Source organism: Clytia hemisphaerica, unplaced genomic scaffold (genome assembly GCF_902728285.1).
Source record: "Clytia hemisphaerica strain Z4C2 unplaced genomic scaffold, Clytia hemisphaerica genome assembly, whole genome shotgun sequence".
Taxonomy (NCBI): domain Eukaryota; kingdom Metazoa; phylum Cnidaria; class Hydrozoa; order Leptothecata; family Clytiidae; genus Clytia; species Clytia hemisphaerica.
In genome coordinates, this window is record NW_027103596.1 from 33,830 (window position 1) to 155,486 (window position 121,657).

The 121,657-nt window shown below is 35.1% G+C and overlaps 5 protein-coding genes, 1 long non-coding RNA gene and 1 pseudogene across 7 annotated transcripts; 4 read left to right on the forward strand and 3 right to left on the reverse strand.

Annotated features, from left to right (window-relative positions):
• The first annotated feature begins 648 nt into the window (after positions 1-648).
• Positions 649-2,164, forward strand: LOC136801829 (uncharacterized). Its single transcript, XR_010845918.1, has 2 exons — positions 649-989; positions 1,211-2,164. It is a non-coding gene; the product is annotated as an uncharacterized lncRNA (long non-coding RNA).
• A 3,272-nt stretch (positions 2,165-5,436) lies between these two features.
• Positions 5,437-10,059, reverse strand: LOC136801831 (oligosaccharyltransferase complex subunit ostc-like). Its single transcript, XM_067058496.1, has 4 exons — positions 9,861-10,059; positions 6,895-6,968; positions 6,072-6,289; positions 5,437-5,573 (listed from the first exon to the last, which is right to left on the reverse strand). Exons 1-4 carry the CDS (start codon positions 9,997-9,999, stop codon positions 5,552-5,554), a joined length of 453 nt encoding a protein of 150 aa, XP_066914597.1. The 5' UTR covers positions 10,000-10,059; the 3' UTR covers positions 5,437-5,551.
• Positions 10,060-10,773: 714 nt separating this feature from the next.
• Positions 10,774-22,206, forward strand: LOC136801830 (cyclin-dependent kinase 1-like). The gene is made up of 8 exons (XM_067058495.1): positions 10,774-10,811; positions 19,170-19,298; positions 19,588-19,747; positions 20,073-20,190; positions 20,702-20,872; positions 21,142-21,305; positions 21,536-21,677; positions 21,953-22,206. The coding sequence occupies exons 2-8, from the start codon at positions 19,235-19,237 to the stop codon at positions 22,067-22,069; spliced, it is 936 nt and encodes a 311-aa protein (XP_066914596.1). The 5' UTR covers positions 10,774-10,811; positions 19,170-19,234; the 3' UTR covers positions 22,070-22,206.
• Positions 22,207-26,309: 4,103 nt separating this feature from the next.
• Positions 26,310-27,083, forward strand: LOC136801818 (tropomyosin-like). Its single transcript, XM_067058486.1, has one exon. The coding sequence runs from the start codon at positions 26,310-26,312 to the stop codon at positions 27,081-27,083; it is 774 nt and encodes a 257-aa protein (XP_066914587.1).
• An 11,839-nt stretch (positions 27,084-38,922) lies between these two features.
• LOC136801832 (CYFIP-related Rac1 interactor B-like) lies at positions 38,923-63,352 on the forward strand. The gene is made up of 11 exons (XM_067058497.1): positions 38,923-39,069; positions 39,763-39,884; positions 40,092-40,197; positions 40,683-40,819; positions 41,140-41,214; positions 41,576-41,710; positions 44,742-44,821; positions 50,229-50,286; positions 59,655-59,723; positions 60,790-60,860; positions 62,378-63,352. The coding sequence occupies exons 1-11, from the start codon at positions 38,997-38,999 to the stop codon at positions 62,439-62,441; spliced, it is 990 nt and encodes a 329-aa protein (XP_066914598.1). The 5' UTR covers positions 38,923-38,996; the 3' UTR covers positions 62,442-63,352.
• Positions 63,353-65,209: 1,857 nt separating this feature from the next.
• Positions 65,210-67,631, reverse strand: LOC136801834 (transcriptional regulator Myc-A-like). Its single transcript, XM_067058498.1, has 2 exons — positions 67,035-67,631; positions 65,210-66,791 (listed from the first exon to the last, which is right to left on the reverse strand). The coding sequence occupies exons 1-2, from the start codon at positions 67,606-67,608 to the stop codon at positions 66,298-66,300; spliced, it is 1,068 nt and encodes a 355-aa protein (XP_066914599.1). The 5' UTR covers positions 67,609-67,631; the 3' UTR covers positions 65,210-66,297.
• Positions 67,632-68,836: 1,205 nt separating this feature from the next.
• On the reverse strand, positions 68,837-121,432 carry LOC136801835 (multifunctional protein CAD-like; annotated as a pseudogene). The gene is made up of 41 exons (XR_010845919.1): positions 121,284-121,432; positions 115,629-115,719; positions 115,156-115,425; positions 114,643-114,701; positions 114,243-114,326; positions 113,767-113,920; positions 112,539-112,710; positions 112,003-112,358; positions 111,549-111,763; positions 110,891-111,124; positions 110,423-110,644; positions 108,138-108,326; positions 107,553-107,787; positions 107,268-107,438; positions 106,670-106,837; positions 106,334-106,428; positions 105,778-106,030; positions 105,446-105,544; positions 105,144-105,245; positions 104,762-104,884; positions 103,923-104,105; positions 103,356-103,574; positions 102,884-103,054; positions 102,325-102,507; positions 101,933-102,037; positions 101,294-101,527; positions 100,605-100,853; positions 99,933-100,229; positions 99,487-99,688; positions 97,654-97,830; positions 95,481-95,635; positions 94,117-94,336; positions 93,868-93,980; positions 93,424-93,498; positions 92,862-93,003; positions 83,094-83,164; positions 81,616-81,741; positions 80,654-80,809; positions 72,400-72,501; positions 70,059-70,153; positions 68,837-69,746 (listed from the first exon to the last, which is right to left on the reverse strand). The product of XR_010845919.1 is annotated as a multifunctional protein CAD-like (transcript).
• Positions 121,433-121,657: the final 225 nt, after the last annotated feature.

Genomic DNA, 121,657 nt, shown 5'->3' on the forward strand with positions numbered 1-121,657 from the left:
AACAATTTTAGTCGTCTAGAAACCTTTGTGCACTAACTCCAAACAAAAGAAAAGTGTCAATATTGCAATTATAATTTTTTCCTGCTCAAAATAATTCTTGAGAAAAAAAATATGTGTGGATTTGTGTATTGAAAGTTTTTCATTTGAGTTGATTTCGTTTTGAGAGTTTGTTGTTGCTTGATAAATTGTTTTCTCGCTACGCAAGTTTCTGCGTAGCTAGCCCCTGTATCTATAAAGCTGGAACACCGGATTCTTCCAGTCGTTTATACAAACTAAATCCCGTATTATTTTTATTGCCCCCGCAGGAGCGCAGCGACGAGGAGGCACTTATAGTTTCACGCATAGATATTGGACTGGAATCTCGAATTTTTGCGTTTTTTGTTTTGTTTTGTTTTGTTTTGTCGCGCAAGCCTACCCGTAGTTAGTCTCTTCCGTAAATGTTCGGTTTTTTTTCAGGGACGGCAGTTGCTAGCCTAAAAACTTTTTCTTTATAATAGCAGGCGCCGCGGGCATTTTACTCAGCTTTCGACAGTAGATTCTATTCCGCTTGTAGAGTTTTGCCCGATTGGTCAACATGCAGGAAATGGAATGGAGAAGTTTCTGGAAGTTTTTTTAAATTCAAGCTCTCTCTTCCTGCAGTCAACTTGTATGCATTTACTTTTGACTTTCGGATTAAACAAGATGTATACATATACCAATCAGTGAATTTGCTGACAGTCAAATTACAATCTGTCTCCTGTCTTAGACATTCAGGAGATTGATTCATTTTTCGATCCAAACAGTTTGTCCCCAATAGCAATAATAATGAACAATGATTAAAATGATAATAATAGAACAATGATTGAATATGGACAAAAGTGATTATTGTTGGTGGTTTAATTGGCAACGAAATTCCACTGTAACTAAATTTATTCGACAATCGCCATTCAACATACTCTACTCTCAACAAGAATGCTTAAAAATCCTGTGTTATGGTATACTTCTCGACAGTAAGTATAAATATTTTTTTCTTTCTGTACTTTTATAAGACTTGGTTTTATTAATCTTTTATGTTTAACACAGGTCTGTGTTCTTGTTGATACTTACCAGGCACTATTTGGGAAATTATTATCAAAGATTGAAAGAAACTTTTGGTGAACTATTTTTGAGGAAATTTCAGTTTCACCATATCAATATCATCTAATTTCATGTTTCTTATTTTCCCTTTAAGCTTTTTATGAATGAGGATTCGTTTACCTTGACAACGCAATATTACCTCGTTACTGCTACTATTACCACGTTACGTCATGATTTTCCATCCTTCTACACGATGTTGCTGTTACAACAGCAAGATAACTGGCATATCTTTTTAATGTAAACAATTTTGTCCGTGAGATCCCTTATCATGCCGTTGGAAAAAGTCCTGAATGTACGCTATTTCCTGTTAATACCTGCTTCCTGCTCATCAATATTGCCTCGTTACTGATACTATTACCACGTTACGTCCTATCATCTTCCATCCTTTACACAACGCTGTTACAGCTTCTAGATTACTGGTAAATCCATTTATTGTAAACAATTTTGGATCACGATATCCTTTGTTAAACAGTTGGAAAAACTCCTAAGTACCGTGAGATTGGGTAACTTGCATCAGTGGAGGCTAACTTGCATAGCCCTCAAATGAATGACCTGGCTGGTCATTAAAATACAAAGTTAAATCAAAACAAAAATGGTAGAGTAGACTTGCGAGCAGAGCTGTGTAGTTGTATTTTAATGACCAGCCAGGTCATTCATTCGAGGGCTATGCATGTTAGCCTCCACTGATGCAAGTTACCCAATTTCACGGTACGTTGTTACCTGTCAATTTTTGGTTCCTGCTCGTTATGTTTCTGGCTCATAGCATTTCTTATGCTGTTTGGTTCTACTATGTTTCATTTATACCTATTTCAAATTGGTTGAAATAAATATAGTTGCATGTCTTTTGTCTGGTAGTATACACAAAAACACAAAAACAAAAAACAAATCTGTAACTGTCTGTAATTGATTCTACCTGGACACTTTTCCTAATGAATGTTTTAAGATTCGTATTTTATTCTTTGTAAAAAGTAATTCATATTTTTAGAAAAAAAATGTCTCATTTATGTTAGCTTATTCATTGATATCTCAAAGAAAATGCTGAGAAGAATCATTCTAACTATTCCAAATCATTTCCAAACTTTTGCTATAAAGCATTAAAAAGCCTTAATTAGCATTAATTAGTTTTACAAGCATTTGTATTAATTAGCGGGTGGCAGTTAGTGAAAGCTATGGCTAGTTAGTATTGCTATTGGTATTATTAGTATTAAACGCATTATAAACGACTCCAGTCTAAATGTTTGGTGATTTAGCTCTACTTTCTGCCCAGACTTTTCTAATGGAAAGTACCTTAAAGGAAGAAATTTTGGCGGATTTGGCCAGAATCCGCCAAATTAAGTTCCCGCCAAAATTTCTTTTTTCCGGCATCTGCCCAATTAAACTTTGTGAAAAGATGATCTCTTTTAACCCTATTCGGCCTGTGGGGGGGGGGGCTGTTTCTGTTCGGAGGTGAAATTATTGGTAATAGCTCCTGAAATAATAGAGCTTTTGCCATGAAATTTTCTGTAAATTCCTAACTTTTATTTAGCTTCAAAATGAATAAAAAATTTGACACCTAAAAATTTACACACCTTGAGCATGATGACATTTCTGACAGTAAGGTGTCACAAAAATTGACTGTTTTCCAATACAAATTTATTCTTAATGTCAAATATATCGTTTAAACCGTAATTTATTGAATATTTAGGATAAAATAAGCATTTTAAACTCAGGCAACTTTTTTCTAAAGCCTTTGTTAGAATACAATAAGAACAAAGGAAATTTTCGGTTTTTGCTCAGTTTGGGCATGATGAGAGACGTCATCAAAAATTTTTTTAGTCAAAAGTTACTTTATGTGACCAGGATCTTGTGTGCCAAATTTCATCCAAAAAGACCCACTAAAGCCTTTGTTAGAATACAATAAGAAATTTTCGGTTTTGGCTCACTTTGGGCATGATGAGAGACGTCATCAAAAAAATTTTTTGTCAAAAGTTACTTTATGTGACCAGGATCTTGTGTGCCAAATTTCATCCAAAAAGACCCACTAAATCGAAAGTTAATGGGTGGTACAGGAAAAGCCCCCCCCCCCCCCCTAGTTCTGAACCCCTAAAAGCCTACAATCTTTCAAGAAATTATTGAGAATTCCGGTTATTTTGACGTTTTTCGAGATTTAAAGTTCGGGCGAAAAAGCCAATTTTGGGCTATCTCTTTAATTTAATCGAATATTTCAATTTGAGACGGGTAGGCAGACTTCCAGGCTATATTCGGAGCCTTACCGGACCATTTTTGAACTTTTGGATCCTCAGATCCTAAGGTTAAGTCTTAAGTCTAGCGTTAAAACTCAGAGTTAAAACTCTACCCTTCGAAACTACTTTAGAGCACTCACAAATCGACTCACAAAACTTCCTGGGGAATTTCCCATTTGTCTCAAATATTTCTTGAAGGATTGTAGGTTGAATAGGGTTAAGGTGTTTTTGCATTTTTTTTCTGTTTTTACGCCCTTTTAACCCTTTGAGTGCCAGGGTCCTTTTTTCTAAGTTTTTTTTAAAAAATCGCTAGTTCAAACTTTAAGGGCTTATATCTCCTGATCTAGAAGGAATTAGAAGCTCGTATATAGCTCGTTGGATAGCTTAGAGTCTCTTCTTTCTTTTGGGCGCCTTCGGCGCCGCCCGATTTAGGAAGGGCGTGGTGGGCGGCGGCCAAGGGGGGGGGGTAGGTTAGGGAATTAAAGCAGTCAGGCCCGCTGCGCGGACCTGACTGAACTGATGAAAAGGTGCCCAGTGGTAAAATTTCAAATCAATTCACTAGAAGACAGACTAAAGTAAAACAGGGCCAAATTTGGAGGTTCTTGGATCACTCGTTGACCAAAAATAGTCAAAAAACGGTCAGAATCTCAAAAAAGTGAATTTTTGTCAATTTTTTGCATTTTTTTGACTTTTTTGCTTAAAATTTCGCTGGAAAGACTCACTTTTGAATTTTTTTTTGCTTGACCATAAAGGACAATCTAATTCCTACGAGTTCGACCAAAAATAACGATTTCTAACTCAAACTGGGCATTACAGGAGGGCTTCGCCCTCCTTTATAGCCCATGTCGTATATATACGACATCGGCACTTAAAGGGTTAAAGATAAAATTTTCAGCAAACGCCAAATTAAATTCCCGCCAAATTTAGTTTTTTCGTCCATCCGTCAAATTAAATTCCCTCTTAAAAACTTTTTCGGCCATTTGCCGAATTAAATTCCCGCCAAAATTCCTTCCTTTAAGGTAAAAAATGGGCGGTAAGATGGCAGTTAAAATCTCATTGCTTGAAAAAAATTAAAAAAGAAGTCATTATATTGACTATAAACAGCCTATTGTCTTCCCAATTTAGTGCAAGGGTATTTCTACTACTGAAAGTGAAAGTTAATCATTCTAGCTACTCTTTGATGTCTAGTTTTTCCAAGATTAAATAAGATAAAATTGGAAACTGGAAATGTACGTTTGGCTAGAAACATAATCTTTTTATATCTCTCAGCCAATCAGAGTTTGTTTTGCTTTTTATGCAACGGTACACGAGTCGAGAAAATATAACACTTCTACTTAAAACAATAAAGAAATTGAACATGTGAGGAGTTCTCACTACAAATCCTGAAAAAGAATGGATGAAATCAAATAATGAAGTAATAACCGTCTTACAAGAGTGATACTTACCTTTGCAACGTCGGTGGCCAAATGAATCAAAAGAATATTGTAATCAAGAAGATTACATTTTCTCAGTTGTAGACAGACACACTGGAAGCTACAAAATATCTATGGAATTTAGTTGAAAAGAATTAGGTTAAGAATTACAACATTTTGGGTAGAGACATTATCATTTAGTGACGTTGGCATGTGGTGGTTGGGTAGGTAATACAATTATGTTGGAAAATTAGTCCCTATTATTTCGCAACAGCTTCAAATTGAGATCCAAAATGTTTGTGACATCAGTAGAAAATTTTCCGGTTCCAAAAAATCCTACGTCTATCTGACCTTGGAACACGTTTATGGATTAGTTTTCTTGTTGTTTCACAACCTGATTATAACATTACATTGCGTTAAAGAGTCGAAAGGTTGAACAGAAAAAAGCAAACTTCAGTTGAAATTCCGAAATTGAGATTCTAAGAATACTAAAAATGCAATTTATTTTTTGAGTTATCACAATACAAAATTAGATTTTGTCGATCTAAAGTTTTAATATGAAAAACAATTTTCTCAAAAAAGTGACTTTTTCACGAACTCGAAATGATTGACACCGTTTTCAGGGAGCTTTGGACATAAATCGAAAAGTGTTAGGGATTATAGTATCTAAAATTGACGCAGGAAAGTTAATCAAATGAAAAGTGTGTTTCGAATCAAGTGTAAACATTTTCATACAAAAAGGTATTCCCTAAAAATTACAATGAAAAAAAGTTAATTACAACTGCTAATTGATCGATGACTTTAATGTGCGCTCAGGTATCCACTAAAAAAAGGAAGAGAAATAAAAAAATTGAATAGGTTTTTAACAATGATGCATACTATTAGCATCCATCGCACTGTTAATAATGGGTACGAGAATTCAATTCATATTTTCTTTAAAACTACACTTTTTATGAAAACAAACTAAATAACAATATTAAGAAAAAAAAATAGTAGGGCTTGTCAAGCTTCATTTTTCAGGTAATTGCACAAAAAGAATCACATAATAAAAATAAGAAAAGGCTAAGAATATTCTTAAGATCAAAACCCAGAAATTTAAGAACATCCTAAAGCTCAGATAACTTCACTATGAGCCCTATAACATTCAAGTTATCATGGTTGGTTGGTATTAAACAGAATAAATGCGCAAAAGAATTCTAACTTTCATATACTGTTCGAGAGCCAGGTCAATTAAAAAACTTTCGTCTGCGCAAATAAGGTAAAAAAAATGCAAGCTCTAAGAGAGTTATGCAGATAATAATGAAAATTGCCGAAAACTTACGGTAATTTCATTCTCATGAATAGCCTACACATGAAGAAAGGAACGACAACGCATAAGAATCCAAAGAACAAGAGAAGGAATCTGTTCAACTTTGGTAATCCTGGACCATTTGCTTTATCAATGATGATGTAACCTAATCCACCCACAGTGAACAGGAAGCTAGCTGCTAATCCCTCCATAATGTATTGTCCATTCACTCTGTACGGCATGAAAGCAACCTGTTACAAATAAAAGCCAATCAATAATTTTCAAAAATCTTTTTATTAAAGTGTTATGAGAAATCTCTGGAATTCTAATTGAATTCAAGCCATTTATTATAGCTAACGACATTTTAAAAGTGATTTTCCATTTGGGTAATTTCTACTCGTAAACCATAGATAAAGTTTACAGTTTACGAAAACCCTAGGTATACATGATCTCTTATGAAATTAAATCAAAATCAATCTTTTTTTAGTGACATAAAGAATATTTTATGGTGAAAATATTTTCTTGTAGACAGCTCGATTTTAAGTCAGAACAAAAAGTGAACAACTGATGAGTCAGTTCAAGAGTGGAATACATGTACTCTGGGAAACTGTTAAAATCTTCAACTCAGAACTAAGAACTTGCGTTTTTTTTAACCAATCCTTTTGGTCATGTTAAGCATATCTCTGAAATTCTTTGACATAAAAACAATAAAAAAATCCCTGGCCCAGAAAAGACTTGGTTCCAATTTACTAGGAAGAGAATCTCTGAAGGTATTGCATTGAAATGCTTAATGACGCAGAATTTTGACGTCATTTCGACACCAGTTGTTAAAAGGGTTAATAGGTGTATTATTTACCGGTTTACTATTTCCATGTTCATCTGTAGTTGAGCCAATACTTGGTGGTTCCACAATAACATCATAAATAATACCTAAACAAGAAGCAAAACAAGGTTAAATTTGACTGATTTCACTGACTTCAGCAATTGACATTCTATTGAGCTAAAACTATACCACCTAAACTTTTCTAGTACTATTGGTACTATTGTGATGTCTGAGATTTTTGAACAGACCCTTCAATGTATTGTGATAAATAGACCTTTCCCTAGACGTGGTGTCATGTTGGATAATTAAAAACTCCAGCACAAAAAACAATGTCATATTAATGTATAATTATTATAAGTGAGCACAAGTTTTTAATTACCCATCATGAATTCCATCTACCTTATTAAAGGAATATTTTCAGATTTATTCACCCTTATTTTGTTATACCGGGTGAGCCAAAAAAGTATACGTATGAATCTTGTTTTTTAATTTGATTTAATATATTTGGGGGCAATGATTTTTGACTTCCCCAGCTGTATTAATGAACTTTAAGATAGATTGAGTTAATTTTCTAAAAAGGCTGGAGAAAGTAATTTAATTAGGGTCAAAATGCCTTTAAATCGAATCTTTGAAGGTTTTCTCTTTGCTCGACTGAGGTTAGGCAGCAGGTATGTTACTTATTGGATACAATATAAACCCCCTCCATTAGATGAGGGATGTCGACATAGTTCTGGTGCAGAGACCAATCACCAAAAATTGTGCTCCGGAAAAACAGCACTTTTTGCTCCAGACGTTTCCGGAGCGCTCGGAGGGTCCTGGTGCTGTAATCCCCCCAAACAGGTCTAGGGGCCTTGTGGGGGTTCAGCCCTGAGATATTTGATCTTCTCATGCCTAAAAGTTGCTCAAAATTTGTAGAAAAAGAGCTTGAATTGCTGGTACTTCTATGAAAGAAATGTGTAAAGTTAAATGAATCATGACCATTAGCCATATTTTAGAAATTAATGGGATTACCCTAACTTGGTTTAATGTCAACATCCCTCCTCTAATTTTGACACCCTTTTTATCAGCTGAAATTGATAGAAAGGTTTAAACTGTTTTTCTTTGCTTAGTGGTCAGAGAGGAGTATTATTATTGTCTGTCTCTAAAGAAGGGTGTCAGAATTAGATGAGGGATGTTGATATTAGACCAGACGGTACTGAACGATAAATTTGATTGTCGAAGTAATCAATAATGATGGAAGTAATCAAACAACCACTTATCGATTAACAATCGAATGTCAAGTACCAAAATTTCAGAAAAATTGTGAGTATTCGATCACTTTCTTAACAACCCTTCAAAGACTCCATAACCGTCCGAGTACTTTGATTGTTATTGATTACCTTCGATAACTTTGACAACTTTGCTAACCAATTGATTACTTCGACGATAACCAATTACCGTCAACTGCTCTAACTTGGGACTATCTGACAAAAAATGGGACGGCAATCCGGCCACCATTTCACCGAACCTCCAAAGTCATTTGATTTGAGTTAATAAATGGCATATATATAAAAAAATAAAAGATTTCTCTTTTGCACCGAGTAGGCTTTTAAATCGAAATATGAAAAAATCCATAGTGGAACACACGCAAATGTCTGGAACGAAGAAGACCATATTAGTGGCAAAACGATGGAGCGTTTGACGTCACTCCCGCTGCAAGTTACACACTCGTTATTTGTTAACCCCATCAGGCACTAGACGGTTAGGCGTTCTGTAATTCTCCAAACGACGTCCCGTCATTTGGAATGAAAACAAAAAGTTACAAAGGACACACTATCAGTGAAAGTTAGTATGGTGACATGTTAATAAACTTGGTAGAATTATCAAAACGAATTTGTTGTCAAAGACATTTAACAGTAAGTGAAAATACAGGCCAGATATCAAACAGTCCCACCATGTTTCGACCAATCATCCCAAGTTAGAGCAGTTGATGGTATTATGATATATCTTTAAGAAAAACTAAAAAAACTGATCTAAAACCAAAGCACAAAAAGAAGCCCCTCCATAAAGATTGACCCCCTTATTTCCCAGCCATTTTCCCTTGCCATTTTGTGTGGCCTTCGCCCTGGGTTTCCTCAAGTGCTACTGGAAACATATTTGATAAAATTGAAGGCTGGAAATTACTGAGTACAATCGAAGGTATTCAATATGATTGAAGGTAATCGAAATGATTGAACAAATCGAAAATGGTCGAAGAAAATGCCATAATCTGGAGTCGAGTGAGGCCAAGCCCAATTGATAGTTTGGTTCGTGTCCTCCGACCGACTCTAAATTTTTGAGAAAAAGTGTTTCACTTTGAGTTGGAAAAATCAAAACAAATTTACCTCCTTTTCACATGATAACTACTATCTCTGCAGTTCTTTTCTAACTGACTGCTTTGATTCTTCTATAAACAACATCCAATTTGCGCACAGAAAATGTCCCGGTGTAGCAGAAACTCACAGCTGTATTCCTTTAAGCACACGCCGCAAACGCCTTTATTTCCAACTAGAACCTATCTTGCGATCGCGTCGAGTGCCGTTGTGGATCCGGGCTTTTGACTATTTTTTTACACTCGCGTTTGGATTCCAGGATTGCACGATTGTTTGAGGAATTTCAAAAATAGAGGTTTTTGGTGGGAAAATGAAAAAAAGGTTCCAATTTTAGCTACCGACCGACCGACCCATTTTTCAGAGCTTCTAGGACACGAACAAAACAATCAATTGGGCCTGGCCTGAGTATTCAATCACCGATAAAATTGGATAGGGGGTGTCACTGACCACCTTCGTATTCGATTATTATCGATCATTATTGATTACTTCCTTCACAATCGAACGTTCAATTAGTACCGTAAGTTGGTCTAATATCAACCCAATAGAGACGACCCTAGGTATAGCACCAACTTTTTCAGGCCACTCGCATGTTTTGAAATTGTTTTTATCCCAAAAAAAAAGAATTAAAAAAAGGTTACAAAACTTTACCTCCTGTAACTAAGAAATACGACAACAAAACGCATGAAAAAACAAACATTGCAGATGGAGCTTTGATCCATGTTGGCTTCTTAATCTTCAAATTTGGTGGCTCCAAAAATTGGAAAGGTAATGTGAAAAAGAATTCCATTTTTGTGAACCTTCCACCAAACTTTTGCCTTCGGATTGACGGATGCTCTTATATCGGATGGCCAATAGTCACCTTCATTTTTTAATTTTATTTTTTTATCCACGGATCGCTGATAGTCACTTTTCCGGGGGTTAGGTAGGGTCAGGGTTGCTAGTAACGGCTTGTCACTGTGCCGGGTGCATACTCGACGCCTTGGACCCCGCAGGGTTGCTAGTAACGGCTCGAATTTCAGTCAGGTTTAAAAAAGGGGTACTGTTACCCATATTATAATAATATTACCCCCGTCTTTTGCCAGTTCGGTATAATATGTTATGAATTGCGTGGTTTTGCTGTGCGGCGATGGCTCAACGGATAGAGCGCTGGCTTCCGAATCTGAAGGTCTTTCTTTGGTGGTGGTTCGAATCCCACTCGGGGCGAAAATTAGACTGGTCGAAATTGATGGACAAATGATTGACAGGTATGAAAACTCAGTCAGAAATGAGAAACTAAGTCTCAGAAACTCAGACAGTCAGAAAAGAGAAAAATAGGATAAGAGATAGGAAAGAAAAGAAAAGAAGGTGAGGTGACTTTTGGCCATCCGATATAACATTTTCCCGGATTGACGTGTTGACGTGATTGAGTCCCTGTAGCTACTGCACGAATTTGGTTCGAAAACGAGGCTTGTTATCTAACTTCTGATTGGCTTAGACTTCGGCCGCTTCAAATTGATTGGTCAAAGGTCTCAAAAGCGGCGAATCTGAACTTCTTGAATATCGAAAGGCCATCATTTTGAAAAGAGACTCAAAGTGTGAACATCTCCAAACCGTCAAATGGTATGAGTGTTTTCTGTAGACAGTTCATGTTTGTTTGTCGATAAAGTCTGTTTGATTCGCCCCTCTGCTCATGTATATCCACAGTGACCCAATACTATGCATAATCTGCTTCTTCTGAGTTTAAATCTCGTAGAGTTTATTCACTAAAAAAGTCCATCTGCCTGAACAGGAAAGGACTTCGGTGTTTGTTTGTAAACTCTGGCAATTCCAACATCAGTCTAAATCTTTCTGTGTTCAGGGATTTCAATTAATACCTTTTCTTGAAGCCTACATATGACCCAGTTTGCAAAGTGTGGCACATTTGCTTTAGATATTGAGTGCACAACTTGTAAAAAATCGAGTGCAGGTGCAAAATATATCTAAGGTTTTCAGGTGTAGTGTTCAGCTATCTTTTCCTCTAGTGCAGCCAATTTGAGCAATTTTTTGCCTTTTTGGGCAAATTTCCGAGCTATAGATGCACCTTGTCCGGACCAAAATTTATCAGGTGCGTTCTTCGAGTGCGGAACGAATTTTTCTTCGAGTGCAGCCTTCTTGCCATACTCTGCAAACTGGCATATGACTGATAACTAAAAGAATGTTTTTATTTGCATGCGACACAGACTCTACTCTTTTTAAAACCTTACCTAAATTAAGCAGTAGTGATAATTGACACACTTTTCAAGAAGGGAAGGGAGGTCTGTTTTTAAAGATTTCCTAGGGGCTACCATGCTATATTTATTAGACAGCGTGGTATAGTGTGGTCATTGAGCTTGGTTGCTGCACAGACGACTGAGGTTTGATTCCCACTCGCAGCGGTTCACTTGACAAGTGAATGAACCTTCGCCCAGGTCAACCCATGCCTACTCTGTACCAGAGTGTATCTCACGATTATCGTAGCGTAGTCCGAGCGTAGTTCACTCTGTGCGCATTGTCTGTTTAATAAAAGTTTTTCCTTACGGAGACCTCTGCGATGAAGTATAATTTTGAAATAAAATGGCTGCCAAAGTACGACAATTGTAAACAAAGGGATGGGGTCCATTGAGGGTCACTTTCAAAGCATGTTTTGGCTGCTTTTTTAATGTTTTTGAGCCAAACTAAAAGCTGAAAAGTAACGAAGACATATTCAACATTGTCTAACAGAAAATTACTTTCCAATTACCCTATTTTTCCATGTAGTCCGCCAAAGAAAAGTACAACATTTTAATTACAAAAGCTATGCCAACAAAACAAGCTATAGCCACTCTACATAGATCGAATACCGTAAAAGTAATACTGAATTTGAACATAAAAACATGCAGAGATACTCTGAGTATATTCCTTTGCAAAGAACTGAAGTTAAAACCACTTTAAAAACAAGATTCCAATCAAACAACATCTCTCTCATGTTCGTGAACTCCAAAATGTAAACAAAAAACATTCGATTTGTGCAAAAAGAGTTTCTATTTCTATTTCTATTTCTATTCAATAATTCAGAGGGTACATACGTACAATTTCCTGAATGTAAAATAAAATGGTAATAAGTAAAATCTATCTAAATATAATAAAATCTAAGGCAACCACTTTGGATTAAGAGGTAATTGAATTTTGCAGAAAAAAAGAACTTACATGGCTGTATTGACATTGAAAACAAACTAAAGGCTAAAATGTGAACGATAAAAATATGTGAAGGATAAAAACAATTCTGAGTAAAAACATTTTATTAACTAATATATAAAACATAAGATAAATTGAAATAAATTAGATTGCAAGGTTGAATTGAGGAGAAAAACTACAGAAGAAGTTATATGACCTCACGCATCACTGAAAGAATTTTGAAAACTTGATAAGACAAGACAAGATTAATTAACACTGAGATTTGAAGCAAACTTAAGAAAATAATCTATTTGAGGAAGGCCACTAATTTATCATTAAATATATCTAACGACTCAGCATTAACCAGACCAGCTGAAAGCATATTCCATTCTTTGATTGTGTATGGGTAGAAGGAGTAGGTATACCGTTGAATTGCACCTTGGATTGGCTGAAATCGAAGATCATTGCATCTCTGAGGTTTAATGGTATTAGGAGGCATGAACTTGATTCCATTGTGAAACTGGTAGAGAGACGTTAAACGCTTGACTGTACGCCTCTGCTCCAATGTTTGCAGGTCAAGGTTCTTAATCATACTAGTTGGAGAGGCTTCTCGTTGCCATTGATTAGAAATCCATCTAGCTGATTTTCGTTGTACAGACTCTATGTGTCGATTGAGTTTTAGATTTCCTACTGGGTCCCACACTATTGATGCATATTCGATTATGGGTCGTACAAAGGTTTTGTAGCATTGGAGTTTAACTTCCTTGTCACACATTCGAAGATTTCGTTGCAAAAAATGTCGACAGTTATGAGCCTTTGCAGACGTTGTTGTGATATGTTTGTTGAATGTTAATTTGCTATCCAAGATCACTCCTAGATATTTAGCAGATTTTACCAATTCGAGATTGTAGCCATGGATTGAATATGTTTCTTCAGTTTTTTTGTGTTTATTTGTAAATCGCAGGACTTTACATTTGTCAGCATTAAACTCCATGGACCAGTCCTTTTCCCATTGGGTAAGGTGGTTCATGTCATTTTGCAGATCTCTGGCATCTTTGATTGATTTGATGGATTTGTAAAGTAGAGCGTCATCAGCAAAAAGACTTATCTCTGAGGATGTGACTGCTAATGATATGTCATTTATATATACTAAAAACAGCAGGGGTCCCAGTACCGATCCTTGTGGGACTCCGGATGTTACTTTTCCCTCTGGTGATTCTACGCCTCTAACGAGTACTTTTTGGGTTCGGTTACTGAGAAAATCCTCTATCCAAAACAACAAGTTGTTTTTGATTCCATAGAAGCTTAGCTTTAAAAGTAACTTGCGGTGACAAACTTTGTCAAAGGCTTTACTGAAGTCCAAAAGTATAGCATCAGTTTGCCCTTTTTCATTCAATATCTTGACTAGATCATTAACAGTTTTTACTAGTTGTGTCTCACAGGATCGTTTCTTTCTAAATCCATGTTGTCGGTCAGTGAGGATGTTTTGCTGCTCTAAATGGTTGATTATGTGACTGTGAATTATGTGTTCGAGTGTTTTACATAGTACAGATGTTAGGCTCACAGGGCGGTAGCTTTCAGGGTTTGATCTGCTTTTGTTGTTGCCTTTATATAGCGGAGTAATGGTTGCTTTGCGCCAGTCATCTGGAATTTTTGATTGCTTCAGCGAAGCTTGAAAGATGAGAGTAAGGGGTTTACTTATTATATCAGCACACTCCTTCAAAATTCTGGTGGAAATTTGATCTGGTCCATTAGCTTTGCTGGGGTGAGCTCTGAAAGTAATTTTTGAACACCATTTTGTGTTATTTCTAATTCACTGATGGGTGGACAGGTATTTCCTTTTATATCTGGTGTTCGGCCGTCATCTTCTGAAAAAACACTCAGAAATTGATTATTGAGGATTTTTGCAATTTGAGTGTCATCAGTAAAAGTATTTCCATTTGAGAGCAAAGAAGTGATTCCGATATTATCCTGCTTTTTCGATTTGATGTAACTGTAGAACTTTTTCGGATTTGATTTGTGTTCTGATAAAAAATTGTCGTTGATAAATTTATCACAAGTTTGTTTACAAGTCAATCTTGCTTTCTTTGCAGCTTTTATGTATTTGTTCCAGTCAACTGATTGCTTTGTGCGTTTGTATCTATTATATACTCTTTGCTTTTTTCGAACAGCACGTCTACATGATTGATTAAACCACCGTTGGTTGTATCGTTTAGTTGAATTTTTGCACGGTACATTGCTTTCTTGAGCAGTGGTAATGATATTTTTGAATTTTAACCACAAGTTATTGATCGGTGTATCGGCTGTTTCGTTTTCCAAGAATTGGTCTGACGCTTGTCTTACATCTTGTTTCATCTGGTCGAAGTTAGCACGGTTCCAGAGGTAGATTTTTCGTTGTACAGGTCGCTGTCTTTTAGGGTGGCAATAAACGTCAGCAAGAACAGCTGTCTGGTGATCTCCAAAACCTGGTGTTGGTCTGCAGCTTTCGATGAAGGACGGTCTGTTGGTAATGAGTAGGTCTAAGATAGATTTTTTGTCTGGTTGGAAAATTGACAGCTTGGGAAAGACTGTTTATGTCAAATGCCTCAAGATATTGTTCATTCAGTGCCCGAGGATATTGAGATCCAGTAATTGTGTATGACTCCCAATCAACATCTGGTAGATTGAAATCTCCTCCGATAAACTGAGGGTTTGATTTGAATTTTTTGGACAGGTTGTTTATTGATTGGACAAGGTCATTGTTTTCCTGAATTGAGCTGTTTGGTGATCGATAGCAAGATGAGATGATTATGGGCTTCTGGAATGTCTCCACTTTTACAGCGATTATTTGATGACTGTTAGAAGCCTTTATGGGTTCAGTGATCAAGGATTCCTTTGCGATGATGATAACGCCTCCGTACCCATCATTACGGTCACACCGATGAACAATTTGATAGCCTGTTTTTGGGATAAGCTCAGAGTTAAGAATGTTACAAGATAGGTGTGTTTCAGTCCCAATCAAAATGTCTATATCATTTGTAATGAGATAATTTGAAAGTTCTTCATTTTTGTTGTAAATACTTTGAAAGTTACAGATAACAATTCGAAGCTTCGAGTTATTTTGCAATGGAATGTCTTCATTTAGAGCTCTCTTTTATTCCAATTATTAAAAAATAAAGAAGTCAGTTTTGTTATGAAAACACTTTTTTTCGACAAACTTCTATACTTTCTGACAACTCTGATATGACGGCCATTTTGTCTTATCGCCTCCGATTTCTCGCCAAACTCCAACAGCACTCCATCGTAGCGGTTGGTTTGAGAAATCTCAAACCAGAAAAGACAATGACAACAGACCCTCTACGGCAATGAATTTTGAAATTTATAGCCGTAGATATTGGGTTTGTGTACAGACAAACCCATGCCATGCTATGTGCCAGACCCCCGCGCTCGATAGGATCGATCATCGGAACGGCTCGATGACGGATCGATATGTGATCGATGGATTACTTATCGATCCGGATAGGAGATCGATAGAGGATCGATACTCAAGATTTTTTTAAGCTTATGATTATTTATCGATCTATCATCGATCTTTTATCGATCTTATCGACCCTAACAACTCTATCGAGTATATCGATTCGTCATCGATCGTTAATCGATTCGTCATCAATGCATAATCGATTTATAATCGATGCATAATCGATTAACGATCGATGACGAATCGATTAACGATTGATGACGAATCGATTAACGATTGATGACGAATCGATTAACGATTGATGACGAATCGATTAACGATTGATGACGAATCGATTAACGCATGATGACGAATCGATTAACGATCGATGACGAATCGATTAACGATCGATGACGAATCGATTAACGATCGATGACGAATCGATTAACGATCGATGATGAATCGATTAACGATCGATGACAAATCGATTAACGATCGATGACAAATCGATTAACGATCGATGACGAATCGATTAACGATCGATGACGAATCGATATACTCGATTGAAATACTAGCTCTATAATGGATCAACGAAGGATCGATACTCAAGACTTTTTAATGGCTGAATCTTCCATCGATCTCCTATCCGGATCGATAAGTAATCCATCGATCCGTCATCGAGCCGTTCCGATGATCGATCCTATCGAGCGCGGGGGTCTGGTATGTGAGAGGAATTGGGTAGTCGGACGGCGCGCTCATTGAAAGTGTCTATATTTGCAAAAATAGGCCTCAAAGCCTCCTGCAACTCAACCAAATAGAAATAGAAATATTCTAGAAAGGCCAACGTCAAAAAAGGCCATTTTTCTGTCCATAAAATCAGCTATTCCAAACCAAAGTTTCATTGATTCAAATCGGCACAAGAAGAGACAGCATCTCTGATAAACCAACTTAGCAGGATGCCCTTCTTTAAGAGGTAGTATTCAACTTTATAAGAAAGGCTTTTTATGACATTAAACATGATCATTTCTGCTATTTTGGTATTCTCCAAATGGTAATGGTTTTTGAAATAGCCCATTTTTCTAAGAAAATAGCAGAAAGAATATGTTTTAGTAACACCTTGCTTAGCTCCAAAGCTTTTTGTGTTCCTGTTTGAACCTGCGCATAATTTCCTGTTTGTTTTCATTTCATGGATGAAAATCATTCAGCCTTGCTTAATTTACACACTTTTGTTTTGACACATCTCAGTCTGGGATGGGAAATCCTCTTAATTGCGGCTTAACTTAGATTATTATTAGCTATCATAGAATTTAGAAAATAGCTAGAATTTTTTAAGGGTGCAATTACATGCTTATCACTATTTGAATGGGTGTTAAAGCATGTAATTTCATCCTGAACTAGTTTATCATTTAAAAAGACTTGATTAGCTCCCGACCGCTTCATTGAAATCAGAAAGCCTTGGACTATCTTACTAAAAAATTTTGAGGCCCGCAATCTTCGAGTTAGCAATTTCAATTTTGACTCTGGTTGAGTTCTTAGCTGACTGGTTTTATGTAAAAAATCAAATTCAAGTTAATTCTAGCTCGAAAATCCATTTTTGAAAATTAAAAATCAAGTTAGATTCACGTGACGTCATAATTTGCACTTTTATGACGTCATAATTTAGCTGACTCGAAGATTCCAGGCCTGAAAATTTATCCTACAAAACAATCATGTTAAAGCTTTAGCTCATTTGACCATGTATTAACCCAATTTTTTAAATCGGAACCCTCTAATCTGTTCAAGCAATTTCAACCGGGGCAGGATCATAAGCGTGCAATTGCACATGGGCATAAATTTTAACTGTGTAATTGCGGGCTTACAGCCTTGGGAGTCAAGTGTGTAATTAAGAGGTTTACAACAATACAACATATCTAAATTCTTTACAGCTCACTAAGTCAGTTTTATCACAAAACATTTCTAAGAGGCTTCTTGTCTTGTTGAGCCTCCAAGCAAATATTTGGCTTATGTCTATAGAGTGGAAAATACATCGTGTATTTATAAAAACACATTGTGAAAACTAAAAGATTGTCTATTCGATCCCTAGGCCTTCACAAAAGAAAGTTTTCTGTTACAGTAGTCATGCCAAGAATGAGATCAGACCCCTTTCCGCACTATTCCCTGCCTCTGAAAATTACCTTGCTCCATCTAAGCATAAAAAGTTGTAATTTGACGAATTTTTAACGATTATCATTTTCCCTAAGGTAGTTCTAATTCAAGAATAAATGGAAGGGATTTAAGTAAACTGTATGTAATATTGCTGGTTGAAATAAATGAAAGAAAAACTAAGCATATCTATACACCCAAAATGACATTGTGATATTTGCGATGTTAGCTTTTTTAGGCTTATGCAAATTAATGGATAGAAATAGACATGGAATACACCTCCCTGAGCTTAGGGGGGCTAAACCATTTGCATTTTTCCATTTATTTTTCAAAAAATACTGGGGGTCAGCTTGCTAGGGGGGCTGAGTGTGTGTAATAGAATTGGGGGCAGAGCTGATAGGTTCAAGATATTTTAAATTATGTTAAAAATCTATGCTGCGGGGAAGGTTTTATCCCTCTTGAAAAAAAATTTCTTTGATATTTTGTTTTGTGAAGGTGGGGGGGTATGTTTCTAGAATTCAGCTTGGGCTATTTTCCTTTGCCCTCTGAAAAATGCTGGGGGCTGGACCCCTCTGCACACTATGTTAAATGGTGAATACCACTAAAATAATAACCATATTCTTGATCCATCACAACATCTCATAAAACCAGTTTTTTTCAATGTTGATATGGTTTTGGTGAGTCCCCCAATGTCTACAATCAAATTATTCCATCCCGCTCGTTTTTCCCCACCCTGGCTTCAAAAAACTCCCCCTCCCCCCTCGTAAGTCCCTTTGGTCTCAAAACCCATTCCCTGGAATCCAGGGGGAGAACGTTATAATGTCTGGTAAAAATTTGGTCCTTTGCTCATAACTTGCAAGATAATTACCAATCATGCCTACAATGGTTTTTCATCCACTCCTACAAAAATGTGTTTTTGAAGTATGAAAAGTGACTTTAAATGCAATATTTGCACAGGCGATAGAATCAGATAGAATAACAGCTTAAAAATTTCCCAAATTTCTTGATTCTGGAAAATATTTATTTGATTTCTGTTGCTTTTTATTATTCTGGAAACTGAGTCAAATACTCAAAAATAGATACTTTACTCTCTGATTTTTGTTTAATTATTTTTAACACTTCTAATGTTTTCATGTCTTGCTAAAAATGGGCCTAGTAATTTTAAACATTAGGACTAAGCTAGAGAACTTCTGTTATTGTCAAAAAATTACTTTACTTTCATTTTCTAGACTCAAATAAAGTATCATTCACCCACCTTCCATTTTCACTAACCTTCCACATACATTTTTTCACAATGAGTACCAAAGAAGATAGTCAACGTTTAAATGAATACAAAAGAATAGAAAAAATTGGTGAAGGTAAGCTCTCCTTGACAGAACTATATATTCAAAGCAATTCACTAGTCTCTTAAACTTAAATCCCTTAAAAAAATTTGAACAAATAAATTTATTGGTTTTGCTTTATTTTTTAATGAACCTTTCCACCTCAAATTTTACTCATAAGGTTTTCTTGCTCCTTAACAGAATATCAATGCAGTAACTGGAATTCTCCTTAGTCTTAGATAGAACAATTCATTTTAATCATCCTCAAGTGATGAAACCTGATTGTTAACATTTGACTTATATAAATATAAATATTATTTTATAGGCACCTACGGTATTGTTTACAAAGCTAAACACACCCCAACTGGGGAATTGGTTGCTTTAAAGAAGATTCGTCTGGAAACTGATGACGAAGGGTGCCCATCCACCGCTATTAGGGAAATTTCGATTCTCAAAGAATTAAGGAAATATCCTTTTATTGTCCAGTAAGTTATTACTGACTACATTAGTATTTACTAGTCTATATCTATGGACTATATTTTACACTTTTGAAAAGAAGTGACCAAGCCTTCCCAAAAAATGTATGATGGGCAGCAGAGAAGGAAATACAATTAAAAAACAAGCATCTTTTAGAAGTAGAGTTACTGCACACTGATTAAGGTGTCCATTTCTCCTGTAATAAGCTTTGCCATATTTTAAATTTATGCAAACCGCTTTGAAGTGTTTTCGTGCTAATTCAATTACAGGTCTCTGTTAATTAATCATTGAGGTAGGTTTTGATTGTCAGATTGGTCTCTTTTTTTGTAATAGACTCCAAGATGTTATTCACAGTGAATCAAAGTTGTATTTGGTTTTCGAATTCTTGTTGATGGACTTGAAGAAATACATTGATACAGTCCAAGGACCCATTGACCAAGCCTTAATCAAAGTAAGTCAATGCTCAAGTTAAGTCAGACCAACCTTTGAAACCTTGACAAGGAATGTTTTCCGACCCCAACAAAAAACTCCAGAAATTTACTTTCCTAATTCAGCTTTTCCTTGAACAGAAAAAACCTTGTATTTTAGCAACTGAGATACATAACTTCCACCAAATGATGGGGTCAACTATGAAGTCCCTGAGGTCAAACATTTACATGGCATTGAATAGACCATATCGGCTTTCCAAATTCTCCCCGAATGATTTCCCATGATGCATTGCGCAAAAAATTCACGGAAAGTCAATATCGTCCGTGAATTTTTTTGCGCAATGCATCATGGATAATCATTCGGGGAGAATTCGGAAAGCCGATATCGTCTATTGTAATAAGAAATACAGTCATCTCTATGAAAGTTTTAGCCATGTTAATGAAGAGGAAACCAGGCTTATTTTATGCTGCCTATCAATAACTTCTTTTGAGCTAGAATAAATCCAATTGATTTACTAATACATTGTATTTTAGAGTTACACATATCAAATTTGTGCTGCTCTGGAATTTTGTCATGCAAGGAGGATCATCCATCGTGATTTGAAGCCACAGAATCTTCTCATTGATTCCAAAGGATTGATCAAGATTGCTGATTTTGGTCTTGGGAGATCTTTTGGTGTTCCTATCAGGGCATTTACTCACGAGGTTTGTCCCTCTGAGTAGACATAATATACTTTAAGTACTAATCTTTTAGAGCCTTTTAAAAGGGTCACACTTAAAAACTGAAAGAAAACATCTATGCTTGAGGAAACATATAGTTATGATAAAGTTTAAGTTAAAGCATTGATAGATTGCCTCACTCGTTTCCCCTATTAAATACTTGATTAGTTATATAGGTGTAAGAAGTTAGCTTGATTGAGAGATATAGAAATCATTACATTGAAATTTATTGATTTTCTTGTCTTTCTCCTCAGGTTGTAACGTTATGGTACAGATGTCCTGAAGTTTTGCTGGGCATGAAGAGATATTCATGCGGTATTGACACTTGGAGTATTGGATGTATTTTCGCTGAAATGGTCACCAAAAAACCCATCTTCCAAGGAGATTCTGAAATTGATGAAATCTTCAAGATATTCCAGTAAGCAAGCAATATAAATGCTAAAAACATCTTTTGATTCCAATTTCAAAAACCCAAAATCATTTGTTTTGTCCTGTAAATAAAATTTATAGTTCAATATCTCCATGTTGGCTCAAAAACATTTTATGATAATCTAACCTGAGCACTTTGCTCCAACACCTACACAAATACACAAGTAACAAGTAACTAATCAATACTCAAAACCGGTGTTTTATCTTTTATCTCCACAGAATTTTGGGTACACCAAGTAATGCTGAGTGGGAAGGTGTTGAGGAATTACCCGATTACAAGAATGCATTCCCCAAATGGAAACCAAAGAATTTAAAAGACCTTCTACCTGATATGGAGCCTGCAGGAATCGACCTACTTCAGGTAAGAAGTTGGAGCAGCATGGTTGCTTATGTTTGAAAAAATTTTCACAAAATAAATTCTACAATTTGAACCCATTCTCAATCTCTGTGAGGTCAAACGTATGCAAAAAACGTGCCAACAAACCTCTTCGGCTCTTTCATAACAATCAAAGTTGAAACTGTTAACGTTTCTTGAGAAATTGATAAATGTTTTGAAGAATGACGGAAAGAAAAAAAATTTCTTCCCTCCTCCTTTCTTGCATTAACGTAATAACTCAAAGTTCTTTCTTCTTTTAGAAATTCCTGATTTACCAGCCAGCATCGAGAATGTCAGCAAGGAAAGCATTAAAGCACCCATACTTTTTCGACTTTGATCCTTCCACATTGCCACAGCCTCCAGAAGATATCCTGTAAGCGGTGTAATACATCAGAATACTTTAAAATGGTGTCAATCGCACAACCAAAATGTATCTTTTCAAATAGTTTTACACGAGGTGATGGTAATGTAGTCATGTCGAGGTGACGACCCAATCTTATTACCGTTCTACAGGGTGTCCCTAATTAAAGTATCGAGTCGAAACACAACTATGAGTAGAAAGTTTTATGTGCGTGTTCACAAAATTGTATTTTAAGCTCTCCCTCTTTTTTCTTTGTCATTACGATTAATTTATACGTTGTAACTACCTTTTGTAATAAGCCTGTGTGATGGAGAACGTTCTTATATTTTAGCGATAACACACACAAACTTTTCTACTCAATCGCATGTTCAAACTCGATACTTTAATTAGGGACACCCTGTATGAGAGAAAGAGAAGGAAGGGAGATCAGGCATCAATAAAAACACTGTATATATGAAATAAATTAAATTTGACAAGCAATATTACACTTGCATGTATCATAAATGTAAACATTTTCTTGTTTTATTTTTCATGGAAATTGATGCGAAAATTATTACTATAATTACTAATGACATTTATATTAAGTGCTCTATTTTTGTTCCGAATTATTATATTTTGGATTTTTTTTAAATTGAGATAATGAAATTGAGATCCTATGATGATATTGAATAAGATTTAATAATTCTTCAACCTCTTGCCCTTCTTTTTGCGATGAACAAAAAGTTAATTTTGGTAATGGTAACCTTTTTAACGGGCCGACTTTTATCACAGATTTTTTATGAAATTTTAAATTCATACTTATATTCTCACGGTACTAAATGTAATTAGCTGACTTTATTTTTTATAATAGGATATAAAGAAAGTACTTAAAACGTAATTTGTCCGACGAAAAAAAATTCATTTATAATTGTTTTTGCAAATGTAACTTACTTTGATCACATAAAATTTCGCGGGTGTTAAATTTTGAGTCCCAATGGAAATTTGGAGAGGCCTTATTATTATTATTACATCACAATTTTGGAGTCTTGTGCGGGAATGGGAATCTAGACTTTTTTCTTAATGCAAAACGACTGTATCAATTAACTCTTTTCTTATGAGCAATGGTTAACTCAATACACTCTTCTCGAGATGCATAAATTTATTGTTGTCCTCGTTTTCAAACAGATTTCATTGCTATAAAATTACATATTCACAATGATAATTGTGTTGTTTACACCTCATGTACTTTTGTTTTAGAGTTAATGTTTGACTTTTGGGAATTTAAATTGGTTTAAATGTATAATTTCATAGCAATGAAATCTGTTTGAAAACGAGGACAACAATAAATTTATGCATCTCGAGAAGAGCGTATTTAATTACATCACAATTTTGAGATTGAACTAGTGAAAAGTTAGATTGATTAGAATGTTAAGCGAAAATTTCGAATTTGGAAAGAAAGTCCTAGGCAGGTACAAGCATGCATTTAGACTAGTAAACTAGTCGGTTATTACTTATAACCTTATAATAAAACTGTCAATCAAATAATGTAAACACTAATTAAATACTTTAACCGGATTAATTTTCGCGAGATTAAATTTCGCGAGCTCAAAAATTCGCGAAACTTTTTGGATTTATTTTCGCGAATGAGCCCTTTGAAAAATTTCGCGTGGATTTAATTTCGCGAATCAGCCTTTTCAAAAATTTCGCGTGGATTTAATTTTGCGAAGGGAAGAAATTAAAAAAAAAATTACTTCGGTCATCTTTACGATTTTCTTGAAACTTGACAATTTTGCTAAAAACAACTATGGTACAAAAATTACAATTCTTTCTCATCATCAAAATTTTCAAAAATGTCAAATGCAGAGCGTTGCTTCTCTGGCAAAACCCACGCGTCCTCGTCGTCATCTTCGCCGTTATCTTCTCAAGAGAAAAAGTCCCAAAATGTGGAAAATGAGGAAAGTGATGTAGTCACAATAGATTATATATTGTCAATTTTAAAGATATATTATTCATATCATTGTGTCATAAAAGGAAAAAAAAGTGAACTAAGAAAAGCAAAATTAAAAATAAACCTAGGTGGATTTAATTTCGCGAATGACTCCTTTGAAAAATTTCGCGCGGGTTTAATTTCGCGAACGAGCTATCCCAAACGATTTCGCGAGTTTTATTTTCGCGAAAATGGCGAAAATTCGCGAAACCGCGAAATTTAATCTCGCGAAAATTAATCCGGTTAAAGTATTCAGCGCGCGTGAGAGAAAAGGAAAATAACCGACTAGAAGCTACTTCCAACGCCTTTTTTTCTTCACCTAAAATCGTAAGGAGAGACATACAGATTTCTGTATGTCTGATTCGTGCGGGATTGCATTTATTTTTCTTTCTGTTTATTGCGTTTTTAGAAATGCTCATTTATTTATATGTTCCCATGTTCAATGTTACTATGAAATATCATTTAGTCAAAAAAGTTAGATGGATTCTCAAAAACCTAAAAAAATTTGTAAAATTAAACAACGTTTTTTGAGGGAAGTAGCTTCTAGTCGTTGAAATTCAGAAAAGAGACGCAACTTCACCTCTTTGATTCTTTTTATTTGGAGCATGATTTTTTGTATATGGGTCTGTTTTCAACGACTAGTTTGCTAGTCTAGCATGCATTGAGTTTCAAGCCCGAATGGCTTTATTTCCCATTCAAAACGCGCACAGGACGCCCCGTAATCACGACGACGGATTGTATCTAGTGGTTCCTTCGGAGCACTACATTTTATGAAAATCTATTTTAGTTTCAATCCAGCGTTTGTGTAAAAACTAAGCGCGGGTGTTCCCTGGATGGGAAATAAGTGGCTTCATTTTCCATCCAGGAGTCTCGCCTCTAGCCCTATGGTTATCTGATATTCCGATGGTGTATTGGCGGCCGCTCACGCTAAAGCTCTGAAGGAGCGGGCCAATATCATTAAAATTTTCCCGACCTTCAGAGCTTTAGCGTGTCGGAAGAAAATTTCTACATCGAGTACCAGATAAGCCCAAGATGAGCTTGAAACTCAATCGGCATGTGCCGCCCTTAAGGTTTTTTTCGATCTTCAAAATCCCAATAAGGGTGATCAAATCACAAAATCTAATTCCACCAGTCCCCCTAAGCCCTTATAAGGGTTTTAAAGCTGCAAACTTGGCACCCCGGGCGTCAAACGTTATGGAAATTCTGGGACCTTCACTCTGATACCTTCCAGAAATCGATGTATTACGACATTTTAAAGTATATATATATCGGACGGAGGATCGAGACAAAAATACCATTAGATGCTAGAAATTTCCAACATGTTTCGGCCAGGGCCGTTTTCAAAGTATATTTCTAGCTAAAAAAAATCAGTTTTTTTAACAAAAAAAAAAATTTGACGTCAAATAAACGCTTTTTTGTGACGTATATTTATGAGCCGTCTGTAAGTGATCTGGAAAAAATGGACGTGTAAACACAGACTTAAGGCGCTATCAAATTGAGTTCTTGGTTTAAACCCTTGGGTTTTAAGGTTTTTAGTTTGTTGATCCAAAAGTTCTCTCTTGATAGAATGGTGTTTTTCAGCTGGCTTTCATTTCCTTCGATATTTCTAGCTGTTCAATGATCGTAAATTTAGCATCTCTTTTGAAATTATGTCCTTCCTTGTTGAAGTGCATTGCTTCTGTGGTTGTATAAACGGACGTTGAAGGGTGTTTTTACCGACGTATTGGATCTTGTAGATTTGACATTCTAGTAGGTAGATGACATTTTAAAGTAAATATCCCTCGCCAGAGCTTACTCTTCGATTGAGATTCGTAGGGTAAAGTCATTTCTTTAAATTGAACAAAACTTTGATCTTTTATGATGTAATTTACATTTAAAAAATATTCCAAATTTTTCTATCACATATAAATGTTGACCTTATTTGTGTTGTTTGCTTCTGAGAGATTCTACAGTATTATAACAAATTTTAAGAACATGTAAGAAGGTTGGAAGAATTGGAATTAGCATCAATGGAAGAAGCGGTGAAGTGCTTACACCATATCATATGGGGACGGCGTAGTGATTTCTTTTTTTCTGTGCCTTCATGGAAGTTCCCTGATGATGGTGTTAAGTTTGTCTTTGTCTGGAAATCAATTCTTTTGACACGGAACTGGACGGTCATGCCAATGTAGCGTGTTTGATTTGAGGGGCGTTTGAAATTTTTGGCTTGTTTTTTGCTTATCTTTGATTGAAATATTGTTTTTTTTGCTGATTATTTGGTTGTTTTACTTGCTATTTGTTTGGAAATATCATGAGTCAAGGTAGAGTCCTAAGAAACTCTTCTGATGCTGCCAAGCATGAAGACATTTTAGAGCAGAAACTACTTGAGTTTGGGAAGAAATTGGCTACTAAAGAAGATATTGCTGACATTAAAAATCTATTTACCAAGTTGTACAATCGTCTTGACGAACAAGAAAAAAGGATTCTTTCTCTTGAGGAAGATAGCATTCATCATGAAGATAGAATTGAACTTCTAGAAAAGTCAGTTTCTGAACTCAAAAACAAAGTCAATATTTTATGTGATAAGAATGCTGTACTTTCAAGCTCTGTAGATTTTTTGACCAAACAAAATGACCATCAAGAGCAATATTCAAGGAGATATTGCTTAAGAATCAACGGCATGGAAAAGTCGGCTGACGAGTCCGCTGATAAATGTGTAAAAAAGGTTGTGGATATTTGCAATCACTTGAACTTAAACATTTCTGCTGCTGATATTGATAGGGCTCATCGTGTTGGTCGAGAAAAGCAATCCATGATTGTCAAATTTCATTCGTTTGGGAAACGCACAGCTTTGTATAAAGCTAGAAAAAGTAATGCTTTAGACCAAAACATAAAAATACGTCTCGACATCACCAAAGCAAGGCTTGACCTTTTAGACAGAGCTAAGGCATTAATCATTGACGATGGGCCAGTGGATTTTGTGTTTGCAGACATAAACTGCAACTGTGTTGCACGCTTAAAATCTAAAGAATTCAAGTTTTTCAATGATATCGAGTCCTTCAAACATAATATTTTAAACAAGTAGTTTTTTTTTCCTTTTCTTACATCTGAAAGTTTTTTTGTGTTTATCAAACTTTTTTGCAACTTTCTTTCTTTTTTTGCGAAAATCAATCATTTTATGATGCCCTTTCATCTAAGTAATTACTTATAATTACCTCTCACTAACCACGATGGAATCTTTTTACGAAATGATTCTTTATGCATTAAGCATTTCTTTTCTCTTTTTACAACTTTTTTCGGAATTATATTTTTCTTTTTTTGTTTTATTTTTTGGCTTGGAGAGCATTATGAGCAAATTTCTTATGTCATGTTGTTTGATGGTTGTTGATCGGAGAATCCGTTGATCGGAGTTTGTCATGGGGGTAAGTCTTAGTCAGTACAAAGCATGCATCGGATTTTTCAATATTTTACGCCTTAAATATCATAAGCTTAATCCCTCCTGTAGTTTTTTCATCTTACAAAATTTCCTTTTTACACTCATATTTTTATGCCTTATTTTGTCCGGAGATATTGAGGTTAACCCTGGGCCGGAGAGGGAAACGACGCTAAGCATTTGTCATTGGAACCTGAATAGCGTCTGGGTTGAAGATTCTATGGGAGATTTTATTAAGATTCATTAAACAACTTTCTGCATTTCTAAACATTCATAAATTCGACATTGTCTGTTTGGGTGAAACTTTTCTGAATTCTGAGATAAAAGATAATGATCCTAGGCTGGTTATTGATAATTATGAGATCAAAAGATGCGACCATCCCTCTAATAATAAGAGAGGTGGTGTTTGTATATATTATCGAGATCATCTAGTCTCGATGTGAAACCACAACTCACTACTTTGGACGAATGTCTTGTAGCTGAGATGAAAACCGGTGCGAACCGGTTTTTTCTTTGCGTCTGTTACCGTTCCCCCAGTCAGACTTCTGATGAATTCGATGTTTTTTCTCGCAAATGGGAGGAGACTATAATAAATATCCAAAATTTTTCTCCTACTGCTACAATCTTTCTTGGGGATTTCAATGTCAAGAATTCTGACTGGTGGAGCGGTGATGTCACCAATCCTGGAGGTAGAGAAATTCAAAATCTAGCTACCCAGCATGGTCTGAAACAATTAATTGATGGGCCTACTCATCTCCTTGATAATTCAACTTCTTGCATTGATCTAATTTTTTCATCAGCAGATCATTTGATTCTGGATACTGGTATCCTCCCCGCTTTGCACCCTAAGTGCCATCACCAGATAACCTTTTGCAAGCTAAACTTTAAAATCCCCTTCGCTCCATCTTATGAACGAAAGGTTTGGGACTTCTCCAGAGTAGATCCCGTTCTTATACGAAGGGCGGTAGATATGGTTGCTTGGGATAGGTGTTTTGAGGGTACTGATATGGATGGCCGGGTCTCCCTCTTGACTGAAACCATCATCAACATTATGTCAAACTTTGTGCCTAATAAAGTCATAACGATCAGGAATAAGGATGCGGTATGGATGACGGCTGAGATAAAGAGAGCCCTACTTGTAAAATCGAAAGTTTATGAGCGGTATGTAAAAAATGGGAGGAGGAGAGAAGACCTCAAAAACCTTCAAGAACATCAATCTAGGTGTAGAAGGGCTGTCAGGGATGCTAAAGATTCTTATTTTTCCCGCTTAGCAAATAACCTTAATGACCCAAACTTAGGTTCAAAGAAATACTGGTCTATTCTAAATCAATTTCTTCATAGGAGGAAGTCGCCAAGGATTCCACCTGTTCGAGATTCCAGCAATAATCTTATTGCTGACGTCGCTACAAAAACAAATATATTTAATCAGTTCTTTGCTAATCAGTGCTCTCTCATAGACACTGATAGTGTTTTACCGCAACAAAAATATGTAACTAATTTTAGAATAAACAATATCGCTCTTGATGAAGCCAAAATCTTAGCCCTCATTCGCGCACTTACGACTAACAAAGCGCATGGTTGGGATGACATCTCCATACAGATGATTAAAATCTGTGATGAATCCTTGGTTAAACCTCTTATGAAGATCCATCAATATTCTTTAGATTTTTGCATTTTTCCATCAAACTGGAAAAGAGCAAATGTTGTTCCTGTGTACAAAAACAAAGGGGACAAGAGCGTGGTAAAAAATTATAGACCAGTGTCTCTTCTGCCTATTTTTGGAAAAATCTTTGAAAAATGCATCTTTGACTCCGTCTACACCTATTTCGAAAACAACAATCTTTTCACAAATTCCCAGTCTGGTTTCCGCAAGGGTGACTCTTGTGTGTCTCAGCTGTTATCCATAACACATAACATCCTGAATGGTTTTGATGTTGATCCACCCCTAGATACTCGTGGAGTGTTCCTTGATATTTCCAAAGCCTTTGACAGAGTTTGGCACGATGGTTTAATTTCCAAACTTAAGTCATATGGTGTTTCTGGCTCCCTTCTTTTATTAATCCAGAATTTTCTACACGGGAGACGGCAGCGGGTTGTTCTTGATGGTCAAGCTTCTGATTGGACGGAAGTCTTGGCAGGTGTACCTCAGGGATCTATTCTCGGACCCCTCTTTTTTTTTATTTACATTAATGACCTCCCTGAAGGAATCATTTCCATGATCAAAATTTTTGCTGATGACTCATCCTTGTTTTGGCTTATCCTAGACCATATTCGCTGTTCTCAAGAACTGAACAGTGACATGCAGAAGATAAGTGAGTGGGCTCATCAATGGAAAATGTCCTTCAACCCTGATCCTTCTAAACAGGCAGTTGAAGTGTACTTTACCCGGAGGTTAAATCCAGCTGACCCCCCAGAAATTATTTTCAATAATGCAGCCATTGCAATTCAGGATCATCAAAAACATCTTGGTCTCATACTTGATCAAAAGCTGGCCTTTGACCGTCACCTTGATGAAAAAATAAAAAAAGCTAATCAAGGTATTGGTCTTATTCGCAGACTTCGTAAGTTTCTACCCAGGGAATCTCTTGTCACTATATACAAAACCTATGTTAGACCACACCTAGATTATGGAGATATCGTATATGATCGTCCTGGTAATTCTACATTTTCTGAAAAACTCGAGTCTGTTCAATATGATGCCTGTCTTGCAATTACTGGATGCTTCAGAGGAACATCCAGAGAAAAAATATACCTTGAGCTAGGCTTTGAAAGCCTGGCAGACAGACGGTTAATTAGAAGACTCGTATTTTTTTATAAAATAATCAATGGCTTTGCTCCTGCTTATCTTACGAATATTCTTCCTCCCCAGAGAGGAGAGGAAGAACGCAATGCAGGGCGAAGGATAAAACCACCACTCGAGGCACCTTTCTGTAGAACCGAGCGTTATCGTGCCTCTTTCTTTCCTTTTTGCATAAATGAATGGAATAACCTCGGAGATCATATACGAAATCTTCCCACTATTAAGTCTTTCAAGCAAGCAATTCTCCGATTTCTCAGACCCAGTGCTAACTCAATTTTCAGAGCTAGTGACAACGATGGTGTTGTTCTCCTTAACCGATTAAGGGTTGGTTTCAGTCATCTTCGTGAGCATAAGTTCAGGCATAATTTTGCAGACACAGTTGACCCCTTCTGCAACTGTCGACAAAATTCAGTAGAAACAACACAGCATTTTTTGATGCATTGCTCTGATTACTCTAATGACAGACTTGTGATGTTTGACAGCCTTCTTCAACTTGACATAACCTTGTTTCCATTTAATCCCAAAACATTGTGTAGAATACTTCTTTATGGCGACCCCAATTTTAGCATTGTCCAAAATCACGATATATTGAGTATAACAATAAAATTTATCCGTGATACAAGCCGTTTTGGGGGACTGTTATTTTAGTCTTTTTACTCTAACTGCTCTCCAAGCTCTTTTTGTTTTTGTTTTTTATTTTTTGTTAGTATTTATCCTCTGTAGTAAGTTTTTTTTTCTCCATGCATTTATCAATTGATTTATTAATTTATTGTTAGCTTAGTTTGGGTTCCTTCCTCCTGGCGGTATGATCTGGTGGTCCTTTTGCGGGAGGTTAGGAACCCTTAGTTTTGTACAATTTCGTCGCATCAAAATAAGAAAGCCTTAAGTCCATTTTTTCAAAAATTGAGTTATGACCATACCGATGCTTTACACCCCATTTTTTATCGAATTTTTGGCTTAAATCCATCAAAAACCAACCTAAAGTGGCCTAATTTTAAGTTTTTTGAAAAATAAGAATTTTTATTTTTGAAATTTTCTCAAGTTAAGAAAGTCTTAAGTCCATTGTCATTTTAGTTGGACTTTAGGACCTTTTAGATTAAGGTTTTAGTTAAAGAGTTCAAAAAAGTTAAGAAAGTTTAAAGCAAGAAAGTCTTAAGTCCATTTTGGAGTTAAGACACTTTTTCACTGGAAATTTTTCAAATTTTCAGTTTTAATCAAGGAAATTTACATAGAAAAAAAGGTTTAAGTCCATTCTCGAAAAACATGCTATGAAGAAGCATTCATATCTCCGCAATGGTATAAGTGACAATGTTGATACTTTAGAACTTGAAAGATCTTTCTTCATTTATATTCATATCAAAAAAGCAGCTAGCTAGCCCAACATGGTCAAAAATGGCAGCCATTTCAAACCTTTAAACTTGATTTTCTCAAAACTACAAAAATGGACTTAAGGCTTTCTTATTTTGATGCGACGATTTGTTCGTGTTTCATATACTATAGATAAAAAAAAAAAAAAAAAAGTTTGTCTTGTATGAGTGAGATGAAAAATTTATCTTTCAATACAGTTTTCGAAAGGCCATGGTCTGAACCAATACATCATAGACATACCATAAATGGGTATTTTATTTATGCATCATTTCATTATCATCATTTGAAGCATTATTTTTCCCGCCCAAAAAAAGTCTGAAAGAGAAATTAATCCGGTCTCCCGGTGGGGGTCCGGATTTTCAACTTTTTCGAAAACGGGGAGGTGTGTTTGTTTTTATTTTCGAGTTCCATCCAGGCTAAATCATCAAAAATATACTAACGTACTAGCTTAAAACTAAGTCTTTTTAAACTCGGTCATCAAAGAGCACATGTGACCATGCATCGAATGTTTGCATTTAGGTTCAGGCAGCGCAGCGCAGTAGGAAAAAAATGGCGAATCTCCAATGCAGAAGAAGTATAATGGGAAGGTATTATTCTGAAATTTTAACTTATTAACTCGTTGTTCTATGCAGTTTCTGCTACGATTCTCTACAGGAAAGGTTGAAAAAGGCTTCTGATTGTCAGGAAAGAAATTTCAGTCCCATATCTTTTGTTTCTAGTGCATGAAAGAAAACCTAATGGGCCTGCCTAAAGCTAAAGCTACTAAACTTTATTTTGAGTCTAAAAAAAGACAAATCATTGTTATCCTAGTCAGATTGTGAAAACGGAACTTTTTTTATAGCTTAAGGATGTTTTGCCTGGCCTCAATACACCTTATCGGAAATTCCACCTCCTCGCGTTGCTGCTACGCAACACTAGCATTTTTGGGAGGTAAACAAAGCTCGATATTGCGGTTTTCAGGCAAAAAGCCTTTCAAAACACCCAAAATGTTTATGCCAAAGGAGCCTCCAAATCAACTGAAGAACCACCGAAGTTGTTGTTTTTCTCTTTCTAATAGCTTCTGCTAGGTAGGATCTTGAAAGTTTTGTTTTGTTTGTTTTTTTCAAATTTAGTGTATTTTTATAGGAACATAAACAAGCCAGATATAAGCAAACGAGTTCTTGTTTTACGCGGGAACTTTTATACAGTCATAGAATTCATGTAGTATATTTACGTGACGGAAATGTAGTGTTGAAGGTTGGCGTACTCCATGGATTGCTGGCCATACCGCCACTACTTGCGCTACCATTTATGTTTACCTCCCAATTTCAACGGATCCATTTAGCGCAATTGTTTTTGTGGAATTTCCGATAAGGTGTATTGAAGTTTAGTTAGGGAAAGAAAGATATCTTTTTTCAGTGGATGGAAAAGAATGATTGAGCTGGTTGGCAGACGATATCAATCATACTCCAGGATGCATGTGAAATTTTTCAATCCGCGGACCTAGACGGGGGTTCGGTTATTATCAGTTACCAGGCGATCTCAATCGAACAGAATCAACGATCAAACCAGTCGAACCAAATCGAACGCAATCGACCGATTGAAATTCGATTGTCGTCCGAATATTACCGCAATTTTCAGATTCAATTGATATTCGATTGCGCTCGATTGGGATTCGATTGTGTTCGATTGCGTTCGATTGCATTCGATCGTCGATTCATTGACCCCTGGATTGTTCATCACATAATTTCTACGGGAAATCAAAAGTAATTTCATTCGGCTTGTGATGTTTGAGAGCTTGGATTTTGGGAAGCTGCAAGAATAAAGCCAGACGATCTCAATCGAATGGAATCGACGATTGAACCAGTCGAATAGCAATCGAACCAATCGAATATTACCCAGAATTTTGACGTTCGATTGAGATTTGATTGCGTTTGACAATCGAATTTCAATCGGTCGAATGTGTTCGATTTGGTTTGACTGGTTCGATCGTCAATTCCGTTCGATTGAGATCGTCTGGCAGTTAGGGTTAGGGTTGGAGCTCGAGAGTCACAATATAAGGTCAAAGGCCTTCTTAGGGGCATTCGTACCCTGTGACTTAACTTAGGATCCCGTAGGGATCCTTGAAGGGGCACCGGTAGGGTTGGGAGCTTTCTTACTCAAGGTCTGTAGATTACACCCTATAACTATTTGTCAATGACAGTACTCTGCCGTGTCTCGTTGGGGCAAGCAGTTAGGCAATGGGTTTGTAAACCAAGGTTGCTTGCATTTGGTGGTTCGAGCCGGGGTCAGACAGTCAAGAACAAGTGCAAATTAGGATACTTTCGGCAATCTCTCTTACTTAGGAGACTATCTTAAATTGGATACAAAAAAGTATCCAAAATAGCAATCAACATCCTAATTAGTATACATAGTGTCCTTCAGGGTCTCTTCCCCCCCATGCCTAGAATGAAAATTTTCCATCCCCCCCTCATTTTTTCCCACCCTGCCTCAAAAATTTTCTGCCCCCCCCCCCCCCTCAAGCATAAAATTAAAAAGCTGTAATTTGATGAACTTAACGCTTATTGTTTTCCCTAAGGTAGTTCTAATTCAAGAATAAATGGAAAGGATGTTTGTTTTTAAACCATAATATTAATAAAACTATATCATCTCATAAAACCAGATGTTTTTCAATTTTGAATTGATTTTGGTGAGTTCCCCCCCATGCCTAGAATGAAAATTTTCCATTCCCCCCCCTCGTTTTCCCCCACCCTGGCTTCAAAAAAAATTCTTCCCCCCTATACGTCCTTTTGACCTCAAAACCCATTCCTCCCCTGAATTCAGGGGGGGAGGACACTATGGGATACTAAAAACCAAAAAACCTGTATTTTTCACCAACCAGAGACATCCGCGCCATCTTACCACTTCTAAGATGTAAATAATAAGCAAGTGAGATTGTGTACTGAATTTCATCAAGTTTGGCTGGCGGAATGCAAAACTATAGCCCAAAACCACTCAAAATGTGCTAACTAGCATACGCAAAAGCTTTTTTCGCGTGAAAATCACCAGGCCCCCTCCTTCTATACGGCTACCGTTCCGTAAAAAGAAAAACAAATCTTTAGCTCGTGTTTGCAAAATTTTAGGCTCTGAACGGCAGATTATTAGGGATTTTAATTTTCGAGGAATCCGCCAGAGAAATTACTTGAAATTTTGGTCAGTGGTGCAAATCTCGATGAAGAAAAGGTTTGCATAGTTTTCCAAACGCGGATCGAAGCAGTAGCCTCATAAATTCAGGTCAAAGTGTCTGCTCTCCTATTTAGGATACCTAAATCTCCAAATTAGGATACAACTCTCCTAAGTTGGAGAGATTGCCGACAGGTATCCTAATTTGCACTTGTTCCTGACTGTCAGAGACCTGTTTCACTGGTACGGGCAAATTTCAGACAAGAGATCCATACTCTCTATTCAAACTTACACCACATAAGCAAAAATCCCATCAGAAGCTACTCATTGATACCAGACGTTAGAAAATTCCGAATGTTGGTTCTAGGAAATAGGAATCTTCCTGTAGAAAATAGCATTGGAAATGTTAGGATAAATTCAACGGATTCTGTTGAGCTACTAGGCATAACTATTGATAACAATCTTTCTTTTGCGACCCATATCAATTCACTTTGCTCTAAAACAAGGTCCAGAATCTGGAGTTTGAACAGAACACTTTAAATGCAAAAAAATCCACTTGAGTTAAAAAGTAACTTAGAAAGCCATATTGGCAACCTCAGCAAGTGGTTTTTCCAAAACAAAGGTTGTAAATTCAATGTTTGGGGAAGGTAAATCTATAAAAGTTATTTGTTTTTGTGGAAAAAAGAGCTTAAAAAGCATTTTTTGTCTTAAATCTTAAAAATGAGCTATGACTTATAAAAAGGACCTTTAGAAACCTATATGGCCAGTGTTATTTAAAAAAAGGCAATTGCACATCTGCATTTAGAGATCAGAAGGCTCTTGAAATAAATCTAATTACAAACACAAAAGAGGTGAACAAAAGAAGAACAAATAAGGCTCTCCTTAAATTGTTCAAATAAAGAATCCAAACAAGTTATATCGTTTCATTATGAAATAGAGCACGTGGGGACATCTGCCCGATGGTGTGTCAACGACCTTTCTTACATCATAGAGGTATAAAGAAAACAGGAGTTGAATGTGTCGGTAATTGGTCGTTAAAGTCTTTTGATTTCTTTTATAAAATGTATCAAAAGAAATTCTAAGCTCGCCCGATGAAATAAGACTTTTTAGTAGAACTCAAGTTTGCTCTGAACATTCTAATAATCAGTATTGAAGATTCTAGCCTTTTAATATACGAAAATTAGATAAAACTTCGTCCACGAAACAAATTTATGTTCCATTTCGCTATCCGTTCAATTTTGTTTTGAAAAGATATTTTCTCAAGCCAGAAAATGAAAGTTCTTTATAAGCACACACAATTTCAGACTCAATTTGTAGACATAAAGTCGCTGGAGAATTTGGAGGAAAGTATCAAGCAATAGAGTTCACCTGAAAGAAAACATTGATCGAAAAATCTTATCATTTGATGAAGGATTGCCAAGTTTACAGGCCTTTTTTTAGTCCAAATATTTTCTTACACTGATGTCAGAAACAATGAATCTCGTCTCATCTAATTTCTAAAGCTTAAATGAGCCAATAAGATTTAACCTATGGATAAAAGAGCTCATTAAAAATGCACGATATATGAGATTATGAGCATGCATACATCGTAACTTTTTTAATCGTAGGGCGAGCTTGGTTACAATAGCATACTTCTCCTGTCTTTCTTTATACCTCCATGCTTACATCCCTTGCTCTTTGACATGGGTAAAAAAAATCCTTCTTGTCAATGCTTCTTCAAACCAGCTTTCTCATCACCTGCAAAGTATAGTGCTGCAATTTTTCCACAGTTTCCTGACAAGCTACATGTTGTGGTAAACACCTTTCAATGACAGCGCGCTTTACCAAGTTGCCGTTTGAGTTGGCCTCCATTTTTGAAGTGTAACCCAACAACACATAAAAGCCCTCTACAATGGCTTCACATCTACTGGCACCAAGTGCAACATCGATAGATACCTGATTTATTGGTATTTTACCCAGACCAGAATCCATTAAAGAACTATGGCAAAATCAAACTCTCAACCTATTTTAGATGATATATCATAAAAAACTTGTTTAGTTTATCTTCTTACTATTGTTGCCATTTCTTCTATTTTCTTATTACATTAGCCTTCAGATTTGAGATATTTTCCTGCTGAATGGCATCCGTATTCAGAGTATATGATTTTTGAGAAAAATCATGAATTTATGGAAAAATGAAAATGAAAAATGAGGAAGAAAAAATTGAATTGTTTGTCCTTTTGTGCTAAAAATTCCATTTTTGTTACATAGATACTTTTCATTTCCCAATTCTTTCAGATAAACAATTATTTTTCAAATGAAATTATTGTTAAAGTTGTACTTTTCAGAACGTTGCCATTTGGAGTGAAAAAATATTTTAAAGGGAACCAAAAAGGGAACCAAAAAGTGCATCTGGGAGCTGAAAATTTTTTTTCAGTTAACATTTTCAAATTTATATGTATCATTTCTCATAGTATCTGAAACTCGTTTGCAGTTGTTATAGAGCTACAGCACTTCCGAAACATGAATTTGCCATTTTTTAGGCTAAAAAGCCTTGAAATTAAAGCATGAAACATTTTTAGAGTAAAATATTTGGCAAGTTTCTACCTCTTGCTGAGTACTTTCAAACCAGGCATAAATTAATTGCCATTGGGGGAAGACTGGTTTTTAATTGAGAAATCATTTTTGGTTACGGAATGAGGGAAAATGATCTTACTTAACTGAAATAAAAATTATGAAATTTTCCCTCAAACATTTTTTAAGCTGATACAGTAATCTTGAAAACCTTTCCATTAACCCTATATAGGGTTCTAAAGTTAAATAAAATTTTTACAGCCGATTCTGTTTCATATCATGTGTACCGCATTCATGATAAATTTAAAAAATTGGTTGAGTGTTACCAAAAATCTTTTTGATTTTCTTAAAGTGTTATAGTTGCTATGGCTAAAAATCATGACTTTGATAGCATGATCATCAGTCAGTGTCAATTTATTAACCACTTTAACAATGCAAATTTTTGGGTGACACTCTGTTTCATGGAAAAAATGGGCAGTTTTTGAGCTTTAAAATGCCATAACTTTAGTTTCGCTTGTGCTACAGACTCGTATGAGCTCTCATTTTTCAGCATTTTTTATTGTGCATCCTCTGAAATTAAAATCATTCAATGACAATCTCCACTTTATGCACAGTATCCTTTTGAAATCAAGGTGGTCTCTGGTTCCCTTTGAAATAATTTTGCCCAAGAATCTTAAGGGAAAATAACTTTTTAGATCAAATCAGGAGATGAAATCACCTCACAAAGCTCTAAAGTTATAGAGCTTGGTGCAGAATGTTATAAACAGTCTGTGTGTGAACCCTTGTTGACAGACTTTCTGAACTTTGGAAACCCAGGCAAACATACATAATCAACTTACCATAAAAACTCTTTCACAAGCTCTGAAGACTTTCAAAACGACTAAAAACCACATCAAAACATTAGGCACATGTATTTAGACTTCCAGCGAACAGCCATTTTGTTTCTAAATGAATCTGTTTTCATTTTCATTTTGTCAACTTTTCCATAAAATATGTGCGTGCATCGAAATCATCAAAATGCACGTGAAAGTACTGCTAAGTAATACCCACAAAATCTGACCAATCAGCCTGAACCTGCATTGCAGGGAAAAATCTCCCTGCAGGCGTGTTACCTACGCCAAGCGTTGAACAAGCAGCAAAAATATCATAAGTTAGAGCTGACTAGAGTGTGGAAAAAGTTTGACGCTTGGATTCCCAGGCTAGAGGCTTCAAAGAACCCATGCGCCAAAAATGAAGTTTCCAACACTAAAGTATAAAATTTTCATTTGTTTCTTCATTTTTCATCTTTTCCCCAAAATTGTAGTGCTCTGAATCTTTTCAACGATATATCTGTATAAATTTGGAGAACTGATTGGAAAATGGCAAAACAAACTTTAGTGCACACTTAAAGTGAATGGACTATTTTTATATTCTAGCCAAGATATTCTATTCGAATAAACATAACATCTTTATTGTTGAATCGCTTAAACGGCAAGATAAAATAAAAAATCCTGCCAATTATTTTTCGCCTTTGATCTTATCATATTATTGCCCCGTGTAACTGGCCCTTCAGTTAGTCTTGATTGGTTGGAATTGTCATGATTCAAATATTCATCGATCAGTAACAACATAATTTCTGTACTTTTTTCTCTTCTAGATAACTTATTTTAAAATCAGTAATATTTATAATAAATGAATTTAAAGTAAATGGTTGATTGAGTAACATGGGTAATTTATTGCGCCTTATCACTGGCGAGAGCAAAGAAGATTCACAACAAATTTTTCTCGATTTTGAAAGTAAGTAGATCAAGTTGATAATTTCCAAGTTATTAAGATGTGGATTATTCTTTCTGTTTAATAGCCTTAATCAACCATACCGAAAACTTATAGTGCGAAAAGTATTATCACTGCTGTCTTAGGAAACCCCTGGTTATTTCAAATCCAGCATTTACACTTTTACCCTACCCTTACTGTTACCCAAATGTTTATTTTCAAATAGCCCTTTTTGTTTAAATGTGCTGTGCTTCATTGGGCTCTTCCAGAAAAAATTGAATATGGGGGGTGGAGGATGTAACATTTTTTTCAATTTTACCCCCCGGACATAGTGAATTTCACCCCCTCCCAGAGAACAGATCTCATCCCCCGGACAAACATCAGTTGACCCTCTCTGACATTCAAAATTACCCCTAAACAGCAAATTTGCCCCAAAAACAAGGCAAAGTTTTCAGATTTTTCACTGCCCCCAGACAATATATCCAATATATTCTCCACCCCCCCCTCCATCAACAAAAAATTTCTGGAAGAGCCCATTGTCGTTCAGAATATTTTTGATCCATAATTATTCTTGAATATACTCTTTTGCAAATCACCAGTCCCTGCTCCTAATACTATCCCAAGGTAAGATATTTTGTATATCAAGCTCAGATTTTTCAGTCGTTAAGAAATAACTGATGAGCTTGGAGTATGTACTTATAAAAAATTTATTTCTAGATGCAAGGCCCACACCAGAGGAACAGGAAGTCTGGGAAGTTGTAAATACTGTATTAGAAAATTCTTCAAAGGTCTTAGATGAACTAAAAAATTATAGGGGTGCTAGCGATGAAATTCGTCAGGTATATTAATTATTTTTTTTCTATTTATATTTTAACTTTGAGCCACTTTTTTGTCAAGACTGGGAACCACCTCAATTTTAAAATATCTCAGTTTCCTAATTTTGAGAATGGACATTTTGCCTCGATATCAAGAAAGTCTCATCTCACTATTCAAAGGAATGATTTCTTGACACTTCTATACATTTTTTCCTTTTCCTTTTCCTTTAGGCTATTAGCAATTCCAGAGATGATGCACTGCAAGAGGTTGCTTGGCAACAAGTTTTGCCTTTGGTTGCAAAGCTAAAGCATTTTTACGAATTTTCAATGGAATTAGGTATTTTTTGTGTTCTATGGACTATAATTATATCAAGACAGTTTAAAATCCGAAATGGATCATTCCATCACCAGGAAATCTCTCAGCGATCTACTTTCTCTCTCAGTTTTAACCACTGGTGATTTAAAAACAGAGTTTTTTCTAACTAGCCATGCACAGTGTTGATTATCTCACATAAGCATACCTTATTACATGAATATTACTAGGCAAGTATTTAAAGGCCTTGAAATTTATGCGATCTGAAATTAACACAAATTTTTTCTGCTTTTTCAAGGAAACAGCGGCTGGTTTTAATTAAGGGGGGTTTTTATTAACACAACATAAAATAATAAAATTACTAATAATATTCGTGTAATAAGGTAGATACTGGGCTGGGTAGAAATGATATAAATTTTTACATAATGTGTTAGAAATTGCTTTTTTACTTCCTTCTGAGTTGTAGGACTGCGAGATTCAAACTATGACTTTATTTTATTTTATTACAGAAACAATTGTACCACAATTACTTCATGCATTGTGTGTATCTGGCACAAGTGCTGATCAACGATTAACTAACAAACAAGCATTGGCAAAACAGTTTGCTGAAGTTTTACATTTTACACTCAAATTTGACGATTTAAAGGTAATGTCGATTTTTGGATCAGGTTCTTCAAAAGATATAAAGGTTTTTTATCAATTTTGGTCAATCATTAGTTACCAGTTTTGCGTCTATGATTTAGAATTCGACGTCAATATTAACCTATTTCATCCCAATACGGTGTTAAGGAAAAAGCCATAGTCGTGGTACAGGCAATTCGAAAGACCTATTTGAAGTTTTTCCAATCTTTTAGAGCACAGTTGCCAAGGAATGGGGTTTTAATTAAAAGACCCTGGAAGTTAATTTCCAATTGATACTTTTTAATTTGGCTTAATGTCTTTATCATAAATCTTTTTTCTTTTTAGTTAACCAACCCAAATATTCAAAATGATTTTAGTTATTACAGAAGAACTCTCAGCAGAAAAAGGATAGCAAATGAGGTTTGTCTAATACTCTGCTGGATCTTAAGAGCTTTGAAAATAATACATGATGAAATACCAAATAAATTAGCTACTAGGATGGTTGATCACAAGATATATATTATATTATTGTATATTTCTACAATAAACAGCAAAAGAAATTTGTGAGCAAGTACTACGCTTTGGTCTTTGTTGGACCCACCCAGAATTACTGTAAATTGATCTGTTTTTGTTCCTCTATTCGTGCCTTCGTTCGTTACCAGCTATTCTCAGGATTAAAGAGTCCAAATTAGAACAAAATTGTTTTGGCTTTGTTGATTAATCTGGTAGGCACATAAAGTATCACTTGTTGATTATGATATTTCATTTCTTTTTCCTGTAGGATTCGGGCGTGTCTGCAGCTGACGATCAAGCTCAAGTGACGACAGAAATGGCAAACAGAATGTCACTTTTCTATGCATACCCAACACCTATGTTAAAGACTCTTAGTGATGCTACATCCAAGTTTGTGTCTGAGGTATGCTACCTATATCGTCACCGACTGCATTTTTGTAAAATAAAAGTGGTAGAGCTAAGCAACAAGTTTACTAAGGCTCGAACCTCTGGGATAAGTCAAATATTCTGTTTACTATCTCCTAAAGTAGAAGTATTTTTTGTATTATATGATTATATAAAAAATAACGATGGCCCTTGAACAAACAACCATAAGTATGGTATAATATTAGGGGTGGTCGTGGGAGGTTTTTTTCCGAAATTGAGAGAAAATAAAGAATTGGATATATTTCATGCAAAAGTGCAAAATTGCCTTGAATAAAACTTATTCAGGCTAATATATTCTACACTTTTCTCCTAATCATCGCCGTTGAAAATAAAATTTCAAAAGAAGCTTGGTTGATGTGTTTCAAAAAATGGTTTAAAAAATGAACTTTTCATAGTGTGCAAAGGGGTTTCAGGTCCCACCTAACTTTAAAGTAAAATTCCCACCCTCAATCCAGATTCCCAGATCCCAGCTAAAATGCAATCCCTACGAAAAATTATACTAATTCGAGGAATGAAACAAAAATTCTTACAGTATGAGTATAGTCAGGGGGTACAGAGGCAGGGTACTAATCCATAGGGTACTAATCCATAGGGTACTAACTTGATTTTTCACTCAATTTCTTTTTAGTACCACCCACCCATATTTAGTACCGGGTATTACTTCATTTTTACTGTAAAAAATAGAGACACCACCCCCTAAAATCTTATATTTTACAGATTAGACCAAAAGAGAGGGTACAATGTTAGTTTTTCTGACTGAGATGGACAAATAATTCAAACTATCATTGATTAAGTCAGAGGCTTTTGTCCTTTGATTTTAATAACACACTTATTGACCATTTCGGAAGTTTTGTCTTCACAAAAATCAAAAAGTTTCTCAATTAAAAAGAATTTCAAATCAAAAAAATAATATTTGAAAAAGTCAAAATATTACAAAAGACTACTTTTTTATTAAAAAAGGAGCTAAACTCTGTGAAAAGTACCCAAATAGTACCCTGTACTTGCTAGAAGAGTGAAAAATACACACCCCCACCCCTAAAGTAGTACCGGGTACTAACTTTTTTGAGATGCAAAAATAGACAAAAATAGACAAAAAAGAGAAAAGTATAGTATAGTAAAAGAATTACTTATAGAATATTAAATTTAGAAAAAATTATAATTAAATTGGAAATAAGAAAAACTAACGTAATAACTTTTACCAAAACACAAAAAATCCCACCTAAAGAAATTAATCGCCACCTTGTTTCTCCCACCTAAAACCTAAAAATTTCCAAATCCCACCTGAAAATTTTTGACCCAGAACACCAAACCCCCCTCTATTCTGGGGGGGGGGTGCACACTATGCTATTGACCAGTACTACCAGATTACTATTACACCATGGTATAAATATTCTCTGTGGAAACCCCCGCTACTTAAACTTCTTCTATTTAGCCTGATATATCTTTTCCAAAAAAGAATGAATCATTTTATTACATCAAAATCTTGTAATATTAGATTTACCTTGGGTGGGTCACCCGTATAAGTCATTTTAAAAGCAAATTTATATCTTTATCAGGGGTTTTATTGAGTCGAAAAATGATAAGAATCAGCTGCTCAATCAAATAGTGTCATATTAACGGTGGGTTTTATTGGGCTTTCTCACATATTTTTTATGAGGAATTTCTTACGTTATGCAATCTGGAATTACAACACTATTTTTTTCTTTTCGACTTTAAATAAGTTTATATCAATTTATTACCATGTCTTAAAGACACAAAGCCCAATTGTTGCACATCTTGTTAAATCATTTTTCTAAAGTGAAAATATTTTAATCCTTTTTTTTAGCCTTTTAAAACCAACCAAACCAATAGACTTGAAATTTTTGACTTTATATATGATACCTATTGGCCAATAAAGCTTTGTTTTTATAAAGGAAAAAAGTAATATATATTTTTTGAACAATGATAACTTTTTTGCCATTTCCAAATTTAAGTCGTATATCTTCAAGATTGTGAAATCATAATTTCCAAAAGCGAAAATGTTTATGAGATTTTTGAGGTAAAATTGGATGATAACTATCTCATAGTAAATTTCCTTTCATCTCACTTTCTTTAGAAGGGATGTCTGGGTGTTATTATTAAAATCAGATAGGGGGCACTTTGAACACATCAAAAGATACCGAATTGTGGTATCATTTCTTTTGATAAAAAAATCTTTCTTGTATTACTGCAGTTACTGAAACAAATTGACAGGCTTTATGGGGTGGGAAAGAAAAAAATGTATAATCTTTTGTAAGAAACTTTTATAAGAAATCTTTAAAACTTACGTTCTCAATTTTTGGGTTTTAACAAACATTTCGTGGCTTTTTGCTGTAATTTCTTGAGAAATGACATGTTATAGAGTTTTCAAAGACTTTTTGGCCTCGAAGTCATGTTCTTATGTAATCTCGTTCTTATTAAAGAAACGTATATATGAAGGCCAAAAACCTAAAATAATATTTCTTCCGAAATTTTATTGACTGTTAATATCGTAATGAAAAGACCTATAGGTCTAAATTTAGAAAACTTTTAGGAAGTATGATGTTTTTTTAACTCGTTAAGTGCCACTGGTATCATACCAAAGATAAGGAGTTCCCTTTTTTAGACAAGGAAAGGGTTAAACCGAGGAGTTATTATTTGAAAGGCTTGCTCTCTGACCATTTGAATTATAATTCATAATACCTAATCACAAGATTGTATTAGTCAAAACTAAAATCAAATAGCATTATGATGCAATTTTGTGTTTAAATAATAATGAAAAAAAAATTCGTCAAAATAATACCATCAAATTGTTTTGGTTTCAGGTAAATGGTACTTACATATTTTGACAGATTAATCTTGAACCAACCGCAAAAGCTGATTAAGACAAAATATAAGCCCCTCCAATGCCTCTCTCTATTGTGTAAGAAAAAGTCTGAGCTTTATTATTTTTAATATGATGAAATTTTACAGTATTATAATTCTCTTCTTTTATTGTTGTTAATTTTCAGAACAAAAACCTGCCGATTGAAAACACGACAGATATGTTGAGCACCCTTTGTACCTTATGCCGTGTCATGGTCGAAAATGAGTAAGTCTTCACTGGGCTTTCTTCCAGAAAAAATAATTTTCACCAATCGAAAAAGATATCGGTGTCTAGGCAATTCCAATATTGACAGACAGGCGGGGTGTAAAAAAATCATTAAGAAATTGGATATCCTAGAGGGGACTCTTTATTCCAAAAAATGATATCTAAGAACTTCTAAGTAAATTAATATCCTTAATATAAAGGCGAATCCTTTTTTCTGGGAAAGCCCAATATTTTAATGTATATGGTAAAGTCACCCATAGCATTTATCACATGCCTAAATTTCCACCACAACTACTAATTCATCTGATATCTAAGCCCCGTGTTCCTAAAATGAAACAATATGTCTTATTTGTGTGATAGTTGAATTTCTTTTTGCTACATAAATTCTAAAATGTATCAATTTCCGAAAAAAACTGTTGATGAAAAAATTCCCAAAGCTGACAAATTCTTAAGAATCAAAATGAGAAGTTTGTTTTGAGAATGTTATATCTTCTTAAAATCTTTGTTTCTGGTCTTACTTAATTTTTTGCTTAATCACTGGTATATTTTCTAAACAAAAAACCCCGTCTCGGTTTTTTATTATACCCTACTGTAGTCATAGACCCGTCATAACATAAAACATATCGTTTCGGCCAAGTGTCAATTTCTCTTAATTCGGCTTTTTATATTTCTTTCTTACTTTCTTAGTTTGTCCTAACTTAAAACTATTACAGTAATCATTTAAATGCAAAAGGGAAACCCCTGATTTTATTAAACGGATTTTCATGGGGTACAATTGGATTATTCAGGGCGAATGTATAACTGTCTAAATCTGAAGGGTCCAAGTGCAAAGACCAATTACCATCCTTTCCTTCACACCAGAATTTGGTGTAATTTGGTAAAGATGAATCTCTCTAATTCGATCTTCAAGGGGCCAAAAGTTTTCTTCGAATTTGAGAAAGATTCGAATGATAAAAGTTCGAATTAAGGAGAGTTGGCTGTATTAAGAATCGCTCTTTAAACTCTTATCGTGAAAAGCCTAGCTGTTGTGTTTTGACAATATCCATGGGAAGAAATGCTGAGAATCTTGTAATAAGTTCAGTATTTCTAGACTTTGATCCTAGCGCAAGGTCCTATATAGAACTTCGATGATTTATTGATTGGTGATATACACGCTTTTTTTTGAATGGTGTAAATCCATTTCATCATGGATATTCTTAACTTTTTTCATAGTGTCCTCCCCCCCCTTTATAAAGGGGGGGGATTCTGATTTTGACCCTTTTTTTAAAGTATGGGGGAAAATGAAAAATTTGAAATTTGCTGGGGGAAAATAAAGAGGGGGGAAAACCATAAATTTAGGAGATTTTGACTGGGGGAACTTCACTGATCTCAAGGTGATCTTGTTGCAAAACCTATTTAAGCAATAAAATCAGCAAATCTTTTGGGATGAACCAACTTTTAATACAATTTCATTTTTCCAGCACTTTCAAGGCTATTTTTTCAAGCTTTCCAAAATTTCAAACTTGATTTAAGGCATTTTTATGTTAACCATATGGGGGAACCGCAAAATCTTCAAATAGCTGGGGGAATTCAAAAAAGAGGGGGGAACCGAAAAATTTTGAAATATGGTGGGGGAAATAAAAGAGGGGGGAATGGAGAAAAATTTTGATTTTTAGTGGGGGGAACCAACCCAGGAGGACACTATGTTTTTGGGAAAATTATTCTAAAATATTTTTACAGCATTCTTTGGTTAGGATCCTAATTCAGACTAGATTTAACATTTAGTACATACGTCTCAAGGATAAAATGGCATTTTTGTGAAAGGAGTGAGCCCTGAGCCCTACTTGGGGGTAATTAACAATTTATAATTGAACATGCTCTAAAAATGGCATTCTTAGGTTTAGCTGCCAAATTCCATGATGGTGATATTCTTAGCATATTCTTAATTTTTTGGCCATTTTCATCATGAACATTCTTATAAAGTGTATCCTTATAAAAAAAGGTTTCGTCAGCTCTGAACGATAACGCCGATGAGTTATATATTAGTAGTGTAATGTAATTCTTATGAATGTTATAATTTTCAGTTTTCAATTGGTTTACATTACCAGGCTGTAGGATCTTAACCTGGTCTAGTCATTTGTGTGCAGTATTTTTAACTTGAAAAATACGATGTAGTAGGAATCTTACATACTAAACACACTGACTGTAAGAAAAAATGATTACATAGGATTAGTGACATGCAAAAACTTGTAATGTCAATTCCAAAAATATTCCTGTCAATTTTGTCTGAGCTGATGTTACAAAATTCTCTTTCTATCTAACTCCCTTTATCTTTTTGCTTTTCCTGCCTCGTCTTTCTCTCTGCGATAATTTCAACATTTTGATAATTGCGGCTTTATGTCCTAATCTTTTTTGGAATGTTGTATAGAGTTTTTTTGGTTTCTCAACATTTTCTACCATGTTCTCCTTTGAGCGATACTCGTGAGAAACGTGTTATCACCGCAACTTCCACTTTTCATAACCAAAAAATAATGTACGAGACGTGTTATAGCCTATAGCGGCTTTTGTGATGGGCTGTCGGGTGGAATAAGTTGAAGGGTCCTTGCTTGATGGTGTATATAAAGATCTCGTACATTTTAACACATTCAATGTATTGATTATAATGAATGTCTTTAGGTCCGGCGAGTGAAATTTTTAAACTGGCAAGTCCCAATTTGTTTGTGTCTGTCTCGGGCTAGAAAACATTACTGTCAGCCATACAAAATGAGACCCTTGTGCTTGACGAAGAAAAAAATTATAGCGGTTTTCAAGTTACACTTTTCATTTACGAATTAAAATACGACCAGATAATTTAATAAACTCTATCATCGCGGTAGATAGCTTTTGAAATCTCTCAGGGAAACTTTATGGGTTGAGAGAGTATATGATTATTAAGGGGCTTTTCTTTTTATGTGACACGATGATGAGAATTCCAGGGATGAGTGGAATTTCTTACTCACTTTTTTATGTCCTGTACTCTTATCTCGTTTTTAACAACACTATATCTTTATTACGTGGTCTGAAGATTTCGATATAAGAACAATTTGACTACCTTAACCCTTTTCATATCATAAACTTACGTAATAGTCTTTAATGGCTTGCTTGGATAGTGTCATTATGATATCATTCTCAGCCTATACTTTGATCGAACGATCTTCATATTCTTTGCTTACATGGAGAGAATAGTTTAAGACTTCTGAAATATTTTTTTAATTCTCAACACTTTTTGGAAACCTCAGACTAGGGTGTCAAAACCACTTTAACCGAACATCACCTAAACTTAGAGCACGTAGGATGTAAAGTTATATGAGCTCGCATAAATAAATGCTGTGGTGATTACTTCCCTATAACCGGCTATATAAATCTTTCTAAAGGAAATTAAGGCCCAGAATATCTTTAAGGTCCCCTAAAAAAACGAAATTTTGCCACAATTTGCTGAATACAATATAAATAACCATAAAAGACTAATAGCTTTAATATGTCCATCCTAGGGTGTAAATGAAGTAGATCTGCACGTTGAAATCCCACAATGCAAAGCAATTAGATCTACAGTAGACTTTAGGGCGGGCTGAATTTGATGCAAAAAGTATTCTAATAAAAAACGTTTAATATAATACCAACTTTTATTTTGATAAAGTGTCTACAATTTCTATTTTTAATGACCTACCACTGACTTAAAACCCTTAACATTTTCAAGTTGTAACTGTAGGTTTGATATATGGCCTCTTACTTTCACCAAAGATATTTCTTTTTTTACTAGTTACACATTGATAAGATTGTTATACTACTATTATCATATGTGGGACCATTGCTGAGACGGTTTAAATTACAAGACCATATAATGTTATGCATTCTATAGTTTGCAAATGAGATAAAGTAAGCTTAAAAAGGAAAAAAATCTGAATTTCCTTATGAAAACGTACTTTCAAAACCCTTGTATTTTCTAACACCCTTTTCCTGGCTACTCCTTTTATCCCATACATCCTTCGGAGATCGCTGTCTTGTGCCATTTCACCCTACCTCTAAGGAAGTATAACGTCCGGTCCTCAATACCCCTCTTCCTAACCCTTGTTTTGAAGAGTTAGACGTCAAATGCCTTTCTTTCTGAGTGCGTCAATGCCTTTCGAAATTTAACATCATTCATAGATTCGGACCAGTCCTCTTTTGCTAAGCTTTTGGTTGATAGATTTCTAAAACCCCTACAAGGTCTGTAAAATTTCGCCTGATTAAAATAAGTGATTTCGTCCTTGGATGATGTTCTGAGAAGCGATTTCGTTTAACTGTTTGTTTACAACGACAGTTTGTCTATCAAAATGCATGTTCGGGCAGAATACTATGTGTTGACTTTAAAGATTTTATTAGTTTGTAATAGTAGAATGTTTGGGTCCGTTTAAATAAAATAAATCGCGATTAAGAAAGAAAAAAAAAGGTAATTTTAGCAAACAAAAATTTTTCATGTAACGAACATGTTTTTTATATTACGTTGCGTTACTATTTGGATTGAATAAGATGAATGACAAGTTGTAAACCCATTAAAGAATGTTTTTTCATACTCTTGAAATTTAAAACCATACTTTCAAGCACTACCCCCTGCTTTGATAGAGTAATTTTTTTCTTTTTGCCTCGTAATAGTTTTTGCCTGTGCTTTCGATCGAGCACGTAACACGGTTTCACGTTTTTATTATGCCATGTGAAGTAAATTCCATCTACCTAAACATCAGATTTATATCGATTGAATGGGCGTGCTATACCACTGGCTCCGGAAAAATGGAGCTGCCTACCCGCCACCCCAAGAAGCAGATACTAAGGAAAATTCAACTGTTAGGAATATGTAAAAAAGCCGTTTGTCTATTGTTTCCTATATACAACTATGAATTTCATTTCATGAAGCTGTTCATTTTGTAACACGTAACTTGTAACCAGATTCCGTTTGATAATCCTGTTTTATGGTGCTTGGACAGCAGCTTTTCATCTAATATTTCTCTTTGTATAAGTCTTTTTGATACATTTTACAATTTTTATATCCCTCAACCGTACCTCCCCCTCCTAAATCTTTCCTTAAAGAACAAGAAATGCAAAAAGCAAATTTAGGCACCGTACGTTTATTCTGTTACTTCAGGTTCCAATTGAAACTTTTGATATTTTGATTAACCCTTGATAAACAAATAAAATTTCCTTTAATGTCATATTAACATCTTTCTAACGTCCATAAACGCCACAAAGCGTTAAAATAAACTGTCGTGTGCCCTGCCTGGCACTGCAAATATGTCTACTCGAGAGTACTTTACGCTATATTCTACTAGACTGACTTCAAAATTCAAAACTGGGTGTGCTGTGCTTACCCGAAAATTGCTGAAAAAATAAATATGATTACTTTTTCCGTTTTCAGGGAGATCGCACAAAAATTCGAGAATGAAGAAACGAAGTTATTTGTACTTAGCGTCATGGTGAGACTTTTTTTTACATTTTTGAAGATGTTTGAGGTAAAGTTCTCATAGCGGACAACACGCTTATTCGAACTTCTATTATCCGAATCTTTCTATAATCTAGACTTATTCCCAGTTCTCTGTAATTCGAACAAATAAGATTCCCTGTTCGAGTTCGAATTAGCGAGAGTGAACTGTAGTATTATTCCGGTATCGGACTGTTTTTCTTGCAAAATATCCTAATAAGAATTAAGAACTAAGAAATATGAACAATTTACACATTTAAGTGGTTACGTCGCCCGCGGCTTAACTGGGTCATTGATGTTCTAATCTCTTTCTGATAGAGCTATCATGAATACCGTAAACATGATGAAAACTGAGGACTCAAACCCAACGGTCAAAAGCTTTCTTCTCAAAATATTTCAATCTTTTGATTGATGATGTGACGGGAGTGATTTTTTTTCTCCTGTCTAACGCTTCAGTATATTTGTCCACGAATGGAAAAGAAAGATTGGTTCATCTTTTCAATACCTCAAAAGGGTGCGGTTTGTCAAGTGCTTCTTATTTTTGTTGATTTGTGGACTGTGTTGTGTGGCTGAGTGATTTTTGGTTCCTCACTTCATTAAATTACTCTGTTTACAACTCTGTGTTTTGTTGGGCTTGTTTTCGCTCCAAAAAATATGAAGTGTAAAAAATCATTTTTGACATTCGTCCATTGAGATGTCAGGTCATAAAAAGGCTGTATCGTCAAATCCTCATTTTGATAGTCTACCAGTTCCTCTACTCCTGGATTTCCTGTTTAGAGCGGTCCGCCAAAACCTTTGAAAATAAATGGTGTGGAATTAGCTTCGTCCCCGTGTATTCTAGGCTTTTTTTATGGTATGTTATTATCTGGTGCTATCAGTAACATGAAAAAGCCGAGAATTCGTAGGGAACAAGGTTTGTGTAGTCCTAGACTTTAATGTCTTTCCAATTATCATTGCAATTCTATCAGGTATTTTGTTGCCAAGAACAAATTCCTTGGTTCATTTCTTCTACGCAAGTTTCTACTACTCCCCCCTTATCCGTTACACACGGCTTCCCCACTGCTCCTGTGGTAGACTTTCATCTTACTATCTAAAGAATACACTATTGTGTAGTAGAATAGTTTGACTCTAATAATCTTTACTACGCTTAACATTTAAGTTAACAAATCTTGAAAATTGTTAGCTCTTTAATAGCACACTTGGTGTGGTCCATCTATCAATCCCTCAATATTCTTACCCACACACACTTCTCCTTTCAAACCCCATTGCTCGTTGTAGTTGTTGTGGTTTGTATGGTGTGGTTTTCACGGCTTGTTTTGCTGTCAACGACTGCTGCAATAGCATTCCGAATTTGACCCGCGCCAATATTGTAAATACTTTAAATAACAAGTGTTACATAACGTATTTTTTTGGACAATACCTATAAAATACACATTTTATTTATAAGACCATCCAAAATTTTTGAAGCCTTCGGATGTTCTTAACTTTTTGGGTTTTAAGCTTAAAAATGTTCTTAACATGTTCGTATTTTGACCATTTTGTAAGTATTTTTTGACCATTTATATAAGAAATAGGGTGTTTTATGAGTCCACAAAGCCTTAAAATGCTATCGCCTCGTTTTCGAATGGAATAATTGCTTCAAGTGTATTCCAGACATTGGGTATGCATTCCCAAAGAAGAGGAGTGTCAACGATTCCGATAAATAAACGCAAACACTAATCATGCCTAGTGATGTTGAAATATCCTGAAAGCTTGACTAAGAATCACTGGAAACGAGGTCTGCATTGATGTTATGTTTGTATTCCGCGAAAAGAGTGTTTTGGTGAACCAGAGGGTCAATAATCTTGTTTTTATCACATATCAGGACTTTCTAAATTACTGCACTAAAATCAGCGAACCGTTGGACTGCAACCCTATTATAATTTCTCAGGCTATTGTTCTTCTCATTGCATGGAGGTTGGTCGCTGCTTTAATAAAGTGAGTAAGGTACTATTCTATACCAAGAACTTTGTGAGCTGCTGCACCTGCTCTGTTTGCAGATGAATTCTTGTGAAGGTTAAATCGAAAACTTTGATCCGGTCAGAAGCAAGTCACATGGCAATTCGAAAGTTGAGAACAGGGTGTGGTCTGACCCCCTCCTTGAGTTTGTGTTGACAACAGTCATCAAAAGGTTAATCCGTAGGTCGCTCTCCAGTACATATACCCTGACACATGGCAAGGAAAATCATTATTTGAACTGTAATGTGATCAAAAAATAATACAGCAGACTCCAGGGTCATTACCCGGAACAATTTTGCCCGGCTAACACGCAAATCTGTTTCGTAATTAAAGAACTTTATCTCGCAACTTTCAACACTTTTCATTATCTTAGCGCGTGATAAGGATTAGAAAGGGTCATAATGGTAATCGTTATATAATCATACCCAGCTCTTTCTTTTCGTGTTTCTTTTCAAACTGGGCTGGTATAATCTATTAATTATTGCAAGAAGCTCATATTTTATCGGTCCTTCAATTGGTCTATTGATTGTTTAGGGCAATTTCATACAAGAGGTATGTTAAAGAGAGTTTCCAGGGCTTAGATAAAAATCTAACATTGTATAACTCTATACCCATGGTTCCATATTTTCTTTCCAAGTGGTTAAAATTACGCTTTTTTCAAAAGAATGATGGTGCTTTTTCAATTCGTCATGAATATCTTTAACTTTTTGTTGAAAATCAGCTTGACAAATATTCTTACGGTATTCTTAGGTTTGGATCCAATCCCAGCCACAATCTAGTATGTAATACTTATCTCAAGCAAAAATTTAGCATTTTTGTTGAACCTTTTAGCATAGTTGGGTAATAATTGGCAGTTAAATGGTAAAATGCCCTAAGAATGCCTCTAAGGTTCAAATTACATGATGGTGGTATTCTTACCATATTCTTAATTTTTTTGGCCAAATTTCATCATAGATACACGCTTTTTTATAAGAATGGTGTAAATCCATTTTATCATGGATATTCTTAACTTTTTTGGGAAAATCATCCTATAATATTCTTACAGTATTCTTAAGTTAGGATCCTAATTCAGACTAGATTTAACATTTAGTACATACGTCTCAAGCATAAAATTACATTTTTGTGAAAGGAGTGAGCCTTACTTGGGGGAAATTGACAATTTATAATTGAAAATGGCTCTAAAAATGGCATTCTTAGCTCGAGAAGCAAAATTCCATGATGGTGATATTCTTAGCATTATTCTTAATTTTTGGCCATTTTCATCATGGACCTTCTTATAAAGTGTATTCTTATAAAAAAAAGCGTGTTTTCTTATAAAGTATATTCTTATTAAAAAAAGCGTGTAATGATTCTGAGATGATTCCGGATTCAGGGTTTTTCACATACCCTCTTCTCAAGCCGAAACTGTTTTTTTTTCGAATACTTTTACATCGATTTTCGCTTCCTTGATGGTATTTGATTAATTACGTAACATCTTGCAAAATATTAAGACAAAAGTAAATATGGATTTTTACTGAAGTGGATACAAAGAATATGACCATTCTTTATTTTCAAATGTTAAAAATCGTATAAAAGAAGTTCAAATGTAATAATGTCTTGATTGCTAAACCTGATAAAATATTTTACTCGCGCACACAGAGATTTCTCATCGACTGTAGCAAGAGGCACTTTGTCTTCTCGTGTACGAAATTTCGTATGCTTGACTATTGTTCTATGTTGTAATTTGACCTCAAATTAGGAACAAAGATAGGCCTCGCCTGTATTTAACTTTGTTACAGGATACTGAAATTTCGATTAGCTCTATTTTTTGTTTGTATCAACCTAGTAACTGACTTAGATTTAGTCTAGATCAAAACTTTTAGTTTAAAATATTCAAAATGGCGAATAAGGGCCGTCGAGATCTGAACTTGAGCCGCCTCTATTGGTGCTTTTAATGGTATTTAGTCAAAAGAGAGTTCGGTGTGGTAACGCCCCCTTCCCGCTGGACTGTCCTATTAGCCGGATAATGAATCGAACACTCCAATATGACTAGAACGAACTGAATAAAAGAGAGGTTGTTGGGTCACTCACATCATCACTAAATGGAGCACGTCCGTGAAGAAGTCTAAAATACACTCAAACGGTCGTTCTATTGCATTCATGCACTGTTATTTGTCTCTGATTTTGTTGCAGAATCCTCCTTAAAAAGTAGAAATTTCTTTCAAGGATTTCCTTCCAGTAAACAATCTTTCTCAGAAGACATTTCCTCCATTGAGACAACTTCCGCCCAAGCTCACCAAAGCCGGTTGGAACACTGTCTTGTATTAATCATTTACAGTATATGATGACGTCACTCGTATTTTAAGAAGGGTTAATCTCTTGTACCTTTACAGCTATTGTCAAATTTCAGTCAGACCATCTCGTCAAATCATATTTTTTGGGGTGGGCCTACATAAAGACAGAGACATGAACACAGTCAAACATGTCAATATCACGGAATGAGATGAGCCAATTTTTCGTAGGTTATTTGATACGTGGGGACGTTATGTGTCTTTTTGTTAACCCCAGGATGAAATTTCAGATGCATGTATCCTATTTCATCGGTTATCCATTTAGGTCTTATTTAGTGACTTCGTATACTATTCAATTGTTTGATTGCTTTGATGTACACCCTGTTCTAATGTTCCCATGCACTGTCGAGTTTTTATGAGAAAATCCAATTCCTTTGGAGATCGTTTTCGTTATATTGTTTTGCACTTTCGACTTTGTAAACAGAAATAATGTAATAAACTCCGACAAAATTTGGGTCTAATTTATCAAATCCAGTTTCCCAACTAACGTCTGCTACTTCTATCAGGCTCGCATTATACCTTACTTTCTATTGTTCTTAAACAATAGAGCCATTTTTTAGGTACCAAAAACTTAATCTAGATATGCTTATAAACGTTATGCTTATAGAAAAAAATATGCATGGCATCTGACCTAACAGGACGTAACCGTGCAATCGAGGAAACTTGTTTTACAGGGTCCACCTCTCACGCGACATTACTCAGCGATATTGACTCAATATAATATTTCGGACATTTTGAAATAATTGGAGATTTCCTGACCAATACCACGATAATCAATGTTAATTTAAGTGTTAAAAACCACAGAAAGGCATCGCTTATTCCACGTAACAGTTTAAACTGATTTTGAGGTGTAGTAACTTAACCAAGCTTGTACTATTCTATTAGACAAAGATTTAATCGTTCGGGTTTTTCTTTAGTTCTATCCATGATTTACACCTCCATTAAGACTTCAGTGTTAGCTCGTGTAAAGCTTCTCAAATTACTTTGAAGTTTTCCAAGCACGTTCTTAACATATTGGTCATCAAACCTTTGTGATTTTACATAGTTTTTTCTTACAAGAAAAACGTGTACACTTCTTGATACGGAAATGATTACTTTTTTACCGGCTTGAAAAACCATTTTTCCATGTTACTTTAAAATCTTATCGTTCCATTTATTTTATTCGTATAATTTTTCATTATATTTGCTTTACTATGTAAAAAAGAGGCTCAACTTACCCCTCCCCCCTTTTTTTCCCCAAAACATGTCAGAAAGAGCGCTTATCCAATACTCACTTAATGGTCCTCAATTCAGGGATCACAATTCGTACCTTTCAATAGCTTTATTTTTTGGACAAAATCAGTCTTGACTAAGGCCATTTTTTGGTATAATAGGGGGGGGGGGGCTTAATGAATTTTTTTCCTTCTGTACAAACAATGGTGCGCCTTCTTAGCCACTATATTTAGGGCCCCTCATCTTTCCAGATCTTAGAATGGGCTCTACAGTTTAACTGTCTTTACCCCTAACCTGGTCTGAGTTTTGTGGTTTTCCCTTTACTATTGCGTACTATTGACTTATTCACACATCTTTCGATAATTATTTTCGACATCAAGATGCGAATTGAACTTTAATTTTATCGGTCCTGTTAATATTGACTGAATTTTTTATTGCGAAATCTGTTGAAATGGTTGGTATGTTCAGGCAAAGGATGAAAAAAATGTCAAGGGAGCGAATGCTGCAGATAGTGCAGTGCCGTAGCTACCGGGGGGAGCTAAAGGGTGCTTAGCCCCCCCCCCCTCCATAATTTTTTTAAGAGTGATTTTTTTCATAAAATGCTTCCTACGGTAGGAGTGTAGACTCAAATCAATACTTCATATAACTTTTTAAATATTTCCCGCTTTCCAAAAGGGAAATATTTATTAAAACGGGCTTTCTCCATAATTTCCCGTGTCAAAACGCCTTCCGTACGCCCTGACTGACGCCCGTTTTTATTTTCACAGCGAAAGATGCATCCAGTGAATTATAAGTAATGCATCATGATTCAAGTCGACTGATAAACTATATATATAATATATGTTACAAGTTCCTTACGGATTCTCAAGCCCAGTTATAATAAAACTATTACATGTTAGTAGCAGACCCGACTGGCAATTGTTATGTAGCAGGTTGAAACATGAGTATTTGCTGCTAGAAAGATGCAGTTTGTTTTCAAGTTAAAATCTTTAAAATAAATCAAACTGTGTGGGTTTCTTTACTTCCAAACAACCTACCAATAGTTTTGGAACACTCCATAATAAAGGGAGATGGCTGTTCTTGTGGATTGACTTTCTGGTTACCCCATATAAACACGATGTGACATGAAAGTGAAGAGACTTGTTGGTTTTTTTGATTTGTTGGTTTTTTGTTTGATTTCTTGACTCATATATCTCATGGCAAATGGGATAGCAAATGACTTTTCATGTATTGCTTGGCTTTACATATGATACATCTAACTTTGAACCCTCCAGAATGTTGAAAAAAGCATTTTATGAGATAAGTTTCGATTGTGATTGTAATTTTCATGGAAATTTTTAATCGACAGATTTGACTTGGCGTCAGTTTTGTTTGGTTGATAAATCTTTAGCTTTACCATGACCGTGGGATGATTTTCAATAAACTTTGTTGTTATACACAGTTTTGTTTCCTACACATGATGACTCCAGCCATGATTGGTATCAGAATTTTGGAAAAAAAACATCTTACGACGACGAGAAATTGTTGATAGAAATTATATTGACTTATTTTTACAATTTTGGTGGTGTGGGTTTTGTTGTTGTTTACACCGTGGGATCCTGTTAGGGTATCTTGATTGTTGTTTGTTGGAATTGATTACCAAAAAAAAGAGAACCTTTTTTTGATAAATACTTTATTTTTTTCATGAACCGTGTGGATGGTTGACATCTTTCTCTAGTCTTGTAAACCAATGCAGTGTCTGTTTTCAAATCTTGAATTCTCTATACCTACTGAACTGAATTGAAGCTCTGACTAGCTCTGTTTAAAGCTATTTAAATGCTTTAAAACTTTGAGGCATATTCTTTTCTTTGTTGCTATTAAGATAGATTTTTACTTTGTCCTAATGTAAATTTATTGTAAAGTTTTAGTTTTTTGAGTTTAGTTCATCTGCAGTAGTAATTTTTTCAGTAATCCTTAAATCTTGTGAATAAAGTAACATTTAACCAGACTTATTGCCCTCATTATATTCAAATTTTATTTTTTTTAGGACTGATGAGTACATATTTTTAAATACCAAAACAAAGCAAACAACATGCCAGTTCTTTCTGGACAAATATATATGTAATACTTTATTATGTGTGCTTTGATTTTCTATTTTAATCAACCCTCTCAACTGCTGATCTTTCAACTATCATTTAGGAGTATAGAATGGGCTTTCATAGTACCATTTTCTCTAAGTATTTTTTACCACTTGCGTGGATTAAAATATTATTTTCTCACGATAAAAGCTCACCCTCAATAGGGTGACACGACATTTGTAGAGTTGTTGAACAACTTAAGACTTCGAATTGTAACTTGTAACTCTCACCTTGCTTTCTTTTACTAAGGCTAATTATCCCTTTTTATATATGTCAATAATGACCTTCATTTTTAAGGAAATATTTAGTCGCAATTTTGCGATTCTTGTTTTTCTCATACGACGACAAAGCCTATGTTACTTTTTTGTCGAAAGTGAAAGTCATCAGAATCCCTCTGTTTGTTCTCATGATCCACTGATGTATTGTACGGAGTTTAATTTTACTAGCCTCGTCTGATTCTAAAGGTTCAAGATGAAGTTACTCTTTTTTATACGAACCATAAAATGGCTGTTCTTATTTTAGTGCCAAAGTGAGGTATTTTTGTAACTCAATTTACTTGAAATTCAGTTGTCCAAGCTGGATTCTGTTCTTGAATAGTTCTTATTTTGAGCCTCATTATTCATGTAAAAAGTGAGTGCACATGTAGTCACCAGAAGGAATAACGATGATTTGGTTTGTCTGTCATATTTAGCCTGACATGTTGATTTAGACTAATCGAATTTTTTTGAGCAATCGAATGAATCGCATGAATCGATGAAACCTAGGGTAACTGAAAGGAATTCGATCAGTTCGTTCAATCAAAGTCGACTCAAATTTGAATTGGTTAGATTTTTCGATAATCGGATAAATAGTTCGATGCACATGCAGTCGATGGTGGGTTTGAAAAAGTTCGTGCTCTTTAAATGCCATTTAAGCATGCATATTTTCATGGTCAGTACAGAAAAAAAGGAGCCACTTCCTTCTAGGCTACGTCATATCTTCCTTCGTTTCGAGCGTAAAACTCCTAATCTAGAGTAAGACCTAAAAGCCTGGATCTGTCTATTTTGTAGACTACTTCCTTCGGGCGGAAGCGTGGAGGTTTGTTTTGAAAAAGGAATTTTGGATCGGAATTTTTGTGCGTAGACCGTCTTGACCAATAGTAGGCCTGCGTTTCTTCTATCCATCAATCAAGCACTTATCTTAAAACCAACTTAAATCAAACTATAAAAGGCCAATATTTACTCGTGACTAAAATACTCCACGCCAGTCTTGTTTAGTTAGGGGAGGGATAATTTAAATTTTGGCACAAAGGATTTTTCACCAACTCCAAATAAATAGGCTTTGTTTGTTCATTGCCTAGGAAAATCAAATCTCCTAAAACTTTGGCTATTTTCAAGGTTTGAAATTCACTTGCTTATATTTTGAGACACGTCAGCTAATAAAAATATACGTAGCTTCCTCAATATCAATACTGTAACCCGATTGTTGAAGTCATTCTAATCTAGTAAATCGATAACTTATCGATTGATTAAATATCGATTGATTAAATTTCTACTTTATATTGATATTAGACCCCAGATAACATCATTTTCCAACCTGTGATGACAAACCCTTTATACCTGGTGATGCAAATAGACCTTCTTCGGGTCAATGTGACGAATCATCGTTGCAATGAATATTTCACTACGAGTGAAGATGAAAAGTCATAACTTTTTTTGTTTTTGTAGGTTGGTGTTGTGATTCTTTACGATCACGTTCACCCTGTTGGTGCTTTCACGAAAGTATCCGCCATTGATGTAAGTCATTCAACATTTTCTGCTTCACAAGATTTGTTTCGCCCTAGCCTTGATTCATTAAGCATTTTTGGAAACACTCGCTTGCTTGGTTTCCTCCCTTACAATTAGATAGGGGTTCCAGATTTTAGAAGAGACTCTGAACCCCTGTTTTCTGAAATTTTCCAAATCATTTTGGCTCAAAAAAGAAACTTTCTCTGGGTTTGGAAACTAACATTGGATTGATTGGCTTTACAGTTAGACATTTACGTAGGTTTTCTGGTCTATCAGGTGGGCTCCATTCTTTTTAATGTTTAACGTTTCTTTCCCCTCGCGATATTTTTCTTTGCAAATTTTATTGAATTAGATGTCCATATATTAACTCTATAACTTTTTCTTAAACCTTTTTTACTATATTGACTTAGGATTTAGATTCGAGCTTTTTCATTTCATTTTGATGGATTATAGAATACTAAATACGAACTACGTCACTAACACTAACTAGACACAGACCGTTTAAAAATGTTATTGCGCCATATCTCGAAAAAATCAACAGCCCTGTACGAAATTTTGTACATTCAGCTAATTTCTTTACTATATAAAAGTTGTAAAAAAAACGATTTCATTCAACGTTTGGCTTTAGGGTTTTCCAATGCATTCTATTCTATATCTTATGATAGTAATTATAGAAAGACACCATTATGTCGGTCACTATAGCAATCAATATTAACGCTTTAAATCTTCAGTAGGCATTGGATTAAGGGCGAATACCACGAGAACAAGATGGCGAAATGTAAAACTCTAATAGGATTTTTTTTTTTATTTTTTTTATTTAAATCTCTTTTATCACCATTAGATTTGGTATAATAGTTGGTATAATAGTTGGTATATAGTTTGGTATAATTTTTGTTGAAATGATATCGAATATTGGACAAACTTTTTAATACCTCTAACCCACCCCATCTGTGATAAGGGGATTACGTTCATCAATGTTCTAAACTGTATACTAAGGCCTAGCTTGCGATAAAAAATTATTTTGTAGGTATTTTCACATAATTGAATGATTACTTTACACTCGTTTCCTCTCCAGATGAGAGCCACCATTCGTGTACTGAAAGATCAACCTCAAGGAACAGTCGATGGACTATTTAACGCTTTACGGTAAATTATGTTTATTTTTCCTTGTATTACCACCAAAATCCTTAAAGAGGTTTTTTTTTAATAAGAACAGCCAAACTTTTTAAAGCTTTCGGATGTTTTTAACTTTTCGAGTTTCAAGCCTTAAAATGTTCATAATATGCTCATATCTTCACCATAATGTGAATATTTTTTGTCCATTTTCCCAAGAGATCGGGTGTTTTAGAGTCCTTATATACTTTGTTCTTATAAAAAACGTGCACCAGGGTTATTTATGTTTTCACAAATTGATACAAAAGAAATCATGCAGACATTTTTTGATTGACATGCACAATTCAATAGAAAACCTATTGTCAATTACATTGTTAATATTAAACGACTTACAATTAATTTTAGTATTATTTGGGGCGACCATGTCGACCAGTAAAATCTATCGTTATATTTCTTCAGCACCTACAAACTCTTTACTGTACATATGATTCATTTTTTCTAAAAGAAAGCGTTTTCGGCAGATTAGAGGGAGTTATTTTTGATTAAGTCATCAGAAAAATAGTTTTTCACTTTCTTATTTTCTTTCGTGTAAAGCTGATACATTTAATTTGTTTGGATAAGGCAAGACGATATTTGAATTGTGTCGAATCTTTAACATTGGAAAAAAAAAGAGAAAGGCGATATTAGAGGTTTATGCTTTAAATGCTTTCCTACGTCATATACACAGATTTTCATACAAAAAGTGGAAAAAATTCCTCGTTAATTTAGATTGAGATATTGAATCTAATTACAAAATTGGTTTGTAGAAAAAAGCACATTTTCTAGATGATTTAAACTTTACAACTTAGATTTGTATCAAGTGACTCAGCGAAGTGAGTCTCCACCTTTTTTGCTCAACTTTAATCGCGCACACTATCGCGTATGTTCCTGATTAGAAAAGCTGATTTGCGAGGAGTAATGAGCACAAAAAAGTTTCTTAATCACTCCCATACACCGGAAACACATTCTAATTGTGATTTCAAGTTTTTCAAGCTTTTTAATGGTTTGCTCTAATGACATGTTTTTAATAGATTTTGATTTATTATCGACACAAACATACTAAAGGCCGCTACCCATTCAGCATTTTATGGTCGGCGAACAAGACGCACGGCTCGGGCGCTTTGGTCGCTGTACGCTTTTCTCATTCCACTCTGCAGCACATGTTTTTCTCTCTTCTTTTGTTTATCATCTTTTTGCACATGAAACACATCTTTTGCACACGAAACAAGAAAAAAATTCTCTTTTCTGATTGGTTGATTTGATAAAAACAAAGGGTAAGCTGTCCAGCTTCGCGAAAAAAGTTAAAAAGTTTCAACTCTTGTTGCGCTCAAAGCGAACGCCTTTGAAGGCTTGATTTGTGTAATTTATGCAATAATTAAGCCGCGCGCCTTGTTCGCCGACCATAAAATGCTGAGTGGGTAGCGGCCTTAAGATCTTTTCATAAGAAACGAAATGAACAAGAGCCATAAGGCACTCGATATTTTGAATTGTTGATTTTGTTCCTTTTTCAGGTATACGACGAAACATTTGAGCGACGATACGACTCCTAAACAAATCAAAATGCTACTTGCATGATCACTTCCTTTACGGCCAATTGGTCAATCTTTTGAAAACACTTTAAAATTATGCAAGATAATATAAATTAATACTGAAGAGAGGATGAGTTTGTATGCTTCACTTGCAGGGATATGTAGATTGGAGATAATTAGAAATTTTTACAAGATTTTAACACTGTCTGAGGGTATTAATGACATTTTACTGATACCACCCACCGTAACCCTTTTTCGGTATCTAAAGTCTGTGTCTCAATATAATTTGCAGTGAAGACAAAAAAGGCTTTAACTTTTCCTAGATTTTGAATTAGATAGCGGTTTTGTGCTTGTTGAAAAGATTAGCAGGAGTGGAATATTATCAAAAAGAAAAAACTCAAAAAAGATCGGAAAATGAAGATTGGAAAATGAAGAAGAAGAAAATCAACTTCTTCAATAATTGTGCTACTGTATAATTATCATTTAACACGGTGATTCTTTGATCTTAGAACATCATTAATCCGAAAAAACTTTTCAATTATCTTTTGATAATATTCCACTCCGGATTATCTTTTTAACGAGCACAAAACCGCTATCTAATTCGCATTCTATCAAAAGTTACAGTCATTTTTGTCTCCGCTGCAAATTATACTGAGACAAACTTTAGTATCCTCCATAACCACATTATTTAGGAATGAACCATTTTGAAAACCAAATTTTTTAGTGCAATTTTTTTTCATTTGAACTTTGTGAACATACTTTTTATTTGTAATTTTGTTAGATTTTTTGTGTTTTTTTTTTTGCTTGCATTGTAATTTTTTAGGGCTTTACTTTGTACACAGGAAAGAGGCTTTGACACAATCACCCTTGCCCATTTTTTTCTTCTTTACTTTATTGCTATTTGTAAATTGTAGATTTATTCAGAAAAGAAAAGTCTGGAAAAAGATATGAAACTGATTTTGGCGTGTAAAGGTTATGTTATGTTTGTTATCCCCAAGTTTGACCAAATTTCATAAATATTGTTACGCATGAAAGGTATTTATATAGTTTCCAGGAAATTATTGATTTTGAAAATATTTTGTGTTTCTGTTATTTAAGAAACTGTTAAAGAGGGGGTCATTTGAATAAATATTTGTTTACCATTTGCATTCGTCTTTATTACGCAATCATCTTGACAGTGCTCATTTTGTAAAACAAAGTGCTACTTCAAGATATGAGAATAAACATTTTATGTCATGGCATTATATTGAAGAATAATAATAAAAAGAAAAATAATCAAAACAAACTTTTTTCATAACAATCATAAACATTTGTCAATCTTTATCCAAATAAACAAATCGTCTTGTCTGAGGAAAAGAAAATTCCTGAGGGTTTTTCCTTCTGTTGTCTCGTCTGGCGTGAAAATTTTCGGCAGAACCCCCTGGATGGACAAACTAAAGAATCTTTTGTTTTTAGTAATTGAAATTTGAAATATTTGAAGATGAGAATAAAGTCATTGTTCTTTTAAAGCTGAAATGTGTACTGAAAATACTCAATTATGCAAATTACGCAAAGTCTTTATCTAATTGTTAGTTAAATATTTATTAAATAGAAGCGAAAAAAAAATGATCATGTGGCAAGCCTAAACAACTTCACTTTTTTATGCCTTTCTTGAATAAAGCTATTTTTTAAGAGAACAACGAAAGTTAGGGTTGTGTAAATTTTTCTATTTTTTCAAACAAAATGCATTATTAAGACAATATTCTCGTGAGGTCATCACTTAGCTTAGAAAAGGAAATTGATTATAAAGATAATGTTGATTATCTTCCATTCGTCGTGGCCTTTGTTCAAATAAAAATCTTTTTCATGAAAAAAATGCCCATGCTTAATTTGCTAAAGGAAACTCAAACGTCCTAACGGAAATTGAATGAGGGAGCTAAAATAGAACCACCAGCTTTCAGAAGGCAGGGTTTTCCATTCTTTCCCTAGGAAATGTTTTTCACACGATCTAATACAATGTTTATATACTACATTCAAATAACAAATGTTCTTTTAAAAAACTTCGAGATCCATTTCACAATGATATACTAATATAGCAACTATTTTACTATGAAATAACTTGTAAAACCAGTTTTGAGGGTTTCATTCTGTTTTACATCAGCTTTTTATAGGAAACTTCAAAAGATTTTCTTATTTGTTATTGTTCTTGTAAAAAAATGTAAACTTGTTTTAGTCTGCTGCACAATAGACGTTTTTGTGTGCTAGTCAGGTGATAGAATCATGCAGAAAAAGAGCTCGAATGGAATTATACAAATGTGATAAACAACCAGTTTGTTTAGCATGGTTGCTGATCTCAGAGACCAGTTGTTAGAAATGTTTTCACCGAACGTTTGAGGGTTTAACAAAATCCAACACCATTTAATAACTGATTTAGCGCTTGTGAAAGAAAAAAAGTAAGCTAAATATAAAATTAACAACGTTTAAATGGATTTAAAGATACTTAATAAAAAAGAGAAGAAAAGACTTGTAATAAACACGAGAACATGAATGGTGTCATGTCTAATGATTAATAAAAGAATGTAAGAATTAGAATGAAGTTTCTTTCGCAATGGCGTTACTTTTTCTGATTGTGTTTACAACTAAGTATTAAATTTAAGGCAGCTGATTACTTATCATATAATGTTAACTAAAATCATGTATTTACTTTCTGATCCAATTCAATATTATTCGTGTCAGATTCATATTACCAAGCAAAGAATATTGTTTCGAAAAGCTACTTTTTCATAAATTGACAATCATTAGGGGGAAGGTAAACAGTCAGACAAAGACGATACATAAGTTATTCGACTTCTCTTTTTATAAAAATTCTTTTTTCTCATGAGTCGTCTAGTGAAACATCGAATTACAAGTTAGGAGCTTTTTAAGTATTCCTCCGAGTATAAGCATCAGAAAAATTCAAAATAATTCATTTTAATACAAATGTTAACTAAATTCAAATATGTTTGAAATAAAATTTCTAACAAAAGCTTTGAGAAAAAAACTTTTATTAGTTTGCAAACCAATGTAAACAAAAGTGCTCGAAAATACAAGATTTCTTTACTAGTTGTGAAAAAGCGAGTCAAAATATTATCTTAGAACTAACTTTCCCTTAGAAAACAACATTTTTATCCGAACACAAAAAGGTAATAAAAATATGAAAATTGCAACGCTTTTCCTATGTCGAATTTTTCATACCCCTCCCCGTAAAGGATTGAATGGACGAAATTTCAAATACTTGTAAATTCAATCAAAATTCTTGAGCTGATTTAACATGATGATAGATGTAAAAAAATTCGACAAAGGAAAAGAACTGTAAAAAGAGCAATACATAAAAAATAGTGGAAAACCCCAAAAACACATAAAAATGTTGTCGAAATCGTTAACAAACAAAAAAAGACTTATCAGTGTTATCAAAATCTTATTAAAACACGACAAAGAGAAAGCCTCCTGAAAATGACTTTATGAAAAATTTGAACAAATACAGCATTTTATAAGCTGGCTATCTAAAAAGAAAAATTGAAAAAAGTAATTAAAAAATTAGCTATCATTCCCTAAAATAATTTCGGGAGTTTAGATAACGAAAAAAGCCTTGGTTTTAAGTCATAAACTAATAAAATCTTACAAGTATAAATGCATATAGTTTTTACACGAGATCTTTAATATCTTTTAAATAGTTTTTTGAATATTTACATATAAACATTTCAGTTTTAAAATATAATTTTTTGGAAGAAAAAAGTTTGGGTTTATGTTTTAGTGTTTTGACTATTTAGTTCCTAACAAGACCAACCCTTTTTCTTGCGATAGAAATTATACAATTCCTCCTGACATATATATACTTTTAGGGTGCATCTTAAAAAAGCATCAGCTAGCTAAGCTCCACAATTTCAATCAATATTACATACAGCCTTCAATAATTCTAATTTTCTCATCAAGTCTTCGTTACGTTGTCGTAATTTTTGTTTCTGTTCGTCCAACTCCTTTTCTTCACGTTTTAAGTCCTCGATATGATTTGCTGCCTTTTTCAAAACAATAACTTTCGGCGTTTTGTCAATTTTCTCAAGATTTGGGACACATTCACGTAATCTTTCAAAACTTTTCTTCAAATCGATTCTTCGTTTTCTTTCGAGGACGTTATGAGTGGCTCGCCTCGTTTCAGGATCAGAATCGTAAGGACTTGTAGCTGATCGGCGTGAAGCACGGTCTGGTTTATCATTTTGAATTCGGCTGGGTGCACTTTTCGTTCTTTTGAAACAGACTTGTGGGTTTGACGTTTGAAGTTTTGCCAAAATTATCGTGTTTGGAGCTTGTTTGCGTTTGATTCCAATCGTGATGGGAGTGGAAGGAATTGCGTCAACTGTCACAACGTCAATTTCTTCGTCTGAAGAAGAAAAATGAATGAACATTTTTTTTAGGAAAGAAAAAATTGCAAACATAAACATTCGAAAATTATGGGTGTATTTCGCAATCGTTTCATCGACCAATCAGAAGCGAGAAAAACGTTCGAATATGATGTTCGAAAGATTTTAAGGGTCATTCTACATTTTCAATTCTTTTTAATTCGTCTAAACTGTTAAAAATGTCGATTCCTAACTATAGAAAAAGCCAAAAATTAAATGTTTACCTGAGTCAGATTGTCCAGAGAGCATTGAGGGTAGATTTTCTTGTGACGAAGGGAGAGGGAAAACGGTGGTAGGGTCAACACAATCGGTAGATGACGGATAATCACCATGTTCTGTCGTAACGTTTGGGATGGGGCTTGCACAAGGAGTCGGATAAAGGTCTTCTTCTGTGTCGATAGAGTCGATAGAAAGTTTCGGTTGAGTAAAAGTAACATTACGAGATTTCTCTTTCGTGTCTGATCCATGATTTCCCGACCACATACAATCCGATATCAACTTTGAGCGTAAATATTTAGCGTCCGGTAATACACAACTTGTAATATCAAACGCGGAGTCTAAACTATCACAAACGTCTTGTAAACGATTAGCAATATCTTGAGTGTTGTCATTACATTCCGAAGTTTCGCCAAAGGTTCTCGGGGGAGAACTTGGCGGGGTAAGAGGTAGTGAAAATTTCCGCCACATATCATCGTTAGGATTCGAGTCGTAGAGTAATGTTTTCGAAGCCATATCTTCTTCGTTGTTGTAGTCGTTCGACCAATTACTTGAATTCGTATTTATAACACTAGTCACCATCTAAAAATAAGAGGAACTTTGATGAATACGCTTTCATTCATAACTTTATACAACAAGCTTTTAAAATAAAAAGGAGCAATGAGACATAGCACATCTAATTAGAGTCCCTGTGGTGATTCACAAACAGAAAGGTTGCTAGCAACAGCACATAAGTATGTACCCATTTTTATCGCAAAGGCTAGATAAAATAAATGTAATACTTACAATAATCTAAGTTGATCTGTCCAATTACTACTTCGTACGAGAGATCTATGGAAAAAATAAACAAAATTTTGAAAAACAGAAACTTTTATTGCAAGCTCTGCTAAAACATGAGGCAAGTGATGCCGTGCCCCAGCAGGTACAAATCTTTCTGAAAAAGCCAAAGTTACAAAACTTTACTAACAACAAACTTTTAGATGGAAAACGAATGAAAATTGTGAAAGACTTCATAGTACTTACATTGGTTTTCTCGTTTGAGCAGCTTTCAAAGCTGTCCTCCGTTTATGTCTATCGAAGAGTAAACCCCAAAACGATTACGATAACAAAAGAACAAAAACATACATTATTGTGGTTTTAGAAATAAAAAACCGGGGGCAATGATAACAAAATCCTTTACTTATGAGATAATGAAACTTTATAATGAATTGACACCTCTTTGTTTTCTTTTTTATTATTCGTCAAATTTTTAATAGAATCCACCATTGTTGTAAGTCTTTGCATAAAAAAAGAAAAAGGTTAGAATTTGAATGATGTCAAAAATAATTATAACCCCCGTCTCTAGTTTATCAATGAACTATCTACCAATCAAAACATCGATCAAACTTGCGCCAGCTCTCGAGAGGCTTCTTTTTTTGTAGAGCGGGAAAATCATCAGGATGTGCTACAAAATTGTAAAACCAGCCAGTTTGGAAATGCTATAATGAAGTTTGATAATTTTTAGACTTCTCAACTACTATAAGAATACGACTGAGAGGGTTTGTAAAGTTCCCATATATAGATTAAAATTTCTCAATAGATAAGCAACCACTTCTGAAAAAGCCCGGTTTTGTGGTTCTGAAGGTATATGTTGTAAAAATGATTATGCTATATCATTTCTGTATAATTCTTTTTCTCTTATTTTGAGGAATTATATGTTATTGTGAGAAACTTTGAAATTCAAAGCGAAATACTGTACGATTTTATCATCACTACAAGATTTGCTCACGTGGGTAGAGAAGTTCAAAGAGAAAACCCCATTCATATTAACTCAAGGAGAACAGCAATTTATTTGTTTAGATAAGAAAAAATGATATCGCAAACTCTAGGCTGATTTGAATATAGTACTCTTTCATTCATTCCCCTTAATTTCATAGTACTAACTTATATCGTGAGAGTTTAAGATAAAGAAGAAATTATTCATTCAAAACGAAAATTCACTATGGAAAAACCGCAATCTAGAGTGTATTTTGACGGTTGAAAGAACTTCCTAAATTTCCGGCAAGAAGAGTGCTAATACCTTTCGTAAAAGTTCGCAAGAATGTAGTCCGCACTTTAGGTGAAAGTGACGGTTTTCAGGAAATTGGTTTTGCGAGGATTGTGGTCTACAATAAACAATCTTTCACATAAGCAAATGATCAAATGTTGTATTCCTTTTTTATGTCAAGATTTTTTGATTATTTTTTTCAATAATATGATAATAAAAAAGCCTATTTATCCCAAAAGTAAAAATATATAAAACTAAAAAAGGGATCTGGAAAAAAAGCTACAAAAATAAAAAAATCTCAAATATGAACCGCAAAAATAATATCACAAACATCTAATTACTGTCGACAATACCAATTAACGAAATAATTAGAAACGAATTTGCAATGTCTCTTTTGGGAAAGTGATAAATTCTTTGACCGAAAATTGTCCGACTTAAAAATTAATGACTACAAAATTGCCCTACAATCCATTATAATATATTCTTTTGTCGAGCTATAAAATTAGTGCTCAGATGGCTACAATATTTTCGCTTTTTGTGACGTTTTCTTTTATGACAAAGATTACGTAAATTTTCGGTTTTCTCTGTCCATTAAAATCGACCAGTCAACATGGAAAGTAAAGCCATTCGAACAAACATCCCGTATTCCATTTGACGGAAATAAGCAGCCCTTGGGTCGCAATCCACTTCAGTACTGAAAAGAGAAAACGTTCTGTCGTATAGTATTTATCTTAAATGCCATACACAATACATCAGGCTCAAACGACCACAAAACTACAAAGTGTTTTAAAGATCTGAGCATCGAAAATGATGTTACACGGATAAAGAGAGTCCTGCTTATTTAGAATCGGAACAAAAGAACCCCTAGCTTCTTGAAATTTACACAAAACGTAAACATTAACTCATATTCTCCAAAATTTTCCAAAATTTTGCTTAACTTTGAGTCGGGAAAGTTTCTTTTAGTACATACTTCGTCTGAGAGGGAAGTTTGAAGGATGTTTCATACCTGATTTCGTTGACTCTTGGGAATGGGTGCATAACGATCATCTTGTTCTTCGCTTTCGTCAACATTTTCGGTGTCAACACGAAATAACCATGCACCTAAAAATTGAAAAAAAAAAACAGTTAAGCGAACGCCATTTTCTATAAAAGTCTGTATTTTTTTGGCGGAGCCCGGTTGTTCTGAATTTTGAGACCTTGAGCCTCAACTCGAATGATTTGATTGAAAACATTTCTTTTAGGATTCATTTCCAATTTACTTCAAAGAATACATTTTTTTTGCGGGCACTTTTTCAAATAATATCGCGTTGATAGATTAAATTTCGCGAATGGGCTTTTTCCCGCTTAATTTCTTATATTGTCTTTGGAGTTTTAGCCAAAATTTGAATTTTATAGTCTTCCCGTTGCTTAAATTTCGTAAAAATTCGCGAAAAATCACGCCTCACTTTTGCAACAAGGTGGTAAACAAAAGGTTTAAATTTTATGTGGGATAAAAACTGTTGATATTTGTAATAAATGGAATGATTTGCGAGATGGTTGAGTGCGCGGTTAAAAGGATCATATTTTTCTTGTTTTGATAAATGGCTGTTTGACAGCATAACGAAAGATTCACGGTTGGAAATTTCTCCCCCTCTATCGTCGTAAATAAATTGCATGTTTATGTAGAAGCCAATTCCGTATTTCATATTGAGTTACAATGTGAATTTTTTACCATTTCGAACTAATATTCATTTAAAAAAGTTTCTTTCAAGCCACCCTTAAGTGTTCGAAGGTGCATTTTTAATCAAAATGGATTCATTGATCTTGTTACTGTATTTCTTTCGACAATTTTGGCAATTTTGGCAAACATTAGGTGGTGTAGCATGAAAAAGGGGATCAGTGAAATTCAATTGGCCCAGCAAGGGTTTAATCTGGTTACTAAAATGTCAATTTCTCGAGTTGATTAGATGAAAAGAAAAGAAATCTTAAACAGATAAAATGCTAATGAAAATGTTTCAATAATATTTCCCAGGGGGCTGTGTTAGTTACAAGAACCTGCCCGGAAAGGGGGCAAAAATCCAAAGTTAAAAAATATATCTATCGCCAAAGTTGCGATGAATACATCGAAGGAGCGACTTCTCTAATATCAGGTGGCGACTACCAAGTATCAGAGGGACCAGCCAATATTAATAATAGGTAAAATTTTAATTTAATGACCTGATTAAACCGACCGATTCAATTTCAAATTTCGAAAATGAAAGCACATGGAGATGAATGAGCATTATGCGCTTTCTCAAGGAGCCGAAAGTTTTGAATTTTCGCTACCAGTCGCAAAAAGGAAAAAAAGACAACTGTGTCAATATGGAATAGATGGCGTGGTGGGGCGTTAGTAAGGACAGCTAGTTAAACAATATCAGGAGAACAATATATAGAACAATGAGTCAATGTCAATAGAAAAGAAAATACTTTCTCGCTTTTGTTTTCCTCATTTTTTCACACTAGAGATAAAATTGCAACATGTAATTACACACCCCACGCGTTTGAGAATACCCGAAAAAAGAAGAAAAATACCGAGAACCGGCTGCCGATTCATTTATGCCGTATGGTTTAGTTATTCAGCAAATTTTGTTCTGAAGAACTTATGCATTGAAACCTTTTTACACATGCTTGGCATAGAAACTACAAACTCCCAAGGTTTCCCTGATTCTCATTTATATCAGTAAGTTATTCTTATAACAGGATCTCAAATCTCATTCAGATCCATGCATTCTAAACTTTTTAGATTTGGAAAAAATGTTCTATTTTCAGCATAATGTGGGAATCTCTAAGAAATTGGGCGTTTAAGAGACTGCGAAGCCTTAAACTTTCTTAGTGCACTTTTAGACACCGATTCTTACGCACATATATTGTCTATTCTTATAAAAAAAACGAGTAACAGACAAAGTAGTAAAGTTAACGATGGGTAGGAATGGGAAATGGTCGTCATCAAAGAATCTGCCAATGTTGGCAAGCTGCTTCGTTACTTCTCATCCAGATTTCAGATGAAATTTAAATATGATTGGAAATCGTCGCACCAATAAAACGTTAAAAAAAACATTAGAACCCAGTCGCTTTTGCTTCTAAGAAAAAACGCGGTCTTGAATGTTTCGACTGAATAGCTAGCCAGGGTAGATCATCATATTCGCCACATCCCTTTAGAGCATTATGAAACATGTTGTTGTGCGCGGAATGGATGATAAACATTAAGGTGTGAATGTGAATTGACGCAGTTCCCCTTGAATATTCTGAGGAGACGGAAAATTCGCGAGAAAAGGACGGTAATATTTTTAAATGATGAGGCCAGGTGTCGTGATGAGAGGGATAATTACCTTCTCGTATTCTTGTTGGTCTGCAAATCTTTCTCTTTGAATTCGTGTCATGTATAGCACATCAGTTGTCGGTAACGCCTCTTCAATTGTCTTGAATTGTCTCTGGAGAAAAAGAGAATTCCAAAAAAATAATTATTTGAAAATTGTGAAGAGAGAAAGACCGAGAAGAAAAAATATTAGGATGAAATTGATTGATTGATTGATTGATTGGTTGGTTGATAACTTCTTTTGAAGTTGTTCAAAAACAAAATGGTGTCATCAAAGCTCTCTCAAAAGGTGCGAAAAACAAAAACATGACGTCACACAAAGATGACGTCGCGCGATTTTTTCTACTTTGACAAGGAGATTGAACGAATTAATGAGTTATCTAACTAACAGAAAAAGGTAATCGCTTCTAGATCTAATTAAATGGTGACGAGCAGGACAAGTTGAGAGTTAAATCAAGTTATCGAGTGTCGACTGAAGTGGCGAGAGAAAAAAACTTCCAAAACGATTTACAATCTAAACAAAAATACGCCAAAATAAGAAAAACGGGAGACAAAGGGACAAGTAACCTACAAAATAGAAGCCGCCTTTCTCTTTATGAAATAGACACTATTTGATTTAATTTGTGATTGAAAACACAAGCGGATATTAAAATCTTCCGGGCTTTGGAAGCGACCACTTCATTCTCACTGGAAAACTGCCATGTCTAAAAAATGACAACCCTTACATCCGTCACGCAGAATCATCGTAATAAGAGCAGAAATGAGTGTGAATTGCGTTGGAAATCACCGGATATTTTACATGCAAAATGATTGTAATTTTTTAATAACCTTGAATAATACAGTTGCACTAATTGTGTGACACCGTCTTTGTCATATTTTGGTCATGCTGTCTAGATACTACAGTTGAGTCTCTATAACTCGAACACGCAAAGTGAAACACAAATTTCGAGTTATGGAGTACATAAGGTTTTTAAGGCATTGTTAACTGAAAGGACCATAAAACTCGTTCGAGTTAAGGAGACATTCGAGTTATAGAGGCTCGAGTTGAAGAAACTCCATTGTAAGTAGGTACATGTTCTAATTAATAGACAACGCTTAGGGGAGGAATACCTATAATCTGAGATTTCAAATGCAAATCATTCTAAACTACACAATGGATGGTTCCACGCTTCCAAGATATTCTTTGTACAATCTTAGGTTATGGACAAAGGAGATGATGGCATATACTAAACCACTATCGCGGTATACTTTAAAGATGGCAAACTATCATTAGACAGGATAAATAGAATGAGTGCTAACTATAAATCAAAGGTATTTCTCATCAAAACTTTTATCAACGAATTAAGTTGATAACAGGATTACAACTAATAAAATGGGACGAAATTGCATCACTTTGCACTTCTCCCCGGCAACCGTCTATCTACACCCTGTATGACTGTTTGAGGTATGCAGTCTTTTAATTTGAAAACTGTGCAAACGTCTACTGTAGCAACAGATGAAGAAATACCTTAACTTAACAGTACACAAGTCGTTCTCATCGATACTTTTGAGTCAAATTGTTAGCTTTCATGTACAAGTTTGATACCCTTTCAACTACCGGACCTTTTTAAACCGGCTCTTAATAACCTTATTTTAGATAAATCATTATGTAAGGATATGACAAAGAAATGAAATAACGAAAACACATTTCGCAGTTTCTATTATGGGTATTATCAAACCGCAACCCAAAAGCTGCTTCCCAACGCGAAGACATTTAATTTTCCGTACCTGAAAGGCAGTATGAAACCCCAAAACATTTAAAGGTGCACCTAACTTGATACAAAAAAATTCATATACAGTTGACAGTCGCCAATTCGAACTCAAGCGGGAAATCTTATTTATTCGAATCAGAGAGATTCTTATTATAGAAAGTATTTTAAGAGGTTTCCTCCTTGACGGGGACTGGAAGTAAGTTCGAATAATTGAGAGTATACTATAAAAGTGAACATCTTTTTATAGTGAGTTAAATCTAATTAACGAAATCGAGCGCCAAAATTATCAAATCCCCTAGGTCAACAAACCAGAGAAAATCTGGAATAGAATTGCGCAACAAAAAATATCAATATACAAAAGGTTTAGGGTTCCTTCCTCAAGTATGACATAATGTTTGTTGAACATTGTCATTGAAAGGATATTGGATAGGGATAGCTTAAGAACTCTTTAGAAGGAAGAAGGTTTTCTTTGACAAACAGCCGAACGAATTGGTTGAAGTGCAATCATTGTCCTTGGTTAGAATCACAAACAATACACGTTTTTTGTAAGAACAAAATATATATGAACACAGGGCTTTGATGGCCATATTGAGAACAAGCCATGATACGATAACTTCTTAGGAAACTGCACAAAAATACTCACAAAAATAAGAACATTTTAAGAATATTTTTAGGCTTGAAATTCAAAAAGTTAGTACGATCCGAAGGTTCAAGAATTTTGAATGTTCTTATAAAAAAACGTGGAAATCATCGGTGGGGGGCAAATGCAAGAAGATGAACTAAATTCTATTGAGAATGTCGATCACTGTAAAATTCTTAAACAATACCCATCATAGGATCGAGGATTCGAATCGGGAACACTGTTTCTTTGTAACGGTGTCGCCACAAGACCTCTCCGGTTTTGCCCTGAATACATGTGCAATAGTAAAGGAATTTTAGACTTTGAACTTGGTCTGATAAATAAAGTCTATGGGAAGACTGAGATGTACTGAAATATACGATGAAGGTCACACTCGCACGATATGGAATTCCATACATTTAAAGTCTTTATTTAGAGGCTAAGCCCTTGGATATGCATAAGCCTATATTGATAGCCGATAACGCATAAATCTTTTCGAATGTCAAATTTAAGAAAACTGACACAAAATACTAAAATATGGAAAATTTTTGCTGCAGTCAAAAATGATTGAAAGTCGAACGAGCTAATTTCATGTAAAGACTAGAAAAATAATGAAGTTTCTAGCAATAAGATACCGAATAGAATCAAGGACAAGCTAAGGACAAGCTCGATCTTAAGCTGCATTATATTAAACCTTCTATTGGACGAGGCCATAAAAACTTATCGACTTTAAAGTCTATAATATGTTTCTATTTTTTCACATTGTGGAATAATATTTTCTAAGGATTGACACGATGCCAAATCTTTTGGTATCCGATTGTAAACAAACAAAAAGTTGAAACGTTATACCATAAGCGAAACATGATCCTTTCAAAAAGCTCAATAGGATAGACTTTTTCAATTGGCCAATAGCCAAAAGTGACCCAATGGACATCTATGTAAACATTGACCCTTGCAAGTAAACACCTTTCTCCTTGAGGGCCATTTTTAAGTCTTTAGGCTTAAAACAAATTGTTTCTTAATATGGATTCTGATGACAAACAGTGATGGCCCCTTCCAACTTGAAGCTGTCAATTTAACCCTTCATATATTTAGCAAATGACCATTAAAAAGTTTTATACACATTCATCGTCCTGAAGGTAGTGACCTAAAGTTGCCCTTAAAATAAGAACATTGACGAAAGCTGACTTGGTCTTACAGAAAACAGAGTCCATTGTTAAGGGGTAATATGTCATGATTCGAAGATCGACGAGTGATCGATTGGTTTTGTACCAAGGGATAATAGGGGTATAGACAAAACGCTGAACGGCGGAACGACGGAATGCCGGAACCGGAATAGCTGTTCCGGCCGGAATAGCTATTCCGCGGAATAATGATTTTTTTTTATATTTTGTATTCCGCGGAATATGATTATATATTTTTTTCCATCTGGGCCAAGTCAAGCTAACGAAGGTATGACATCGCTGAAAAATTTCTGTAAAGCACGGCTAGAAGTTGGTCCAGTGGTTTAAAGCGTTGGTTTCACGCATTAGGGGTCCGCGGATCGAAGCGGGTCAAAGTCACCTTTAAAATTTTTATCCAGGTTTTGATGTTTCATGTTTTTTTGGGTGCAGATTCCGAAAAAATAGGTCTGAAGTCCTGAAAAGTTGACGGAAGGGCGCTACGAGACCGTAAAGGACCCGTACGGGACCGTGAATGACCCCCTCCCCTAGCGCCGGACTGGGTAGGTCTCACGACTTGAAACTTTCTGGAGACGTCAAGCATATCGAAGGGGGGAGCATGCCAAATTTCATCACTCCACTGTTACCGGTCGCTGGGCTACGGGCCGCGCAAGGTACGCTGCAGGACGTCCCCGTACGGACGATTGCCGGGTCGTACGGCGTTTTTAGCCGGTCAAATTTTCCGTGAGGTATAATTAATCTAGTTCTATCTTAGTTATATCTAAGGGAAACACTCAAACATAAAATCCCAAACAACACCCCGGGAAAGGTGTATTAGAATGACTTCACAAGCGAGTGCACGAGTGCATTCCTTTATATACCATACGAAAAACAGCCAATGAGGTAGCCGATTGCTGATTATAGGTGATTATGGGTGATTATGGGTGGTAATGGGTGATTATGGATGATTATGTACATAGATATACCCTCAGGGGTGATAAAAGAGAAAGATTATTATTATAATAAAAAATCATATTCCGCGGAATAGCTATTACAAAAAATAAAAAAAAAATAAAAAAATCATATTCCGCGGAATAGCTATTCCGGCCGGAACAGCTATTCCGGTTCCGGCATTCCGGCATTCCGCCGTTCAGCGTTTTGTCTCCACCCGGATAATAGGCATAAATAGACATCTGTCAAAGATTGTTAGAAATCAATGTATGGGCGATATGAGGAGGCCAACCAACAGTAGTAATGTCTTGTTATTCTTTGTGATTACAAGGCTCGAAAAATGAAAATATTGACACAAGACTTTTGATGATTGCCGAATCAAGTAACTTGAATGGGTGATCTAATTTCAAGACATTTTTCTTCACTGTGCCATCTGATTTTGCTAGGGAACTCGGGGGTTGGATAATGTGAGGACTAGGACTAAAGAAACAACTTCATGGGAATGATTTCTAACCAGCTAACCGAAGACGAGGGGTAATGTTGGTAAGGTTCAGAAATGGTCCTTCCATTGGAGTTGTTTAATCTTTTGTGAGAAGAACTATGTACCCTAGATGAGACGGAAATTTTGCTCAACAAGCTCTAACTTTTCCTGAAAATTTCCCATTAAGGAATGCTACGAGGAACAGACTCCTCTTCTCTAGTGACGAGCGACGCATCTACGTAACCCCTTTTACTTACCCCCCATGGGTTCCTCACTCGTCTATAAAAATGAATCAGTTTTGTAGTGAATTGACACTTTATATTTTGATCTTTAAGAAATAGTAGACTATATCAAAACAAACTTTCATTGATTCAGAGTCATTGAATGATCTCGTGACGACACCAAATTTGTATTTACACAAATGACTTAGAGACAGAAGAAAAGAATCAAGACCACCCTAGTAACAAATGTATCCCTTTTGGATAGGAAAACCTTAGGAGTGAATCGTGACAACCATGTTTTGAAGACAAAATTGGTTAAGGAACATTACTTCCGGGAGGACTGTGAATTTCGTAAAAGTACCCTTTTTAAAACACCTAGAGGGCCTTATAAAAGATAAATGACAGTTAACAACGTATCAAATGTCGTTCCTGACATGACTGAATAGTCGAGAAAATAAAACCCATAAAATAAAATAAAATCCATAGTCAACGTTAGATGTTGAAATCTCTAGACTCTTCAAAAACACCCCTGTGTCACAGACCCGCCAGGACCCCAGCCCCACTGGTAAATGTGTCAAAAATTTCGTCCCCGGTGGGAAAATACCCTAGAATTTCAGCCCCACTCAAAATTCAATGTTTACATATTGAAATCCAAAACCATGCCACTGGATCTTTTAACCATGGAACAAGAGAACTTCTATCTCCAATTTTTATCCCCACTGTGGAAAAAAGTTCCACCGGGGCTTTGAGGCAGGGGTGTTCTAAACATTTCCCCAAAAAATTTATAAAGATACAGTACATAGAGTTTGACCAGAGTAAGTTCTTTGTTTTATCCTATTAAGTAGGTAGGTTTTTTTACCAATCTTGGGTAGGAAAGTAAAAAAGGTATTCGTTTTGGAACTTGACACGATTTAAGGGCATCGTGATTAATTCAAGCAATAATGTGAAGTGCAGACATACTCAGCTGGCTGATTATGCACTGATAAAATTCTATTTTCGTTATCTAATGCAATTGAATATCAATCAACATTCCTTGATATAGGAAAGAAAAAGTCAAATTAGTTGTACACATTTTACGATGCTGAAATGCTGAAATTAAGTCAACCTGAACAAATTCAGAATAACTTCAGCCTCAAACAAAAAAACTACTATCATAATGTCGATGCTAATGTTCAATGTTTGTTTTGAAGGGTGTTTTAATTCGCAAAGTATATAAACGAAGCATATCAAGAACATCACAAAATTCCTGGTAATATCAAATTAAGAGCAGTCAAGGCTGAGCCAAGATTTACCGGTTCTTATAAAATAAGTGAAGAGGTTCAGTTCCGGGAAATTCCGCTGAAGCTTTTTGGTAATGGTGGCCCAATAAAGATACACTGGGAATTGAGACTAAGAATGAAGGAGAAAAATTGGTGACCATCCCAGTTAGTGAAAGAATTATAAACGCAGAAATGAAATTTTCAAAGTGTCTAATAAAACTTCAAAATGAGATTATAAAGTTTGGCAAAGACTCATGGTGGGCGCCTGAAAAAGAGCAAAAGAGGAGAGGCGCGTCTGAAATTTACCTCACCTGTGGCGGTTTTAAAATTGAAATGAAAGAGGGGTTCAAGGAGACAAATTTACAGCAAGATTTAATCTGATTCACCCTGAGATCTATTTTTACTAGTCCAATAGTCAATGGCAGGATAGAAGCTTTAATTTAAATAAAAAGTGAAGTTTTTCAACTAGTAGAAAAAAGGACTTTGATATGAGACTTACTGCTGAGATTCCGATTTTGAAACTGTTAAACAAATTAAAAAACGGTTTGTAAAGTATCGCATTATTGTAGCAAATACTGTCGCTAAACTAATCATTGTTTCTTATATGAGTCTTTTTAAATTGCACATAAGTAGGTCCACCCTCTATAGCGATACTATGATTTTACTAGAATATTTTCATTGAAAGGAAAAAGAACGAGAGAAAACCTTTAAGCAGATTACCTCAAAAAGTGGTTATTAGCTTCAAACGGGTAAACGAATACAAATATCCTTATACACTGTTTAGAGAGTAATCTATATTTCATTTTCTAGTGAGATGTTGGCAAGAAAGAGCTCCTCCATCCATCAAAGATTTAGATAAGCCTTGTGAGATGGTCTACACGCGAAAGGATTCCGAAACGAAAGAATGTGAGTGGTCAAAAACAAAATGACCGTCTAAACCTCTATTTAAGTACAAATTAGAAATTTATAATTCAATATACCACGATAGACAATCAATCTTTCATTCATCTCGCTCTCTTGAGAAGGTATGCAGACCCCCGACAAAAAGAAAAGTATAAATTTATGTGACAGTTCTATGTTAATAAATTGTGCAGATTGAATGCTATGAGTGGATAAGTGGATCAGTGCAATGGGGTTTCAAAGTCAAATCCAATAATGCTCTTCTGTACGTTGAATAACTCTCAACATACCCATCCATCAAACAATATGAAAATGTCACTTTTTGATACAGAAGTAAAAAAAGTCCAATATCTCAGTGTTGGAAATCATTGTCCTTTCGTACCTTGAAAAGCTCAATTGCGACTCAAATAACCGTCACACATATCCTGGGATGAATCGGTTCGGTATAGCGAAAAGACACACACCGTTTAACTCTTAACTTCATCATCACTTAGTGTCAGCAACACCCCTCCCCCCCCCCCCCCCATCAGGAAAAAATAGTTGAATTTTTCTGTAACTCTAAACGAAAAAGGGCCGAGGATAGTTTAAAACCTTCATCATTCGAGCCCAGCTAATTCAGTTTATCGAACCCTGTAAGATCTAACGACGACGAGCCCCCCCCGCTTATTGATTCTTGGGAAAATGTTTTTGAAAGTTTCCTCTCTTGCCCTTATTCTGCTGTATTAGCCTCCTTTTCAAAAAATTCCATCCAGGACATTTCTATTCCAACCGCCCCCGCTCATTAAGTTTTGAGAATTTTTCCATCCACCCCGCTTATTCCAACCCCACCCCCCCACCCCCCAAACCCCAAAGAGAAAATTTGACAACGTTCATGTTTTGAACATTAGATGGGCGTCGAGAAAACATTAGAGAGTTAATCACATACCTGTGGGATGCCACACTTGTGAACATAGTTTTGAACGTTTTCAGGCATTGGAAGAGAGTCAGGTGAGACATATTGTAAGTTCACTCGGTACAGTGTCAATAATCGAGCCAATGAATGCACGGTACGGCCATTCTTCAGATCACCAACCATTGTCACCTAAAGTGGAAGAACATTTAGAGAGGGAAGATACAAATTCTATGCTTGAATGCTTGAACACTATGCGTAGCTTTTTAATTAGAAAGAAAAAGGTACAAACTTTTGATTAGCTTGACTAACTTAGCTAATCAAAAACGGCTTCAGTGGACTGTATAACCGTAAGGTATGGTATGATGAAGAAAGGGACCATCTTCGAGGTAAAATATCAATGCGCTGTGAAAAGAAAATCGTTGACCCAAGTTATATAAATATTCTCGGGTGATAATCCAAAAGATCTCATGCTTCACTTCTGATAATCCATTGGGGATTTAAAGGTAGGGTGGTTTAGGGGAGGAGAGAAGCGATTACGAACAATTTGCTTTCTTGATTGATAAATGACATGCTAACTTTCTGGGTCTTATTTTTATCCGTGTGTTACGCCGTGTGTCTCTAGAAAACATTTTTTTATTCATTCAAAAAAATATTTTTTTGATAAAGCTTAGACCCGGCTGAAATGCTTTCATTGCAGGAAAGCGTAACGACATCAATTTAGTTACGAACCACTTAACTTTTTAAACTTAGAACTTGGAAAATGATAAGAGATATTCCAACAATTTCAGCGACTGCGACTTAGAAGAGTCGAAGAGTTAACCAGAGCCAACCTATTGCATAGGCTTCTTGACATTTAATGTCGCAAGATATTCTTCCTGTTAACAGACCCGTTATCTAAGGAAGTTTCATAATTCATTTACGCTACGCTATAGGTAAACTTTGGTACAGCGATCAGTAATGTAGCGAAAAAAACGTGTTCCGGCGAAAAAACTTACGGTAATTCCGTTGACGGTACCAATTTCTTCTCTGATAGTGAAAACATCTAACAAAGCTTGTGTGGGGTGTTCTCCAACCCCGTCTCCCGCATTGATGATCGGGCGTCGCGACTTCTCCGCTGCTTGCTGTAGGTGATAACAGAAAAAATCTGAGTGCATTTCCAATTCTTCTCTCGTAGGAAAAAGACGGCGAAGTACAGTTTATTAACGTTACGCACACCGTGTAATCGATGTTTTTCTAACTAAAAGTAACTTAAAAGATGTATCAAATGGTTAATATTTTCTTACTTTGCCACTGGTGGAACGCTAATTCTTTTCTATAGTGTCCTAGTGGGTTTGTTGCCCCCCCCTTTGAGATTTGAAAAATTCTGGTTACTCCCCATTTTACACCCCTCCTAGATTTTCGAAGCCTCAAAGTCCAGCAAAGTCCCCAATTTCATGCGTTTTTGCCTAAAAATTGACATTTTAAAAATTAAAATTGAGACATTTCTCTGAAAAAAGCATGTTTTTACATTGTTTTGCTAAAAAATGCATAAAACATGCTATATTTTACTGCTTTGAAGCCTGAAAATCTTTTCCCTCAACTAGAGATTTTCCCATTTGCATCTAATCTTTGCCCCCTTGATTTTCAAAAAAAGGAGGGAAGGACACTATGTTTTCATAATCATAATTTTCATTCACAAGCAATAAGGTCACCCGTAAACATTTAATTAGGTACAAAGAAGCATTTTGACGTTTTGAATCAGGGAAAACTCACTTTAAAAACAATCAGGTCCAACGTGGAAAAGAATTTTCAGGAAAAGAGTACTTGTCACGCTAGACCATTTTTGGTTTAAATGGCGGCATAAAGAAATCGTTTAAAAAGTGTTCTTTTTCAGAGAGTTGGCTTCCAGAGTATCTCGGAAGTATTAAGGTTTGGAGGTTTTTCGTTCAAAGAAGGACCGCTTCCCAAGTGATGACGCCCGAACGTTCGTTACAGAGGTACAAAAATGCAGTTAACTTTTTCTCTTTTCCAAATCACAATAAAGAAAGGTTCAAAAAACCTACGCAAAAAGGCACTCGATTAAAGTCATCTCGAGTAGTCTCAAGTACATTTTGAATGGAATTTTCAAAACTCACGCACGTACTCTAAATCATACGACTGTTACTACAACAACTCCTATGTTTTATCTGATACAGATGAGAATTATAGAAATATGAAGTTGAAGAATCTGCCCAATCTGAGAACATCAGAAAACCGTTTCAAATAAGGTTCTCGTGATCGCGAAATTATCAAGGATGTTGAAATAACGTGAAGAATGGCACGCTATTGATTTTGTTTGGATTAAAAACTGTTGAAGCCTCTAGCAAGTTCAAATCTTTGTATTGGAGCTTTGCCAGGAGACTGTATTCAACAGTACTTTATTCAAATTTTAGGATCGAAAAACTTGTCAGCTAAAAAGTAAACGTTTTCGTTACCATGATAAAGATATCCTTACCTGAACCATGCCTTTGGTAGGATGTCTCATGACGATGACGTCACTGTAACAAGCCATAGTGGCAACCGTATCTAAAACAGGAAAAAAACAACTTCAGTCTATAATGTACCAACACTTCTTATTAGATAACAAAAAGACATCTCTTGAACAAATGCCGTACTATTAGGGAACGAAGTATGCTGTACTTACGCACCTTATTGGATGAAAAAATGGTGGAAGAACTAGAACATACAATGCCAGGTACAAAGTACTCAAAAGAAAAGGCATAGTCTTGTCTACTAATGACCTAAAGGATGATTAATTTGAAGAACAATCATTACTTATTTGTAATCATTGGTTTGATTGAAAAGTTAGGGGCAAGGGATATTCAGAATTGCAAGAGAAAAGGTTTTCATTTTGCTAGCTCTGTCAGGATTTATTCGTATCGATTGATAGGTGAAAAAATGGAACCAATTTTGGGGGATATTCTTACACTAATAGTTTGAATTTTCAGTTTTATTTCGACTAAAGTCCATCTCTCTTTTAGGAATGTTTTACATTGTGAAATAAGAGTACAGATTGAAAGAAAAGTTTTGATACTTGATGCCAATAGATCCTTTATGATGAGCCATCATTTTGAGGGTAAAAAAGTGATCTGATTTCAATGAAATCTAATACCCAAAACATAGGAATAATCTAAACAAAGCAAACTCGAAACCACAATATTTATTTTCATACATAACTTTGGCTGATTTACTGCTGACATTTTTTTGAATTTGTGCAATGCAGTGCGTCTATCCCCTTTGTTTCCATCTTAAAGTAACTCTGTATACCTCTCCTTTCAGTTACTAGTACTTACTAAGGCGTCGAATTGCTTTAAGGTAACACCCGGCGTGTTTGGCAAAGACACATGTCTCTACCTAACATAAATTTCAGAAGTCATAGGTGGTAAAAGAAAGTCCTTATTCAGTGAAAATTTCCATATTGTTTTTAAAGATTTTGAAGGAGTTGAATTAACAAAAGCAAAAACATTTCGACCTTTTTAGAGGAACAATATAAAAAAGTGTAGAAAGGGATTACCGCATAGCTTTTTCAGATTGACTGATTTGGAAGAAAAGCATTTAAGGGTCGAAATCAAGGTAATGGCATACAAAGGTAAGGAAGTGATAAACTGGTACATGATTGACTTTTCTTACGTAAATTACAAGTACGATGACACCACAAAAAATTGAGAATTTTTGACATCCAAAATATTACAGCAACCCCATTTCGGCTTGTTTAATGGGAAAGAAGGAGGGGTCTGTGGTTTGGTTTAACTCAAGAATATAGGACAACAATTAGACTCAAAATGGCCATTCAATATCTTGAACTGCTTTTAAGAACTATACATTTCTGGTCAAGCCTGGTCCGCTATTCGCAGTAGAGTTTTAATTTTCTTCATCCAAATTGTGCTCGAAATCAGCATTTCCATAATTTGTTTTTAAATTTAAATCAATTTCAGTCTGCTGTTCTTATAGAATTCTCAACTAAAAACAGAATCTGTATATACGATAAATTCCGTTTGAAACATTTTAAGGGGGTATCGGTTTGAATAACACTGTCAATGGCCATTAACGATCTCTTTTTAAAAGAAAATGACTTGTTTGAAAATGTTAAATGACCCCATTTGGTGGTCGAATCACTTTGGTAACAATAAGATTGACGGTTAATATTTTTCTATAAGAACTAAAAAAACTGTTTTTATTGACTTTAGTTGGCATCATTTATTTGACTTTTAGCTTGGAATACTCAGAGTGGTATCGTTTTCAAAGAATTTGTTTTCCAAGAAGTAAACAAAGGAATTTTACTACCGTTCGCAAACTGTTGACATTTAAGTGGTTCAAAATCAAATTAAATCAGCTGTCTGAAACAAGAAACTGTAACAACATTTACTTTCCTTACTACGCATGTTTCATGATGATTAAGCAAGAATGGGAGGCGAATGAATGAATGAATGAATGAGTGAATGAATTGATAAAGGAATGAACAATCAAGTTAAGCTTAAAGTTTTCGAGCTGGGCTAGATAATCAGAAGATATGAACAGAGATACCAAAAGTCATTTTCAAATTTAGGTAACTCTTAGAGGACAAGGAAAATATATCTTTTTTAGAAATATAATTATTTCTTTTCCCTGGCCTATGCCAGTTTTCTTAAGACTATAAACTAAAAGTAAAGTAAGAAACAGTGCTAGTAGCGCAAAAGAAATGGTGGAGTTTTTCTTATAAAGGGACCGGCATTCATGGAGAATGAGAATGAGATTTAGAAAAATGTTCTGCTGCCAACATAGTGGTTTTGCTTCATTTCAAGTGCAATTAGAAGTAACAACTTGAACGTTTTTTCTCAAGTCGCTATCAAAGATTAAATGCATACCAAAAATAGACTCACGTCTCGCCACTGTAAGCACCTCACTGAGATGCTAATGCAAAACTTTTGAAGGGTGTAGTCATAATTGAGATAAGTAGTGTTTTTCAAATACAAGTTTTTTTTGTAAGAACAAACTTTTTAAGAACATAAGGCTTCGATGGCCTAAATATCAAAGAACCTTTCAAGGCTTCATGGGCTCTAAAATGCCCAATTTCTTGGGAAAAAATACTAAAACAATGGTAAAAATAAGAACATTTTAAGAACATTTTAGGCTTAAAACTCGAAAAGTTAAGGACATCCAAAGGCTTCAAAAATTTCGGATGTTATTATAAAAAAACCCATCTTCATAATTTGTGGATATGGTTCTTTGGAATGGTGATGTGATTTGATAACTATAAAAAAGCTTTCCGAAAATATGAAAATAAAAATCGTACAGCACCTGACCCCGAGAATGTAGGTGAAATTTGAATCAGACCTGAAAGATGTAGATTTGCATTTTAAAAGATATTAAATATTTTTAACGAAATTTTGAACTCCCAAAATACTTTCCCAGGGGTTAGTTTCATTACTTTTGATAGATAGACCAATTTTTTTGGTCCTTGAAGTTGACTCCCATTTTCGTTATAGCCCCCAGAATGTAGGTTTGGTTTTATGGCTTTAAATCTAGTAATAGTATAATGTTGATATTTTTTCAATTGTATTAATTCTAACAGCAAATTTTAGAAATGTTTTATGCAAAAATAATATTCTAAAGAGCATTTTGTTATTCTGAAAATTGGATTTTTTCACTTTTTAACCCCCAGAATGTAGGTGAAAAGATTCGGTTGTTGGGAATGGAATTTCGGTATTCATCGGAAATTATTGTTCTCTAAGTGAAATTCATACTTTAGAAATATACGCTGACAAAAAATTAACAAATATATTAATTTCATTTTACTACAAATGAGGAAAAGTAAAAGGAAGGACGAAAAGAGGAGACAAGAAAGTTCTTTTTATTTTGTAGGTTGAAAATTTTGTGTTGAAATATGTGAATAATGTAACAACACCCCTGCCTCACAGCCCCGGTGGAACTTTTTTCCCACTTCGGGTCCAAAAATTTATACTTAAGTCCAAATTGGAATAGAAATTCTATTGCTCCAAACTTAGGCAAATTTTCTGATTGGGCTGGGGCCCCAACGGGTCTGGGACACGTCGTAAAAGCTCAACATTTCAATATTAATCATCTCTCAGGTATTACTTTCATGTTATTAAAGTACAACAAACAAGTTTTATATAATTTGACAGACTTTTTATGTCGGGTTATAAAGGCCCCCAAATTGTAGGTCAACTAACCCCAAAAGTTAGGTCAAACATTTTCGTCAAAATATCTAACTTAGAACAGTAAATATTGAAATGAACTATTTTCCCCATTTCCTTAGTGCATTAGGACTAAGAAAATACCCAATCATCATAACTTAATTCCAATAGATTTCGATTTAGAGAGGATTTATTTAAAAAATGTCTCAGTTCGGGTAATATCCAATCAACTTCCATTCAGATTTTCGTTGGAAAAAATTAATTCAAGTTAAAATTTTCTGTCCAGAAATAATCAGTAAGATGTAACAGTATGCTCTGAAACAAATTTTTATGAAGTTGAACTATCGTTAGGGCTACAATACTAAAAAATGAGAAACCTACATTCTCGGGGTTTACTACATTCTCGGGGTCAGGTGCTGTACGCGGTTCTTAATAGCTCCTTTAAAATTAATCTTTTAGAAAGAAAATAAATACCATAGCATAGTTGGGAGATACTAAAAAATCAGCTAAAACTTCGTCACCTTGCAAAAGAATTCTTATTGGGTTACAGTGTACTGAGAAAGGGCTGTATTTTAGATCAAGTTATTGCAGGATTACGCTCTTGATAGGCTCAAGAGTATAAGGAAGTTGTCGGGCTTTTTTCAGATATTTTTCAATGCAGTGAAAAAAGTATATATGAACAAGAAACGAAAAAATAGCAATCAAGTTCATTTTGAAGCATGAAGCGAACCATTGGAATTTTTAATATGTAAGCATTAAGAAAAAAAGAAAAGAAAAGATGTGATTAAAAACTGATTGTTCTTTAACCCACAAGTTAATTGTGGTATGTGTATTTTGTAAAAGAAATGCTTTTAAAACATTATTTTGGGAAAAAAACAGTATCATTACTTAATAATTGAGTTGCTGAAAGCTGAATTAATTTCATGGTCTGATTAATTTTATTTTGACGAGGTCAGAGGAAAACCCAACCATCGTAAGGGGGTTAGTATACCATAAAAATTGACAAGAGTCTGACATAACAAGTGTTTTGATTCGACATATCTTATTGCTCAATGAATTGCAATTGCAAACACTGTTTGTTTTCATACACAATTGAGTGCCACGTTTTATATACCCATTGAGTCGTGTCCCCTCACTTTTTTTGCCGAGAAAGATTATTTTGAAAACTTCAATGAATTCGTTTCAAATTGACTCGAAATGGGTCCTAAAATACCTCTTTCACCCTCAAAATTCAAAGTTTTTCTCCGTTACCCAACCATGGTGGGCAACGTCAATCTATTCCAATATTTGGCCCCCTCCCTTCAGCTCTCAAGCCGGGGGCCCTATCATGCAAAGAAAATTCGTAGCCTCGCTTTAAGAAACGAACATTGCACACCTTTCAAATTTTCAACAAAATACACTTTTTTTATAAGAACATCCGAATTATTTTGAAGCCTTGTGGATGTTTTCAACTTTTTGAGTCTAAAATGTTCTTAATTTCACCGTCAACCCGTGTCCTGTGTTCAAAATAATGTCAATGCATTAGAATTTAATTCTTAGAGATGTATTTTTATCGAAGAATCATTGGATCTTTTAGATCCTAATGCGAAGCAGAGATTGATCGTGCCCTTGAAAGTAACACTGGCTCTTAATCAACTATAAAAGGTTGATAGTCCGTTGGATATTGCTGGATATGGTTTCCTTGCCAAAAGAACAAAAATTTTGCTCAAAACCATGGATCAGAAAGGAGGGGCGTATGGGGGTTTGCGATTTCCGAGATACCGAATAATTTTGCTGAAATTTCCGAGATTCCGTAAAAGTTCACGGACTTCCGATACCGAAACAGTTTCAGCATTCCGAAATACCGAAGGAATTTTGCCCGATTTCCGAAGATCGATTTCCGGAATTCCGAAATACCGTACGCCCCCCCCACAAGATAGGTAACAAAAATCCCCTTAGCAGGAGTATGATGACTGATGTTGTTGACATTCGATAAGAGGCCTACCTAAGGAGATGGAAGAGATGTTATGTTGCAGACAGAAAACATTATAGAAATAATAAACACTCCATTCGAGTGGCAGATCTCAAGTTTTTCTCTTTTTCTTTCAATGGTATGCCTTCCATACACAATAAAAGAACAAACTTTATTAGAACATAAGGCTTCGAAGTCAAAACATTTATGAACATTCTAAGGACAACCGAAGGCTTTACAGAATTTAGTTTGGGCTCGAGTGCAAGGATTCGTATTTTTCCACACGTGACTTTACTGTCACGATAGACCATAAATTGACAAAAAGCCAAATTTCAGAAACATGGTTCCAATGTTAGAAAATTTTTACGGCTATTAAAAAGTTAAGGATCACGTTATTTTAGTATTTAGAATCAATAACAGCTACTTTGAATTGTCAAAAGCTCCTTAGTTTATTACGATAAGATGTCGTTAAAATATACTGTTATTTTTGAGTGAGCAAAAGATCAGGCTTAGACGATATTGATATCCGGCCTTTGAGCTAAAATTAACAACGTGTAGACATCGAAAAGAATTGACAAGTTTTTATAGTAAGCGTCACAGACTTCAGACTTTTTACTCATTTCATAATTTTTGAAGTGTGAGAAAATTTCATGCTCATGAAAACCATTTTATTAGACGGGTAAGAAAATGACAATAGGACAGCAATGTTAGCTAACTGACAGCTGACTAATATCTTCGTGTTTGCTGTCAGTGACGTCATCTCCACATATATGAAGTGCCATGTCCGTCGACAACACCACGTCGAGTAAGTTCTAAGAGTGCTGCACGTCGGATGAACCAAAAGAGCCAAAGAATTCCAAATCTAAAAGCACTTCGTTGCAATGGTTTATGGACGTTTGACGTTCTGGCTCATTTTTCTTTTTTTTTAAATAAGGATAGGATGGAGAGCACCTCAGAAAAATGAGGTTTATTTATATAAACAAATGGAGTCCTGATTCCAAATGGTTAATATGTTATGCCTATAAAAGGAACAACACAACTCCAATTCAACGGTGGTCTTGGTTCCCGCTATAGTATCTGATAAACATTGTTGTCAAGTATATCTAACTCAGCATTTTTATACAGAGTGTTTCAAATAAAGGCTCAATCCTTCCTTCTTTTTTATTGCATCTCTCAGATCACGAGAACGTATTATTTGAATGAATGACGTGTTTTTGACAATAAAAATTGACATAATATTGATCCGATTTCAAACTCGTCTACAGTGTGCCTCAAACTAATCTGTTTTACTTCCTCATTTAATACAGCGTGTATCAAAAAGTAATTCCTCTACAGTGTGTCAATCATAATGAACTTTCCTTTTATACAGCGTGCCTCAAAAAAAAGGCATCAATTTTCAATGATGACAGATTTGTGGTTTTCAGAGACATTGTGAATTATCCAATTAATTCAAATTCCTCTACAGTGTGTGTCAATAATAATGAACTTTCCTTTTATACAGTGTGCCTCAAAAAAAGTATCAATTTTCAATGATGAAAGATTTGTGGTTTTCAGAGACATTGTGAATTATCTAATTTCAAATTCCTCTACAGTGTGTGTCAATCATAATGAACTTCCTTTTGATACAGTGTGCCTCGAAAAAAGAATGGATGATGAAAGATTTGTGGTTTTCAGAGCCATAAAAACTATCTAAGTTTAAATACTATACTTTTTTTTACGGTGTGTCACAAGAAAAAAGTATTAATTCACAATGAAAAATCATTTGTGGCTTTGTTGATTATGTAAATCTGAAACGTCTCTGTCGTTTCACAATAAATATCCAGACTTCTTACTACTGAAAAAACATGACATTTTTTATTCTTGAATAGGAAAATTACTCATTGGCTCAAGGTGGACACAACGAGATAATTCCAATGCAATAAACGTAAAGGATGGCAGAAGTCAAAACAAACATTTCAGTTGCATTGTTCGAAAGGTTTCGGTACGACTACAATTTGATTACCTTATAAACTCGTTTAGGTTAGCTAACGAGGAAAAGCGGCCATAACGAGCAAATAGCTCTCCAAAAACCAAAGGCCTATATAATACACTTGGGTTAACCAAAGTGATTAAAATTAAGATTGCATAGTCAAGAATTCAACTGATTATCACCTCAAATGGGGCACAGATCGTAATAGAGTAGTTTTGTGAAAAAGTCCTCTAAACAGCTCGATGGTTTACTTCAAAGATAAGAAAACATCGAGTTCTACTAAATTGTCAGAAACAAGCGTCATACGCGTGGTAAGATAGATGGTACAGAGACAACGGCGACCCTGCAACAATAGCTCGTCCATAAAGACTTTGAATAACAACCCTAACCAAGATATCGTTGGTTAAACTCTGAAAAACTGAAAAACCTGAAAAACTAACTGCCGTTCGGCGGACAACCCTGATATTCTTCTAAACAAATTTGTGAGATCAAGAGTAATTAAGGTCAATCTAGAGAAGAAAGCCCGAGAAAGTTCTGATTGAAGTGTGCGCCACATGTTTGTTAACAACAGTGGAAAACATGCTTTAGTCTCAGCTTTGGTCTCAGGCTTTGTATTGAATACAATCGTTATCAAAACGAGACAGAGATATGGGGTTAGTAAAAGTACCATCAATATAAAAGTTTGTTGACCCAATTAAAGACTTAAACCCTTTCAAATTGGATATTACCACTACTTATATGAAATTAATGAAAGTAATTTTCTATTTCCATTAAAAATATTGTGCATATTTGTTATTGCATAAAATGAGAAAAATTGACGTGATATTTTTTATGAAAGCGAGTGAATTTTGGCTGTGCCTTGTCTGTTCTCACAATTAAAATATTCTTGATAAGTTAAATTAAGCATAAATTTTCCTTTTATCTAGGGTATTTCTCTGGGCTTTAAACTCCATAGTGTTAACTTGACACAGGAAAAATAATTATATCATCGAGAGATTTTATTTTTAGTTGCATAAAACGACCCATGCCCTGTTAGAGATGATAAAAGGTAATTCGAGAGTCTTTTGATGGGATACATGTAATCGGATAAGCTATGGTTCGGTTTTGTTCTTATATCAGGAAACACAACTGCTGACACTCAGCTGGAATGCCAAAAATATTGAGCTCGTGTATTGATCAATTGCATAAATCTGTCAAAATTCAGTAAATCGAAGCCGCCATTGAAAATAATCTAAGTGTAGAAAAAAGATTTCATGGGGTCGAATGTCCACTTTTGAGGGTATCTAGGCATTTAAAAAAATTCTGTGCCGTGTGCAAAACTATTGCATGCAATTTGATATTACCGTTCAAGAAATAGAACCCTTTAGAAATAACGTAGATTCTGATTCATCCGAACATTTTTTAAACGACTCGCATCATACTCATCAGTAGGCCAAAAAAAGTAGATATTTTACACGAGAAAGGTTAGTCTCATATGGGCTAATGAAGATTTTTACCAAATTTTGCCATGAAACAAATAAGTAAAAGTAAAGAAGTTATCCCTTAAACAGGAAGGATGGTCCAAGTTTTCTAGAGATGAGAGAATAACACCATCAAAAAGAGAGAGAGCTTTCAAAAGACCGGACGTCTAAGTTTGACCAATCAGTGTTTTCTGAACCAACCATAAAAAACCCACAAAAAGTATCGTGACTTTTATCTTCATAAGTAGAAAAGGAAAAACCTTCATAGTTCTCGTGCTGGTCTGTCAGTTGCTTACGGAGGGATAATGGTAGATCGATGATGTCATACTTCTATATATAGAACATAGAGGAGACAGTTGGTCGTCTACGCTCTTACTTTACAACAAGAGGAACGAAAAGAAATTCCAAAGGACACGAGTGATAAGACAGAGGGAGAAAAAAAATCTTCGACACTTTCATGAAACAGCTTTTATAAGGATAAACTACTTTAACTAAACCTCGTAGAGCCAAAACTTTATGAAAGTATTATTTTGGGTTTTTGAACCTTTAGTACCAAGAGACTTTGTAAGCCCCGTGATTTTAAAATATACAATGATATTTTCCGCAGTCTTTGGTACCTTAAATCACATCCTTTAGAAGCTGAGTTATTGAATGTTATGCAATCAGCGGGATATCAAGCAAATGAAACAAAGAAAGTAGGCTAGTATACCTTGAACAGATTCTCCCTTGGTGAGTGATGAGTTTCCAGGTTTGATAGCGATGGTAGTTCCACCGAGACGCTGCATTGCAGACTGGAACGAGCATGCAGTGCGAGTACTGGGTTCGAAAAACATCAGCGCCAAAACTTTACCCTATCAAAATTAAGAAGAATATTTAAAATTCGAACCATCTTCAGAGACATATCGTCTTAGAAACATCTTGATGAAACGGCCAGCTTCTAGATTTGAGTAATAAACAGAATGGCTCTTCTAAGGTTCTATGTTAAGTGAAAAGCCAAAATGAAGGTATTGCTTTAAGAAAACTCATTTTTTGTTAGGGATTTAAGCTTTGACTATCAATCTACAGGTTTGAAATTATTTCAAATTTTGTAGCTTTAGGAAACTAGGTCAGCTACATTGGATAGGAAAAAAACATTTGAAAGGTACATTAGGGTACATTGTTTGCAAGGCAACGATAGTTTGAAGCAAGACCCCTCTAAGAAAAGTCAAAGTGGAGTAGATTTCACTGTGTGCACACAAAGGGGTAAAATGTACAAAGGGGCGTCGACATACTTTAAGTGTATCGATCTGTCGACCACGCCTCTCCTCTTTTTTCAATTGTTGTGCGATGTTAAATAAAGCATTTAACTGAAACACAAGACATAAGATAAACATTAGATTCGTCACAAGTTAAACCCAAAAACTAATCGTTTTCACCTCAATGAAAACTTTAAAACGAAACCAAAAAGGCATACCCATGAAGGTATCGTTTTGAATTTCATGTACGACGATTACCTATTTCACACTTTATCTATTGCTACAGTGACAAAGGAATTTAGAAACCGAAATTTAGCTCAAGGCGTTCCACTGCCTTTTACCAATCGACTAATCATCGGATCTTTAACCAAACAATAGATGCCTTTTGTGTTAAGTTTAAACAGCCACGGCCGCAATCGAGGATCCCAAATCTAAATCTAAGGTATTTCTAAATACAGTTTCTAAAAAAACATTTCTAACCTGGTCTTTGTTAATGGACTCCACTTTTAAGACGTGTTTGCCGACCAGTAGTTGAGAATGAAGGAATGGTGGTAAGAAGTGAGGTGCATGGTGGTGCTCTGCAGATAGACCGTCTATAAAAAATAAGCATAATTTACGCCTTCGAACTTTTCTGAATCTGGGTTGAACGCAGTACATCAGGAGTTGGATTTTCCTAACATTTCTGAGAAAACGATCGAGTCGAAAACATAAGTACTTAAAGATTCCTACCTTGTGTGTGAAGCTTTTCCATAATGTTAGAGATTTTGCGGATTGGCGTGGGCGGTCCGCTAAGCAATGAAGGTTGTTCGATGTCAGGTAAGTTGGCTGGTGTTGGTTGTTCATTATTAATGGCATCGAGCTTCTGTTTCTGAGCTTTGGAGAGAGGTGGTAGACAATTTGGAGGCTCCCATGCGCGTACATCTTCACCAAAACCTGGCTTGGCTAGCACCTAAAGAAAAGTAAAAAAGTGAGATGGGATTTATTCAAAGAGTAGACCCAAAATCCTCTTCTTTTTCATTATCTGTAATTTTCACTAGAAATAATCCTCCAAAGAAAGACATTCTGAATGATATTTTAAGTCACAGTAAAAATCCTTTCCTTTCCGAAAGTTGACCCACAGTGCGCTGAGATCTCGACAAAATTTGAGAAACTTCTTTTGGAAAAAAAGAATTGTCCTGTCGTTAAAGGCAGAGCATTCCCACCGAAAAATTTTGCAGATAGGGTTCGGATCAGAAATTTCTAAAACAAATTAAAGTGTGCAATTTTGTTTTGGGTGATAATGATAAAGGGCGTGTGTGACGAAGAGAAAGCATAGCATTCAAAAACAGACATTAAAATATTCCAAAAATGACTGAACACAAGGAATTTTTCAAAAATGACCAACAAAAATGACAAATCACACAAACAATGTAACCACACTGTTAGAAAGTTATCCCAGCAAATTAATTATCTGGTCAAATTGATGGTGAAAATTTGGATGACATTTAATACAGCTGGGGATACAAATCCTCAAATTTATGACCCATCGCAAAAAAATTATTACGGGTTGTGCAAAAGAGCCTAAATTTAGCATTCCATATAATTGTTGTTACTATAGCAACATCATTCGTATAAATTAATGACCCGCACGATAATGAGGATTCTTTATACCAATACTATAAGCATGGAGGTCGTTAAATGAAGAGGTTAAACCGCAGAATCTCGTTAAGAAATTTCAATTAGTAGCACGATTTCTTTTGTTGCAGAAACGCAGTAATGCATATTGGTTGTAAAGAGGTGAAAGTGAGACAGGCAGAAAAGAAAAACCGATATTAAAGCCATTTGTGGAGACATTTTCCTCAGTTAATCGATTTCAAATTAGACTATTTCGTCCAAAGAAGAAAATTATCTGGTAAAAATAATTGTTTTTTTAGAAAACGACCTCTTCTTTAAATGGTCCAGTAGGAAATTTTTGAAAACTCTCTAAAACCTTTATCACAAAAATCAAATGGAGGAGCAAAAACAAGAGTTACACTGATATTTAAAAAGCACATTCGCGCTTTTTCACCATAAAAAATATTCAAAAAAATGGTTGGTAAATAATTTAGCCATACCTGGTCCTCAATAACAGCAAGTTCACCTCTGACCACCACGCGGCAAACTTTACCGAACACTTTCATCCCAGCGAAAGGGGTCCATTTGGACTTTGTGTACGCCATAGCATCGGGGATGGTCCATTCTTCGTTCAAGTCCACTTCAACGTAGGTGTCTATGGGAAAATGGAAGGTATTGAGTGAAATTGGGGTATCTTAGCGTAATGAATAGCTTGAATTTTCTTATAGCAGAGCTTTGATTTTGATATTACTTATGACACTGGGTAGTCAACCAGTCATCCGATAAGTGGCTAATGCAATTTTTTCAGATACTAAAACAATTCGTTGATTTACTTTGTGATGTTAAAGGTGGAGATATTTTTTGAATACGCTCTATTTTTTTAGAAGAAAAGCTCTTTAAGAACAATGAAGAAGAATCCCCAATCCCAATCCCTTTTAAGTTGATAAGTGAAGTAAACACGTTAAGAACATTACAAAATAATTAAAGCATGAAATCACATTGAGAACATTTTAAGGACATTATGCCTTAAAATCACGAAAAATAAGAACAACTAAATTACTGGTTCTTATAAACTAGCATGTACTTTGGGGTATGATTTACAAAATCACGGTGGGAGCAAATAATTATCTTCCTTCTCACTGATTAGTTTCTTTTTTGTAACAGAATGCTTCCGTCAATGAGAAATTTTGTGTAATAGAATTCGATTGAATTTACAAAAAAAATATTTTCCCTGCTATTTTCTAATGACACAATTTGTTATACTGTCTCGAAAAAGCCACAATTTAACTTATGTCTTTTAATTTTTTCTGACGTCGAAAATCAGCTGACGACTGCCGGCAAATATATTGTATTATGGTTTCCGACAGTGAAAAAATACTTTTTCATTTTTTTAGCTTCAAGAATTAGCCTTTTCGAGAAAAAAAACCCTCATTTGTGAAGATATCTAGTTTAACAGCATAAAATAAAGAGCTTTGGTACCTCTAGTGTTTTTCCTTACTATAAAAATAACTTTAAAATTCTTCAATTCAAAATTCAAATGCAGATGCAAATATAATAAACGAATACTAAGCGAGTCCTAAAGGATGAACAAATAATAATTTCAGTCAATATCACATTGACAGAGGAAATGGGGGTCATCATAATCATGGCAATAATTATGACAGTGATTGGGTTTCAAGCACTAAGGGTGAAATGGCTGAATGCTCATTGTGCTGGTGATACGAGCTGAAAAACGGAAATAAGATTGTCAATAATGTGTTGGTCGAATCATGTTGTGCAAATCTTGTGATAATTACTCATTTGAAAAACATTACGGGATGGTAAGTAAAAGTATTGAAAGAAACAAAGTGTAAATGCATTTTTAAAGAGTGCTGGCGAATCCTATCCATTTAAATTTCTTAAAGCCCTTTTAGTTGTGGAGTAGTAGTTGATAACGGGCGACAAATTCTTCATCGCATACAGTTAATATAAACCCATCAAACACCTAGTACCCCATGTAGAGTGGAATGGTTTGTCTATTGTGTTCCATGTTGAAACAAAAGGAAGGGTTCTAATTTCAAGATCCTTTTTCCAACTTTTGAGGCTAGCTTTCCTGGCAAATTGAGTAACACAGTGAAAGTATTCAAAGATGTCAAAAAGCTTATAATTGCAGGATAAAGTGTGCAAGTCAGATGTGTCTTAATCCCAACTTAATAAGACTATCACCATCCCTGTTTTTCGTTTGTTGATAAAAATGATATAATTAAAATGAATGACTGCATTTTCATTATCAGAGGAAAACCCTTCATTCAGATGATTAATCAACATTTTCGAAGTTCAAGACAATATCAAAGAGTCTTTCTACATAAAGCTGACAATACATAGAACTTTTTTACTGATAGCCCATCCATCAGTCAGAGTATTCAAAATGAAGGCCCAGTCTTTGTATCGACTATAACTATTCGTTGACTGCATAAAACCTACAGTTTATCAAACAAGATCCATTTCTGGAAGAGTTCTTGACTCCAGACCTTAAGACGGACTCGGTTTTTCAATTTCTTTTAAGCGAGAACAGGCTAATAAGGAAGGCTAGAAGTTAAAAAAACCTGTATTCTCTACTTGGTATGTAGCAACTAAGTTGGTTATAAGGGTTATAAAGTTGTTCAACTAAATTTTAGAGAATTCTTTTCTTACCATGTTGCTCTGGAAGGCCAAAAATGCGTCTCGGGTTGGTGTGCAAACGTAAAATGACGTCATCAAGGGTGAGTCGGCCATCTTTGACTGCAGTCAACAATAATGGTAGCATAGTTTCGAGGCCTGGGAAACCTGGAGGAGGGTTTTCAGAATTCTTCTCGTCCACATGATGAGGTGCTGAAAAAGGAGGGGGGAATTGACGTAAATTCAATATAATTTAATATTGAGACAGGGGAATAGGATTAAATAAGTCTCTATTTGTTGTTGAACACAAGGTTCTTAATAATTTCAGAGCCTGTAATTTACATAGTTTCACGGCTTTTGGTTGATCAAATACAGGGTATGATTCTTTTTTTAAATCATTCAATTTTGACTGCCTTTGATTATAAATAAAAGTGAAATTTTATTAGACAATCGTACGTCAAGACTAGCAATTACGGAGAGAAAGAAGAAAAGTAACTTGATTAAGACCAAGGAACCAAATTAAATGCTTTGATTTTGATCAAATCAGGATAATAAAATTATGACATCACATATATTATAGGAGGGAAAGAGAACTTCCAAAGAAATGAATGAAAAGCCAAATCAGAGATGTAACTGTTGAAAAGAAAAATCAGCAGCCAGTCAATCATTAAGTGATTACAAAGATGACTGGTCGTATATATTGAATTAAATATACTCTTCTTTTTGGTCTAATGCCAAACCAAGACAAAACAATCGTTTGTAATTACTGTGGGAAATAGAGCTTTGTATAAAGGAATTTAATTATCAAAAGTTCGGTGTTAAAGTAGCCGCCTTTCTGGAGGTTTTTGAAAGTTTTTGGTTCAAAGGTTAATTGGTCGGAGAAAAAAGAAAATTACAAAAAGCAAGGTTTCTTTTAACCAATTAATTTCGCAGTAAACTTATTGAAGCTATCGACAGTATCACCTGAAAATCATACCATGCCTTCATCACAATTTCTAAATTTAGATCCGTTTAGATAGACCTCGTTTCCATTGATGAGGATTGCATTGTTAAAGTCCAATTAAGAAGAAACCACTAAATTAGTTTTGGTCGTTTTAATGAAAAAATATATGACATGCAAAGGTATCGGATCGTCGGATGGAATCTTTCATAAGAAACCTCAGTGTTATTGATTTTCATCAGACACTTTTAGTCTCGAGTCGGTTCCAAAAACCGTCGCACCTAGTTTTTAATTTCCAACCCAGTCAGGCATTTCGTCTCTTTTGAGCTTTCCTTTTCACACTTATAAAACAAACTACCTCAGATTCCCTCAGGAAGAAAAGCTTAATGGCAAGCCTAAATTGATTTACAACTTGATTTAATTCACAATACCTTGACCCGCTTTTCATTGTTTTCAAATGAACCAATCAGGATCCTTTTCGTTTAATCACAATCAACAAACCGTTATAGAGTAAAATTTAGATTCATCGAATTTCTTAGGTTATGAGAAAAAAGCAAGGGGCATTAAAAAACCATTAACAATACTATAAAAAGGTGTGTTTTGAGGTTTTGCCCACTAACCGACCTCTAATAAATCCCATTGAAAATATTATAATTGCTTCCAAAATAGCTTGCATAATATATCGTGATTAAAAACAAATACAATCAGCTAAGGTTAATTTTAACAGATAAGGCTATTTCGAAAATTAGTTCCCTTTAGTTTTAACTTACAAGGCGTATAGTTTTTTCTTGAAAAGATAAATAAAAGAACAAAACTCTTGGGCGCAAAACCAGACAAAATATTCACATAAGTTAATAATATTAGGGGAGGGCAAAATCTTCAGAATCAGAATTTATAGGAATGAAAAGGATTACAAGGAAAAAACAAACCGTGGTCAGTGGCAAAGCAATCAATGAAGTCCATATTTTCCCACAATGCTTTTTGGTCTTCAGCACTGCAAATTTGAGGCTTGACCCTGGCACGTCCTTCACCGATACGTTTGGTATCGTCAGTGGAAAGGAAGAGATGGTGGGGTGCAACTTCACAGGTCACTTGAAGCCCTTTCTTCTTAGCAGCCTTGATAACAAGGATCTGTGGAAGTGGATCAAGTGTGGAAATGATGAATAAAATTGATAAAAACTCCAGTGAATTATAATAAATATCATAATATAAAATAGAAAATAAGTTGAATATGAGAGCTCAAAATCATAAATAATAAGATTTTTTAAATCATTTTTAGAGTGAAATAATGCAGACCAGAGAAAGGTTAACTAAGAAACGTCAAATGAAACGGTCGATTATGATTTCGTTGAGCTTATGGCTTAGTCTACATTACCTCTTCTTTCCTGGCAACGTGAGCAATATGGACCGGTCTGTTATACAGTTCAGACATTAGGATAACAGCAGCAGTGGTCTGGCTTTCTGCATGACAGACAATGGGCAAGTGTTTAGGCCAGTTCTCGAAATGTTTCATCCAATCAGAGAGGTTGTCCATCTTCAAGGTAGTGTAAGTATCGTTGAGGTACATTTTGAGACCAGCACAACCTGGTGCAATCTTTGGCAACATTAGAGCATTGGTTGAACTGGCACCAGCGTACAAGGCGAAATCACAGCGAGCGTTCTTAATGGCCAACTGAGAAAAAAGAAGACGACAAAAGTTATTTATAAGGAAAAAGACTTTCATCTTTGTGCAAAAGAATAGGTGAGATCCGAGCACGACGGATAAAGGGTAACCATGAAGAATGTTCATCCAGGATGGATGTAAATAGTCTGTCCTGTTTTAAAAAAAGTATTTTAAAACGCCATAAAAGTACCTCACTTTTAAATAAAGTGAAACTTGAGATTGTGCAGCAGTTAAAATAACAAAATTGAAATTAGTAGTCTACTCTTCCCTTCTTAGAAACAACCTACATTCAAGGCAAAAGTGAGTGATACAAAAACTTTTCGAATGCGCACCAAACTCTTATCTGAAGACTTAAGAATAGTAAGTATTAAACACTTTACATACTTGGTGCGCAAGCTGGAAAGTGGGTTGATCCACCACAGCTGGCTTGGTGTTCGGCATACACAGCACCATGGTGACGCCACCGGCCAGTGCGGCTGCAGTACCGCTATCGAAATCTTCTTTGTACTCGGCACCAGGTTGTCGCAAGTGTACGTGGACATCAATGAGACCTGGCAATCGCACAATGTTTCCCGATGAAATGCAATCAATGTGTGTTTTCACTTCGATCTTGCTGCCCACTTTGAACAATGCCTTGAATAGCGATTGGATATAATACGGACAAATGCAATCGTCAACAGGAAAATATTTCTTGAAACCAACTGGGTTCCGCGACACTGTACATTTAACACACCATACTCTCGACAATCCCCCCACAAATAAAATTGCTATGAGGCTTTCAAGTAGCCAGTAGTCTTTAAAGAAATTTTCAATACACGACTCAGAAAGGCCATGTTCTTAGATAACCTAAACGTTGAGAGCATTCTTTATACAGTTGTCTCCTGCTAATTCGAACTCGAAGGAAAAAGTCTAACTTGTTCGAATTATAGAGATTAGTCCAAATCATAAAAAGATTCGATTCATGGAAGTTCGAATTAATGAAAAAAGTCTTGTATTAATATTCGAAAAAATGTTTTTTACATAAATTCAAGCAATTTTAATCACTATTATAAGCAGTTATAAGCCATACTTACTTCACAGAAGAGTTTGGCACACTTAATGTTGGTGATCAATGAGACGGAATGATCGATGGCCATTCGTCGGGTGCGATATCCATGTGTGATGAAATGAGACTTCTTCTTGGTACCACTACCCCTCATTGGAATGTTGATGACCAAATCAAATTTGTTCTGTGTGAGGTAGTCTTGAATGCTCTCTTCCTGACCCTCAGTTCCATTCTCCTCGAAAGGCCAATCAATGATTTGGACCTGAAAGACAAATGTCGAAGCTATTTGGTCCGGTAGAAATCAAGAACCAATTAATTTGACGAAATGTTGGATGAGTTAGACAGTTCAAAAAAAGAACCTAATTTCATGTACAAGAAACTTCGTAACTTAACTTTCAACTCTGAAATATAAAGACTTCTGTGCTACTGGACATACAATTTATCATGAAAGCGAACAAAGTACCCAAAAATGATCCCGCTTATTTTAATAACATTTTATTCATAAACATTCCATGTCTTTTGATAAAGGCTTTTAAGGGAGAGCAGAGACAAACATGTTTAGCTAAGAGAGCAGAGAAACCAATGTCCTTAGCTCAGAGAATAAAGGCTGACACCTCTAAGCTAAGAGAATAAAGACCAACGCCCTCAACTAAGATACTCGACAGACCTGTACACCATGTTCTTGATAGAAGTCACCGGTACCCATGCTAGCATACAATTCGTATCCCATCTTCTCCAGTAAACGAACACTTGGCAACATTTCTTTCTTCGCCTAAAACAATCCAGATCAATGATAAGGTGAGAGTGTGGAAGTAGTGAACATAATTGTTTGAAGTCTGGTTTATATACTACAGGCTGATTATGTTGAAGATCCTAAAAATCTTCTAAATTCAATGGATGAAACTTTGTTTTCATTTCGAGATAATGAGAACAATGGAGCGTCAAGACTGCCTGAATAAAAGTTTTTGTGGATAGTTTAAATCTAAAAAACAAATTTCACCACTACGAATTACCACCAGAAAAACTAAATTGTATTGAAATAAAATGAAGAATTATTACCTTATAACTACCAACAGTCAGCAGTATGTTTTTCTTGGGTAATTTGAAACCTGTGCTCATCAAGGCCTTCAAGTAAGCTTCGTATCTATTTTCACCGAAGCATGCTACTTCTCCTGTGCTTGCCATCTCTACTCCAAGTTGAACGTCAGCTCCAGCAAGTCGTGAAAATGAAAATTGTGGCACCTGCAGAGAGACAGAAAGTTGATTTCAATTTCAGGACTGTCCGGTTGATTTATAACATAGCCACTATGTGTCTATGCGTCTTTTCAAGCTCAAAAGAAAATGTAGATACCCCTTAGAGATAAATCCAAAATATATGTAAAATTTCTTCGATGCTTTTGGTTCTGAGTTATGAAGGTATGGCGAGCGGACAAATAGTTGTGATACTAAAGTACTTGAGTATAGGCATTCGGACTACAATCAGCTATCTGTTTGACAAAAGTGGACTCTTACAGGAGAAAATGACGGTTAATATTTCTGGACAAAAATATGACCAATTTTTCAATCATTTAAACTTGAAATTTGCTTTTGAAGGAGGAATATTTATTTCTGTTCATACCTTACAGCCGATCTTCTCACACTTATCCATAATGTTGAATGCAGGTTCAGCAGGAGCACCAACGATGATTTTGGTTGCCAAGGCAACCAAATCACAATCTAGAGTTTTGGAAACAAAAGGGAAGGACCGAGACACCCGTAAATTGCATTCGATCACCTTCAATTGATTGTCCTAAAAGAGTAAATGAAGATCCATGAGATGTTGTGTATTCCTTGCCTTGGTAAAATAGCATACCATTACCGAAGGAGAATTTCCCGTTCTTTAGATTCTCATAAAAATAATGAAGTTGACGTACTCACAAAAACATTACGTTTTTTTGACACAGGAGACGTGATAGTGGTGTAAAAGTAATTAGGCGTATTGGAAGAACGCAAGTTTTCCTTTCTCTATACGTCGTCAAGGAGTACTTTGAATTCACTATTCTACAAAGTGTCAAATTAATTGAAAGTATAGAGATGAACAGACTTTATACCTTAGCAATAAGTTGCATATTGAAAGGACCAGACACATTGAGGGCGTTTCCAACTGCAATACAGATCTGTTTGATCCGTCCCATGGTTTCCGTATTGATGTCTTGTGGTGGACAGATCATGGTTGCGTCACCAGAGTGGACACCCGCGTTTTCAACGTGTTCAGAGACGACCATGGCCATCACTTCACCGTCGTTGGCAACGGCATCAACGTCAATTTCCTGGTTGAAAGAAATCGATTAAGTAATTGTAAGTTGGTAGCGTTCGGGTAGATTTTAAGAAACGATGTTGGAACTTTTACACAGACTGGATTCAAAGTGCGACTGCAAAAAACGTAACTAAGATTTCCTGGTTAAGAATAAAGCTAGATTCAAAGAAGATAGACTCGTAGAGTTCGGGTAACCATTTACCAAAGAATTGAACTATTTCGGTTTGTAGAAGAAAACTTAAAAAAAACATTGTTGAATATTCAGATTGTTTTTTTTTCTTATCGAAAAATCTGTGCAGAAATTGGTATTTCCACATCAACAATTCAAAACGAACTATAGGTAAAAATAAATTGCAGTTACTTTAGCATTGGATATGAATCTAGAGATAACAACTGGATGTTCTTTGGAGATGGAGACGGCAGATCCAAGATATGATTCTAAATCATCTTCAGCATAAACAACATTCATGGCAGCTCCACTCAACACGTATGAAGGTCGCACCAGCACTGGGTAACCAACTTTGGTGCAGAATTGATAGGCTTCCTTAAACAAAATGCAGAAATGGTAATGACTGAATAGTAAATTATTTTGTCTGCAAAATCTCGTGGGGGGGGGGGCAGTCAGGCAAATTGACCGACGGATATGTGCAGCGGTTAAGGGTATGTTTTTCAAAATATCAGAAATGCACTATAAGGGTGGACTTTTGATAAATGCACTGTATGGGTGGAAATTTCAGCAAATCTAGGAAAAATTGCTAATTTTTTCTCGAAAATCTTTTCATGCTCTAAAAGAGTTTAAAATGTGAAAAAATGCACTGTAAGGGTATGAATTTCACCGATTTTTTTCTGCACTGTAAGGGTGCGATTCTAAAAGCCATTTTTTTTGCCTCACATACCGTCCCCCCGGGCAAAATCTGTAAATTCAGAGTTTGAATATCCAAAATAGCTAAGAGCAAATCGTGAAGAACTTAAATATAGGATGCAATGAAAATCTGGGATTAGAAACTTAACTAACACAAACCAAGGTTGACAGTAACAAACTCCATCAAAGAGATTTGGGTTTGAATTTATCAGGGTTAGATATTCTGTATTTGATGGCATATCAGCAATAAAAAGCAATAAACACAGACATCCATTTTAAGTAAGTAAGACCAAAGTTCAAGGTTTGATAGGTGCATTATGAATAACTGATGAGCTCACCTCCATCGTGGTCAACTCTTTCCATGTTGGTTGTAGGATTCCAATGTTGTCTAGCATACGAGAGAATTTGAATCTGTTTTCAGCGTTGTCAATCATTTCTGGCGATGTGCCAAGGATCCTCACCTAATGGAAAAACAAATATCTTAGTAAAAATGACATGACGTTTTTGGTCATAATATTTTTCCAAGACATTACCATTTCCATTACAATTACATGAAGATTGTAAGGAAACTCTTAAAAATAGACAAACATCCAGGGGAACTTTCCAAATTATAAACAAACATTGGGGGTAGCAAGAAGATTAAAGTAAACATGAGGAATGTGAATATTATTTGGATAATTTCTGAACTCTGGTAAATGTTTTCAGATGTTAAAGCCTTACTTCCTGTCTGTGGAGATGCATAGCAATGTTGTTGGCAACCTGTCCTCCCATTGATAAGATAATACCTTCTGGGTCTTCTTTATGGTAGATATCCATGATTGTCTGGAAAAAAGACAAGTCGTGTTTTGATGATTTCTAAAGTTCTGTTCAATCTGTTTAGGTCATCTGTTTGGTTTGAAGGCAGGTTGAATTAGTCACAGGGACTCTTTGAAATAGTTAGGACTAAAATTAGCAAATACCTTGTCAGCTTTCAGGGTTAACAGAAAAATGACAATTTGAATTATCGGTTGATAAAGAATTACCTCAAATGTGATTTCATCGAAGTACAATCGATCGCATTCATCATAGTCTGTACTGACAGTTTCAGGATTGTAATTCACCATAATTGTGCTCTTACCAAGCTGAAATAGAGAATATGTAGGGTGGAAAGTTGAATAGCTAATAATGTAACTGCAAGAAATATGATGGGGAAGACTGGAGCCCAATGTACATTACAGGGGAATGCACGGTCAATTACTCAAGAGCAAGTAACATTGGAGGAATATCTTCGGTCAAACTTTAGGAACTTTTCAAAGTAATTTTGGTAGCTTAAGTCGTTGAGTTGATTTGACTTAAGAATCATTTCTATACTTACCCTCTTCAATTCTCGAATACACCCAACAGCACATGCATCAAATTCAACACTGCTTCCGATTCTGTAGACACCTGACCCAATAACCATGACTTTGTTTTGGCTTTCTGCGTATGTGACGTCATCACAATCTCCATTGTAAGTTAAATACAGATAGTTAGCTTCAGCTGGGAATTCTGCAGCAACAGTGTCAATTTGCTTGAAACAGGGCAAAATGTTGCATTCATAACGGTACTTGCGAATAACCAGTTCAGAACTGAAGAGAAAAACATTCAAGTTCAAGTTGATAAATCTTAGTCTGCATTCCATAATGTTGAACTCATAATCCACTCACTTTGGACTACTCTTTTGCAGAGTATTAAGTTCGGTTATCAGAGTAGAGCAAGAAGATGAAGTAGCGGTTTGATCCTGGCATCGCCGATTCACTAGGCTAAGACGTTGAAGAACTCTTTAAAGAAGTTTTATTTGTAAAGTCTAGAAAATTTAATTAATCTGACTCAATCTAAGTTTAAGTACATAAAATGGTCAAGTAGTAAAATCTAAAAGATAAAGTCACAACCTTTGAACGCAGTTAGCAATTTGCTTATCTGAAAATCCAAGCTGCTTCCCCTTCAGTAGGATATTGCATGGAATGGTGTCCTTTCCAGCTCCAACCTAAAAACAATAAAGAATATTTATCGTGATTTTCTGAAGAAGAAAATCATTTTCAGCTTATGTTAGTAACCAAATTAAGCAATTGGTTTACCTGCTTTTATTCCGAAATACTGTTTTTTTCTGTTAAAATCATGATAATGAATGACCGCAGACAAACTCAACTAAGCTTCCAAACCCTGCCAAAAAAGAAGAGTTACAGAGAACCTAGGACAAAAAAGTCAAATTTCATAAAAACTTTTACCTTTGGGTATTTCTCTTCCAGCATTTTTGCATAGTTGATTATTTTTGCTAGCTTGCTCAAAAACCACTTATCAATACGAGTGAGCTCATACAGCTGATCAATAGAATATCCTCTACGGAGTGCAGCAGCAACATGAAAGATTCTTTTGTCAGAGGGCTCAACTAAGACCTAAGAGAATTGGCAGAAAGTCAAGTTAATCATAAATCTTCCAATCATATATATTCCATTGGAAACGTCACATTGTAAACCATTGCAGATAATTTTTAGATACCTAGGCATTTAACCAAATTTTGATTGAGAAACAAATGACCGAAAATTGAAGCAAGGTAAGTATAATAACTAGAACTGCTTTAAAGGATACATTATGTGATTTTTTTTTCAAAAGATAAATTGTAGTGACAATTACAGTAAAGATTTTTCTATTAGTCGAAGAAAAAAGTATCTTCCTAGATTAGGTAACAAGCACCAGACACTGGAGAACCTTATTGGACCAACTCTTACATTTTGTTCGAATCTTGTGAGAAAAAGATTAAGCCTGTTTTTAAGCTGTAATATAATAGACTAAAAAAGAAATTGACTGATAAACTTCAGGAGATACCTGTTCATCCAACTCGAGGTTGTTTGCATCAAAACCAAGGTTTGAATCGTCAACCATTCTCAAACTCTTTTGAATGGCTTCCTCAAAACCATTACTTCTTCATCATCCAATTAAAAAACACAAAATAGCAAAACATTACTTCATTCCAACACTCTTCATCGAAGATCCAATCTAAAAAACACAAATGGCATTAGAAAAGAAAAAGGTACAAAACTTCACACCTGGATAATCAAAGGCTGCTACAATTTAACCAGAATAGATCATATAACTGTCAAATCAAATCACCTTTGTTGAAACCCTCTGAAATTTGTCCAGATCCCATCGAGGAACTTTCACAACACAATAATCCAAAGAGGGCTCAAAACAAGCAGGTAGTTGAATTGGTGACAGAATTTCTCAGTTTTGGTAGAGGAATACCAAGTGCAAGTTTAGCAGCAACGTAAGCCAATGGGTATCCAGTTGCTTTGGAAGCAAGAGCTGAACTTCTGGAGAGACGAGCATTGACCTCAATGATGTAGAACTATAAAAAAGGTTGATGCAATATTAAGATTCAGAAATATTATGCTTTAATTCTTTGTTTCAAAACCAAAAATTAGAAATTCATTTACCAATGATGCAAAAGGTTTTTGTGTCTAAGTGTCTAATCAAAGTCTGATTGACAAAAACAAATAAAGATAAATTGATAATCAGCAAGTGTTTCTCTTCTGGGATTGAAGAAATTGAACAAAATAAAGACAAAGAAAGGAAAATTGAGTCACCACAAAACAAGTCTTTTTGAGATGCTGTAACAAGCAAATGTATAAAAGAAGGTTTCATTGGGGTAAAGGGGTAAAAGTGTTCCAGTCTGCTCAAGTGGTCAAGTACTTGTACCTCTTTTGAGTCAGGGTGTAAAGCATACTGGATGTTACATTCACCAACAACACCAAGTTTACGGATGACTTTGATGGCTGTTCTTCTAAGCATATTGTATTCCTCATTTGTTAGTGTTTGACTTGGTGCAACAACAATTGATTCACCCGTATGGATTCCCAAAGGGTCAAAGTTTTCCATATTACAAACCTGGAAAACATATAGCTTATTTGTAATCAAACACAAGTTTAAAGCTGAGGGCTTTTAAGTAACAGAGAATATACCCTCCTCTATTTCACAAATTATGGGCATCATCTTCAAATTCGTATTGTAAACTTATTTTGTTTGGGCAGAATATTTAAATTGGGACATCACCACCTCGAACCCAAACCTTTTTTCAAAAAGCAGAAAATCAAAAATGGGGAAGCCCACTATTGACATTATTACGAATATGTGACTCCCCAAGCAATCTGGAGTACACAAAAGTCCGATCGGTCTAATTACCGTTCCTCTTTGGCCTCTATTGGACCGGTCTTTTTACCGCTAAGGCCGTTCAAAAATTGAAAGAGGCCGATGCATGGCCGATCATGTAAAGCGGCCATAACGAAGAGGCTTTGAGGCCGCTAAAGGGGCCTGAGGGGTCCAATGCCCGGTACGCTTCGTCCCGATGGCCGCTATTGATTTCTTTACTTACTTACTTTTACTTAGCCTCGTTTTCGAAAATGTAAACATTGAGTTTGTTTCTTGGAAAACGAGTTGTCGTGTGTTGTGAAATTGGAAAGTAAGATTTTCTTCTTGTAATTTTAAATCGTTTGGATTTTATTTTGATATGGTAGACATTTTTAACAACCGCTCTCAACACTTTATCGATAGACTTTTATCGATAAGAATTTAATGATCCCAAATAAGCGATGGGAGCTTTATCTATAAAAGTTTAACGATAGATGATCCATGAATGAAGTCATTGCAGTGCAATTTAGCGATAGAAACTAATCGATAACGATAACAAAAGTAGCAATAGAAAATTAGTGATAAAACTTTATCGATTCAACTTAGAAGTCATTATACTGTTTTTAAGGGTCCGAAATTTTACAAATAAAAATGTCTAAAGACATAGTAGGTTGCATGGGTACGTCAACAGACTTTTTAAGAAACAGAACACCCCTGTCTCTTAGCCACAACTTTTGTTTGAGCCGATCCATTTTTCATAAATTTCATTCGAGTTTCTTATGCATACTTTTATCAACTTGTTTTTCTTCGTATGTTTTAACAAGAATAGTCAACTAATATTAGCTCGTTTTTTACATTGCTTCCACAAGCATCTATCATGCTTAGTTTTTCTGAATTTGATTTCTTTGTATAGTTTAAATGCGTCTGTTATGCTTAGTTTTATCAACTCACTTTCTTCGTAATTTTCACGAACGTCTCTTATGCTTAGTTTTATCAACTCGCTTTCTTCGTAATTTTAACGAGCGTCTTTTATGCTTAGTTTTATCAACTCGCTTTCTTCGTAATTTTCACGAACGTCTTTTTTCCTTAGTTTTATCAACTCGCTTAGTTTTATCAACTCGCTTTCTCCGTAATTTTTACGAGCATCCCTTATGCTTAGTTTTATCAAATCGCTTTCTTTGTAACTTTTACAAACGTCTTGCGACCAATTGCTTCGGTACAACCTTATCATTTTTAGCGATAGAATTTATCGATAGAATTTTTTAACAATAAAACTTTATCGAGAAAGATTTTCCAATGATATATTTCATAGAACTTCCTTATCGATACAAAATAGCCTATCGATAAAGAATCTGTAGTTATCGATAAAATAAATCAAGCTATCGATAATTTTACTATCGATACACCTTTTCAACATATCTTAATCATATATGGCTCATATCGAAAGATTTTAAAATGCTAAACGTTATTGACGTCTCTTCAATTTTACCTTCTGAAAAAGATCGTACTTTTGAGGATTGAGTAGTTTTTTAGAACCAGACTTTTTTGGACCGGACTTTCGACCGCTCTAGACGCCGCTTGGAAGTCTCTTGCTCAAGAAGGGCCGCTAAAAGAGCGGCCTCAAGCGGACCTTTCAAAAATTCTCTCGCCCGCTTTGAGGCCGATTTTCATGAATGATGGGCCGCTAAAGATTTTACTTCGGCTGCTTTAAGACCGGGATTTTACCCGCTTTGGGCCGATCGGTCTTTTGTGTACTCCAAATCGCTTGAGGAGTCACATATACTTCCTAAAAGAATGCATTAATTTCCAAAAGACAAACGCTGTTTAATTGAAACTCCTTCAAAAGAATAACTTACAGTGATACAGTTGTCATAAGCATCTCTAACAACTTCATATTCAACTTCTTTCCATCCTTTCAGTGACTTGTCAACTAGACACTGTTTGGAATGTGCAAAAGCCGATGCTGCAAGCTTTTTGAGCTCATTGTCATTGGAAGCAAAACCAGATCCAAGTCCACCTAGTGCAAATGCTGCACGTAACAACACTGGATATCCTAGCCTGTTAGCTGCTGTGATAGCCTAAAAATATAATGAAAAGCATATGAAAACCAAGAGCATATTTCTATAGTAAGCAACTGAATTGAGCATGCTCAACTGGTGGCTTGGCTGTGGATCAGAGAGTGAGGATCATTGAATCAACTATATTTTTATAAGAAGGAGACTTTCTGAGAACCAAAAAATGCAACCTTTGAATTTTTTTATAAAGCAAACATAAGAAATTATGAATAACTATTTTTTCTATTTTTTTCAAAAGAAATTACTCACCTCATCCACAGTATAAGCCACTGAGCTTGGTGCAACTTTCTCACCAATCTCTCCCATCTTGTCTGAAAACATTTTCCTATCTTCTGTCCATTCAATCGATTTGGTAGGTGTACCAAGAACGGCAACATTGTATTTCTCTAAAATTCCCCTCTCTTTCAATAGCAGTCCACAGTTCAATGCTGTTTGTCCACCAAATGATAACAGAATGCCATCTGGTCTTTCTACTTCAATCACCTACAAAATTATAAAAAAATCATAATAATAGCAGTCTTCACAATATTTACAGCGTTTGTCAGGCTTTCTAATTTGGAAAATTCAATCACTCCTAAAAACTAAGTATTGCTAATTTAGACGTGTGATAAGGCGTGCTATCCACCGCTTTTTTTAGTAGTAAAGTCTAAATTTATGGTGTGTGGTTGATAGCATTCCTTAAAGGGGTTAGGTGTATGAAGGTGTGTGCCACGTCTCAAATGATTCATCCTGATTTGTAGTTCTTCTTGCATTAAATGCTGAATCAGGTACTAGAGTATTGGTTTGTATCAATTAAATACAATTCTACTACAAAATGTTTTGATAACATTGTTGGTGATCAGTGACTAAAAAGCTAAACATACAATGAAATAAGAACTGTAAATAACTGTGAAAAGCAATTCCATACCTTGCTTGTGAATTCAAAGTTAACAGGAAGGAAGTAAGTTTTATCTGCAAGTCCTTTGGAAGTTTGCACTGTAGCAATATTAGGATTGATCAAAACTGTGTGAATCTTCTCTTCTTTTAATGCTTTGATAGCTTGAGAGCCAGAATAATCAAATTCTCCAGCTTGACCAATAGATAAGCCACCAGATCCCAAAATCAAGACCTTCTTTGGTTTGACTGTAATAAAAATACAAAAAGAACATCTTGAAAAACTTAAGTAAAAATAGAAGGTAAAAGTTAACTAAATGATTCTTGCATACTTAGAATTTATTTAACCTAACTTTGAATAGACATGCTTCTTTCAAACGACCCCCTTTTTAATCAACCCCTTCTTTTTAAAAAGTCCCCTAAATAAATGCCACCTGAAGGGTGTATTTGAAGTCATACAGTATTCATAAAAAATTTAAAATTCTTACATGCTCTGGATCTTGTTTCTTCTGCTGGGTGGAAAGTCAACGTTTCTTTCAGCATGGTTCGTAAGCAGAGGTTAGAATCGATTTTCAGTTTGTTTACAATATCCACAAAAAAGCCAAACAAAAGCTCCAAATCTCTTGGTCCTCCTTGATGTTCAGGATGAAACTGAACTGAGAAGATTGGCTTTGTGTTGTGAACAATGCCTTCATTACTGCCATCATTCTCATTTGTAAACAAAACAGACCATTCTTTTGGTAAGCTGTCTGTGTCAATTGCAAAGCCATGATTTTGGCAAGTGATGAAGCAACGTTGAGTTTCCAAATGTGTTGCAGGTTGGTTATGTCCTCTGTTACCATATCTGATTAGAAAAAGGAATAGAATGGGGAGATAAGAAACAAACACAGTTAAAAAACTGAGTAGGATAATATAAGTAGGATAAGATAAGTGGGATGCTTACCACAAAAGATTCTTTAAATGTCATTTAATAGAATTTACAATTTATGCTCACCATTACAAGAAAAAATGACGAAAACCTTACTTCATTTTGTAGGACCCACATCCAGCAGCAAGAGATAAGATCTGATGACCCATGCAAATACCAAAGACTGGCACATCTGGCAATTCTGTAATGACTTTACGGAGGGTGTCAATTGAAACTTGACAAAGGCTAGGATCTCCAGGACCATTGCTCATAAACAGACCATCATATTCTAGAAGAGTAGCAAAAAACAAAAGTGAAATTAGAGATTGTTGAAGGTTACCTTATTACACTTATATAACTACTCAATAAGGATGCTACCCACTCAGCATTTTATGTTCGGCGCTGAACGTTTTTCTCATTCCACTGATCCAAAATAAAGGGGAGATATGCTGCACATTATTTCTTTCTTCTATTGTTGATATTTTTTGCACACAGTACAAGAGAGTTAAATGTCTCTTCTGATGGCTAATTAAAAAAGAATAATAGGGAAGCTGCACAGCTCAGCGAAAAAAGTTGAAAAGTTTCAACTCTTGTTGCGCTCAAAGCGACAGCCTTTGAAGGCTTGATTTATGTAATTTATGCAATAATTAAGCAGCGCACCTTGTTTTACGAACCATAAAATGCTGAGTGGGTAGCAACCTTTATTAAGGCAAATCCGTTACCCTCGCTTCAATTAAATTAAATTGTTTAACAAAAATGTGGTAATTTTTGAAAACCCTGCCTTTTGCGTTAATTGTTGCATTCATTTGATGATATCAGCCCTTCCCACTGAATGGGTCCTACTCCTTACAAAGTAGGAATTCCTTTTTTTTCAAGTTGGAGCGCTTAGCGTTGTCCAGACACCGCTGGTTCTGTGCAAGCGAGACACAGATACTATGATGCATAGTGGCGACACTCGAGCTAGGCGCAGAACGCGGTGAGTGACACCACACTACACACCACAATGTCTGACATATCACCCACACTCTTGTATCAGAGTAGTGGTACCCAATTCCCCTCACATGGTATGGGTTTACCTGGGCGAAGGTACGTCCATTTTCCAAGTGAACCGTAGTACTACAGTGGAATCGAACTTGGACCTCCCAGACGGGAGTTAAGAGCAATGACCACCACACCACTACGACATTCATTTTCCCCGCATTAAATACTTGGTTAGTTATATAATACGGAAGTGTAATACAGAAGTTGTAAAACATGAAAGATGTTTTTGTGAACAAATGAAAATTCAACTAATATTTAAATAAGAAAGTGAAAATAATTCTAAAAGACATTTTCTACCTCTTACCTTTGTTCTTTAACAATGTACTATAGTCATAATCCCATGGAACAACTAGAACCTGACAATCACAATCAATCAAACACCGGATCTGGTTGTATTTGATACCAAAGTCTACAGCAATCATCTTTATTTTACCCTTAGGATTGTAAAGTTTAGGTTCCTAGAAGCAAAAAAGGAAGGAATAATAATCTTATAAATCTGGAAGAACATATGTTTTAAAGGTTTTATTACCAAAAATAATTTGTTACTGTGTATAAGTTTTTCTATTTGATGAAAATGTTATTACATCAGTGAAGCTTGGTACTCACTTGTGCAAAAAATCACGTTTAAGTGCGTCTAAGTGCATCGGACACATTTTTGCTTTCTAGTGAGTACGTTCACTAACGCACTTAAGCGCACTTAGACACACATAAACGCCTTGATTTTGCTAGGCGCACTAAAACGTGAATATCAAAAGTTTTGAAAAGAAAAGGATATAGTACCTTGCAAGAGACTTCAGCAATCAAATTCCTTTTGTTTGGATCATCAAATGGAACACTTGCTTCATCCTCTCCATCCAAAACAATCTATAGCAATGACAATAATAACTTGGAAAATCAAAAAAGGAGAACAACTAAACTTAACTTTTTAGCCACAATGATAAAAGGTTATTGAATATGAAAAGCAAAAAATTAAATCTGAAATTGTTCAATCAGGGACAATACTTTCCAAATTCTATCGAAAGTGTGGAAAAGAATCTCTTTGAAGAATTTTAATTTTTACACACATTGCACCACGACACAAGCTGCAGTACAACACAACAACTAATCACTGCAATGTTGGACCACAAGCATTGGAAGTCTTGAATTCATGATGTCCGCCGCAGAAGTATGTAATTTTTACCTTTCCTAACATTGTTCCATTTTCTCTCAACTTCTTTGTTAATGCTCTGGTATCAATACCTTCAAAATAAAGCAAACTTTCAGTGTTTAGTAAGACAATTTAAAAAGGTGTGCCTTTTGAAATCAATATCTAAGCCATAATCATGATTGAAGATAGGCCCATCATCCTCTTTTGTTTATGTTTGCTTTTTCAGAACTTTGGTTCTTTGAGCACTCAATACACTCTGTTGCTTAGTGTTTTGAGCACTCTAGTGACAAAAGCAGTCTATGCTCACTTACCCAAGCCGCACGGAGTCCTGGGAAGGACAAAATGTGTGTCTGTGGATAGATGTTTGCTCTTTCATAATTTTTTTTAGAAAAGGAGTAACAGATTTTCATTGGAAATCTTATTCCACTTTCTTTATCTTATCTCTGCTGATTTTGTTGAAGGTGACACAAAGCTTCCGAAAATTGAAACCTTTGAGGTTTGTAATACTAAAAAATCTTAATTTCAAATATCAAGAACTAAACTTACCAGTAATTCCAGGTATTTTGTGTTCCTTCAGCCACTCTGAAAGTGATTTGGTTGCCAACCAATGGCTGTAGTCCTCAGTCAAGTCTCCTACAATCATACCATTGTTCCAAATCTTTTCAGATTCAAAAAATTTGAGCATGCCATGTTCATCACGAGAATCGTTTGGTATACCATAATTACCAATCAGTGGATACGTCAATACCAAGATTTGACTGTTGTATGAAGGATCTGTCAATGATTCTGGGTAACCAACCATACCAGTTTGGAAGACTAATAAAACAAATATGAATTGAAATTACACTACTTTGAAAAAAGGCTGTCCAAACCAGTTGAAAAGGAAAATCATAACTAGAAGAGTAAAAAACTTATTCCTTTTATGCTTTTGTTACAATCCAGCTCTTCATTTAAAAATTATATTTAAGTTTTTTGCAACAGCGTCAGCAAAAATTAAACATAAAGTTTATCAAGCTTACCAACTTCTCCTGCAATACTTCTTTCATCACCAAAAATTTGACCATGATATTTGGTGCCATCATCAAGAATAAGTGTCGCCATTTCGGTTTTCTATACAAAACAATGGTAAACAAATTAGGTCAGCAAAAACCCTAGGCTGAAAAAATCTTTTGAAAATAAATCTCTAGTCATTACATTCATATTGATATGATATTTGAATACCATTAAATAAAAGATTGCAATCTGAAAAATCTTTTCAATAATATTATTTAAGATTTTAAAGGGTTTGCTAAAATGAGGACCAGTATTATACAAGTAAATCAGGGATCGGATTAAAGTATGGCATTTTGCGATTTCACAATGAAATCACAAAAAAAATTACAATGGAAAACGGGATTGATAATGTCAGATCTTGTGACCATAGTGTGCAGAGGGGTCCAGCCCCCAGGATTTTTCAGGGGGAAGAGGCAAAGGAAAATAGCCCCAGGCTAAATTCTAGAAACATAGCCCCCACCTTCACAAAGCAAAATATCAAAGAAATTTTGCATGGAAATTCTCAATAAATTGATTGCGCTGCAAGGAAAAATCTTTTTTCAAGAGGGATAAAACCTTCCCCACAGCATAGATTTTTAACATAATTTAAAATATCTTCAACCTATCAGCTCTGCCCCTGGTTCTATTACACAACACTCAGCCTCCCCTAGCAAGCTAGCCCCCAGTATTTTTTGAAAAATACAGCCCCCAATCAAGCAAAAATAGTTTAGCCCCCCCCCCTAAGCTCAAGGGGGGGGGGTGCATTCTATGATTGTGGATCTTGAAATTGACGAAGACTTACTGATGCTCTCTTTCGAACTGTACAATATTTTCTTACTGTAGCTTTTTAACTTTCTTGGTAGAAAAGCTTTTATTTTTTGTAAACTTTTGTCTGGCAAAGTCAAATTTGTTGGACTTTTTGTCTTCCCTTTTATCTAAAAAATACTCTTACTAAGACAGGGTTATATATCTAAAACTTCAAACTTGACCTTTAATTTTGCCCAGCTAAAGTATTACGGTAGCCTTCTGCGTCCATCCGTCCGTACATCCTACAAATCTTTTTGGGGTGGAAATAATTGCCTGAGGTTAACTTTTGGGTGCCTTTGTCTAAACACCAATAATAATATAAGGTTGTTTAATTTGTAGGCACTTTCGAAAAGTTTCAATACATAATTGGTAAAACTATTTATGTATAATTTTATCTTTCTTACAAATAATACAAAACTAAACTTTTCTGTGGTAAGATTTTTCGCGCATTTTCCCCTCTCTTTAATCTTGAGAGAAATGAAGACATTCTATTGTTTTCGAATGTTTACCATATGATATATGATATATGATTCTTTCTTCTGTTATTTTCTGAAGTTTTGGAAATTATGATTCTAAAAATTTCTTTGGCTGAGCCTCAAGGTATGCTTAGCATATGCTTATAAACGTTATGCTTATAAAACAAAATGAGTGTACTGAAGTCACTTGAATACCAAGGAGAAAACTTGAATCCTAGTTATGAAAAAAGAACATTCAAATCTGTGAATGCTCATTAGGGGAACAACTGAGATCTGTGTACTAAAAGTTCAAAAAATGGCTATTGTTATCTTGATAACGTTTGAAGCGTCATTATTAGACCAGAAGAATTCAAAGTTAATTTAGTCGATTGCTCTATCCTAATTAATCTTGTTTATCTTTATATAGCAAAATGATAATTCTTTACCAATACATGTTCTTTTACTGTTTTTTGCTGAGATAAGGGTGTTTCATACAGAAAGTTCCAGACTTTTAGTCTGGAAAGCCAAATTGTTAATTTTTTCCTAAAAATGCCAAAAATATTCTAGACATTTCATCCATTAGGAAGGTTTTCAGTTTTAAAACAGAAGTTGTTGGAAAATTCTAATGTCAAGATAAAAGTTTCCAATCTCCGGGAAGTTTTTTAGACTTCATTAAGGACTATTTCCTTCAAATTCCATATTTTTCCAGACAGGTACACCAATTCCAGACTGTTTTAGAATAGAAAAATTGGAAAATCCATTTACTGTATGAAAGTCACTCTGAGCTGGATGACACATGCCAGTGTCCATAATGGTTGTGTCTAACCGATATGATCATTTCAGATCAACTTTTCCTAATCATTGTTTACTTACTTTTATTGAAAAGAAATACTTCTCTGGGTAATCTTTGTCCAACTTTTTCGCTATTTTACCAATGCCGATTTGAAAATAGGAAAAATGTTAACAAAAATTAAAAATGAGCAAGAAATCATTGATAAATTTAAACCCACACCAAACTGTCCAGTAAAAACAGTGGTAAAAGTTTTCTTAATTTGATAACAGATATTCATGGCTGGTGCTTCAGAGAATCCAGACGGTGTCAAACTTCAAAGAAAAATCGCAATCGAACGAATCGAACGTAATCAAACAAGATCAAATAATTGCGATTCGATTATGGAACGCAGTCGAATCTCAATCGAATGAAATCGTATCTCAATGGAACGCAATCAAATCTCAATCAAACGCAATCGAATCTCAATCGAATGGCCTCTTGGGTAATATTCTATTGTGTTCGATTGCGTTTGAGTAACGTTTGATTGGTTCGATTGATTGTAAATTACCTTCGATTGATCTTCGATTATGTTTGGGCGGATCTTTAAAAATTGTTTGGTTCCCGTCATTTCGACTTTACAAAGTGGATCGGTCGGTCAGTCGGTCGGTCGGTCAAAAATATTTTTTTGTACATACATACCATCTTTGTTCATTGTAGGTACCTGCATTGTAAGTTTGACTCTAACTTCAGAGTAAAAATCAGGGTCGGTCGGATGACGGGAACCAAACAATTTTTAGAGATCCGCCTTGATTACGATTGTGTTTGATAAGTTTGATTGCGATGAAATTAAATTTAATCACTCCTTTCTAAGAGCTTTTTTAGCCTGGATGGCTGAGCGCGTAATATGGTACGAGAGTGAATAAAATTGAATACAATTGAATCAATCGAATGTAATCGAACAAAATCGTTGCAATCAAACTGCAAATCCTGGGTACTGTAATATTTGATTGCGTTCGACAATCAAATCGGCGTTTGATTAATTCGATTGACACCGTCTGGGAGAATCCATTTTCTATTTAGGCTAATTTCTTTATTTTTTGAGCTTTTCTCAAAAATACTATTATTCAAAAAAAAATTGCCAAAATTAGTCCTCACAATTTTTTTTGAATAACAGGATTTTATAGAAAATGAAAAAATTAGCACAAAGAGAAGATAGATTCACAAAATTTTGTCCACATGAAAATTTTAATCTTAAATTTGTCAAGAAAAACTATAATTTTCAAGTCTAATTCCACAAAATTTTCAAATATTGAAGCTTATCTGCTATAAAACTTGACAACGCTTGACTTTGAATCAAGAACGGGGTTGCAAGTTGACAAACAAGGTCTCTAAAAATCATGTGCATTTTGTAGACCAATTCAAAAAAGTACTATTTTTTTCTGTAGAGAGTTAGCATGTCTTGGATAATAGAAGACTTCAGAAGTAAGCACATGTCTGTGTTCTACATTTCTGACTGGGGAAATAAATATTCTGCATTGTAGGTAGTGAGGTCTGTTAGCACCAAAATACTTCAGATGGTGATTAAAGCATGAAATTTGGCACAGATGATCCTTAGAGGGTCTAAAACTTAATTTTAAACAGTAACACCAAATTTTGCCACCCGGCCACCTGTCAGATGACGTCATCAATTGGCTTAGCAAAAATTTATTTTTTTGAAAATATTTAAAATCTGATGGTATCAGCGGAAAGAGCATGAAATGCTGATGAAAATCGAGGTATAAAACATGCCTTCAAAATCTTCCTATCAAAAGTTATGAAGGCTTAAAGTTTTGTGATGACGTCATCGCAAGCCTTTCCAGGCAAAACCTAAAATCCCGTAATAACGGAACTAGTTGACCAAATTTAGTGTCTTATACATGAATCCATGTCAAAATTTGAAGTTCCATCTGATGCTTGGGTCAAAAAAAATTGGAAGGCTTAAAACAGCAAAAAAAAATTAGTTGGTTGTACACTGTGCTCCTGATTTAAAGCTTTTAATTCAATTTGAACATCGGACAACATCTATAACTTTTGATAGGAAGATTTTCAAGGCATGTTTTATACCTCAATTTTTATCAGCATTTCATGCTCTTTCCGCTGGAACCATCAGATTTTGAATATTTTCAAAAAAATAATTTTTTGCCCAGCCACCTGATGACGTCATCTGGCAGGGTGAAAACTAGTTTCAATCAGCAATTCCGCCCCTTCAATTTTTTTCGTTCTTTCTAGTCCGTGGTAATTTTCCGGGGTCAGGATTCGATTATTGTCAGTTAGTTAGGGTCAGGGTTGCTAGTAACGGCTTGTCACTGTGCCGGGTGCATACTCGGCGCCTTGGGCCCCGCAGGGTTGCTAGTAACGGCTCGAATTTCAGTCAGGTTTAAAAAAGGGGTACTTTTACCCATATTATAATAACATTACCCCCGTCTTTTGCCAGTTCGGTATAATATGTTATGAATTGCGTGATTTTGCTGTGCGACGATAGTGCAAGTGGTAAGGCGTCGGGTTTGGAAACCAAGGTTGCTTGCATTTGGTGGTTCGAACCGAGGTGTGGGAGTATAGTTTCAGAATTAGCAAAATAGCGTCAAATAGTCAAATTCAGAAAAACTAAGTCCAGAAATCAGAAAAAACAAAGTAAGAGTTAGGAAATAGAGAAAAAGAGGAGAAGGGCGGAATTGGCCAGACGGTGTCAATCGAACGAATCGAACGCCGAATCAATCGAACGCAATTGAACGCAATCGAATAATTGAAATTCGATTGTCGAACGCAATCGAATCGCAATCGAATATTACCCAGGATTTACTGTTCGATTACTTTGATTACTTTCGATTGTATTCAATTACGTTAGATTGTATTCGATTGTATTAGATTTTATTCGCTTTGGTATGGTACTTAAGCACTCTGCCGCCCACGCTAAAAAGCTCTAACAGAGTGATCCAATTTGATTTAATCGCAAAATCAAACTCATCGCACATAATCGTAATCGAACATTAATCCAATATAATTGACAATCAATCGAACCGATCGAACATAGTCAACTATCAATCGAACATTACTCGAACGCAATCGAACACAATCGAATATTACCCAGGAATCGGCCGTTCGATTAAGATTCGATTACGTTCGACAATCGAATTGCAATTATATTGCATTCGATTACTACGTTCGATTGGTTCGATTGCGATTTTTGTTCGAAGTTGTTGGATTGACACCGTCTGGAATTGGTGATTAAAACTAGATCTTTCCATCTGGCAGGTGGCCAGGTGGCAAAATTTGGTGTTACTGTTTAAAATTAAGTTTTAGACCCTCTAAGGATCATCTGTGCCAAATTTCATACTTTAATCACCATCTGAAGTATTCTTACGTTTTTATGTGCTACCTGACCTCACTATTGTTTTTGTAAGAATGCAAGGCTGTCTGGCTGTATTTTAAGGAAAATGACATGGAAAGCATGGTATAGTAAATAGTAACCCCTGAAGTTTTTAACATAACAGTTTTTACTTTAATAAATTATTCATAATTTTAACGCGAAAAGAACCACAAGAGACAAAGAGAAATAATAGAAAACTTACCCTTCTGAGCAAGTCAGTTTTGAGGATGATAGGTGAAATGTACTTATCAGCTGATATGTGACCAAGTCAAGTCATCAGATCAGGTGACAGTACCAAATTTTACAACATGCTTTTGAGGTCGGAGAAAAAAATTAGCACGTGCTGTTATGTATATTTTGCGGACCGATATTTACCAAGAGGCTTGGCTGGCTCCTACTGATAAAATAATCATTCTGCAAAATAGCGATGGCATTAGAAACCAAATCAAAACAAACCACTTCCCCGATTTAATTGGCGCGAAAATTAAATCGGTGATAATTGGGCTCACGGGTTAACCGGAATCATACGATAATTATGACCCAATTACGACAAATTCAAAAGTTTTCAAGGATATA

Excerpts from the sequence above, each read along its gene's own strand:
- LOC136801831 (XM_067058496.1), bottom strand. The coding sequence starts at position 9,999 with ATGGAATTCTTTTTCACATTACCTTTCCAATTTTTGGAGCCACCAAAT. Across the intron at positions 6,969-9,860 it reads GTATTTCTTAGTTACAGGAG|GTATTATTTATGATGTTATT; the intron begins GTAAAGTTTTGT and ends CTTCTTGTTTAG. Across the intron at positions 6,290-6,894 it reads AACATGGAAATAGTAAACCG|GTTGCTTTCATGCCGTACAG; the intron begins GTAAATAATACA and ends TATTTGTAACAG.
- LOC136801830 (XM_067058495.1), top strand. The coding sequence starts at position 19,235 with ATGAGTACCAAAGAAGATAGTCAACGTTTAAATGAATACAAAAGAATA. Across the intron at positions 19,748-20,072 it reads AAATATCCTTTTATTGTCCA|ACTCCAAGATGTTATTCACA; the intron begins GTAAGTTATTAC and ends TTTTTGTAATAG. Across the intron at positions 21,678-21,952 it reads CAGGAATCGACCTACTTCAG|AAATTCCTGATTTACCAGCC; the intron begins GTAAGAAGTTGG and ends TTCTTCTTTTAG.
- LOC136801818 (XM_067058486.1), top strand. The coding sequence starts at position 26,310 with ATGAGTCAAGGTAGAGTCCTAAGAAACTCTTCTGATGCTGCCAAGCAT.
- LOC136801832 (XM_067058497.1), top strand. The coding sequence starts at position 38,997 with ATGGGTAATTTATTGCGCCTTATCACTGGCGAGAGCAAAGAAGATTCA. Across the intron at positions 41,215-41,575 it reads GAAAAAGGATAGCAAATGAG|GATTCGGGCGTGTCTGCAGC; the intron begins GTTTGTCTAATA and ends TTTTTCCTGTAG. Across the intron at positions 59,724-60,789 it reads CGAAAGTATCCGCCATTGAT|ATGAGAGCCACCATTCGTGT; the intron begins GTAAGTCATTCA and ends TTTCCTCTCCAG.
- LOC136801834 (XM_067058498.1), bottom strand. The coding sequence starts at position 67,608 with ATGGTGACTAGTGTTATAAATACGAATTCAAGTAATTGGTCGAACGAC. Across the intron at positions 66,792-67,034 it reads CTCTGGACAATCTGACTCAG|ACGAAGAAATTGACGTTGTG; the intron begins GTAAACATTTAA and ends TTTCTTCTTCAG.